The sequence below is a fragment of the Rutidosis leptorrhynchoides genome, chromosome 10 (genome assembly GCF_046630445.1).
Source record: "Rutidosis leptorrhynchoides isolate AG116_Rl617_1_P2 chromosome 10, CSIRO_AGI_Rlap_v1, whole genome shotgun sequence".
In the NCBI taxonomy this organism is placed as follows: Eukaryota; Viridiplantae; Streptophyta; class Magnoliopsida; order Asterales; family Asteraceae; genus Rutidosis; species Rutidosis leptorrhynchoides.
In genome coordinates, this window is record NC_092342.1 from 90,442,611 (window position 1) to 90,586,789 (window position 144,179).

Sequence of the window (144,179 nt, forward strand, 5' to 3'; positions counted from 1 at the left end):
CACCCTTCGCTAATGACTTAACAATTTTTAATCACTGCTTCAGCACAATAAACTCCATTTCATAATAAATCAAGTGTAACGATGAATGTATCGATTCATAACTTCATTAGCGAAATATTTCGCGACAATTATAACATCTCTAAGGTTTTGGAGATTATTTACTCTAGTTTCAACCGTAAATCAAATGAGTTTAATATTAACTCATTAAATCCATGATTATATCTGAAGAATACATATATGAACGTATATCTTCATAAAGATTGTAAATTCTGTTGTACAAACTGTTAATTGTGAAAATATTTTAACGGGTAGGTAATACCCGAGAAATATTTACATCTCACATTAATACACTGTACATTCTTCAATTTCGATTCATAAATCATTAATTATACGCACTACCTTCACAATGATACACAATCATCTTCATACAAAATCAATAACACATTCTGAAATTAACATATCGGAATTCAAGTAAAGCTTTAGCAGGTGTTATCTTCCTAAAGATTACTACATTCATAAATTATATTCATTCGTATTCTGCAATGAATTATCACATCAAACCACCGAAATTATCATTCATTACTTTTGAAATCAACAACGCCTATTCGTCAACCATTAGATCCGTTGACGATTACAGTCAGCATTTAATCATCTAAAAATAAAATTTCTTGAAACCATTGATAACCGATGATTCAAATATGGCTGCATTAAATGCAGAGGAAACAGAAGAATTTTCCTCGTCATTGGATATTAGAAATTCTAAGATATCACCGTATCTTTCGTTATAAATATCCTCTATATTTCTGAAGATATCTTTATAACGATTCTTATCAGCCATTAATTATCTCTTTGTGATATCTTTATCACATCATAAAGAAAACTGTTTTAGTTTCTATATTCTGTAAAATTAAAGTTTAAATTATGAATGATTTGAAGTAGTGTTGGGAATTGAAGCATGAGTTAGTATAATATAATGACGTCAGGCCAACGTGATTATATTACAGTAAGTCATGCTAAATTTTTAATGGAAGATGATGATTCATAGACTTTATAATCATCATTTGCCATGTTACACGACTTTTACATTCTATTTAAACTCTAAACATATCAAGAAAATATTTTTCTTGATGATTCGGTCTTTTCCGGATATTCTGGTAATATGACAAATCAAATCGTGCTATTACCTTTCCTTCTGCTTTGAATATCATGATCATTCGAAACTTCATACCTATGAATTCTGGACCGTTACTTGCTTTACAAAAGCATGAAGCTTCGACATATAAGGGAAAATATAAAGCCCGATAACAACACTGAAATTACAAACCGTGTATATCAATGCGTATAACAATATAAAAACACGGGAGAACTAAAAACACAATAAATCCTAGAGCATAGTAGAAGTAAACAGACTCCTCTGGTGGGAGTTATAAAAGAAGGAAGATTGTGGCGATAACCAATATAAGGTCAAGAACAAGAACTTGATTGAGCATATTAACAAAACTTTTGGAAGTATGAATTGAGAAAGAAAGTATAGAAGTGGTGAAGATAATGAAACGGAAGAAGCTAATTTATAGCAAAATTCCAGACACAGCAATCGAGGCAATTCACCGCATTTAATTAAAGAAAATCCTAATTTCCGTAATTAACGGAGAATCAAATCTTATAAAGATTTCGAAGATTTCTTTAATTCCTTGAAATCCGGAAATCAATCGTAACTACGTCAAAAGTTAGAGCGAACATTTAATTTTCTCATTTACTCTTTTACGATAACTTCGTTTATACTCTTTCTATAATCGAATTACTTTATCCATATTATTTAATGTCGATAAAACTCTAATTCATCATTCTTGTTATAAAGAAAGACGATCTCTATCAAATTTCATGACTATGATTTTCATGAACTCCTCTCTGTTTTGTCTGCCCTAATATTGCAGCATAAACGCTCAAGGTTTTAAATGAGCTCAATATTATTCATAACACATTTCATGTATCTAATTTACTGAAATGACTTGCATAACATCATCATTTTGAATGATCTCTGCATTAATGATAAAATGCACTTCGTAAAATTTATGGATCGTAAGATTTAAACTCTTGAAACAAAACAATATACTGTCCGTTGGAATTCACGCAAGGCCCCGAGTATACCTGGGAACGTGAAGACCAAATAAAACGTAAATATCCTCATCTATTTATGAACAACGCCGATTGATGGCAACAACTAAAATTTCGGGATGAAATTTCTTTTAACGGGTAGGTACTATAACAACCCGAAAATTTTCGATAAAATTTAAACAAAATTTTGAGATGTTTCAATTATCTTTGACCAATTCCGACGATTCACGAACAAATAATTTTGAATGAATATATGAACTTGAAATATAATACGACTTAATTATAACTAAAAATGTAAAACTTTGTACAAAATGATATTGTTGTTATATTATTACTTTATTGTTCTATTTAACAACATTATCATTTACAATCATCATTATCAGTATTGTCAAAAACAATACTATTGTTAATATTGTTATTATTGTTATCAAAGTTATTATTATTATTATTTATCATCTATTATGAGGGTTAGTAATATCATTAACAAAATATATCATTAACATTATTATTAGTATTATTGTTAATACTTAACATGAACATTAATATAATAAAATATCAATATTATTATCATTATAAAAATAATACAATCTTTTATCATTATCACTAATAATTATCATTCTATTTATCATTATTATTATTAAAAATCATTATTAATACAATTAATATTATTATTATTATTAGTATTTTTTTTACAATAGAGATAAAAAAATATATATATGAACGAGACATACCTAATTTAAAATCTGCTTTTCAATATTTAATTCCACCATGATCCAGCCTTTTTATCTATTGGTTATTTTATTTTTATTTTATTTCTGCTTTTTATTTTTAAATTTGATAATATCTGTTTTAATTATTTTTTATTCTTCTCTGGTGTATTCTCTATCGATTCCCATCACCACACAGTACAAATTGTGTTAAATTATTAACTAGATCAATCAATGATACATTATATATATCCAGCTTATGCTATTTCGTGAAATAAAAAAAAATCAAAACAAAAATAAATAAACTGCAGTCGTATTTCTCTGTTCATGTTCGTTTTTTTTAATTCATTGAATTCTTAATGATTTTAAAAATCTATAAATGTAGAGTTGTTTGAAATCGTCTAGTCAAACTATCTGTAAAATATCAAACTTCAATTCTTTCAAACGATTTCGAATTCGAGAGTCAAACTTTAAATTTTAAAAAGTCAACTAAGTGTTCTTGGAAAAATTCAAATTGTTTTTGATGTTTAAGGATCAATTGAAGATACAGAAACTTTCTAGGAGTGAAATGAAATCTTTTTCGTGTTGTAATCTTACTCTATAACGTTCTCAAAAATCAAAAGCAAGATTATTTTTTTTAAAAACGCACGACAGCAGCAGCAGTAATTTTACTGTATTTTTTTTTGTTGTGTTGTTAATTCAAATATTCCCTAACTGGTCGTTTCTGTGTTAATTCAACATCATAATTCAAGTCTTGATTAGCTGTTATGGTTTTAATTGGGTTTGTCGAATTATAAGGGAAGAAGAAGGAAAGGAACCAGTTTTGTTTTCGGGTTATAATAAATACAAAGGGGTATTAATTCAGAAAAGTAAGTAACAGAGCCATAGTCTAAGGTGTTGTCGGGTGAGCGAGAGGTCTCGGGTTCGAGCCTCGTCTGAGGCATTTCTTTTTAAAGGGCTTATTTAAGGTAGTTTTCTTTTTCAACATTATTATTATTATTATTATTATTATTATTATTATTATTATTATTATTATTATTATTATTATTACTAATAAAAATTATCAAGTGTTATTAACATAATTAAAATTAAAAATTTCAATTACTATTATTATTGTTACTACTAAAACTATTATTACTAGTATTAATAGTAGTGTTATTATTGTATTATTATTATCATTATTATGATTAGAATTATTATTATTATTTTGAAAACAATACAAATTGTTATTATTATCATTTTACCACTAGTATCATTATTGTTATCATTATTAATATTATTATTGTTATAATTATTATTACTATCAGTATTTTTATTACCCTTATAATCAAATACAACTTTTGATTATCAATATTAATATTATTTTACTAAATAGATATTATGTATATAAAAACGTATTTACGATTAATATTACATATAAGTATGTATTAACCATATTATCAATTTTATACGAATATTCATATATAACAAATTAGATATTTTTAAAACAAACCAAATATATATTAATATAATTCTATAAATATTTATCATTTTAAATACATATACACAAATTAAATATATATAATATATAATATAAGTTATAATATGTGAAATTGTTTAATTACGATTACACGTTTTAATATATATAAAACTGATATAGGTTCGTGAATCCGAGGACATCTCTATACTTATTCAAGTGTTATCATACGCATATCATACAAACTATCGTATCGTGAGTTTCATATAATCCCTTTTACTCTTTACATTTTTGGGCTGAGAATACATGCGCAACTTTTATAACTGTTTTACACGTATCAACTATTAAACTGTGATATGTTGGGCTATGACCAGCAAGTCCCCAACTGACAAGTATAAACGATAACTTGTTATGGGGCAAACTTGAAAGTCTAGTCTAAATACAAGTACCAACTATTAAACTGTGATATGTTGGGCTATGACCAGCAAGTCCTCAACCGACAAGTATAAACGATAACTTGTTACGAGGCAAACTTGAAAGTCTAGTCTAAATATCAGTACCAACTGTTAAAACTATGCTATAACCGGCTATGTCCGACTAAGTCCCTACAGTGATATTTTTAATTGCTGCGGCATTCTTAATTCTTGGGGATAGGCCTATCGGGAGTAACGTCCCCGATACATTTGACTAAGTCTTTGTATTACTTGATAATGAAATTAAACGACAAGGACAGAACAACTTGTCACGGGACAAACAACGTTTAGTCTAAATATCACGCACTGGCATAACTTTTTGATCCTGCGGGAGATCAACTTTTGGATCTGCGAGATCTATTTTATTAAATCTTGTGGTCTATATCTATTACTGAAATCATTATTTATTACAAACCTATGAACTCACTCAACCTCGTGTTGACTTTTTAAGCATGTTTATTCTCAGGTACTTAAATATTGCTTCCGCTGTATATCTACTGCTTTGATGATGATTGCTTGCTATGCTTGGAGTCTTCATTACATATCATATCAATTAAAGACATATTTATCTTCCGCTGCAAAACTCAACAAAATGTCTCATGTAGAGTCGTTCTCGTTTATACAACTTTGATTTGATATAATTAGACACAAATACCCCAGGCCCTATTTGGGGGTGTCACAACTTTGGTCCCTCAAGTTTCAAAGCGGGTGCGGGAATTAACCAAACGAATATGTTAAAAACGCTCGAGTAAACGAGTGATGTTATAATTAAATAACGGGAATATTATGAACGTTAGTCAATGAAAGGTACGAATTTAGATAACGAAAGATATTATCTAAAAAAAAGACGGTGTTAAAATAAATTTAACGGAAAAATGCGGGATGTTACACTATAGTCGGCGGCTATCCTTCCAATTCTTGAAATTTCTTTTGTTTTATCCTGTTTCAACACATATACTAAACCATAACATAAAAGTACCCTTTTCCAAGAATTAATAATAATTAGACGAGAAAATACTTTAAATGATGATAAAATACCAAGATAATGCTATAAAATGATTATAAAACTATGTATAATTTAGGCGTTATCAGCATGTTTCTCAGACTGATGATTTTGGGTTCCACCCGAAGTGCGATCATTTGGAGATTATTAATCTATGTTTTTCGGATGATTTGTTCTTATTTGCTTATTCTAATGTTGATTTTGTTATAGTGATTCGAGATGCTTTGCATGAGTTTAAGGTTTGTTCAGGTTTAAATCCTAAACTCCTAAAAAGTACAGCGTTTTTCGTAATGGTGTCTTCTTCATTAATATTGCGGATCCCGGGAATGCTTCTATTTGATGTGGGCGCGATTCCTGTACGATATTTGGGGGTTCCTCTTGTGTATTCTAGGCTATTGTATTGTAATTATAAAGTGCTAGTGGGTAGAGTGATACAGAAAATTAATGAGTGGAAGAATAAGTTTTCTTCTTTTCCTCGAGAGTGCAACTATAATTTATGTACTTACGTTTGTGCAAGTTTATTGAGTGTCAGTTTTCATTCTCACGGATGCCATCATGAATGATATCGAAAAGTTACTTCGGGGTTTTCTATGTTGCCAAAAGGACTTGAAAAAGGGAAATGCCAAAGTGAAATGGGATTACTTGTGTTTGCCATAAGAAGAATGTGGGTTAGGTTTTAAACGCTTAAATTAATGGAATATATCTCTTACCACTACGCATATTTGGAACATTTTGACCCATAAGGAATCATTGTAGGTTAAATGGTTCATGTATATCATTTATCCTCTAATTCGTTTTGGGATACGAGTGTGAAACCAGATTCAAGTTAGAGTTGGAGGAAACTTCTAAACATGTGTCATGTTATTCAAAAGCATTTTGTGCACAAGATTGGAAATGACATTGATACGCTTGCATAGTTTGATGTGTGGAATGATTGTTTCCTTCTTTTTGGGGATGATTTCATGGCATGACATCAATAGTGTAGGTTTCCAGCATTATGCGACTGTTCGTGACCTGATCGTGAATGAATAGTGGGCCTGGTCGACTATTTGGTCCAATAAATATCCTCTTTTAACACAGATGAAAGTGCGTACATTGAATGATTATACTGACAAATTTGAAGGATTATGATGGTAATCATAGAGTTTTTGTTGTGTCAGTAGCTTACAACTCAATTCGTCCAAGAGTTAATGTGGTAGATTTGTATCATGTTGTTTGGTTCTCCCGTTGCATTCATTGACGTGTGTTTTTTGACGTGGTTACTTATTGGAAAGAAGCTAAAATACAAGATAAGTTGAGGGATTGGAACACAGTCGATAGGCAACCTCTATTATGTCCCATTTGTAAACATTGTACCTATACTCATTCCCAATTGTTCTTTGAATGTAAGTTTGCTAGCCGAATGTGTGGGAAAAAGGTTAAGAGGTATACTATATTGCTCGGAAATGATCATAATTGAGCATCGATTACTCATCAGTTAGTTCCGGTTGCAGCTTGCAGCTTGCAGCTTGGCAGAGTGCAAATGTGATGGTGTCAAAGCTTATGTTTGTGGCATCCGTATACTTTATATGGCAAAAGAGAAATAACAAAATTTTTAAAGGTAAAAGTCGTTCAATGGAGACTTTTTAGTGACATATATGTTGTTGTGCGGTTGAAGCTTGTCGGTTCATTTTAAGGATCAAGGGATGTTTGAAAATTAAAGATTGCTTGGAGTTTACTTTAGTTGTGTCGTTTAGTTTGGTTGTTTTATAATGGCTATAAGACTTTCTTAGAGCCCTTATGCTCCATTTGTAACTATATTCTTATATTCTTTTTAATAAAAGTTTTTCGAGGTAACTCTTTATAGAAAAAAAGAATTTAAAAATGTAAAACCGAAAATTGAACTTATAAATAAATTCAAATTTGAAAACCGAACTGAAACCCGAATTCAGAAGTTAATTTATTTTTTCGGTTTTCATTCGATTCGATTTTCGACTTAATCAGTTCGCAACCAAATATTAAACACCTTTATATTTCATCTATCAAAATATAAATATTCACGATAACATTAAAATGAATTTATAAGAAGTACAAAGATTTAAGTGTTAACAATCAAAGTTTATATGGACCAACTAAAATTATTTATGATTTTTTTAGTATTAACATTATTTTTATTCATGACATATGTCTTAGAATTAATACTATATCACATTAGCGCCATCTCAACATTTTCTTCACATCACTAGCTTAACACTTTTCACTACTATCTATAACATACTTCTACAAAGTAACATTGGATCAACCTCAATTATTTTAATGTTAAACTTATTATTATTGTATCTAATACTATATTATTTATAGATAATATATTATTATCATCGAACAATCGTTTAGTCGTTTCTTGTCGATCTTTCAGGAAATTTCATCTAGGAGCTCTATGTATAGATTTAACTACATCATCATTTTCTTCTTTTAAAAAATTGATAACTCGAGACATTGTGAAGGATTGTAAGCATTTGCTAGTGATACATTTTCCTCAATATTTGGATAGTCTTTGTCCATTTACGAGCGAGTATAAAACAAACTTTAGTGAGAATGAGTGATAGTTTAAGGTGTGTTTAAGTGTATGAAATAAAATAAATAATAAAAATAGCCGTTTAATGGCTAATTTTTTTTACCTTTGTAATTAATACTCACCTTCTTCACCGTGTTTAAAAATGTCAAATATTTGCTTGAATCAACACACTGCCACATTAGCGCCACCCACCACGCTTGCTAGCATCAGCATCAAAGTTTGGCGTTGTGATGGGCGCTAACTTTGGCCGACCGATATTAGTGATGTAAAAGTGAACATTTCTTTTGTGCATTGAAAAAATTGAAACATAGACAGACACTTAATATTGATATGAGCGATGATATATCCAAACTCATTTTTGATAGATTCACCATGATTTGATGTCATCTTCTAAAACTCTCTAAGTAATTCTAGCAAAATATCTTTAAAGATCTGAAATTGACGTCTTTGCCAAGACAACAGTCGGATCATTTTCCATTATTATTACGGGACTCAAAAATAGATTTTGGTCCAATCCCATTTAAATTCTTTCATTCTTGGGAAAATCTAAATGGGTTCGATGAAGAGATTAAAGAGGTTATAGAATCATCGGCTTATAAAGTGTAACACCCTAATAATTATTGTACAGACGTGTAATTATAGTACATAAAGCGTGGGAATAATTCTGAATTTAAACAGAAGTCAGATTCTGTTCAGGCCTAAGTGCGCTCAGCGCACACTTAGGGGTGCGCGTGGCGCACTCCTACTGTAGCCGGGTTCTGCCTTTTTAATTAGATATTTTGGAAGGGCATTGTTGTAATTTCACTTGGGGACGAGATAAGATCACAGATCAGTGGGTTGGGAGTCATAACTCCATTTTCAACCACCTTCATCTTTCTAATTCAATTTTAGTGAGAGAAACCCATTTGAGTGAGAGAAAGTTCAAGTAAAGGAAGAAGGAGCTAGTTTCGGGTCTTAGCTCGAGTTATAAAGTTGTTCATCTCCCCTCTAGCTACGTTTTGGTTGTGGTGGTAAGTTCTAATTTTGATTTCCTTAACTTAAGTTGTTTAAGGGTTAGAACTTGAGTTAATGATGAACATAAAACCTATTGTTGGTGGTTTTGGGGGTTTTGGGTAAGATTGAGTCAAGAGGACTCAAGAATGACTAACCTAAGATTTCAAAGTAATAATTGGTGTTATTGATTCTAAAATGGTTATTTATTTACTAGCTCACTCGTGTTGCTAGTAAAATTGGTTCTAGGGTTTATGGTTGACTTGAAATGGGTCAAATGGGTGGGTTTGACCTAGAGGGATAAATTGTGTATGAAAACACCCTAGTTATGTGTTGATGGAAGTCTTAGAACCTTAGTTACTAGCTTTTAGTAATTAGTTGGGAGTCTTGACCTTTAATGCGTGATTCTAGTGCAAATGGGTCATAAATGCACTAGTAAGGTTAGTTGGTGGGTAGTCCAACTTATTATGTGAATTAATTGGGAATTAATTGTGTTAGGTGACTCGCTTTAAAGGTTACAAGTTATTGTTGGAAATCTCGCCAAGTCGACAAGGTGAGTGGAATGATTATACATGTGTGTATATAATGTATTTACTTGTACGAGATTCGATGTGGGTTTAAGTTCGGGCGGTCGATACCACATTACACGTGACGGGTGGGTTTAAAGTTCGGGCGATCGATACCACTCCGGGGTTAGTGTTATAATTCGTTGTGCACTAACGGTTGTTGGGAACACCGATGGGAAATTCGAAGTACCATTCCTTTGTACTATTGGTTAACCATGGTTGTGTGTTTGTAGCGTGGTACTTTATATTATTCGAGTTATATATGCTATTGTTTGTGCTAGCTTGTGATCTTGGAGATTTAGCGTTATACCTTGCGTTAGTATGTCATTTAAATTGTTAGCGTGTATGAGATAATTGTGTATGTGATTGCAAGTAAGTAGGTTATATATGTATGTGTATAATTATTGCATTCACTAAGCGTTAGCTTAAACTCTCGTTGTTTACCTTTTTTAGGATCCAGCTTGGATAAGGGCAAAGGTATTCACTTGGATTAGTGGCTCTCGGGGGTTTTAGCTTTTTGGAAGTTCGACCAAGATTTGGGTAGTTTAACCCCAAACACCATGCTCTAGTGACATTTGGCAATTAAACTTTTTGTGGTCGAAAGTCGTATTTCGTACTTAATGGTATTTTGGGCGTATGTGGGCCCCGCAATGTAAAACTCGTTTTATCATTGATTCGTGCTTGTTTTACTTATACTAATATGATGTGAAAAGCATCTCGTCTAAAAATGATGGGAAGTGTTAGATCTTTTTACGAAAACGGAACAATTTGGACAGCGGGCTGCCAGGTCATGTGCGCGCCGCGCACCCAGCCTGGGCAGGCCTGCTTCGATTTTTTTTTATTTTTCAGTTTTGGTTGGGTAACGGGTTGGGTCGTTACAAGTGGTATCAGAGCATGGTCTAAGGGATTTAGGTGACTTGAGATAGGCGCCTAGACTTAGACTTTTGTGTTGTTGAATTATATGCGGGACTTGTAGGACTACGGGTCGTTGCGGGTTTTGATTAGTTCTTTGGTTCATAGGTGGACTAACTATGCTTATGTTATGACATACTAATCATGTGTTATTGTTTTGAACATCGAGCAAGACGGTTGTGATACGTTTGAGCATGGCATGGCATGTGAGCGTAATAGTGAGTCGCGACCACTATTACGGTTGCAAGTCAAGTCAAGCAAGGATGTGCGACAAGTATCGAGCTAGATGTGGTGTGTGTGCGGTCATATGCATAGGTATATATGCGTATTAAATTGTTGGTGATGTCTAATCCATTTTAATCTTTAGAATGAAGACGAGAAACGGAACGGATACGAATGGCAATGGTGGTCCCTCTCATGTGGAGGAAGATGAGATGACTACCAAGATTGAGACCGCTTTAGAAAACTATGTTTCAGTTTTCTCATGAAGGGTTAAACAAATATTCGAAGAGTCGGTTTCGGAACAAATTTTTAATATGATTCAAGAACGAATGACCAATGCCGTCAAAGAAGAAGTTGAAAGGAGGTTTCCTAGACCTCAAAATGGGGGCGAGTCGGAGTTTAGCTATAAGAACTTCTTGGCGACTAAGCCTCCTCACTTTCATGGGGATCCCAACCCCATGAAAAGTGCGGCTTGGATCTCCGATGTTGAGGGTTGTTTTCGCACTACCGAGTGCCCACCCGAGAAAAAGACAAGGCTTGCTACTAGTTTGTTGAGGGGTCATGCTAAAGATTGGCTCGATGGTAAAATTGATATGGTGGGTGATGCGGCTTTTGTGGGGTTGTCTTGGGCGGAGTTCAAGAAGGAGTTTTTCCTCGAATATCGTACGTAAGCAAATCTTTCCAAATTGCGCAACGAGTTAAGGAACATGCGTTAAGGGTCTTTGGACCTAAACACTCTCAAAACCAACTTTCTCGCCAAAGCGCGTTTTTGCCCCGAGTATGTGGGGAACGATCAATTGTTAATGGAAGAATTTCATGCGACCCTTAGAGATGATTTGAAGGGTAAAATTAGTATTGGTCATGTTGAGACTTTTGCTAAGCTTTTGGCGGTGGCGAAGGGGTTTGAAGCGCAAGCTCCGAGTCCGGTTAATTATGCGCCAAGTAAAAGAAAGTTTGAAGTTTCTAGTTTTTCGAACAAGAAGAATAAGGGAGCAACCGAAAGTGTCGGTAGCGTGAAGAGGGGTGCTTCTAGTGGTCACATGGTCACATGTTTCAATTGTGGGCAAAAGGGTCACTACTCTCGTGATTGTCCAAAACTGTCTACTAATAAGATCACGTGCTTTAATTGTCAAAAAGAAGGGCACCGGAAGTCGGAGTGCCCCGATCTCCGAAATGATCAAGTTAAGAGAATAGAGAAGGCAGCGGGGTCGGCAAAGGGGCGTAATTATTTGATGACCAATGATGAAGCCAAACAATCCAATGAAGTTGTCTCAGGTACCTTCATGGTTAACTCTAATCCGGCACGGATACTTTTTGATAGTGGTGCTAACTTGTCGTTTGTGTCTCCAAAATTTGTGCCTAAACTTAATAAACCTTTAGCTAAGTTAAGTCGTCCGGTAGAAGTCGAAATAGCGGATGGCAAGACGGTGCTAGTGGTTTATGTGTGTAAAAATTGTAATGTTGTGTTTGGTGCCGAAAACTTTAAAATTGATCTCATTCCGATGACCTTGGGTGATTTTGATATCGTGGTTGGTATGGATTGGTTCGATTATAATAGAGCCGATATTGCATGCCATGAAAAATCTATTCGTGTGAAGACCCCAAGTGGGGGAGAGTTAATTATTCATGGCGATAAGCGTAGAAGACTTGTGCCGATATGCACTTTTGCACGGGCACGTCGTTTCCTTGTTAGTGGTGGCATGGCTTTTCTTGCCCATGTTGTTGATACTCGTGATGAGCCACCACCCATTCGTGAGATTCCGGTGGTTAATGAATTCGAAGACGTTTTTTCTGATGAGTTATCGGGTGTTCCAGCGGAAAGACAAGTTGAATTTCGCATTGAGTTGGTTCCGGGAGCTACTCCCATTGCTAAAACTCCATATCGTTTAGCACCGACGGAAATGCAAGAGTTGTTAAATCAAACCCAAGAGTTACTCGAGAAGGGTTTTATTCGACCGAGTGCTTCGCCATGGGGTGCTCCGATCTTGTTTGTGAAGAAGAAAGATGGTAGTATGCGTATGTGCATTGATTATCGGGAGTTGAATAAAGTGACGATCAAGAATCGTTATCCATTGCCTAGGATTGACGATTTGTTTGATCAACTCCAAGGTGTGACATATTTCTATAAAATTGACCTACGGTCCGGCTATCATCAAATGCGGGTCCGTGAGGAAGATATCGAGAAAACGGCCTTTCGAACGCGTTACGGGCATTTTGAGTTTGTAGTTATGCCTTTTGGTCTTACGAATGCACCGGCGGCGTTCATGGATCTTATGAACCGAGTGTGCCAACCTATGTTGGACAAGTCGGTAATCGTGTTCATCGACGACATACTTGTCTATTCGAGGAGTATGAAGGAACATGAACATCATTTGCGTAGTGTGTTGAAGACGTTGCGGAAGGAGAAGTTGTATGCTAAGTTCTCAAAATGTGAATTTTGGCTAAGGGAGGTTCAATTCCTTGGCCATATTGTGAACGAGAATTGTATTCAAGTAGATCCGGGGAAGATAGACACGGTGAAGAGTTGGGGACAACCGACTATGCCTACGAAAATCCGAAGTTTTCTCGGATTGGCCGGTTATTATTGTCGGTTTATTCAAGACTTTTCAAAGATTGCTTCTCCACTAACTAAGTTGACAAGGAAGAATACGAGATTCAATTGGGAGAACGAGCAAGAAATCGCTTTTCAATTGTTGAAAGAGAAATTGTGTCAAGCTCTGGTCTTAGTGTTGCCGGAAGGTGTAGATGATATGACGGTTTATTGTGATGCTTCTTTGAATGGGCTCGGGTGTGTTCTAATGCAACGAGGTAAAGTCATCGCTTACGCCTCTCGCCAATTAAAGGAACATGAAAAGAGATACCCGACTCATGATCTCGAATTAGCGGCGGTGGTCCATGCTTTGAAAATTTGGCGCCATTACTTGTATGGTGTTAAGTGTACGATTTATTCGGATCACAAGAGTTTGAAACATCTTTTTGATCAACGGGATTTGAATTATCGTCAACGTAGATGGATGGATGTGGTGAAGGATTATGATTGTGAGATACTTTATCATCCGGGCAAGGCGAATGTGGTCGCGGATGCGTTAAGCCGAAAGAGTCACCACCCGGCGTTACGATTGGGATTGTTACGTATGATTATTACTAACGATTTTCTTGAAAAGCTTGGTGTGATTCAAATAGAGGCTTACATTCACAACAATCATGCGGAACGAATTGTGGGGCAATCGGAATTCATTACTATGGGTTCGCGTGGTTTGTTGTCTTTTCAAGGAAGAGTGTGGGTGCCTAAGATGGGTGATTACCGGCGGGTGCTACTTGATGAAGCACATAAGTCAAAGTATTCCATTCATCCGGGCGCGATGAAAATGTATCTTGATTTGAGGAAAGATTATTGGTGGCCGGGCATGAAGCGCGACGTTGTTAAGTATGTAGAGCAATGCATCACGTGTTTGCAAGTTAAATCCGAACACCAAAAGCCGTATGGTAAGTTGCAACCGCTAGAAATTCCGATGTGGAAGTGGGAGCACATTACCATGGATTTTATTACCAAGTTGCCAAAAACAGCAAGAACCCAATTTGACACTATTTGGGTGATTGTTGATAGATTGACGAAAAGTGCATTGTTTCTTCCTATTAAAGAAGCAATTACATCAGAGGCACTTGCGAAAATGTTCATTAAAGAAGTGATATCGAGACATGGCGTTCCCGCTGATAATGCTAAAAACGAACATATATTTCATCGCATTATCCCTCAAGAAAGACAAGCTTTTAGTTGCAGTTGTCCTATTTACAAGGAATATTTGTTTAAAAATTAAAAGGTGAAGACAAAAGACAGATTCGACGAATTGAAGACGCAAACGACCAAAAAGCTCAAAAGTACAAAGTACAATCAAAGTGGTTCAAATTATTGATGAGAAACGTCTCAAAATTACAAGAGTACAAGACGCAAAACGCAAAGTACAAGATATTAAATTATACGAAAGGACGTTCGAAAATCCGGAACCGAGACATGAACCAGCTTTCAACGTACGCCGCAACGGACCGAAAGTTACAAATTAATTATGTATATAAATATAATATAATATATAATTAATTATATAAATTATATATTTATATTATATTTATATAATAAAATCCGTCGGCAAGCTAGGAGCCAAACTTGTGTGAGCTGGATTCCACAGCTCCGCACTCGCGGAGCTTATAAAGGCAAAACCCACCGCACTCGCGGAGCACACAAAAACAGTAATATGCCTATAAAAGGCCATGCAATTCGACGGATTATTTACTTCTTTTTCTTTTCTAATATACGTAAACATATATATATATATATATATATATATATATATATATATATATATATATATATATATATATATATATATATATATATATATATATATATTATAATTTTAATTTTAATTTTAATTTTAATTTTAATTCTAATAATAAGGGTATGTTAGCGAATGTTGTAAGGGTGTAAGTCGAAATCCTGTCCGTGTAACACTACGCTATTTTTAATCATTGTAAGTTATGTTCAACCTTTTTAATTTAATGTCTCGTAGCTAAGTTATTATTATGCTTATTTAATACCGAAGTAATCATGATGTTGGGCTAAAATACTAAAATTGGGTAATTGGGTTTTGTACCATAATTGGGGTTTGGACAAAAGAACGACACTTGTGGAAATTAGACTATGGGCTATTAATGGGCTTTATATTTGTTTAACTAAATGATAGTTTGTTAATTTTAATATAAAGATTTACAATTGGACGTACCTATAAATAACCACATACACTCGATCGGACACGATGGGCGGGATATTTATATGTACGAATAATCATTCATTTAACCGGACACGGGAATGGATTAATAGTTAATAGACTTATTAAAACAAGGGTGAAATTATGTACAAGGATACTTTGCATAATTGTTAACAAAGTATTAAAACCTTGGGTTACACACAGTCGATATCCTTGTGTAATTATTAAACAAGGTATTAAGACCTTGTTACAGTTTAAGTCCCCAATTAGTTGGAATATTTGACTTCGGATATAAGGATAATTTGACGAGGACACTCGCACTTTATATTTATGACTGATGGACTGTTGTGGACAAAAACCAGACGGACATATTAAATAATCCAGGACAAAGAACAATTAACCCATGGGAATAAACTAAAATCAACACGTCAAACATCATGATTACGGAAGTTTAAATAAGCATAATTCCTTTATTTTCATATTTAATTGCATTTCTAATTATCACTCTTTTATTTATTGTCATTGTATTTAATTGCACTTTTAATTATCGTACTTTTTAATTATCGCAAGTTTATTTTATCGCACTTTTATTTATCGCAATTTCATTATCATTATTTACTTTACGCTTTAAATTAAGTCTTTTATTTATTTAATATTTTACATTAGGTTTTAACTGCGACTAAAAGTTTTAAAAATCGACAAACCGGTCATTAAACGGTAAAACCCCCTTTTTATAATAATAATATTACTTATATATATTTGTATTTTTATAAATTAAAATCATATAGCGTTAAGCTTTGTTTAAAAGATTTCCCTGTGGAACGAACCGGACTTACTAAAAACTACACTACTATACGATTAGGTACACTGCCTATAAGTGTTGTAGCAAAGTTTAGGTATATCCATTCTATAAATAAATAAATATCTTGTGTAAAATTGTATCGTATTTAATAGTTTTTCCTAGTAAAATATAAGCTATTTTATATACACCTCGCATAACACCAAGTATTTTTGGCGCCGCTGCCGGGGACAATTCTGCTTAAACGCCGGAAGCGCAACGCTATATATATAAAAAAAGATTTTTATAAATTTTTAGTGTACTTTTATAAAAAATATGCTTTTATAAAAATACGTTTTATATATATTCGAAAATATAAAAAGAAAAACAAAAATTATATATTTTTAATAGTTTGTTAAATATATATATATATATATATATATATATATATATATATATATATATATATAAGTTTTATAAAGTTTCTTTATTTTTTTTTAGTTTGTAAAAATATAAGTTTTATTTAATTTATATAAATATATTATAAATATATAATTCAGCAAAACAGAAAAAAAAACTGAACCTATAGAAATCGAACCCTTCTGAACTGAAATTGAACCCTCCGCGACTCGCGGAGAATTTGAACTGGACCATACCGCACTCGCGGAGGTCCTCTGACAGGTCAAACCTGGTACTCATTTAATGCGAAATTAGGGTTTAATTATATTAATATTAATATTAATTAGGTTTTAATTTTAAATTAATTAGTTTTAGTTTTTATTTAATTTGTATTTTTAAGTTATATTAAGTTTTATTAAATATATAACATTAATAGTTTTATATAAAAATAATATTTTTATAAAAATTGTACTTTTTACAACTTTTAGTATATTTTTATATTTTGTTCCTTTTTATTCGTTTTAGTGTAATTTTAGTATTTTTCGCTCGTATTTATTTTTAAGTCATAGTTTTTGCCATAGTTATTTTTATTTCTAGATTTTTAGGCTTTGCCGTAAAATCTCTTAAGTGCTTTTTCTTTAGACTAAGATTTAGGTGCTTTAGAATTTTGCGACGCCTTTTTAAGCTTTAGTACCTTTTTAAGTTATTGCCATTTGGGATATAGTATTTCTTTTAAGCTTTAATATTTTTAGACTCAACTTTTAATTTTTAGTTTTTAGTTCCTTTTTAAGTTTCGACGCGCTACTTTCTTATTTTTATTTTTCGACGCCTATTATTTTTCGACCTTTTATTTTTCGACATTTTTCGACGCGCTCTTTTTCTCTCTTATTTATCGCCATTCTAGTTTTAGGACATAGAATTTTCTATCTTCTTCTCTAAAATTTCTTTAAATTACGAAAATTTATTTTAAGTGGTTAAATTGATAGACATTAAAATTTTCTGGTTCGTAGTAATAGTTGGATTTGTACGTGGACTGGGTTATTGGAGCCAAACAGTACTCAATTATATTGAGACCAAACGAATCCTGCCCCTCTGCTGCATCTTTTGGCTATTCGAAACGTGGGCAAAATCAAAAAAGTCTATTAATTGGATAACTTATATAATTTTTCTTTCTTTTTAAAAACTAATAGGATATTCAGTGAATGCACCGAGCAAAACGTTCACCACCTTTTGTACGTTCACCACCTGTAACTCGATCAAGACATCTAGCAAATATTGTCGCCGTTGATTTTTCTTTAGAATCGTCATCCAGTCGACCAAGTACTCCAATTCAAATTTCCGATAATCCATTTTTTGAACCCGACCTCACAATTGAGAATCCGAAGAATATTCAGGGACAATTAATAGATCATGAACCATTAATCTTTCCTCCAGAACCACCAATCATTCAAACAGAGATTGTTGAGGAACCAACCATTAAATCAGAATCCTCTAGTGATTCAGATTCAACAAATTCAATCATGGAGAATCTGGAACCTTTAAGTATGGAAGACCGAATGAGAGCTAAACGCACTGGCCAAGGTCACGCAATTACTCAACCAGACATTAATGCGTCAGATTATGAAATCAAAGGACAAATTCTACACATGGTAACTAATCAATGCCAATTTAGTGGTGCGCCGAAGGAAGATCCAAACGAACATCTTCGTAACTTTAATAGGATCTGCACTCTATTTAAAATAAGAGAAGTGGAGGATGAACAGATATATCTCATGTTATTTCTGTGGACTTTAAAGGGAGAAGCCAAAGATTGGTTGGAATCATTACCTGAAGGGGCGATTGATACATGGGACATTTTAGTTGAAAAATTTCTTAAACAATTCTTTCCGGCATCTAAAGCCGTAAGACTTCAAGGAGAAATTGTTACGTTCACACAGAAACCAAATGAAACTCTATATGAGGCATGGACTGGATTTGGAAAGTTATTGAGAGGATGTCCGCAACATGGTTTAGACACCTGTCAAATAGTACAAATATTCTACCAAGGATGCGACATCACTACAAGGAAAGACATAGACATAGCAGCTGGTGGTTCCATTATGAAGAAAACAGAAACTGATGCTTATAAAATTATTGATAACACTGCTTCCCACTCACATGAGTGGCACCAAGAAAAAGATATCGTTAGATCATCTAAAGCAGCTAGAGCCGATTCTAGCCATGACTTAGATTCCATTTCTGCAAAGATAGATGCTGTCGAGAGACGAATGGAAAAGATGACTAAGGATATACACTCAATACGAATTAGTTGTGAGCAGTGTGGAGGACCACATTTGACAAAAGATTGTCTCAGTATTGAACTAACAATGGAACAAAGAGAGAATGTTTCATACATAAACCAAAGGCCTGGAAATAATTATCAGAATAATTATCAACCGCCAAGACCAATTTACAATCAAAACCAGAATTATAATCGAAATGTTCCATACAACAACCAACAAGGTCCTAGCAATCAACAAGTATCCAATAATACTTACAATCAGCAAAGACCTAATTTTCAAAACAAACCACCACAAACCGATGATAAAAAGCCAAATTTAGAAGATATGATGACGAAGCTAGTTGAATCTCAAACGCAGTTTTTCACATTTCAGAAACAAACCAATGAACAAAATGCTCAAGCATTTAGAAATCAACAAGCTTCTATTCAAAATTTGGAACAAGAAGTAAGTAACCTAGCAAGGTTAATAGATGAAAGAAAACCGGGAAGTCTACCTAGTGATACAAATGCTAACCCCCTAAATGAAACAGCTAAAGCCATTACCACAAGAAGTGGTATGACACTTAAACCACCTGAAATACCTGTAATTTCTGATGAAGCTATTCCTACTCCACAAGAACCACAACCTGAACAAGATAAGGAAAAAGAACCGGTAGTTGAAAAGGTTAATGAAGATAACACAGTTAAGGCTAAACCTTATGTTAAACCATACCAACCACCACTTCCTTACCCGAGTAAAATGAGAAAAGAGAGACTTGAAGCCGAGCAATCCAAGTTTTTGGATATGTTTAAACAAATAAATGTCAATCTTCCTTTCATTGATGTGATTTCAGGAATGCCTAGATATGCTAAATTTCTGAAAATTCTAATCACGAATAGAAAGAAAATGGAAGAACTCTCGGCTGTTACTATGAATGTTAATTGTTCTGCAGTGCTGTTGAATAAGATACCAGAAAAATTATCAGATCCAGAAAGTTTCACAATTCCATGTTTTCTGGGTAGTCTTAGTTCAATAGAAGCATTGGCAGACTTAGGTGCTAGTATAAATCTAATGCCGTATTCAGTATACGCTAAACTAGACCTTGGAGAATTGAAACCAACAAGAATAAGTATACAACTAGCCGATAGATCAATAAAATATCCTAGAGGGATAATGGAGAACATGCTAGTTAAAGTTGGTACTTTAGTATTTCCAGTAGATTTTGTTATCCTGGACATGGAAGAAGATTCTCGAGTACCTCTCATATTAGGAAGACCATTCTTAAACACGGCTAAAGCAATAATAGACGTGTTTGGTAAGAAACTGACCCTAAGTATAGAGGACGAGAGTGTTACCTTTTCAGTTGATAGAGCCATGCAACAACCGCAATCTGCAGATGATACATGTTATTATATTCAAACTATAGATACACATGCAGATTTGTTAGAAGAATTTCCAGAATTACAAGGAACAGGAGAATGTTCTTTAGGAGAAGGTACTGAACCAAATGATGAAACTGAAATGTTAGCTACACTTATGGCTAATGGATATGAACCAACAACAGAAGAAATTCAAATGCTAAAAGAAGAAGACAGATATCGATATAAATCATCGATAGAAGAACCTCCGACATTAGAGTTAAAGCCACTTCCAAACCATTTGGAATACGCTTATTTACATGGTGAATCTGAATTACCTGTAATAATATCGCCTTCTCTTACTGAAAATGAAAAATCTCAACTCATTTCTGTGCTAAAAGCTCATAAACCAGCCATTGCATGAAAGATTCATGATATTAAAGGAATAAGTCCTTCGTATTGCACACATAAAATCCTTATGGAAGAAGGTCATAAAACGTATGTGCAACGCCAAAGAAGACTAAATCCTAACATGCAAGATGTTGTTAAGAAATAAATTATTGAACTACTAGATGCATGTTTAATTTATCCAATTTCTGATAGTCCATGGGTATGCCCAGTTCAATGCGTGCCTAAAAAGGGTGGCATGACTGTCATTACAAATGAGAAAAATGAGCTTATTCCTACTATGACTGTAACAGGATGGCGTGTTTGTATTGATTATAGAAAATTAAATGACTCCACCAGAAAAGATCACTTTCCCTTACCTTTTATTGATCAAATGTTGGAAAGATTAGCCGGAAATAGTTACTATTGTTTTCTTGATGGTTTTTCCGGATATTTTCAAATTCCAATAGCACCCGAGGATCAAGAGAAAACGACATTCACGTGCCCTTATGGTACTTTTGCTTACAAACGCATTCCATTTGGACTTTGCAACGCCCCTGCAACCTTTCAAAGGTGCATGATGGCGATTTTTCACGACATGATAGAAGAATGCATGGAAGTTTTCATGGATGACTTTTCAGTCTTCGGTGATACTTTTGAATCATGTTTAGTTAATCTTGAACGAATGCTTATTAGATGTGAACAATCAAATCTAGTTCTTAATTGGGAGAAATGCCATTTCATGGTTAAAGAAGGCATCGTTCTTGGACATAAAATTTCAAAGGAAGGAATTGAAGTGGATAGAGCTAAAGTAGATGTAATTGCTAAACTTCCACATCCCACCAATGTTAGAGGAGTTAGGAGTTTTCTAGGGTATGCCAGTTTTTACCGACGTTTCATAAAAGATTTTTCTAAAATTGCCACTCCTATGAATAAAATCCTAGAAAAGGATGCTCCATTTATCTTTTCAGATGAATGCATCAAATTATTTAATATTCTTAAAGAGAAACTCACTAATGCGCCGATCATGATAACTCTAAATTGGAATCTACCGTTTGAACTAATGTGCGATGCAAGTGATTTTGCAATGGGAGCCGTTTTAGGACAAAGGATTGAAAAACGATTTCAACCTATTTATTATGCTAGTAAGACATTACAAGGAGCACAAATAAATTACACAACTACTGAAAAAGAACTCCTTGCTATTGTCTTTGCTTTTGACAAATTTCATTCATATCTCGTTCTAGCTAAAACAGTGGTCTATACTGACCATTCTGCTCTTAGATACCTATTTTTGAAACAAGATGCCAAACCACGATTAATCCATTGGATCTTACTCTTAAAAGAGTTTGATATTGAAATCCGAGATAAAAGAGGAGCAGAAAATCTCGCCGCTGATCATCTTTCTTGTCTTGAAAATCCCGAATTAGAAGTTTTAAATGAATCGGCCATACAAGACAACTTTCCTGATGAATACCTATTGAAGATAGATTATAATGAAATTCCATAGTTTGCAGACTATGCAAACTATTTAGTATGTGGATTCCTTGAAAAAGGATTGTCGTACTAAAAACGAAAGAAATTCTTTAGTGATATAAAACACTATTTCTGGGAAGATCCACATTTGTTTAAAAGTTGTCCCGATGGAATAATACGCCGATGTGTATTCGGAGATGAAGCTAGTAAAATTTTAAACCATTGTCACACAGGACCAACAGGAGGGCATTATGGGCCTCAGCTCACAGCAAGAAAAGTTTATGATGCTGGATTCTATTGGCCTACAATTTACAAAGACGCACACCTTCTTTGCAAATCCTGTGATGCATGTCAAAGGGCCGGAAAAATAAGTCAACGTGATGAAATGCCACAAAATATCATTCAAGTATGTGAAGTATTTGACATTTGGGGTATTGACTTTATGGGTCCATTTCCAAAATCTCATAATAATCTCTACATTCTCGTTGCCATTGATTATGTATCTAAATGGGCGGAAGCACAAGCTCTCCCGACTAACGATGCACGAGTTGTAGTCAACTTTTTAAAACGTCTTTTTGCAAGGTTTGGAACGCCGAAAGATTTAATAAGTGATCGGGGAACTCATTTCTGTAATAATCAACTTGAGAAAGTTCTTAAAAGATATGGAGTAACTCATAAAATCTCCACCGCATATCATCCACAGACAAGTAGACAAGTTGAAAATACCAACCGAGCTTTAAAACGTATTTTAGAGAAAACCGTTGGATCAAATCCGGAGGAATGGTCCATTAAATTGGAGGATGCACTCTGGGCTTTTAGAACAGCCTATAAAACTCCAATTGGAACCACACCTTTTAGACTTGTTTACGGAAAAGCATGTCATCTTCCAATAGAAATTGAACACAAAGCATTTTGGGCTTTGAAGACATGTAATCTTGATTTACATGAAGCTAGGCGTCTACGGTTAAGTCAATTAAACGAATTAGAAGAATTAAGACATGAAGCATACGAAAATTCGTTAATCTATAAAGAAAGAACGAAGAAATGGCATGATAAAAGAATCAGAAGTTCAAAAGAATTTAAAGAAGGAGACAGAGTTTTTCTTTTCAATTCGCGATTCAAGCTATTTCCTGGAAAATTGAAATCAAGATGGTCTGGACCATTCATAGTCAAAAGAGTTTTCCCGTACGGAACAGTAGAATTGATAAATTCAAATGGGATTGAATTTAAAGTTAATGGTCACAGAGTTAAACATTACATATATAGTCCAATGGATGTTGACAACGAAGTTAATCACAATTTCGATACCACAGCTAACTAAGTGTGGGGAGAATCAAGTCTTTTAAATGATAATATGTATTTATGTTAAAGTTAGATTTTCTGTTTACGTGTAGTTCTCGAAAATGGAACCCGAATGGTCTTTCCCTAGCAGACTCTAAAGAACTAGTCTTCTTCCCCCATTCTGAATTTTTATTTTTTTTTAGGTTTTACGAGATGAAGACTTCCTGTGAACTAAACCATGGTCTAATGCTACACGCTTTGAACACTAAACGTAATAATGACACCCTTCCATGTGAAATAGTATCATTAATCTGAAAAAAATTGGACGAAGTAAGAAAAGAATCCAGATGCGAAAATAATAAGTTACAATTTGGTAAAGGAAAATCAAAATCCGCAGCGAAAAGAAGAGCATGACACCTTGAAAGATGTCACAAATGCGGAAAATGGTCACACGAAGGTAAATGTTCAAATAATCAACCTATTCAAACACCGAATTTGTTACTTTATGCAGAGATGGACCGTTCATATGTTTAGAAGAAAAAACGTTGAATGCTCGAGGTTACGCCTATGTAGCTATGGAAAACCAATTAGTCCGACTATCTTATGAGTGGGCTAGAGCATATCACTAAGAATACTATCTCACAGGTAAGTTTGTACAGTTTTTATTTTTATTTTTATTTTTAACCTTTTGATAATAAATGCTAATTTGTTCGCTATAAAGTATTAAATTGGTATTCGATAAAATTAGGTCTTGCGACCGAAATTATTGATATCATACAAAAATTTATTACATCACTGCGAAATTTACCGTTTATTCTTAAGGTATAAATATCTTTAATCAATCAACATAAAATATTTCAAAAATTCGTCATGAGTTAAACTAGGTTATGAAACCGAAATTACTTTACCAAAAAGAGGGGCGTATATTTTTGATAATATTTGATTGATTAAAGTGGGATAAAAGACCAAAAAGATTTTTAATTTTATTTTTACCTTGTTTTTAAAAATTAATATTTAAAAATTAAAATAATATTGTAAACTTTTTAAATCAATATATTTAAAATTATTAATATTTGAAAAATTGATTTTTTTTAATATAAGTTTGTATGTATAAAAACAAAAAATATAATTTAAGTTTGGTGTGAATTTTTAATATGAATTTTTAATTTTATGCATTTTAAATTTAAGTTTGGTGTGTTTATAAATTTATTTTTTTACTTTATTTCCTTAAGTTAAAAATATGATTTTTAAAATTCGTCGTGAGTTGAAGACTAGGTCTTTGAACCGAAATTGCTTTACCCGAGGGAGGGACGAGAACTTTTATTATCATTAATTTTAGTCTTATTGAATTAAAGTATGCAAAAAAAAAAAAAAAAAAAAAAAATCTTTGCTTTAAAAACAATGTTTTGAAATGACGAAATTTTAAAATTTTGTTGAGGGACGGACTAGGACATCGTTCCGAAACAACCTCGTCATAAATAAAAGGAAAAACAAAATTTTAAATTTAATTTATATTTTATTAGTATAAGGTTTTATATATAAAAAAAATAAAAAATTGGGCCGCGACTCGCGGTGCTTTGTGGGTTCCCACCACCGCACTCGCGGAGCATCAAAAATCCAGAAAAAAATAAAACTGGTCGAACAGACCAGTTTGTACACACACATATATATTTTTCTGCGAAAAACCCACGAAAAACACTTCTAAATTCGCAATTTTTCACCATTTTTCATCAAATCTTTTATAAAATCACAATGAGGAGACTATTATCAAGGAATTACTCAAGGAAATCGGTAAATTTCTACACCTAAACACCATTTAATCTGAATTTTTAGTGTTCTTGAACAATGTTATGTCTAATTCGATTTTGATGCTTTCTAGTGTAATAATGCTTCAATTGTTTGTGTATTATACTTGTATAACCTAGATTGATGCTATTTAACATGATTAGAAGCTTTGAACTTCAATTTTTGAATAATCTAGGGTTTGTGTTCTTGAGAAAAATTAGGGCTTTTTGATATAAACAGGTTATGGCCGAATTTTGTTGTTAGTTTATGCTAAATTGAGTAGTGTAACATATTTAGGTTGCTAAATTATCAAAACTTTGATCCTAAACATGATTTATGAAGATTAAAGTGGACTTTTTGAACCAAAATTGCATGAACTTGATTTAATTGATATGAATGCCATGAGGAACTTATTTAATTGTTATAATGATTGTTTTTGACATGTTTTAAAAGATAAATGCAAAGGAACTTTGTATACATTTTTGTAAAAGTATATTTGTAAAAGTGTAGAATTGTTAATATTTTAAAAATGTGTATAGAGTTTAATATAGATTAAACATGTCATTGTAATTGTTTAGATTTATGACTTTGCTAAAACTAATGCATATTTGGATACACAAAAATTGTGTTTGATATATTTTGCAGACTGAAAGGGGTGAATCTTCATCCCAGGCTCGCAATGCTCCTCCAGAAGATGCAGATCAATAGGAAATTAATAACCAATACCGACAAGATATACCTCACCCAATTGTTTCATATTCAAACATTCATGAGGCAGATTTACATCCGAATTTGAGATTTGATAGATATTGGATAGACTATCCAAAATATCAAAAGAACCTGCACAACCTTGTGTCTAATAATGTTGAGGTACCCAGAGTTATAGATTGGGAACCATTAGAGGTAGTGGAATTGGCCGAGCCAATCAGGGAATTACTTACTCAAAGGTATGCTAATTCTACTTTTAGTGATTGGGTACGTTTATTCAACATGCGTAGACCTGTGTATAGAGAATGGTGTATAGAGTTATTATGTACTATTGAAATAAATGATCGGGTAGATACTTTAACCGATCGTAGTTTTCTTAGATTTTTATTAGGAGGGGAGATGCGCCATATGTCTTTACTAGATATGGCTCGGGATTTACGTATATATACGCCCGAGGAGCTAGCATCTTATGATTGTCAGAGGTTAATAGTTTATGGTAGGAGGGTGGATGAGAATTTTGATACGAATGACGTATGGGGTAGGATGACTAGCCATCGCCGATTCCAGGGGGGATTATACTCTTATCTTGATATTGATAGAGCTGAATTAAGAGTAATCCATAGGTTTTTAGCCCATTCGATTACACAACGAGGTAAGAATAAGGAAAAGGTAAATGAACAGGATTTTTTTTTACCACATGTGTATTCGAGACCCACAGACTGCTGTAAGTATACCTTTTTGTATGGGTTATTATTTATTGACTATGGTTAGGGGTATGAGGCGTGGTAGCATAATAGGAGGTGGTATATTTATTACTTTAATTGCTGAATATCTCGGTGTGGATAGAAGTCGGGGGGAGGGGGGGAATATTAATGGCAGAACCAGAACCCCGCGATAGAATAGATTTGCGTGTTTATCATGGTGCTAAGGTCTTAAAAAAACGAAACAACGCGGCAGCACGTTATGATGGCATGCATCCACAGGTTGAGAGAGATCAACAGCAAGGTCAACCGGGAGGGGGTAATCCAATGACGGAAATGCAAATTTTTATGTCTCGACACGAGTATGAAATGGCTAGACAAAAAGCATTTCAAGATTGGCAGTATCATCAAAGCCAAATCATAAGTCATTGTACACACGTAGGTAGAAACTACATTCCTACCGTTATGCCCGAATTTGCTCCTTGGACATTAGAGAGCCGACCACCATATCCTACATATGACCCGGCCCAAGCATTTTACAGCATCTATGGATACGCTTGGGACCCATACTGGAACCATCCTCCTCATCCGTAATTTTCTTATTTTATTGTAATGTTACTAATTCTTAATTTTCTTATTTCTTATTTCTTATTTTATTATTATAATAGCTTTTATAATTTTCTAACTTTATTAGATTTTAATAATTTTTGAATGTGGTATGAAAACCCAACTTCAAAAATATGTATATATGCGTTTGTAGTTTATCTCATGTACAAAACAGGGTAAAACAGCGCATTTTCAAAGACTGGCATTAAGTTCAGCAAAAGCTATTAATTTTGACGACGAAACGAAAAAACAAATGTGATGTACCAATAGACGGAATGAAAAAATGATGTGCACCATTTATCATTCAGCAAACAAACGCCAATATGTTTGGAAATTTTGGTAAAATTTAATTATTTTTCTACGCTAATCACCCTCAATAATTTAAATTGTTACTGATTTCTTGCAAATGAGGGCATTGCAAGATCTTAGGTGTGGGAAGGGGTTAAATTCTTTCGGATTTTAAAAATTTTTGATTTAAACACTTGGTTACCATTAAAAATACTAGTAACGTAGCAGTTGTATTAGAATCTAGTGATCTCTGATAACAAAGAACAGCCCTAGTCTTATATACTGACTACCCACTTCTAGTAAAAATTTTCAAAATTTTCAATTAAATGAATTCAAAATCATGTTTATACATATTTATGAACGATAAAACTAGGTGTTAACACCGAAATTATTGTTACCTCGGAAAGGACATAAATTGAGAAACAAACCAAAATGTTAGAATTCATTTAAAATGGAATAGAGGACAATAAAAAGGCAAATAAAAGAAAATAAAAGCCAAGTGTGGGAAAATTTACCAAGTAATTTAAAACATAAGTCACATATTTTTGTGACAAATAACTGAAGATACTTTTATTTTGGACGATTTTAATCAGTTTTACCCAATTTACTGTAATATATTTGAAAGAAAGATGGATCTACACAATGAATCAATTCCATCATTAAAAGGAAGTAAAGTCTTCCGAAAAAGAAACGCGCTTCTTGATTTAGGTCATGAAGTTGTTGTCCAGACCAGCTGTAGGTTGACGAAAAATCTAGAAAAATCATCACTAAAATCAGCAGGAAATCCACGGACCTCAGCATAAAACAGGGTCGCCAAGTGGTCAGACTTATCCTAACCATGAGAGGATCTGTCTTGTAAAATGGGGAGGACGTCGTGCAAATTAGCTGGATAAGACTAATGAATCAGATCCCCAGAAAGGATAATCTCCTTAAAGATCAAAAATCAGCTTTTAAGCCTGATATTACTCAATCCTAGAGATTGACCTTAAAGATTAAGAATTACAAACTCATGGAATTCAATGATATCTAAACTCGAGCTTGAACGAGAAAATATTTTGATCAAAATTACAAACCGATTTGTTTTCTGAAAACCTATTTTAATGCGTTCATTACCATTGAACGTAAAATCTTAGAAATTCAGCTGGAATTCATTAGGTCACCTGAACCAAATTGGGTGTCAACCGTAAGAACGGTGGTTGCATAGTATGGTCAAAGACAGGACCTTGTGTCAAACCGAAAAATTATAAGGGTGAGCTTTACTATTGCTCCTACCAAGGATAGTAATTGCATCCGACACGTTATAGACCATAATTAAAAGCATGTCACGGGACATTGCCTTAACAGTTGCTTGTTCAACGCTTTCCTTTACAACCGGACGGTAGTTTATCAAAAGGTAATATACGGAGCAAGTATACTGGACGTGTTGCTTTCCTAATACAAGGTTAGCAAGTGGGTAACACAAAACCGCAAGTGTTGAGCTAAAATTTTCAAATCTGAAACTCACCAAACCCACAAAAACAATTTGCAAACACCGGTGAAGGGTTATTCCGGAAAACTTATCTAGGGTAAAAACTAGATTGAATTTTCAAAACGATCAAATGTTTTCATAAAGATCCAATTTCCTTAAAGGATCTAAATTTTTATAGTCATGTGGGGCTGTAAACCACAACGTTACTATCATTGTTCATACCGCCGTAATGAAATCACTGATGTACAAAGTGTGAAGAATAAAGAAGTGATACTAGTATGTTTTTATTCAAGACTATATTGCTTGAGGACAAGCAACGCTCAAGTGTGGGAATATTTGATAATTCTAAAAACGAACATATATTTCATCGCATTATCCCTCAAGAAAGACAAGCTTTTAGTTGCTGTTGTCCTATTTACAAGGAATATTTGTTTAAAAATTAAAAGGTGAAGACAAAAGACAGATTCGATGAATTGAATACGCAAACGACCAAAAAGCTCAAAAGTACAAAGTACAATCAAAGTGGTTCAAATTATTGATGAGAAACGTCTCAAAATTACAAGAGTACAAGACGCAAAACACAAAGTACAAGATATTAAATTATACGAAAGGACGTTCGAAAATCCGGAACCGAGACATGAACCAGCTTTCAACGTACGACGCAACGGACCGAAAGTTACAAATTAATTATGTATATAAATATAATATAATATATAATTAATTATATAAATTATATATTTATATTATATTTATATAATAAAATCCGTCGGCAAGCTAGGAGCCAAACTTGTGTGAGCTGGATTCCACAGCTCCGCACTCGCGGAGCTTATAAAGGTAAAACCCACCGCACTCGCGGAGCACACAAAAACAGTAATCTGCCTATAAAAGGCCATGCAATTCGACGGATTATTTACTTCTTTTTCTTTTCTAATATACGTAAACATATATATATATATATATATATATATATATATATATATATATATATATATATATATATATATATATATATATATATTATAATTTTAATTTTAATTTTAATTCTAATAATAAGGGTATGTTAGCGAATGTTGTAAGGGTGTAAGTCGAAATCCTGTCCGTGTAACACTACGCTATTTTTAATCATTGTAAGTTATGTTCAACCTTTTTAATTTAATGTCTCATAGCTAAGTTATTATTATGCTTATTTAATACCGAAGTAATCATGATGTTGGGCTAAAATACTAAAATTGAGTAATTGGGTTTTGTACCATAATTGGGGTTTGGACAAAAGAACGACACTTGTGGAAATTAGACTATGGGCTATTAATGGGCTTTATATTTGTTTAACTAAATGATAGTTTGTTAATTTTAATATAAAGATTTACAATTGGACGTACCTATAAATAACCACATACACTCGATCGGACACGATGGGAGGGATATTTATATGTACGAATAATCGTTCATTTAACCGGACACGGGAATGGATTAATAATTAATAGTCTTATTAAAACAAGGGTGAAATTATGTACAAGGATACTTGGCATAATTGTTAACAAAGTATTAAAACCTTGGGTTACACACAGTCGATATCCTTGTGTAATTATTAAACAAAGTATTAAGACCTTGTTACAGTTTAAGTCCCCAATTAGTTGGAATATTTGACTTCGGATATAAGGATAATTTGACGAGGATACTCGCACTTTATATTTATGACTGATGGACTGTTGTGGACAAAAACCAGACGGACATATTAAATAATCCAGGACAAAGAACAATTAACCCATGGGAATAAACTAAAATCAACACGTCAAACATCATGATTACGGAAGTTTAAATAAGCATAATTCCTTTATTTTCATATTTAATTGCATTTCTAATTATCGCTCTTTTATTTATTGTCATTGTATTTAATTGCACTTTTAATTATCGTACCTTTTAATTATCGCAAGTGTATTTTATCGCACTTTTATTTATCGCAATTTCATTATCATTATTTACTTTACGCTTTAAATTAAGTCTTTTATTTATTTAATATTTTACATTAGGTTTTAACTGCGACTAAAAGTTTTAAAAATCGACAAACCGGTCATTAAACGGTAAAAACCTCCTTTTTTATAATAATAATATTACTTATATATATTTGTATTTTTATAAATTAAAACTAATATAGCGGTAAGCTTTGTTTAAAAGATTTCCCTGTGGAACGAACCGGACTTACTAAAAACTACACTACTATACGATTAGGTACACTGCCTATAAGTGTTGTAGCAAGGTTTAGGTATATCCATTCTATAAATAAATAAATATCTTGTGTAAAATTGTACCGTATTTAATAGTTTTTTCTAGTAAAATATAAGCTATTTCATATACACCTCGCATAACACCACCCGCGTCTATCGTTTCGGATCGGGACACACGTTTTACTTCTCGATTTTGGAAGAAGTTTCATGAAGATATGAGTACGAGGGTGAATATGAGTACGGCGTACCATCCTCAAATGGACGGTCAAACCGAATGTACAAATCAAACATTGGAGGATATGTTGTGAGCGTGTATTATTGATTTCGGTGGTAGTTGGGATGAACACTTGCCTTTGGTGGAATTCTCGTACAATAATAGTTTTCACTCTAGTATTGGAATGCCACCATACGAGATGTTATACGATAGAAGGTGTCGAACCCCGATTTGTTGGGGCGAAGTGGGTCAAAGAGAAGTCGGGAGCACCGACTTGGTATTGGAGACGAATAGTAAAATCAAAATGATTCGGGCTCGTTTAAAAGCGGCGCAAGATAGACAAAAGTCTTATGTCAATAAACGTAGGCGACAGATCGAGTATCAAGAGGGAGACATGGTGATGCTCAAGGTTTCATCGTGGAAGGGTATTATTCGGTTTCGAAAACGGGGAAAGTTAGCTCCTCGGTTTATTGGACCATTTAAGATTTTGGCTCGTGTTGGTGAAGTTGCATATTGTTTGGAATTACTCGAAGAGCTTGAGGGGATCCATAATACATTTCATGTTTCCCATCTCCGTAAGTTTCTTGCGGATGATTCGTCATGGGTGCCATTAGATGAGATTGAGCTAAATAACAAGTTAGAGTATGTTGAAGAGCCGATTGCTATACTTGATGAGAAGGTGAAATTGTTGCGTAACAAATAGGTGAGGACCTTTAAGGTCCAATGGCATCGTAGTAAAGGTTCCGAGTTTACATGGGAACTCGAAGAATTTGTCATGCGGCTTGGATCGCGAGAACGCGCTCCGATTCAAGTGGGGGAGAGTTGTAACACCCTAATAATTATTGTACAGACGTGTAATTATAGTACATAAAGCGTGGGAATAATTCTGGATTTAAACAGAAGTCAGATTCTGTTCAGGCCTAAGTACGCTCAGTGCGCACTTACGAGTGCGCGTGGCGCACTCCTACTGTAGCCGGGTTCTGCCTTTTTAATTAGATATTTTGGAAGGGCATTGTGGTAATTTCACTTGGGGACGAGATAAGATCACAGATCAGTAGGTTGGGAGTCATAACTCCATTTTCAACCACCTTTATCTTTCTAATTCAATTTTAGTGAGAGAAACCCATTTGAGTAAGAGAAAGCTCAAGTAAAGGAAGAAGGAGCTAGTTTCGGGTCTTAGCTCGAGTTATAAAGTCGTTCATCTCCCCTCTATCTACGTTTTGGTTGTGGTGGTAAGTTCTAATTTTGATTTCCTTAACTTAAGTTGTTTAAGGGTTAGAACTTGGGTTAGTGATGAACATAAAACCTATTATTGGTGATTTTGGGGGTTTTGGGTAAGATTGAGTCAAGAGGACTCAAGAATGACTAACCTAGGGTTTCAAAGTAATAATTGGTGTTATTGAGTCTAAAATAGTTAGTTATTCACTAGCTCACTCGTGTTGCAAGTAAAATTGGTTCTAGGGTTTATGGTTGACTTGAAATGGGTCAAATGGGTGGGTTTGACCTAGCGGGATAAATTGTGTATGAAAACACCCTAGTTATGTGTTGATGGAAGTCTTAGAACCTTAGTCACTAGCTTTTAGTGATTAGTTGTGAGTCTTGACCTTTAATGCGTGATTCTAGTGCAAATGGGTCATAAATGCACTAGTAAGGTTAGTTGGTGGGTAGTCCAACTTATTATGTGAATTAATTGGGAATTAATTGTGGTAGGTGACTCACTTTGAAGGTTACTAGTTATTGTTGGAAATCTCGCCAAGTCGACAAGGTGAGTGGAATGATTATACATGTGTGTATATAATGTATTTACTTGTACGAGATTCGATGTGGGTTTAAGTTCGGGCGGTCGATACCACATCGGGTTAATGTATGATATGGATTTAAGTTCGGGCAATCGATGCCATGTCATATATGTGTGTGGGCGTGTAGAGTGGGTTTAAAGTTCGAGCGTTCGATACCACATTACACGTGACGGGTGGGTTTAAAGTTTGGACGATCGATACCACTCCGGGGTTAGTGTTATAATTCTTTGTGCGCTAATGGTTGCTGGACCGATGGGAAATTCGAAGTACCATTCCTTTGTACTATTGGTTAACCATGGTTGTGTGTTTGTAGCGTGGCACTTTATATTATTTGATATATATATGCTATTGTTTGTGCTAGCTTGTGATCTTGGAGATTTAGTGTTATACCTTGCGTTGGTATGTCATTTAAATTGCTAGCGTATATGAGGTAATTGTGTATGTGATTGCAAGTAAGTAGGTTATATATGTATGTGTATAATTATTGCATTCACTAAGCGTTAGCTTACCCTCTCGTTGTTTACCTTTTTTAGGATCCGGCTTGGATAAGGGCAAAGGTATTCGCTTGGATTAGTGGCTCTCAGGGGTTTTAGCTTTTTAGAAGTTCGACCAAGATTTGGGTAGTTTAACCCCAAACCCCATGCTCTAGTGACGTTTGGCAATTAAACATTTTTGTGGTCGAAACTCGTATTTCGTACTTAATGGTATTTTAGGCGTATGTAGGCCCCACAATGTAAAACTCGTTTTATCATTGATTCGTGCTTGTTTTACTTATACTAATATGATGTGAAAAGCATCTCGTCTAAAAATGATGGGAAGTGTTAGATCTTTTTACGAAAATGGAACAATTTGGACAGCGGGCTGCCAGGCCCTGTGCGCGCCGCGCACAGGTAGGGGTGCGCACCGCGCACCCAGCCTGGGCAGGCCTGCTTCGAATATTTTTTTATTTTGCAGTTTTGGTTGGTTAACGGGTTGGGTCATTACATAAAGATTCGAGAAGCTTTCATGACAAGTTGAAACACTTGAAAATGAAGATCAAATCGTGGGTAACAGAACACAAAGCTTTTAACAAGTCTAGAATTGAGGTTTTATTCAATCAGCTTAAAGCTATCGAATTGAAGGTGGATAACAGTTCAGCTCAACAGTAGGAGTTGATTCAACGATGTGAAATAATTAAGGAGGTGGAGGCTCTGCAGAAAATAGAGGACCAAGAGGTGATTCAAAAAGCTAAATGTAAGTGGAATATGGATGGAGATGAGAACTCCAAGTATTTTCACAGCTTATTGAAATACAGAAGATCGAAACAAAATATAAATGGGTTATCGCTTAATGGGGTGTGGGTGGAAGATCCGTTGATTATCAAGAATGCTTTCAAGGAATTTTATGGGATGAAATTCGCACGCGATCCTTGCAATATTGATGCTCCTAGCTTTCGTTCTACTGCAAGCCTTACAGACGCATATAACATTTCATTACAGGCCGAGGTTACCGAGGTAGAAATAAGACAGGCTGTTTGGTGTTTTGGGTCGGATAAATCCCCGGGTCCCGACGGGTTCATATTCTTCTTTATCAAGAAATATTGGGAGATATTGAAAGTTGATTTAGTGGTCTCTATTCAAGCCGCTTTTCGTGATAGTATTCTGCCATTTGGTGCAAACTCAGCTTTCATTTGTTTGATTCCGAAGATTCTGAATCCATCATGCATTACAGATTATAGACCGATATCCTTAATAGGTGTTCAATACAAAATCATTACGAAAATTTTGGCAAATAGAATGGCTGTGGTTATTGACAAAATCATTAGTAATGTTCAATCGGCCTTCATTAAAGGGAGGCAAATTTTATACGGGGCATTGATGGTTAGTGAGCTAATCGGATGGTACAAACAAAGAAAGAAAAAATTGATTTTCAAGATAGATTTCGAGAAGGCTTATGACTCCGTTAGCTGGGAGTTTTTGGACCATATGCTGTCTATTTTGGGCTTTGGAGTTCGTTGGAGACGTTAGATTGGCATGTTTTTGAAGAATAGCCGAGTTTCGGTGTTGGTTAACGGGAGCCCTTCCGGCGAGTTTAGCATTAAACGGGGGCTCCGACAAGGTGATCCCTTAAGTCCATTTTTCTTCTTAATTATTGTGGAAGGTCTACATCTTTGTTTACAGGAAAAGGTAGATCAAGGAGTTATAAAAGGTACTCGGATTGATGGATCGGATCTTAACATATCTCATCTCTTTTACGCGGATGACGCTGTGATCATTTCGGAATGGGATAAAGGCAGCCTTTTAAACACCATTCAAGTTCTAAATGACTTTTATCGATATTCAGGGTTGAAAATAAATGTGGCTAAATCCTTTCTTTTTGGTCTTGGCATTCAAGATTCGGTTTTAGATGATTATATTCATGATTTCGGGTGCTTAAAATGTACTTTCCCTTTTACATATTTGGGCCTTCCAATAGGAGTAAACATGAATTCGATTTGTAATTGGAAACCCCTATGTGATTGCTTTTGAAAAAGATTATCCGGTTGGAAGGTTAACATGTTGTCCATTGGCAGTCGATACACTTTATTAAAAGCAGTTTTGGGAAGCTTGGGAATATACTACCTTTCATTATTTAAATGTCCGGACGGTATTATCAAAGAATTAGAAGGTCTTCGATCTAATTTCTTTTGGGGTAGTAACGATACTAATAAAAAATTACATTGGATAAAGTGGAACCAAGCTCTTAATACTTTTGAAAATGGGGGTTTAGATATCGAAAGTTTGTATGCATTTAACATTGGTTTAATGTATAAATGGATATGGAGATTCATGGTGTTCCCTAATTTGTTATGGGTCAGATTGTTGAAAGCTGTTAATGGTAATCACTCGATTTTCGATGCTAGCTCTATTCGAAACAGGGGTATTTGGAAGAATATTGTTTCTAGCTTCTGTAAAAGCAGGGGTAATGGACAGCTTCCAAGTGACGTGTTGTGCTATAAGGTTGGTAATGGGTTGAGAATCCGTTTTTGGAAAGATATTTGGGTTGGTGGTGTGACAACCCGGAAATTTTCGACCAAATTTTAACTTCAATCTTTATATTATCTTGACATGATAGGCAAAGTTTGTTAAGTTAAATCTCAAGAATTTTAAACTATATTCATGTAATCAATTACCCTTTGACCGTGCTCGACAATTCACGAACATTTATGTGTATATAGATATGTATATAAAATTATATAATTATATTAATTGAAAATGTTAATAAAGTGTTAGATGTATAATACTTTACATGAACGTAATTGTTTCAATATGTGTTTAATATATTTGTCGACGGAATTAAAAGATAATATCAAATGATTAAATTATCAGATATATTGTGATATGATTTTGAGTCTTTGTTTTCAGGTCCACGTTGATTTGAGAATTCTGTTCTTTTTAACAATATTCGGAATAAATGGTAAAGTAATTTACAAGTGAGAACAAGGTATCAATTATTGAGAGTTAGTCAAAAGTTAGAGGAGATTTTTGCTTAACTTTCAATGTATGCTTTACAATAATTTCTCGTGTATGTTGATAAGTTAATCATTAGAATTGAATATGTAAAATAATATAATATAATAAGGTTGTTATTAATATATATATATATATATATATATATATATATATACATAATCATTATTATATGTATATTATAATATATAAAATTTATAAATAATAAGTATTCAATAAAAGTTATTACATATTATATGTAACCACAAGTAAAAGTATAAAGATTATATTAATATTATGATTGTTACTTTCATAATAGCAGCCTTAATAATTATATTATTAATAATAATATTATGTCTAACATAAAATAGATATCTACATATATGAAATTGGATATAAGTTGCTATATTATCAAAAATTATTAGTATTATTATTGTTATTAGTATTAATAAACATATTATTGTTATTGTTTTATTATGATTGTTATTAGTAAACTTATTAAAATTATCAATTTTATGATTTTAATATCACTACTATTTATTATTATTAATACAACTATTATTATTATTGATATTATTAACATTATTATTATTTCTATTACTATTAGTATTAGTTACAATTTTTTTTAAATTAATATTGAATATTAATGATGTATAATTATTACTAAAAATTAATACAATCTATTATTATTATGAGTAATAATATAATTATTATAATTATTAGTGTCATTATAATTTATTATTATTATAATATTTATTATTAATAATAGATTTATTAATTAATTATATTTATTATTAAAACTGTAAAAGAATCAAATAATTCGTACAATTTGTTAGATGTATCGATCAAACTGTTTTTGATTGCTAATCCTGTCTCTAAATTTGTACTGAACGAATATCTTCCCATAACACAAACAAAATCTGTTAGAGAGTCATTTTTGAAATGTCCCGTTCATATTGATTATAAACGTTCCATATTAATTGATTTCGTTGCGAGGTTTTGACCTCTATATGAGACGTTTTTCAAAGACTGCATTCGATTTTAAAACAAACCATAACCTTTATTTTATCGGTAAAGGTTTAAAAATGATAATAAAAAAATATAGCGTTTTCACACGACCATTACATAATGGTTTACAATAATATTACACAACAATATATGTCTTCGAATGCAGTTTTCAAACAATAATATACAAGCATGAACTCCAAATCTTGTCCTTAATTTAGTGTGCAACAGCAGAAGCTCATAACAATTACCTGAGAATAAACATGGTTAAAACGTCAACAACAATGTTGCTGAGTTATAGGTTTAACCTATATATTATCAATCGTAATAATAGACCATAAGATTACATATTTTCATTTTTCATAAACATCATCCCATACATAGAGATAAAAATCATTCATATGGTGAACACCTGGTAACCGACATTAACAAGATGCATATAAGAATATCCCCATCATTCCGGGACATCCATCGGACATGATATAAAAACTCGAAGTACTAAAGCATCCGCTACAATGGATGGGGTTTGTTGGGCCCAATAGATCTTTCTTTAGGATTCGCGTCAATTAGTAGACTGGTTTACTAATTCTTAGGTTACCAAGCAAAAGGGGCATATTCGGCTTCGATCATTCAACCATAGAAAGTAGTTTCACGTACTTGTGTCTTTTTTGTAAAACATTTATAAAATTGCATGTATTCTCATCCCAAAAATATTAGATTTTTAAAATTGGGACTATAACTCACTTTCACAGATTTTTACTTCGTCGGGAAGTAAGACTTGGCCACGGGTTGATTCACGAACCTATAACAAATATGTACATATATATCAAAGTATGATCAAAGTATATTTACAACATTTTTATTACGTTTTAATGATTTGAGTTTGTTAAGTCAGCAGTCCTCGTTAGTAACCTACAACTAGTTGTCTGTACAGAAATAAATCAATATATAATATCTCAAATCAATCCACGACCCAGTGTATACAAGTATCAGGCTAGATCACAACTCAAAGTATATATATTATTTTGGAATCAACCTCAACCCTGTATAGCTAACTCCAGCATTACTGCATGTAGAGTGTCTATGGTTGTTCCGAAATATATATATAGATGGGTCGATATGATATGTCAAAACATTGTATTCGTGTCTATGGTATCTCAAGATTACATAATATATGTTAGAATACATGTATAATACAATATAAGTTAGTTAAGTTATGATTTGTATAGATTTGTTACAAATTTCACGTAGCTACAACAAGCAAAATTATCCAATCTTGTTTTACCCATAACTTCTTCGTTTTAAATCCGTTTTGAGTGATTCAAGTTGCTATGGTTTCATATTGAACATAAGTTTATGAATCTAAATAGAAAAAGTATAAGTTTATAGTCGGAAATACAGATTACAAGTCATTTTTGTAAAGGTAGTCATTTCAGTTGAAAGAACGACGTCTAGATGACCATTTTGAAAAACATACTTCCACTTTGAGTGTAACCATGATTTTTGGATATAGTTTCATGTTCATAAGAAATATCATTTTCCCAGAAGAATAGTTTTTAAATCAAAGTTTATCATAGTTTTTAATTAACTAACCCAAAACAGCCCCGGTGTTACTACGACGGCGTATGTCCGGTTTTACGATGTTTTTCGTGTTTTAATGTTTTAAATTATTAAGTTAGCATATCATATAGATATAGAACATGTGTCTAGTTGATTTTAAAAGTCAAGTTAGAAGGATTAACTTTGTTTACAAACAATTTTAGAATTAACTAAACTATGTTCTAGTGATTACATGTCCAAATCTTCAAATAAGATAGTTTTATATATATGAATCGAATGATGTTATGAACACCATTACTACCTCAAGTTTAGTAGGTAAACCTACTGGAAGTGACAAGAAATGATCTAGCTTCAAATGATCTTGGATGGCTTGAAAGTTCTTGAAGTAGAATCATGACACGAAAACAAGTTCAAGTAAGATTTTTATTCGAATTAAGATAGTTTATAGTTATAGAAATTGAATCAAAGTTTAAATATGAATATTACCTTGAATAAGAAAGATAACCTACTGTAAATAACAAAGGTTTCTTAAGATTGGATGATCACTTGAAATGGATTAGAAAGCTTGGAAGTAGACTTGTAAACTTGAGAGTATTCTTGATTTTATGAAACTAGAACTTATAGAATTTATGAAGAACACTTAGAACTTGAAGATAGAACTTTAGAGAGATCAATTAGATGAAGAAAATTGAAGAATGAAAGTATTTGTAGGTGTTTTTGGTCGTTGGTATATGGATGATAATGCTAAAAACGAACATATATTTCATAGCATTATTCCTCAAGAAAGACAAGCTTTTAGTTGCAATTGTTCTATTTACAAGTGATATTCGTTTAAATAATAAAAGGTGAAGACAAAAGACAGATTCGACGAATTGAAGACGCAAACGACCAAAAAGCTCAAAAGTACAAAAGACAATCAAAATGGTTCCAATTATTGATAAGAAACGTCTCGAAATTACTAGAGTACAAGATTCAAAACGCAAAGTACAAGATATTAAATTGTACGCAAGGACGTTCGAAAATCCGGAACCGGGACATGAGTCAACTCTCAACGCTCGACGCAACGGACTAAAAATTACAAGTTAACTATGTATATAAATATAATATAATATATAAATAATTATATTAATTATATATATATTATATTTATAAATAAAACCGTCGGCAAGAAAGACTCCAAAAGGGACTGAGCTGTAATTTCAAACTCCGCGACTCGCGGAGTTTGAAGGCCAAAAATGCCGCGAGTCGCGGAGCCCCAAGTTTTGAAAGTCCCTATAAAAGCAACCGAATTCTGAGCATTTTTTAATCATCTTTTTTTCCTTCTTCTCTCAATATATACGTAATATATATTTATAATTTATATTTTAGTTTTAATTTTAATTTTAAATCCTAATAATAAGGGTATGTTAGCGAATATTGTAAGGGTGTAAGTCGAAATTCTGTCCGTGTAACGCTACGCTATTTTTAATCATTTTAAGTTATGTTCAACCTTTTTACATTAATGTCTCGTAGCTAAGTTATTATTATGTTTATTTAATCCGAAGTAATCATGATGTTGGGCTAATCACTAAAATTGTTTACTGGGCTTTGTACCATAATTGGGGTTTGGACAAAAGAACGACACTTGTGGAAATTAGACTATGGGCTATTAATGGGTTTTATATTAACTAAACAATACCTTGTTAATTTAATATACAAACTTATAATTCGACGTATTTATATATAACCACATACGCTTGACTGGGTACGGTGGGCGGGAAATCTATAAATACCAATAATTATTCATTTTACCGGATACGGAACTGGATTAATAGTTAATAGACTTGTTGAAACAGGGGTGAATTACATTCAAGGGTAATTGGTGTAATTGTTAACAAAGTAGTAAAACCTTGGTTTACACGCAGTCGATAACCTGGTGTATTCATTAAACAAAGTATTAAAACCTTGTTACAATTCGAATCCCCAATTAGTTGGAATATTTAACTTCGGGTATAATGATAATTTGACGAGGATACTCGCACTTTATATTTATGACTGATGGACTGTTATGGACAAAAACCAGACGGACATATTAAATAATCCAGGACAAAGGACAATTAACCCATGGGCATAAAACTAAAATCAACACGTCAAACATCATGATTACGGAAGTTTAAATAAGCATAATTCTTTTAGTTCATATTTAATTTCCTTTATTTTATATTTAATTGCACTTCTAATTATCGCATTTTTATTGTTATTGTATTTAATTGCACTTTTAATTATCGTACTTTTTAATTATCGCAAGTTTATTTTATCGCACTTTTATTATTCGCAATTTCATTATCGTTATTTACTTTACGCTTTAATTTAAGTCTTGTATTTATTTTTAATATTTTACATTTGGCTTAACTGTGACTAAAGTTTTAAAATCGACAAACCGGTCATTAAACGGTAAAAACACCCCTTTATAATAATAATATTACTTATATATATATATATTTGTATTTTTATAAAAGTAAACTAATATAGCGTTAAGCTTTGTTTAAAAAGATTCCCTGTGGAACGAACCGGACTTACTAAAAACTACACTACTGTACGATTAGGTACACTGCCTATAAGTGTTGTAGCAAGGTTTAAGTATATCCATTCTCTAAATAAATAAATATCTTGTGTAAAATTGTATCGTATTTAATAGTTTTTCCTGCTAAAAATTAATAGTATTTTATATACACCTCGCGAAACATCAAGTTATTTTTGGCGCCGCTGCCGGGGACTCTCTTAAACGCCGGAAGCGCAACGCTAATAAAAAAAAAAGATTTTTAGTTTACTTTTATTAAAATTCGTTTTTATAAAAATACGTTTTAAATATTCGAAAATATAAAAAGAAAAACAAAAATATAAATATTTTTAGGAGTTTGATAAATATTTAAGTTTTATAAAGTTTCTTTAGTTTGTAAAAATATAAGTTTTATTTAATTTATTTTATAAATATATTTTATAAATATAAAAACCGAAAAAAAAATATATTTATATATATATAAATCTATTTTTAAGATATTTTTAAATTTATAAAGAAGTTCTATTTTTATTTAAGTTTTTAAATATAAGTTTTTTTTATACAAATATTTAGATATAAACATAAATTATAAAACAGAAAATTATAAAACAGAAAAAAAAAAAAAAACGCGTCGAGTTTTAAACTGTTCCAGGGTTGAATTTTGGAACCCCGCGACTCGCGGGGTTTGCTGTTTGAAATACCGCGACTCGCGGAGCTTTTTCTGACACGCCTTCCTGAAACCCTAACTGCAATTAATACGGAGTAATAATTATTATTATTAATTAATTAAGATTTAGGTTTTAATTAAATTAATATTTAATTTTAATTATTTAGTTATATTAAGTTTTAATTAGTTTTATTTATATATTTAAATTAATACTTTTATAAAATAATATAAAAATAATATTTTTATAAAAATTGTACTTTTTACAACTTTTTGTATATTTTTATATTTTATCCCTTTTTAATTGTTTTAGCGTAATATTTGTATTTTTAGCTCATATTTAGTTTTAATTCATAGTTTTTGCCATAGTTATTTTTACTTCTAGATTTTTAGGCTTTGCCGTAGAATTCCTTAAGTGCTTTTTCTTTAAACTAAGATTTAGGTACTTTAGAATTTTGCGACGCCTTTTTAAGTTTTAGTTTCTTTTTAAGTTATTTCCATTTGGGATTTAGTTTTTCCTATAAGCTTTAATATTTTTAGACGACTTTTACCTATGTATCAATTATCATTCCAATTAGTAATCTCAATTTGCGATTATAATTTTAAGTTAGTTGTAGTAATAAGGTTAGGTTAGTCAAGTGTTTTTAAGTTTTATAAGTTTCTTTTATTTTTCCGTCACCTTTTATTTTTCAACCATTTTTCTTTTTCGATCTTTTTCCGACAAACTCTTTTTCTTTCTTATTTCTCGCTATTCTAGTTTTAGGACATAGATTTTTATTCTACTTCTTATCTAAATTTCTTAAAATTACGAAAATTTATTTTAAGTGGTTAAATTGATAGACATCAAAATTTTCTGGTTCGTAGTAATAGTTGGATTTGTACGTGGACCGGGTTATTGGAGCCAAACAGTCCTCAATTATATTTGACCAAACGAATCCTGCCCCTCTGCTGCATCTTTTGGCTATTCGAAACGTGGGCAAAATCAGAAAAGTCTATTGATTGGATAACTTATTATAATTTTTCTTTCCTTTTAAAAACTAATAGGATATTCAGTGAATGCACCGAGCAAGACGTTCATCACCTTTTGTACGTTCACCACCTGTAACTAGATCAAGGCATTTAGAAAATATTACCGCCGTTGATTTTTCTTTAGAATCGTCATCCAGTCGACCAAGTACTTCAGTTCAAATTTCCGATAATCCATTTTTTGAACCCGACCTCACAATTGAGAATCCGGAGAATATTCAGGAACGGTTCGTAGATCCTGAACCACTAAACTTTCCTCCGGAACCACCAATCATTCAAACAGAGATTGTTGAGGAACGAACCATTAAATCAGAATCCTCTAGTGATTCCGATTCAACAAATTCAATTATGGAGAATCTGGAACCTTTAAGTATGGAAGACCGAATGAGAGCTAAACGCACTGGCCAAGGTCACGCAATTACTCATCCAGACATTAATGCGCCAGATTATGAAATCAAAGGACAAATTCTACACATGGTGACTAATCAATGCCAATTTAGTGGTGCGCCTAAGGAAGATCCATATGAAAATTTACGTACCTTTAATAGGATCTGCACACTATTTAAAATCCGAGAAGTGGAGGATGAACAGATATATCTCATGTTATTTCCCTGGACTTTAAAGGGAGAAGCCAAAGATTGGTTGGAATCGTTACCTGAAGGGGCGATTGATACATGGGACGTTTTAGTTGAAAAATTTCTTAAACAATTCTTTCCTGCATCTAAAGCCGTAAGACTTCAAGCAGAAATTGTTACGTTCACACAGAATCCAAATGAAACCCTATATGAGGCATGGACTAGATATGGAAGGTTGTTAAGAGGATGTCCGCAACATGGTTTAGACACCTGTCAAATAGTACAAATATTCTACCAAGGATGCGACATCACTACAAGGAAAGACATAGATATAGCAGCTGGTGGTTCTATTATGAAGAAAACCGAAACTGATGCTTACAAAATTATTGATAACACTGCTTCCCACTCACATGAGTGGTACCAAGAAAAAGATATCGTTAGATCATCTAAAGCAGCTAGAGCCGATTCTAGCCATGACTTAGATTCCATTTCCGCAAAGATAGATGCTGTCGAGAGACGAATGGAAAAGATGACTAAAGATATTCACTCAATACGAATTAGTTGTGAGCAGCGTGGAGGACCACATTTGACAAAAGATTGTCTCAGTATTGAATTAACAATGGAACAAAGAGAGAATATTTCATACATAAACCAAAGGCCTGGAAATAATTATCAGAATAATTATCAACCGCCAAGACCAATTTACAATCAAAACCAGAATTATAACCGAAATATTCCATACAACCACCAACAAGGTCCTAGCAATCAACAAGTATCCAATAATACTTACAATCAGCAAAGACCTAATTTTCAAAACAAACCACCACAACAAACCGATGATAAAAAGCCGAATTTTGAAGATATGATGACGAAGCTAGTTGAAACTCAAACGCAGTTTTTCACATCTCAAAAACAAACCAATGAACAAAATGCTCAAGCATTTAGAAATCAACAAGCTTCTATTCAAAATCTGGAACAAGAAGTAAGTAACCTAGCAAGGTTAATAGGTGAAAGAAAATCGGGAAGTCTACCTAGTGATACAAATGTTAACCCCCGAAATGAAACAGCTAAAGCCATTACCACAAGAAGTGGTACAACACTTAAACCACCTGAAATACCTGTAACTTCTGATGAAGCTATTCCTACTCCACAAGAACCACAACCTGATCAAGATAAGGAAAAAGAACCGGTAGTTGAAAAGGTTAATGAAGATAACACAGTTAAGGCTAAACCTTATGTTAAACCATACCAACCACCACTTGCTTACCCGAGTAAAATGAAGAAAGAGAAACTTAAATCCGAGCAATCCAAATTCTTGGATATGTTTAAACAGATAAATGTAAATCTTCCTTTCATTGATGTGATTTCAGGAATGCCTAGATATGCTAAATTCTTGAAAGATCTAATCTCAAATAGAAAGAAAATGGAAGAACTCTCGGCTGTTACTATAAATGCTAATTGTTCAGCAGTGCTGTTGAATAAGATACCAGAAAAACTATCTGATCCAGGAAGTTTCACAATTCCATGTTTTCTGGGTAGTCTTAGTTCAATAGAAGCATTGGCAGACTTATGTGCTAGTATAAATCTAATGCCGTATTCACTATACGCTAAACTAGACCTTGGAGAATTGAAACCAACCAGAATAAGCATACAACTAGCCGATAGATCAATAATATATCCTAGAGGGATAATGGAGAACATGCTAGTTAAAGTTGGTACTTTAGTATTTCCAGTAGATTTTGTTGTTCTGGACATGGAAGAAGATTCTCAAGTTCCTCTCATATTAGGAAGACCATTCTTAAACACGGCTAAAGCAATGATAGACGTGTTCGGTAAGAAATTGACCCTAAGTATAGAGGATGAGAGTGTTACCTTTTCAGTTGATAAAGCAATGCAACAACCACAATCTGCAGATGATACATGTTATTATATTCAAACTATAGATGCACATGCAGAATTATTAGAAGAATTTCCAGAATTACAAGGAACAGGAGAATGTTCTTTAGGAGAAGGTAATGAACCAATTGATGAAGCTGAGATGTTAGCTACACTTATAGCTAATGGATATGAACCAACAACAAAAGAAATTCAAATGCTAAAAGAAGAAGATAGATATCGATACAAATCATCGATAGAAGAACCTCTGAAATTAGAGTTAAAGCCACTTCCAAACCATTTGGAATACGCTTATTTACATGGTGAATCTGAATTACCTGTAATAATATCGTCTTCTCTTACTGAAAATGAGAAATCACAATTCATTTCTGTGTTGAAAGCTCATAAACCAGCCATTGCATGGAAGATTCATGATATTAAAGGAATAAGTCCTTCGTATTGCACACATAAATTCCTTATGGAAGAAGGTCATAAAACGTATGTGCAACGCCAACGAAGACTAAATCCTAATATGCAAGATGTAGTTAAGAAAGAGATTATTAAACTGCTAGACGCAGGTCTAATTTATCCAATCTCTGATAGTCCATGGGTAAGCCCAGTTCAATGCGTGCCTAAGAAGGGTGGCATGACTGTCATTACAAATGAGAAAAATGAGCTTATTCCTACTAGGACTGTAACAGGATGGCGTGTATGCATTGATTATAGAAAATTAAATGACGCCACCAGAAAAGATCACTTTCCCTTACCTTTTATAGATCAAATGTTGGAAAGATTAGCCGGAAATAGTTACTATTGTTTTCTAGATGGATTTTCCGGATATTTTCAAATTCCAATAGCACCCGAGGACCAAGAGAAAACCACATTCACGTGCCCTTATGGTACTTTTGCTTACAAACGCATGCCATTTGGACTTTGCAACGCCCCTGAAACCTTTCAAAGGTGTATGATGGCGATTTTTCATGACATGATAGAAGAATGCATGGAAGTATTCATGGATGACTTTTCAGTCTTCGGTGATACATTTGAATCATGTCTAGTTAATCTGGAACGAATGCTTATTAGATGCGAACAATCAAATCTAGTACTTAATTGGGAGAAATGACATTTCATGGTTAAAGAGGGCATCGTTCTTGGACATAAAATTTCAAAAGAAGGAATTGAAGTGGATAGAGCTAAAGTAGATGTAATTGCTAAACTTCCACATCCCACCAATGTTAGAGGAGTTAGGAGTTTTCTAGGGCATGCCGGTTTTTACCGACGTTTCATAAAAGATTTTTCTAAAATTGCCACTCCTATGAATAAACTCCTAGAAAAGGATGCTCCATTCATCTTTTCAGATGAGTGTATCAAATCTTTTAATATTCTTAAAGAGAAACTCACTAATGCGCCGATAATGATAACACCAAATTGGAATCTACCATTTGAACTAATGTGCGATGCAAGTGATTTTGCAATGGGAGCCGTTTTAGGACAAAGGATTGAAAAACGATTTCAACCTATATATTATACTAGTAAGACATTACAAGGAGCACAAACGAACTATACAACTACTGAAAAAGAACTCCTTGCTATTGTCTTTGCTTTTGACAAATTTCGATCATATCTCATTCTAGCAAAAACGGTGGTCTATACCGACCATTCTGCTCTTAGATACCTATTTTCAAAACAAGATGCTAAACCAAGATTAATCCGTTGGATCTTACTCTTACAAGAGTTTGATATTGAAATCCGAGATAAAAGAGGAGCAGAAAATCTCGCCGCTGATCATCTTTCTCGTCTTGAAAATCCCGAATTAGAAGTTCTAAATGAATCGGCCATACAAGACAACTTTCCTGATGAATATCTATTGAAGATAGATTATAAAGAAATTCCATGGTTTGCAGACTATGCAAACAACTTAGTTTGTGGATTCCTTGAAAAAGGATTATCGTACCAAAGACGAAAGAAATTCTTCAGTGATATAAAACACTATTTTTAGGAAGATCCACATCTGTTTAAAAGTTGTCCCGATGGAATAATACGCCGATGTGTATTTGGAGATGAAGCTAGTAAAATATTAAACCATTGTCACACAGGACCAACAGGAGGGCATTATGGGCCTCAACTAACAGCAAGAAAAGTTTATGATGCTGGATTCTATTGGCCTACAATTTACAAAGACGCACACATTCTTTGCAATTCCTGTGATGCTTGTCAAAGAGCCGGAAAAATAAGTCAGTGTGATGAAATGCCACAAAATGTCATCCAAGTATGTGAAGTATTTGACATTTGGGGTATTGACTTTATGGGTCCATTTCCAAAATCTCATAATAATTATATATACTCGTAGCCATTGATTATGTATCTAAATGGGCGGAAGTACAAGCTCTCCCAACTAACGATGCACGAGTTGTAGTCAACTTTTTAAAATGTCTTTTTGCAAGGTTTGGAACACCGAAAGCTTTAATAAGTGATCGGGGTACTCATTTTTGTAATAATCAACTTGAGAAAGTTCTTAAAAGATATGGAGTAACTCATAAAATCTCCACCGCATATCATCCACAAACAAGTGGACAAGTTGAAAATACCAACCGAGCTTTAAAACGTATTCTAGAGAAAACCGTAGGATCAAATCCGAAAGAATGGTCCATTAAATTAGAGGATGCACTCTGGGCTTTTAGAACAGCCTACAAAACTCCAATTGGAACCACACCTTTTAGACTTGTTTATGGAAAAGCATGTCATCTTCCAGTAGAAATTGAACACAAAGTATTTTGGGCTTTGAAGACATGTAATCTTGATTTACATGAAGCTGGACGTCTACGATTAAGTCAACTAAATGAATTAGAAGAATTAAGACATGAAGCATACGAAAATTCATTAATCTATAAAGAAAGAACGAAGAAATGGCATGATAAAAGAATCAGAAGTTCAAAAGAATTTAAAGAAGGAGACAGAGTTCTTCTTTTCAATTCACGGTTCAAGCTATTTCCTGGAAAATTGAAATCAAGATGGTCTGGACCATTCATAGTCAAAAGAGTTTTCCCATACGGAACGATAGAATTAATAAATTCAAATGGGATTGAATTTAAAGTTAATGGTCACAGAGTTAAACATTACATACATAGTCCGATGGAAGTCGACAACGAAGTTAATCACAATTTCGACACCACAGCTAACTAAGTGTGGGGAGAATCAAGGGGTTTATGTATTTCTGTTAAAGTTAGATTGTCTTTTTTCGTGTAGTTCTCGAAAATGGAACCCGAATGGTCTTTCCCTAGCAGACCCTAAAGAACTAGTCTTCTCCCCCCATTCTGAATTTTTATTTTTTTTAGGTTTTTAGGAAATGAAGACTGCCTGTGAACTAAACCATGGTCTAATGCTACACGCTTTGATCACTAAACGTAATAATGACACACTACCGAGTGAATTAGTATCAGTAATCAGAGAAAGAATGGACGGAGTTAGAAAAGAATCCAGATGCGAAGATAATAAGTTACAATTTGGTAAAGGAAAATCAAGATCCGCAGCGAAAAGAAGAGCACGACACCTAGAAAGATGTCACAAATGCGGAAAATGGTCACATGGAGGTAAATGTTCAAATAATCAAACCTATTCAAACACCGAATTTGTTACTTTATGCAGAGACGGACCATTCATATGTTTAGAAGAAAAGACACTGAATGCTCGAGGTTACGCCTATGCAGCCATGGAAAACCAATTAAACCGACTAACTTATGAATGGGATAGATCATATAACTAAGAATACTATCTCACAGGTAAGTCTGTACAGTTTTTATTTTATTTTTTTTATTTATTTTTAACCTTTTGATAATAAACGCTAATTTGTTCGCTATAAAGTATTAAATTGGTATTGAATAAAATTAGGTTTGGCGACCGAAATTATTAATATCATTCAAAAATTTATTACATCACTGCGAAATTTAACGTTTATTCTTAAGGTATAAATATCTTTAATCAATCAACCCAAAATATTTCAAAAATTCGTCATGAGTTAAATTAGGTTTTGGAACCGAAATTACTTTATCGAAAAGAGGGGCGCATATTTTTGATAATATTTGATTGATAAAAGTGGGATAAAAAGCCAAAAAGATTTTTAATTTTATTTTTACCATGTTTTTAAAATTAATATATAAATCTTAAATTAATATTGTAAACTTTGTAAAAACAATATTTTTAAAATTGTATATATTTGAAAAATTAATATAAGTTTGGTTTGAGTTTATAATATGAATTTTTAAATTAAGTTTGGTGTGAATTTTTAATTTTTAAAAAATGAATTTTTAATTTTATGCATTTCAAATTTTAAGTTTGGTGTGAATTTTTAATATTAATTTTGAATTTTATATTTAAATTGTGTGAATTTAAAAACAAAAATTTACTTTATCTCATTAAGTTAAAAATATGATTTTTAAAATTCGTCGTAAGTTGAATTATCATTATTTTTAATATTATTGAATTAAAGTATGTCAAAAACATTAAAAAAAACCCAAAAATCTTAGCTTTTAAAACAATCGCTACAAAAAGACAAATTTTAAAATTTTGTCGAAGGACGGACTAGGACATCGATCCAAAACGACCTCGTCCTAAATAACAAAGGAAACAAAATTTTAAAATTAATTACTTAATTGTTTTAATTAGTATAAGTTTTTATTAAAAAAAAAATACCAAACTCCGCGACTCGCGGAGTTTGAAGGGGAAATCTCCGCGACTCGCGGAGGGACCAAAACCCAGAAAAAAAAATAAAACGTAAAAAAAAGATCAGTTCACTCCCCACAAAAACACACTGCGAAGAACACAGCGAAAAAACCCCGAAAATACACGCAAAAACACCCCCAAAATCACAATTTTTAACCGTTAATCACCAAATCTTTTACTAAAATCATGTTGAGAAGGATGCTATCTAGGAATTACTTAAGAAAAACGGTAAATTTCTACACCTAAACACCATTTAATCCGAAAATTAGTGTTCTTGAGCAATTTTTTTTCCCAATTTGATTTTGATGCTTTTTAGTGTAATTAAGCTTAAATTGTTTATGTATTATGCTTGTATAACCTAGATTGATGCTGTTTAACATGATTAGAAGCCTTAAACTTCAAATTTTGAGTAATCTAGGGTTTGTGTTCTTGAGCAAATTTGGGGCATTTTGATATAAACAGGTTATGGCCGATTTTTGTCATGAATTGTTGCTAAATTAAGTAGTGTAACATGTTTAGGTAGTTAAATGATCCAAACTTTGAGTCTAAACATGATTTTGAGAATTAAAGTGGACTTTTTCAAAGTCTAAAATTCATGAACTTGATTTTTGAGAGATAATGCCATTTGAGACTTGTTTAATTGCTAGTAATGATTATTTTGACATGTTATTTGAGTTAAATGCTTATGAACTTGGCGAACATTTTCATATATGCTTATTTGAAAAAGTGTAGATTTGATAAAAATGTGAAAATGAGCTTAAGTTTGATATAAATTGATCATGTCATTGTAATTATTTTGATTGATGATTTTGCTGACACTAATGCATATTTGGATGCACAAAAATTGTGTTTGATGTGTTTTACAGACTGAAAGGGGTGAATCTTCATCCCAAGCTCGCAATGCTCCTGCTGAGAATGCGGAACAACAGGAGGTGGATAACTACTACAAGCAGGATATACCTCATCCAGTCATGACATTTTCTGATATGCATTTGGAAGATTTGCATCTGAACCTGAGATTTGACAGACTTTGGATAGATTATCCAAAGTATCAAAGGGGGTTGCATACGCTTCATTCTAAAGTTGTTGAGGTACCTAGGGTCATAGAATGGGGACCCTTAGAAGCTGTAGAATTGGCCGGGCCAATTAGGGAATTACTTGTACAGAGGTATGGTAATTCTACTTTTAATGACTGGGTACGTTTATTCACCATGCGTAGACCTGTATATAAAGTATGGTGTGAAGAATTGTTATGTAGTATAGAGTTGAATGATCGGGTAGCTAGTTTAACCGATCGATCTTTTATTAGATTTTTGTTAGGAGGCTCGATGCGACACATGTCTTTACTAGACATGGCTCAGGCTTTACGTATATATACGCCTGAGGAGTTAGCATCTGCCGATTGTAGAGGGTTGATACTAAATGGTAGAAAGATAGATGAAAATTTTGATACACACGATGTGTGGAGTCAAATGAAAAGCCATCACCGTTTCAAAGGGGGAAATTACTCTTATTTGGATATAGATAGAGTTGAATTAAGAGTAATTCATAGGTTTTTAGCTAATTCGATTACACAAAGGGGTAAGAACAAGGAAAAGGTAAATGAACAGGATTTGTTTTACCATATGTGTATTCGAGACCCACAAAGCGCTGTAAGTATACCGTATTGTGTGGGTTATTATTTATCCGCTATGGTTAGGGGGATGAGACCGCATAGCATAATAGGAGGTGGTATTTTTATTACTTTGATTGCTGAATATCTCGGTGTGGATATAAGTCGGGGGGGATTATTAGTAGAAGAACCAGAACCCCGCGATACAATAGGTTTAAATGTATACCATGGTGCGAAAGTTTTGAAGAGGCGAAATAACGCCGCAGTACCATACCATGGTAGACATCCACAGGTTGAGAGAAACCAACAGCAAGGTAATGTAGGAGGGGGAAATGAGATGCAAGAAATGCAAAGGTTTATAGCTTCACAGGAGTACGAAAATGCTAGACAGAGAGCATTTGAAGATTGGCAAGTTCATCAGAACCAAATCATAGCTCATTGCCAACATATAGGTAGAAACTATATTCCTACACCAAAACCCATCTTCCCTCCCTGGTCTATAGAGATGCAACCACCATATCCTACGTATAACCCTGCCGAAGCATTCTATAGCACCTATGGTTATGCTTGGAACCCCTATTGGTACCAGTATCATCCCTAGTCTACTTAGTTTTATTTATTTTGTAATTTGTAATGTTGATACGTTTAATACTTATGTTAATATTGTAATAGTTTTTATAATGTTCTAACTTTTATTCTTAGATTTTAATAATTTTTGAATGTGGGGTAATATACCAAACTTCAGAAATATGTATATATGTTTGCAGTTTATCTTATGTACACAACAGGGTAAAACAACGCATTTTCAAAGACTGGCATTAAGTTCAGCAAAAGCAACTAATTTTGACGACAAGATGCAAAATATATGTGAAATAACAACAAGAAGGAATGAACAAATGATATGCATCATTTATCATTCAGCAAACAAACGCCAATATATTTGGAAACTTTGGTAAAAATTTAATCATTTTAACACAAATCACCCTCAATAATTTAAATTGTTACTGATTTCTTGCAAATGAGGGCATTGCAAGATCTTAAGTGTGGGAAGGGGTTAAATTCTTTCGGATTTTAAAATTTTTATCTTAAACACTTGGTTACCATTAAAAATACTAATAAAGCAGTAGTTGTATTAGAATCTAGTGCTCTCTGATAATAAAGAACATCCCTAGTCTTATATACTGACTACCCAATTCTAGTAAAATTTTTCAAAATTTTCAATTAAATGAACTCAAAATCATGTTTATACATATTTATGAATGATAAAACTAGGTTTTAACACCGAAATTATTGTTTCCTCGGAAAGGACATAAATTGAGAAACAAACCAAAATGTTAAAATTCATTTAAAATGGAATAGAGGACGATAAAAAGGAAAATAAAAGCCAAGTGTGGGAAAAATTACCAAGTTATCTTAAACATATGCCACATATTTTTGTACAAATAACTGAAAATACTTTTACTTTGGACTAAACTAAAAAGTTTTACCTGATTTACTGTAAGAAAGATGGATCTACACGATGAATCAATTCCATCATCAAAAGGAAGTAAAGTCTTCCAGAAAAAGACACGCGCTTCTTGATTTAGCTCATGAAGTTGTCGTCCAGACCAGCTGTAGGTTGACGAAAAATCTAGAAAAGTCATCACTAAAATCAGCAGGAAATCCACGGACCTCAGCATTAAACAGGGTCGCCAAGTGGTCAGATTTATCCTAACCATGAGAAGGATTTATCTCGTACAATGGGGGGGCACCATGCAAATTAGCTGGATAAGACTAATGAATCAGATCCCCAGAAAGGATAATCTCCTTAAAGATTAAAAATCAGCTTTTAAGCCTGATATTACTCAATCCTAGAGATTGACCTTAAAGATTGAGAATTACAAACTCATGGAATTCAATGATATCTAAACTCGAGCTTGAACGAGAAAATATTTTGATCAAAATTACAAACCGATTTGTTTTCTGAAAACCCTATTTTCAATGCGTTCATTACCATTGAACGTAAAATCCTAGGAATTCACCTGGAATTCATTAGGTCACCTGAACCAAATCGGGTGTCAACCGTAAGAACGGTGGTTGCATAGCATGGTCAAAGACAGGACCTTGTGCCAGACCGAAAAATTATAAGGGTGAGCTTTACTATTGCTCCTACCAAGGATAGTAATTGCGTCCGACACGTTATAGACCATAATTAAAAGCATGTCAGGGGACATTGCCTTAACAGTTGCTTGTTCAACGCTTTCCTTTACAACCGGACGGTAGTTTACCGAAAGGTAATATACGGGACAAGTAAACTGGACGTGTTGCTTTCCAAATACAAGGTTAGCAAGTGGGTGACACAAAACCATAAGTTTTGAGCTAAAATTTTCAAATCTGAAACCCACCAAACCCACAAAAATATTTTGCAAACACCGGTAAAGGGTTATTCTGGAAAACTTATCTAGGGTAAAAACTAGATTTAATTTTCAAAAGATCAAATGTTTTCATAAAGATCCAATTTCCTTAATGGATCTAAATTTTTATAGTCATGTGGGACTGTAAACCATATCGTTACTACCATTGTTTATACCGCCATATAGAAATCACTGATGTACAAAGTGTGAAGAATAAAGAAGTGATTCTAGTATTTCAAGACGATATTGCTTGAGGACAAGCAACGCTCAAGTGTGGGAATATTTGATAATGCTAAAAACGAACATATATTTCATAGCATTATTCCTCAAGAAAGACAAGCTTTTAGTTGCAATTGTTCTATTTACAAGTGATATTCGTTTAAATAATAAAAGGTGAAGACAAAAGACAGATTCGACGAATTGAAGACGCAAACGACCAAAAAGCTCAAAAGTACAAAAGACAATCAAAAAGGTTCCAATTATTGATAAGAAACGTCTCGAAATTACAAGAGTACAAGATTCAAAACGCAAAGTACAAGATATTAAATTGTACGCAAGGACGTTCGAAAATCCGGAACCGGTACATGAGTCAACTCTCAACGCTCGATGCAACGGACTAAAAATTACAAGTTAACTATGTATATAAATATAATATAATATATAATTAATTATATTAATTATATATATATTATATTTATAAATAAAACCGTCGACAAGAAAGACTCCAAAAGGGACTGAGCTGTAATTTCAAACTCCGCGACTCGCGGAGTTTGAAGGCCAAAAATGCCTCGAGTCGCGGAGCCCCAAGTTTTGAAAGTCCCTATAAAAGCAACCGAATTCTGAGCATTTTTTAATCATCTTTTTTTCCTTCTTCTCTCAATATATACGTAATATATATTTATAATTTATATTTTAATTTTAATTTTAAATCCTAATAATAAGGGTATGTCAGCGAATATTGTAAGGGTGTAAGTCAAAATTCTGTCCGTGTAACGCTACACTATTTTTAATCATTGTAAGTTATGTTCAACCTTTTTACATTAATGTCTCGTAGCTAAGTTATTATTATGCTTATTTAATCCGAAGTAATCATGATGTTGGGCTAATCACTAAAATTGGGTAATTGGGTTTTGTACCATAATTGTGGTTTGGACAAAAGAACGACACTTGTGAAAATTAGACTATGGGCTATTAATGGGTTTTATGTTAACTAAACAATACCTTGTTAATTTAATATACAAACTTATAATTCGACGTATTTATATATAACCACATACGCTTGACTGGGTACGGTGGGCGGGAAATCTATAAATACCAATAATTATTCATTTTACCGGATACGGAACTGGATTAATAGTTAATAGAATTGTTGAAACAGGGGTGAATTACATTAAAGGGTAATTGGTGTAATTGTTAACAAAGTAGTAAAACCTTGGTTTACACGCAGTCGATAACTTTGTGTATTCATTAAACAAAGTATTAAAACCTTGTTACAATTCGAATCCCCAATTAGTTGGAATATTTAACTTCGGGTATAATGATAATTTGACGAGGATACTCGCACTTTATATTTATGACTGATGGACTGTTATGGACAAAAACCAGACGGACATATTAAATAATTCAGGACAAAGGACAATTAACCAATGGGCATAAAACTAAAATCAACACGTCAAACATCATGATTACGGAAGTTTAAATAAGCATAATTCTTTTATTTCATATTTAATTTCCTTTATTTTATATTTAATTGCACTTCTAATTATCGCTTTTTTATTGTTATTGTATTTAATTGCACTTTTAATTATCGTACTTTTTAATTATCACAAGTTTATTTTATCGCACTTTTATTATTCGCAATTTCATTATCGTTATTTACTTTACGCTTTAATTTAAGTGTTGTATTTATTTTTAATATTTTACATTTGGTTTTAACTGTGACTAAAGTTTTAAAATCGACAAACCGGTCATTAAACGGTAAAAACACCCCTTTATAATAATAATATTACTTATATATATATATATATTTGTATTTTTATAAAAGTAAACTAATATAGCGTTAAGCTTTGTTTAAAAAGATTCCCTGTGGAACGAACCGGACTTACTAAAAACTACACTACTGTACGATTAGGTACACTGCCTATAAGTGTTGTAGCAAGGTTTAAGTATATCCATTCTCTAAATAAATAAATATCTTGTGTAAAATTGTATCGTATTTAATAGTTTTTCCTGCTAAAAATTAATAGTATTTTATATACACCTCGCGAAACATCAATGGATTAGATATAAAGAATGTGTAAGTTTGTTTTCATGTAAATAATTCATGAATGATTTATAATATTTTTTTGTAATTTTGTGAGATATTTCATGCTAGTTGCCAAATGATGGTTCCCACATGCTTAATGACTCACATGGGCTGCTAAGGAGCTGATCATTAAAGTGTATATACTAATAGTATATACATCTAAAAGCTGTATATTGTACGAGTACGAATACGGGTGCATACGAGTAGAATTGTTGATGAAAATAAATGAGGATGTAATTGTAAGCATTTTTGTTAAGTAGAAGTACCTTGATATGTGTCTTGAAGTCTTTAAAAATTGTACAAATACATCTAAATATACTACATGTATATACATTTTAACTGAGTCATTAAGTCATCGTTAGTCGTTACATGTAAGTGTTGTTTTGAAACCTTTAAGTTAACGATCTTGTTAACTGTAATTAATTCATTGTTATTATACTTAAATGAGATGTTAAATTGTTATGTTAACATGATAACATGGTGTATGAATATATCTTAACATCATATATATATATATATATATATATATATATATATATATATATATATATATATATATATATATATATATATATATATATATATATATATATATGTTAAAATACTATTACAACGATAATCGTTACGTATATATATATTGTTTCGAAATCCTTAAGTTAGTAGACTCATCTTACTTGTATAGTTCATTATTAATACACTCAATGATATACTTAATTATAATTTTATCATGTTAAATATAGTGTAACAATATGATGATGTAGCGTGAGGGTACGAAATAGTATTATTTTTAATACAAAATACTACAAAATATGACACAAGTTTTATTAATTTACGGATGGGATATACCTAAACCTTGCTACAACACTTATAGGCAGTGTACCTAATCATAAAGTAGTGTAGTTTTTAGTAAGTCCGGTTCGTTCCACAGGGAAAATCTTTAAACAAAGCTTAACGCTATATTAGTTTACTTTTATAAAAATACAAATATATATATAAGTAATATTATTATTATAAAGGGGGGTTTTTACCGTTTAATGATTGGTTTGTCGTTTTTAAAACTTTAGTCGCAGTTAAAACCAAATGTAAAATAATAAATAAATACAAGACTTAATTTAAAGCGTAAAGTAAATAACGATAATGAAATTGCGAATAATAAAAGTGCGATAAAATAAACTTGCGATAATTAAAAAGTACGATAATTAAAAGTGCAATTAAATATAATAACAATAAAAATGTGATAATTAGAAGTGCAATTAAATATAAAATAAAGGAAATTAAATATGAAATAAAAGAATTATGCTTATTTAAACTTCCGTAATCATGATGCTTGACGTGTTGATTTTAGTTTTATGCCCATGGGTTAATTGTCCTTTGTCCTGGATTATTTAATATGTCCGTCTGGTTTTTGTCCATAACAGTCCATCAGTCATAAATATAAAGTGCGAGTGTCCTCGTCAAATTATCCTTATACCCGAAGTTAAATATTCCAACTAATTGGGGACTTAAACTGTAACAAGATTTTAATACTTTGTTTAATAATTACACCAGGATGTTGACTGAGTGTAACCCAAGGTTTTAATATTTTGTTATCAATTATATCAAGTGTCCTTGTACATAATTTCACCCCTGTTTTAATTATTCTAGTGGCTATTAATCTATTCCCGTGTCCGGTTAAATGAACGATTATTCGTACATATAAATACCCTACCCATCGTGTCCGATCGAGTGTATATGGTAATTTATAGGGACGCCCAATTGTAAATCTTTATATTAACATTAACAAACTATCATTTAGTTAAACAAATATAAAGCCCATTAATAGCCCATAGTCTAATTTCCACAAGTGTCGTTCTTTTGTCCAAACCCCAATTATGGTACAAAGCCCAATTACCCAATTTTAGTAATTAGCCCAACATCATGATTACTTCGGATTAAATAAGCATAATAATAACTTAGCTACGAGAAATTAAATTAAAAAGGTTGAACATAACTTACAATGATTAAAAATAGCGTAGCGTTACACGGACAGAATTTCGACTTACACCCTTACAATATTCGCTAACATACCCTTATTATTAGGATTAAAATTAAAATTAAAATTAAAATATAAATATAAATATAAATATAAATATATACGTTTAGATAGATGGATGGATATATTGGATGGTTTTTGCGATCAGAATTCGTTTGCTTTTATAGGGAGTTTCAGAATTTGGGGCTCCGCGACTCGCGGCCCTTTTTGCCTTCAAACTCCGCGAGTCGCGGAGTTTGTAAATACAGCTAAAAAACTTTGGAGTCTTTCTTGCTGACGAATTTTTATTATTTATATAATATATAAATAATTATAAGAATTATTTAAATATCATATTATATTTATTTGCATAGTTGACTTGTAATTTTTAGTCCGTTGCGTCGAGCGTTGAGAGTTGACTCTGGTCCCGGTTCCGGATTTTCGAACGTCCTTGCGTACAATTTAATATCTTGTACTTTGCGTTTTGAATCTTGTACTCTTGTAATTTTGAGACGTTTCTTATCAATAATTGGAACCTCTTTGATTGTATTTTGTACTTTTGAGCTTTTTGGTCGTTTGCGTCTTCAATTCGTCGAATCTGTCTTTTGTCTTCACCTTTTATTATTTAAACGAATATCACTTGTAAATAGAACAATTGCAACTAAAAGCTTGTCTTTCTTGAGGAATAATGCTATGAAATATATGTTCGTTTTTAGCATTATCAAATATTCCCACACTTAAGCGTTGCTTGTCCTCAAGCAATATCGTCTTGAAATACTAGAATCACTTCTTTATTCTTCACACTTTGTACATCAGTGATTTCTATACGGCGATATAAACAATGGTAGTAACAATATGGTTTACAGTCCCACATGACTATAAAATTTAGATCCATTAAGGAAATTGGATCTTTATGAAAACATTTGATCTTTTGAAAATTAAATCTAGTTTTTACCCTAGATAAGTTTTCCGGAATAACCCTTTACCGGTGTTTGCAAAATATTTTTGTGGGTTTGGTGGGTTTCAGATTTGAAAATTTTAGCTCAAAACTTGCGGTTTTGTGTCACCCACTTGCTAACCTTGTATTTGGAAAGCAACACGTCCAGTTTACTTGTCCCGTATATTACCTTTCGGTAAACTACCGTCCAGTTGTAAAGGAAAGCGTTGAACAAGCAACTGTTAAGGCAATGTCCCCTGACATGCTTTTAATTATGGTCTATAACGTGTCGGACGCAATTACTATCCTTGGTAGGAGCAATAGTAAAGCTCACCCTTATGATTTTTCGGTCTGGCACAAGGTCCTGTCTTTGACCACTATGCAACCACCGTTCTTACGGTTGACACCCGATTTAGTTCAGGTGACCTAATGAATTCCAGGTGAATTCCTAGGATTTTACGTTCAATGGTAATGAACGCATTGAAAATAGGGTTTTCAGAAAACAAATCGGTTTGTAATTTTGATCAAAATATTTTCTCGTTCAAGCTCGAGTTTAGATATCATTGAATTCCATGAGTTTGAATTCTCAATCTTTAAGGTCAATCTCTAGGATTGAGTAATATCAGGCTTTAAAAGCTGATTTTTAATCTTTAAGGAGATTATCCTTTCTGGGGATCTGATTCATTAGTCTTATCAAGCTAATTTCCATGGTGCCCCCCCATTGTACGAGATAAATCCTTCTCATGGTTAAGATAAATCTGACCACTTGGCGACCCTGTTTAATGCTGAGGTCCGTGGATTTCCTGCTGATTTTAGTGATGACTTTTCTAGATTTTTCGTCAACCTACAGATGGTCTGGACGACAACTTCTTGACCTAAATCAAGAAGCGCGTGTCTTTTTCAGAAGACTTTACTTCCTTTTAATGATGGAATTGATTCATCGTGTAGATCCATCTTTCTTACAGTAAATCAGGTAAAACAGTTTAGTTTAGTCCAAAGCAAAAGTATTTTCAGTTATTTATTACAGATATATGTGACATATGTTTAAGATAACTTGGTAAATTTTCCCACACTTGGCTTTTATTTTCCTTTTTATCATCCTCTATTCCATTTTAAATGAATTTTAACATTTTGGTTTGTTTCTCAATTTATGTCCTTTCTGAGGTAACAATAATTTCGGTGTTAAAACCTAGTTTTATCGTTCATAAATATGTATAAACATGATTTTGAGTTCATTTAATTGAAAATTTTGAAAAATTTTACTAGAATTGGGTAGTCAGTATATAAGACTAGGGCTGTTCTTTATTATCAGAGAGCACTAGATTCTAATACAACTACTACTTTACTAGTATTTCTAATGGTAACCAAGTGTATAAAGTAAAAATTTTAAAATCCGAAAGAATTTAACCCCTTCCCACACTTAAGATCTTGCAATGCCCTCATTTGCAAGAAATCAGTAACAATTTAAATTATTGAGGGTGATTTGTGTGAAAATGATTAAATTTTACCAAAGTTTCCAAATATATTGGCGTTTGTTTGCTGAATGATAAATGGTGGACATCATTTGTTCATTCCGTCTTGTTGTTATTTCACATATATTTTGCATCTTGTCGTCAAAATTAGTTGCTTTTACTGAACTTAATGCCAGTCTTTGAAAATGCGTTGTTTTACCCTGATGTGTACATAAGATAAACTGCAAACATATATACATATTTTTGAAGTTAGGTATATTACCTCACATTCAAAAATTATTAAAATCTAAGAATAAAAGTTAGAAAATTATAAAAACTATTACAATATTAACAAAAGTATTAAACGTATCAACATTACAAATTACAAAATAAATAAAACTAAGTAGACTAGGGATGATACTGATACCAATAGGGGTTCCATGCATAACCATAGGTGCTATAGAATGCTTCGGCTAGGTTATACGTAGGATACGGTGGTTGCATCTCTATAGACCAGGGAGGGAATATGGGTTTTGGAGTAGGAATATAGTTTCTACCTATATGTTGGCAATGAGCTATGATTTGGTTTTGATGAACTTGCCAATCTTCAAATGCTCTCTGTCTAGCATTTTCGTACTCCTGTGAAGCTATAAACCTTTGCATTTCTTGCATTTCATTTCCCCCTCCTACATTACCTTGCTGTTGGTTTCTCTCAACCTGTGGATGTCTACCATGGTATTGTACTGCGGCGTTATTTCGCCTCTTCAAAACTTTCACACCATGGTATACATTTAAACCTATTGTATCGCGGGGTTCTGGTTCTTCGACTAATAATCCCCTCCGACTTATATCCACACCGAGATATTCAGCAATCAAAGTAATAAAAATACCACCTCCTATTATGCTATGCGGTCTCATCCCCCTAACCATAGCTGATAAATAATAACCCAAACAATAAGGTATACTTACAGCGCTTTGTGGGTCTCGAATACACATATGGTAAAACAAATCCTGTTCATTTACCTTTTCCTTGTTCTTACCTCTTTGTGTAATCGAATTAGCTAAAAACCTATGAATCACTCTTAATTCAGCTCTATCTATATCCAAATAAGAGTAATTTCCCCCTTTGAATAGGTGATGGCTTGTCATTTGACTCCATACACCATGTGTATCAAAATTTTCATCTATCTTTCTACCATTTAGTATCAACCCTCTACAATCGGCAGATGCTAACTCCTCAGGTGTATATATACGTAAAGCCTAAGCCATGTCTAGTAAAGACATGTGGCGCATCGAACCTCCTAACAAAAATCTAATAAAAGATCGATCGGTTAAACTAGCTACCCGATCATTTAATTCTATACTACACAACAATTCTTCACACCATACTTTATATACAGGTCTACGCATAGTGAATAAACGTACCCAGTCGTTAAAAGTAGAATTACCATACCTCTGTGCAAGTAATTCCCTAATTAGTCCGACCAATTCTACAGCTTCTAATGGTCCCCATTCTATGACACTAGGTACCTCAACAACTTTAGAATGAAGAGTATGCAAACCCCTTTGGTATTTTGGATAATCTATCCAAAGTCTGTCAAATCTCAGGTTCGGGTGCAAATCTTCCAAGTGCATATCAGAATATGTCATGACTGGATGAGGTATATCTTGCTTGTAGTAGTTATACACCTCCTGTTGTTCCGCATTCTCAGCAGGAGCATTGCGAGCTTGGGATGAAGATTCACCCCTTTCAGTCTGCAAAACACATCAAACACAATTTTTGTGCATCCAAATATGCATTAGTGTCAGCAAAATCATCAATCAAAATAATTACAATGACATGATCAATTTATATCAAACTTAAGCTCATTTCCATATTTTCATCAAATCTACACTTTTTTCAAATAAGCATATACGAAAATGTTCGCCAAGTTCATAAGCATTAAACTCAAATAACATGTCAAAATAATCATTACTAGCAATTAAACAAGTTTCAAATGCCATTATCTCTCAAAAATCAAGTTCATGAATTTTTAGACTTGAAAAAGTCCACTTTAATTCTCAAAATCATGTTTAGGCTCAAAGTTTGGATCATTTAACTACCTAAACATGTTACACTACTTAATTTAACAACAATTCATGACAAAAATCGGCCATAACCTGTTTATATCAAAAAGCCCCAAATTTGCTCAAGAACACAAACCCTAGATTACTCAAAATTTGAAGTTTAAGGCTTCTAATCATGTTAAATAGCATCAATCTAGGTTATACAAGCATAATACATAAACAATTTAAGAATAATTACACTAAAAAGCATCAAAATCAAATTGGGGAAAAAATTGCTCAAGAACACTAATTTTCGGATTAAATGGTGTTTAGGTGTAGAAATTTACCATTTTTCTTGAGTAATTCCTTGATAGCATCCTTCTCAACATGATTTTAGTAAAAGATTTGATGATTAACGGTTAAAAATTGTGATTTTGGGGGTGTTTTTGCGGGTTTTTTCGCGCAGTATTTTCGCTGTATGTGTGGGTGGTAGTGTGGACTGATCAATTCTTTGCATTTTTTTTTTCTGTAATTAGGTCCCTCCGCGAGTCGCGGGGTTTAAACCTTCAAACTCCGCGAGTCGCGGAGTTTGTTATTTTTTTTTTAACATCTTATACTAATTAAAACAATTAAGTAATTAATTTTAAAATTTTGTTTCCCTTGTTATTTAGGACGAGGTCGTTTCGGATCGATGTCCTAGTCCGTCCCTCGAAAAAATTTTAAAATTTATCTTTTTGTAGCTATTGTTTTAAAAGCTAAGATTTTTGATTTTTTAATGTTTTTGGCATACTTTAATTCAATAAGATTAAAAATAATGATAATAAAAGTTCTCGTCCCTCCCTTGGGTAAAGCAATTTCGGTTTAAAGACCTAGTCTTCAACTTACGACGAATTTTAAAAATCATATTTTTAACTTAATGAGATAAAGTAAATTTTTGTTTTTAAATTCACACAATTTAAATATAAAATTCAAAATTAATATTAAAAATTCACACCAAACTTAAAATTTGAAATGCATAAAATTAAAAATTCATATTTTAAAAATTAAAAATTCACACCAAACTTAATTAAAAAATTCATATTATAAATTCACACCAAACTTATATTAATTTTTTCAAATATTTACAATTTTAAATATATTGATTTTACAAAGTTTACAATTTTAATTTAAGATTTATATATTAATTTTAAAAACATGGTAAAAATAAAATTAAAAATCTTTTTGGTTTTTTATCCCACTTTAATCAATCAAATATTATCAAAAATATGTGCCCCTCTTTTCGGTAAAGTAATTTCGGTTCCATGACCTAATTTAACTCATGACGAATTTTTGAAATATTTTGGGTTGATTGTTTAAAGATATTTATACCTTAAGAATAAACGTTAAATTTCGCAGTGATGTAATAAATTTTTGAATGATATCAATAATTTCGGTCGCCAAACCTAATTTTATTCAATACCAATTTAATACTTTATAGCGAACAAATTAGCGTTTATTATCAAAAGGTTAAAAATAAAAATAAAAACTGTACAAACATACTTGTGAAATAGATTTCTTAGTTATATGATCTATCCCATTCATAAGATAGTCGGTTTAATTGGTTTTCCATGGCTACATAGGCGTAACCTCTTACATTCAGTGTCTTTTCTTCTAAACATATGAACGGTCCGTCTCTGCATAAAGTAACAAATTCGGTATTTGAATAGGTTTGATTATTTGAACATTTACCTCCATGTGACCATTTTCCGCATTTGTGACATCTTTCTAGGTGTCGTGCTCTTCTTTTCGCTGCGGATTTTGATTTTCCTTTACCAAATTGTAACTTATTATCTTCGCATCTGGATTCTTTTCTAACTCCGTCCAATCTTTCTCTGATTACTGATACTATTTCACTCGGTAGTGTGTCATTATTACGTTTAGTGATCAAAGCGTGTAGCATTAGACCATGGTTTAGTTCACAGGCAGTCTTCATTTCCTAAAAAAATAAAAATTCAGAATGGGGGGAGAAGACTAGTTCTTTAGGGTCTGCTAGGGAAAGACCATTCGGGTTCCATTTTCGAGAACTACACAAAAACAGACAATCTAACTCTAACAGAAATACATATTATCCTTTAAAGACTTGATTCTCCCCACACTTAGTTAGCTGTGGTGTCGAAATTGTGATTAACTTCATTGTCGACTTCCATCGGACTATCTATGTAGTGTTTAACTCTGTGACCATTAACTTTAAATTCAATCCCATTTGAATTTATTAATTCTATCGTTCTGTATGGAAAAACTCTTTTAACTATGAATGGTCCAGACCATCTTGATTTCAATTTTCCAGGAAATAGCTTGAATCGTGAATTGAAAAGAAGAACTCTGTCTCCCTCTTTAAATTCTTTTGAACTTCTGATTCTTTTATCATGCCATTTCTTCGTTCTTTCTTTATAGATTAATGAATTTTCGTATGCTTCATGTCTTAATTCTTCTAATTCGTTTAGTTGACTTAATCGTAGACGTCCGGCTTCATGTAAATCAAGATTACATGTCTTCAAAGCCCAAAATGCTTTGTGTTCAATTTCTACTGGAAGATGACATGCTTTTCCATAAACAAGTCTAAAAGGTGTGGTTCCAATTAGAGTTTTGTAGGCTGTTCTAAAAGCCCAGAGTGCATCCTCCAATTTAGTGGACCATTCCTTCGGATTTGATCCTACGGTTTTCTCTAGAATACGTTTTAAAGCTCGGTTGGTATTTTCAACTTGTCCACTTGTTTGTGGATGATATGCGGTGGAGATTTTATGAGTTACTCCATATCTTTTAAGAACTTTCTCAAGTTGATTATTACAGAAATGAGTACCCCGATCACTTATTAAAGCTTTCGGTGTTCCAAACCTTGCAAAAAGACGTTTTAAAAAGTTGACTACAACTCGTGCATCGTTAGTTGGGAGAGCTTGTGCTTCTGCCCATTTAGATACATAATCAATGGCTACGAGTATATATAGATTATTATGAGATTTTGGAAATGGACCCATAAAGTCAATACCCCAAATGTCAAATACTTCACATACTTGTATGACATTTTGTGGCATTTCATCACGTTGACTTATTTTTCCGGCCCTTTGACAAGCATCACAGGATTTGCAAAGAAGGTGTGCGTCTTTGTAAATTGTAGGCCAATAGAATCCAGCATCATAAACTTTTCTTGCTGTTAGTTGAGGCCCATAATGCCCTCCTGTTGGTCCTGTGTGACAATGGTTTAATATTTTACTAGCTTCATCTCCAAATACACATCGGCGTATTATTCCATCGGGACAACTTTTAAACAGATGTGGATCTTCCCAAAAATAGTGTTTTATATCACTGAAGAATTTCTTTCGTGTTTGGTACGATAATCCTTTTTCAAGGAATCCACATACTAAATAGTTTGCATAGTCTGCAAACCATGGAATTTCTTTATAATCTATCTTCAATAGATATTCATCAGGAAAGTTGTCTTGTATGGCCGATTCATTTAGAACTTCTAATTCGGGATTTTCAAGACGAGAAAGATGATCAGCGGCGAGATTTTCTGCTCCTCTTTTATCTCGGATTTCAATATCAAACTCTTGTAAGAGTAAGATCCAACGGATTAATCTTGGTTTAGCATCTTGTTTTGAAAATAGGTATCTAAGAGCAGAATGGTCGGTATAGACCACCGTTTTTGCTAGAACGAGATATGATCGAAATTTGTCAAAAGCAAAGACAATAGCAAGGAGTTCTTTTTCAGTAGTTGTATAGTTCGTTTGTGCTCCTTGTAACGTCTTACTAGTATAATATATAGGTTGAAATCGTTTTTCAATCCTTTGTCCTAAAACGGCTCCCATTGCAAAATCACTTGCATCGCACATTAGTTCAAATGGTAGATTCCAATTTGGTGTTATCATGATTGGCGCATTAGTGAGTTTCTCTTTAAGAATATAAAAAGATTTGATACACTCATCTGAAAAGATGAATGGAGCATCCTTTTCTAGGAGTTTATTCATAGGAGTGGCAATTTTAGAAAAAACTTTTATGAAACGTCGGTAAAAACCGGCATGCCCTAGAAAACTCCTAACTCCTCTAACATTGGTGGGATGTGGAAGTTTAGCAATTACATCTACTTTAGCTCTATCCACTTCATTTCCTTCTTTTGAAATTTTATGACCAAGAACGATGCCTTCTTTAACCATAAAATGGTATTTCTCCCAATTAAGAACTAGATTTGATTGTTCGCATCTAATAAGCATTCGTTCCAGATTAATATAAAAATAATGTAATTAATAAATTTATATATATATATATATATATATATATATATATATATATATATATATATATATATATATATATATATATATATATATATATATATATATATATATATATATATTCATTCGAATAGGATTAAATGTATTAATGAATATGCAAATGATCTAGGTTCGTGAATCCAAGGCCAAAACAGATATATATATTAATATTATTATGATTAGGGTTATTATTATTATTATTATGGAATATAATACAAGTTATCATTTTCTCAGTAATATTAGTGCTAGTAACACTTTTGTAACTTTTATTATTATTATTATTATTATTATTATTATTATTATTATTATTATTATTATTATTATTATTATTATTATTATTATTATTATTATTATTAATATCATTGTTATATTCACTAATAGGGTTATTATTAACATATGTATATTATTAATGTTATTATCATTATTTATTTTTACTAATATTAACTTAGTATAATAGAATTACTATTTTGATAAACAAATTAAATACATACATAAATATATATATTTAACACATAAAATATAACAAAAATTTTATATTTTTATATATATACAATCATATAAAACCTATATATATATATATATATATATATATATATATATATATATATATACTAATACTAATACTAATACTAATACTAATACTAATACTAATATATATATATATATATATATATTAAAAATACTTAATTTATTATATATGGATATTCATATAAGGATTGGTAATCTTATTAGTTTATACTTACATGTAGTATACTTATAAATATATTTTACATAGATAATAATGTTTGCTATATATATAAAAAGTTGTATCTAATTATATTGATATGAAGATTACTAATAATGTCGTTAATAATATTAATGACTTTACTTAATCTAAATGATAATGATGTTAGGCATAGTATTTACGTTAACATAATGATAATAATAATAATACATCTATTAGTAGTTAATAAATATAATAATAATAGTAGTAATAACATTATTTTTAGTTATAATTCTAATTGTAATAATAATAGTGATAAATGATAACTATTACTTATTGTTATTATTGTTAGTGTTACACATATTATTATTTTTATTATTATTACTTATAATATTATTATGATTATATTTTTGTCATTGTTATTATTATTGATATTGTCATTGTTAATATTAATCAATATTATTAATATTATAATTATTGTTACAAGTATTACAATTATTATTATTATTATTATTATTATTATTATTATTATTATTATTGTTATTATTATTATTATTATTATTATTATTATTATTATTATTATTATTATTATTATTATTATTATTATTATTAAGTATTAGTACTATTAATACAAATATAGGTATTAGGATAAAAATTGTCATATATTATTATTATGATAATAATTAATATTATTAGTATTATTATGAATATAATAAAAGTATTGTTTTCAATTAGTTTTAGTATCATTTCTTTTAGTATAGTAACATATTTAAAATTTGAAATATCATTATTAACATTATTATTGTTATAAGTACTACTTGAATATTATAATTATTATTAAGATTATCATTATCAATACTATTATTATTACTAAAACTTATTATCATTAATAACAATTTATTTAAAGATATCATTTAAACGAAAGTTGAAAACTTCCATGCATTCTTCTATCATGTCGTGAAAAATCGCCATCATACACCTTTGAAAGGTTGCAGGGGCGTTGCAAAGTCCAAATGGCATGCGTTTGTAAGCAAAAGTACCATAAGGGCACGTGAATGTGGTTTTCTCTTGATCTTCGGGTGCTATTGGAATTTGAAAATATCCAAAAAATCCATCTAGAAAACAATAGTAACTATTTCCGGCTAATCTTTCCAAAATTTGATCTATAAAAGGTAAGGGAAAGTGATCTTTTCTGGTGGCGTCATTTAATTTTCTATAATCAATACATACACGCCATCCTATTACAGTCCTAGTAGGAATAAGCTCATTTTTTTCATTTGTAATGACAGTCATGCCACCCTTCTGAGGCACGCATTGGACTGGGCTTACCCATGGACTATCAGAGATTGGATAAATTAGACCTGCGTCTAGCAGTTTAATAATTTCTTTCTTAACTACATCTTGCATATTAGGATTTAGTCTTCGTTGGCGTTGCACATACATTTTATGACCTTCTTCCATAAGGATTTTATGTGTGCAATACGAAGGACTTATTCCTTTAATATCATGAATCTTCCATGCAATGGCTGGTTTATGAGCTTTCAACACAGAAATGAGTTGTGATTTCTCATTTTCAGTAAGAGAAGACGATATTATTATAGGTAATTCAGATTCACCATGTAAATAAGCGTATTCCAAATGGTTTGGAAGTGGCTTTAACTCTAATTTCGGAGGTTCTTCTATCGATGATTTGTATCGATATCTGTCTTCTTCTTTTAGCATTTGAATTTCTTCTGTTGTTGGTTTATATCCATTAGCTATAAGGGTAGCTAACATTTCAGCTTCATCAATTGGTTCATTACCTTCTCCTAAAGAACATTCTCCTGTTCCTTGTAATTCTAGAAATTCTTTTAATAATTCTGCATGTGCATCTATAGTTTGAATATAATAACATGTATCATCTGCAGATTGTGGTTGTTGCATTGCTCTATCAACTGAAAAGGTAACACTCTCATCCTCTATACTTAGGGTCAATTTCTTACCGAACACGTCTATCATTGCTTTAGCCGTGTTTAAGAATGGTCTTCCTAATATGAGAGGAACTTGAGAATCTTCTTCCATGTCCAGAACAACAAAATCTACTGGAAATACTAAACTACCAACTTTAACTAGCATGTTCTCCATTATCCCTCTAGGATATTTTATTGATCTATCGGCTAGTTGTATGCTTATTCTGGTTGGTTTCAATTCTCCAAGGTCTAGTTTAGCGTATAGTGAATACGGCATTAGATTTATACTAGCACCTAAATCTGCCAATGCTTCTATTGAACTAAGACTACCCAGAAAACATGGAATTGTGAAACTTCCTGGATCATATAGTTTTTCTGGTATCTTATTCAACAGCACTGCTGAACAATTAGCATTCATGGTAACAGCCGAGAGTTCTTCCATTTTCTTTCTATTTGAGATTAGATCTTTCAAGAATTTAGCATATCTAGGCATTCCTGAAATCACATCAATGAAAGGAAGATTTACATTTATCTGTTTAAACATATCCAAGAATTTGGATTGCTCGGCTTCAAGTTTCTCTTTCTTCATTTTACTCGGGTAAGGAAGTGGTGGTTGGTATGGTTTAACATAAGGTTTAGCCTTAACTGTGTTATCTTCATTAACCTTCTCAACTACCGGTTCTTTTTCCTTATCTTGATTAGGTTGGGGTTCTTGTGGAGTAGGAATAGCTTCATCAGAAGTTACAGGTATTTCAGGTGGTTTAAGTGTTGTACCACTTCTTGTGGTAATGGCTTTAGCTGTTTCATTCCGGGGGTTAGCATTTGTATCACTAGGTAGACTTCCCGGTTTTCTTTCACCTATTAACCTTGCTAGGTTACTTACTTCTTGTTCCAGATTTTGAATAGAAGCTTGTTGATTTCTAAATGCTTGAGCATTTTGTTCATTAGTTTGTTTTTGAGATGTGAAAAACTGCGTTTGAGTTTCAACTAGCTTCGTCATCATATCTTCTAAATTCGGCTTTTTATCATCGGTTTGTTGTGGTGGTTTGTTTTGAAAATTAGGTCTTTGCTGATTGTAATTATTATTGGATACTTGTTGATTGCTAGGACCTTGTTGGTTGTTGTATGGAATATTTCTGTTATAATTCTGGTTTTGATTGTAAATCGGTCTTGGCGGTTGATAATTATTCTGATAATTATTTTCAGGCCTTTGGTTTATGTATGAAATATTCACTCTTTGTTCCATTGTTAATTCAATACTGAGACAATCTTTTGTCAAATGTGGTCCTCCACACTGCTCACAACTAATTCGTATTGAGTGAATATCTTTAGTCATCTTTTCCATTCGTCTCTCGACAGCATCTATTTTTGCGGAAATGGAATCTAAGTCATGGCTAGAATCGGCTCTAGCTGCTTTAGATGATCTAACGATATCTTTTTCTTGGTGCCACTTATGTGAGTGGGAAGCAGTGTTATCAATAATTTTGTAAGCATCAGTTTAGGTTTTCTTCATAATAGAACCACCAGCTGCTATATCTATGTCTTTCCTTGTAGTGATGTCGCATCCTTGGTAGAATATTTGTACTATTCGACAAGTGTCTAAACCATGTTGCGGACATCCTCTCAACAACTTTCCAAATCTTGTCCACGCCTCATATAGAGTTTCATTTGGTTTCTGTGTGAACGTAACAATTTCTGCTTGAAGTCATACGGCTTTAGATACAGGAAAGAATTGTTTAAGAAATTTTTCAACTAAAACATCCCATGTATCAATCGCCCCTTTAGGTAACGATTCCAACCAATCTTTGGCTTCTCCCTTTAAAGTCCAGGGAAATAACATGAGATATATCTGTTCATCCTCCACTTCTCAGATTTTAAATAGTGTGCAGATCCTATTAAAGGTACGTAGATGTTCATTTGGATCTTCCTTCGGCGCACCACTAAATTGGCATTGATTAGTCACCATGTGTAGAATTTGTCCTTTGATTTCATAATCTGGCGCATTAATGTCTGGATGAGTAATTGCGTGACCTTGGTCAGTGTGTTTAGCTCTTATTCGGTCTTCCATACTTAAAGGTTCCAGATTCTCCATAATTGAATTTGTTGAATCGGAATCACTAGAGGATTCTGATTTAATGGTTCGTTCCTCAACAATCTCTGTTTGAATGATTGGTGGTTCCAGAGGAAAGTTTAGTGGTTCAGGATCTATGAATTGTCCCTGAATATTCTCCGGATTCTCAATTGTGAGGTCGGGTTCAAAAGATGGATTATCGGAAATTTGAACTGGAGTACTTGGTCGACTGGATGACGATTCTAAAGAAAAATCAACGGCAGTAATATTTGCTAAATGTCTTGATCTAGTTACAGGTGGTGAACGTACAAAAGGTGGTGAACGTCTTGCTCAGTGCATTCACTGAATATCCTATTTGTTTTTAAAAGGAAAGAAAAATTATAATAAGTTATCCAATCAATAGACTTTTCTGATTTTGCCCACGTTTTGAATAGCCAAAAGATGCAGCAGAGGGGCAGGATTCATTTGGTCTCAATATAATTGAGGACTGTTTGGCTCCAATAACCCGGTCCACGTACAAATCCAACTATTACTACGAACCAGAAAATTTTGATGTCTATTAATTTAACCACTTAAAATAAATTTTCGTAATTTTAAGAAAATTAGATAAGAAGTAGAATAAAAATCTATGTCCTAAAACTAGAATAGCGAGAAATAAGAAAGAAAAAGAGTGTGTCGAAAAAGGTCGAAAAAGAAAAATGGTTGAAAAATAAAAGGTGACGGAAAAATAAAAGAAACTTATAACACTTAAAAACACTTGACTAACCTAACCTTATTACTACAACTAACTTAAAATTATAATCGCAAATTGAGATTACTAATTGGAATGATAATTGATACATAGGAAAAAGTCGTCTAAAAATATAAAAGCTTACAAGAAAAACTATATCCCAAATGGAAATAACTTAAAAAGAAACTAAAACTTAAAAAGGCGTCGCAAAATTCTAAAGTACCTAAATCTTAGTCTAAAGAAAAAGCACTTAAGGAATTCTACGGCAAAGCCTAAAAATCTAGAAGTAAAAATAACTATGGCAAAAACTAAGTTTAAAACTAAATATGAGCTAAAAATACAAATATTACGCTAAAACGATTAAAAAGGGACAAAATATAAAAATATACAAAAAGTTGTAAAAAAATACAATTTTTATAAAAATATTATTTTTATATTATTTATTTATTAAAACTATTAATTTTATATATAATAAAACTAATTAAAATTTAAAATACAATTTAATTTAAAAAAAACTTAAACTAATTATAATAATTAAACTAATTAGGGTTTATTAATAATAATAATAATAAAATCCGTAATTAATGTGAAATTAGGGTTCTGTCACGTGTGTCAGAGTGTCTCCGTGAGTCGCGGTATTCCAAGCAGCAAACCCCGCGAGTCGCGGGGTTCCAAAATTCAACTCTGGTACAGTTTTAAATTTGACGTTTTTTTTTTTATATATTTTCTGTTTTATAATCTAAAATTTTTATATAATAAAAACTTATATTTTAAAAACTAGAATAAAAATAGAACTACTTTATAATTTTATAAATAAAAATCTTAAAGCTAGATTTATATATATATATTATTTTTTTTCAGTTTTTTTTATAAAATATATTTATAAAATAAATTAAATAAAACTTATATTTTTACAAACTAAAGAAACTTTATAAAACTTAAATATTTATCAAACTCCTAAAAATATTTATATTTTTGTTTTTCTTTTAATATTTTTGAATATTTAAAACGTATTTTTATAAAAACGAATTTTAATAAAAGTAAACTAAAAATCTTTTTTTTTTATATTAGCGTTGCGCTTCCGGCTTTTAAGCGATTTCCCGGCAGCGGCGCCAAAAATACTTGATAGTTATGCGAGGTGTATATAAAATAGCTATTATATTTTAGCAGAAAATACTATTAAATACGATACAATTTTACACAAGATATTTATTTATTTATAGAATGTATATACTTAAACCTTGCTACAACACTTATAGGCAGTGTACCTAATCGTACAGTAGTGTAGTTTTTAGTAAGTCCGGTTCGTTCCACAGGGAAAATCTTTAAACAAAGCTTAACGCTATATTAGTTTACTTTTATAAAAATACAAATATATATATAAGTAATATTATTATTATAAAGGGGGGTTTTTACCGTTTAATGACCGGTTTGTCGTTTTTAAAACTTTAGTCGCAGTTAAAACCAAATGTAAAATAATAAATAAATACAAGACTTAATTTAAAGCGTAAAGTAAATAACGATAATGAAATTGCGAATAATAAAAGTGCGATAAAATAAACTTGCGATAATTAAAAAGTACGATAATTAAAAGTGCAATTAAATATAATAACAATAAAAATGCGATAATTAGAAGTGCAATTAAATATAAAATAAAGGAAATTAAATATGAAATAAAAGAATTATGCTTATTTAAACTTCCGTAATCATGATGTTTGACGTGTTGATTTTAGTTTTATGCCCATGGGTTAATTGTCCTTTGTCCTGGATTATTTAATATGTCCGTCTGGTTTTTGTCCATAACAGTCCATCAGTCATAAATATAAAGTGCGAGTGTCCTCGTCAAATTATCCTTATACCCGAAGTTAAATATTCCAACTAATTGGGGACTTAAACTGTAACAAGATTTTAATACTTTGTTTAATAATTACACCAGGATGTCGACTGACTGTAACCCAAGGTTTTAATATTTTGTTATCAATTATATCAAGTGTCCTTGTACATAATTTTACCCCTGTTTTAATTATTCTAGTGGCTATTAATCCATTCCCGTGTCCGGTTAAATGAATGATTATTCGTACATATAAATACCCTACCCATCGTGTCCGATCGAGTGTATATGGTAATTTATAGGGACGCCCAATTGTAAATCTTTATATTAACATTAACAAACTATCATTTAGTTAAACAAATATAAAGCCCATTAATAGCCCATAGTCTAATTTCCACAAGTGTCGTTCTTTTGTCCAAACCCCAATTATGGTACAAAGCCCAATTACCCAATTTTAGTAATTAGCCCAACATCATGATTACTTCGGATTAAATAAGCATAATAATAACTTAGCTACGAGAAATTAAATTAAAAAGGTTGAACATAACTTACAATGATTAAAAATAGCGTAGCATTACACGGACAGAATTTCGACTTACACCCTTACAATATTCGCTAACATACCCTTATTATTAGGATTAAAATTAAAATTAAAATTAAAATATAAATATAAATATAAATATATACGTTTAGATAGATGGATGGATATATTAGATGGTTTTTGCGATCAGAATTCGTTTGCTTTTATAGGGAGTTTCAGAATTTGGGGCTCCGCGACTCGCGGCCCTTTTTGCATTCAAACTCCGCGAGTCGCGGAGTTTTTAAATACAGCTCAAAAACTTTGGAGTCTTTCTTGCCGACGGATTTTTATTATTTATATAATATATAAATAATTATAAGAATTATTTAAATATTATATTATATTTATGTGCATAGTTGACTTGTAATTTTTAGTCCGTTGCGTCGAGCGTTGAGAGTTGACTCTGGTCCCGGTTCTGGATTTTCGAACGTCCTTGCGTACAATTTAATATCTTGTACTTTGCGTTTTGAATCTTGTACTCTTGTAATTTCGAGACGTTTCTTATCAATAATTGGAACCTCTTTGATTGTATTTTGTACTTTTGAGCTTTTTGGTCGTTTGCGTCTTCAATTCGTCGAATCTGTCTTTTGTCTTCACCTTTTATTATTTAATCGAATATCACTTGTAAATAGAACAATTGCAACTAAAAGCTTGTCTTTCTTGAGGAATAATGCTATGAAATATATGTTCGTTTTTAGCATTATCACAATATCTTAATATGATACATATGTACTTAGTAAGACGTTGTCATAACGATAATCGTTATATATATCGTTTCGAGTTTCTTAATTCAATAGTCTCATTTTATGTATATAACTCATTGTTAATATACCTAGTGAGATACTTTCTTATCATAATATCATGTTAACTATATATATGTCCATATATATATATATCACCATATAGTTTTTACAAGTTTTAACGTTCGTGAATCGCCGGTCAACTTGGGTGGTCAATTGTCTACATTAAACTCATTTCAGTTAATCAAGTCTTAACAAGTTTGATTGCTTAACATGTTGAAAATTTCGGGTCACTACAGTACCTACCCGTTAAATAAATTTTGTTCCGAAATTTTAAGCTGTTGAAGGTGTTGATGAATCTTCTGGAAATAGGTACGGGTATTTCAGCTTCATTTGATCTTCACGCTCCCAGGTGAACTTGGGTCCCCTACAAGCATTCCATCGAACCTTGACGATTGGTATCTTATTTTGCTTGAGCCTTTTAACCTCACGATCCATTATCTCGACGGGTTCTTCAATGAATTGTAGTTTTTTGTTGATTTTAATTTCGTCTGAAGGAATAGTGAGATCTTCTTTAGCTAAGCACTTATTCAGATTCGAGACGTGAAAGGTATTATGTACATTGGCGAGTTGTTGAGGTAATTCAAGTCGGTAGGCTACTGGTCTGACACGATCTAAAATCTTGAATGGTCCAATGTATCTTGTATTTAGTTTCCCCCGTTTACCAAATCGAACAACGCCTTTCCAAGGCGAAACCTTAAGCATGACCATCTCTCCAATTTCAAATTCTATATCTTTTCTTTTAAGGTCCGCGTAGCTCTTTTGTCGACTCTGAGCAGTTTTCAACCGTTGTTGAATTTGGATGATTTTCTTGGTAGTTTCTTGAATTATCTCCGGACCCGTAATTTGTCTATCCCCAACTTCACTCCAAAAAATCGGAGACCTGAACTTTCTACCATAAAGTGCCTCAAACGGTGCCATCTCGATACTTGAGTGATAACTGTTGTTGTAAGAAAATTCTGCTAACGGTAGGTGTCGATTCCAGCTGTTTCCAAAGTCAATAACACATGCTCGTAGCATGTCTTCAAGCATTTGTATCATCCTTTTGCTCTGCCCATCAGTCTGTAGATGATAGGCAGTACTCATGTCTAGACGAGTCACCAATGCTTGTTGCAACGTCTGCCAGAACCTTGAAACAAATCTGCCATCCCTATCAGAGATAATAGAGAAGGGTATTCCATGTCTGGAGACAACCTCCTTCAAATACAATCACACCAACTTCTCCATTTTGTCATCTTCTCTCATTGGCAGGAAGTGTGCTGACTTGGTGAAACGATCAACTATTACCCAAATAGTATCATAACCACTTGCAGTCCTTGGCAATTTAGTAATGAAATTCATGGTAATGTTTTCCCATTTCCATTCCGGGATTTCAGGTTGTTGAAGTAGACCTGATGGTTTCTGATGTTCAGCTTTAACCTTAGAACACGTCAAACATTCTCCTACATATCTCGCAATATCGGTTTTCATACCCGGCCACCAAAAATGTTTGTTGAGGTCCTTGTACATCTTTCTCGCTCCGGATGTATCGAGTATCTGGTTTTATGTGCTTCCCCAAGTATCATTTCTCTCACATCTCCAAACTTTGGTACCCAAATTCTTTCGGCTCTATACCGGGTTCCGTCTTCTCGAATATTAAGGTGTTTTTCCGATCCTTTGGGTATTTCATTCTTCAAATTCTCTTCTTTAAATTCCCTTCTTTTACAACACCCTGTTGCGCCTCCTTTATTTGAGTAGTAATGTTAGTGCAAATAATTATATTCATAGCTTTTACCCGTATAGGTTCTCTGTCCTTTCTACTCAAAGCGTCGGCTACCACATTCGCCTTCCCCGGGTGGTAACGAATTTCCAAATCGTAATCATTCAATAACTCAATCCACCTACGCTGCCTCATGTTCAGTTGTTTCTGATTAAATATGTGTTGGAGACTTTTGTGGTCGGTATATATAATACTTTTGACCTTATATAAGTAGTGCCTCCAAGTATTTAATGCAAAAACAACAGCGCCTAGTTTCAAATCGTGTGTCGTATAATTTTGCTCGTGAATCTTCAATTGTCTAGACGCATAGGCAATTACCTTCGTTCGTTGCATTAATACACAACCGAGACTTTGCTTTGAGGCGTCACAATATATCACAAAATCATCATTCTCTTCAGGCAATGATAATATAGGTGCCGTAGTTAACTTTTTCTTCAACAATTGAAATGCTTTTTCTTGTTGATTCTTCCTTTCAAATTTCTTCCCTTTATGCGTTAATGCAGTTAAGGGTTTTGCTATTTTGGAAAAATCTTGGATGAATCTTCTGTAGTAACCAGCTAGTCCTAAAAATTGGCGTATATGTTTCGGAGTTTTCGGGGTTTCCCATTTTTTAACGGTTTCAATCTTTGCCGGATCCACCTGAATACCTTCTTTGTTCACTATGTGACCGAGCAATTGAACTTCTTCCAACCAAAATGCACACTTTGAAAACTTAGCGTACTGTGACGATCGCTGCAAATCCATATGGACGAACACGTCATTCATCGATTTCATTGCGAGGTATTTGACCTCTATATGATACGTTTTGTAAACATTGCATTCTTTTAAAAAGGCACACCATAAATGAATATTTAAATCAAAGGTTTTCGACATCTGATGATTTATACATATAGACAATCACCGTAAATAATAGTTTACAATAGTACTTCCGTTGACAATGCAGTCAAAATAAGATACATGGTGATGATTTGGTGAATGCAACGTTTCCTTGAAAAATATGCCATGTAAGACTCCATGCACATAGCTTGTCTAACATATAAGCAAACAGCGGAAGACTTCTAGGGAACCTGAGAATAAACATGCTAACAAGTGTCAACACAAAGGTTGGTGAGTTCATAGTTTTAGTGTTTCGCATAATCTGTATATAAAAGTGGATCACAAGATTTCAGTTGTTTCATCCAGAAACGTTTATCAATAGATTCTACATAACAGAGCACCCTGGTAACTAAGCTTTAACGTTATAATGATAAATACCCCATTTGTTTTAATACACGCAAACCAACGTGTCCTAAACTCAAATAACACACGTCCGTTAAAAGGCTAGCGCTCTAGCTCGGACAGGGATGTCAAGCCCTATGGAATCTTCCACATTAAGTTATAGTTATATATATATATATATATATATATATATATATATATATATATATATATATATATATATATATATATATATATATATATATTGTTCGTGAATCTTCGAGAACAGTCAAAGAATAATTGATTACATGAATATAGTTCCAAAACTTTCGTGACTCAACATTACAGACTTTGCTTATCGTGTCGGAAACGTTATAGATAAAGTTTAAATTTGGTCAGAAATTTTCGGGTCATCACAGTACCTACCCGTTAAATAAATTTCGTCCCGAAATTTGAGTGAGGTTGTCATGGCTAATAATAAAAATGTTTTCATGACGAATATGAGTTGATAAATAGAATTTTATCACCGTTGAATAATATGGACAAAACAATCCGATTACTCGAAGCGTATGAGGGAAGTTATCGTAATAGAGTGAAATGGAGAGTATAGATTCGTTTTAACTCTTGACGTAGTAACGATTGATTTTCGGAATTTAAGGAATAGAAAATCTTCATAATCTAAATAAGATTTGATTCTTCGGTAATTGCGGAAATTAGGATTTCCTTTGATTAAATGCGTAATCTGCCTCGATTACTATGTCTGATATTTCGCTATAAATTAACCACTTCCGTTTCATTATTTTCACCACTCCTACATCTTCTTTCTTATTTCATACTTTCAAAAGATTGTGAAATGCTTCATCCAGTTCTGATTCTTGATAAACTTCTAACTTTCATATCTGTCATTCTTCTTTTTCATCTACCACCAGAGGAAGTTATTTTCTTCTACCATTACCTTGGGGTTATAGTGTTTTTCATTCTCCCTTGTCTTTATATTTCTATACGCATTGATATACATGGTTTGTAATTTCGGGTTTGTTATCAGGTTTATATTCTCCTTTATATTTCGGAGCTTCATGCTTTCGTTTTCTCTTCCCGACTTCAAGTCAAATGAGTAATGGTCCAGAATTCGTAGGTATGAAGTTTCAGATGAACATAACAAATGTTCTAAGAAAGAAATGGTAATGGTACAATCTGACTTGTCAAATTATCAGAATACCTCGAAAAAGACCGAATCATCAAGAAAAATATTTTCTTGATATGTTTAGAGGTTAAATAGAATGAAAGAGTTATGTAACATGGTTCATGATGAGGGTATGATCTGTGAACCTTTATCAGGTTCTATTAGAAACTCAGCATGACTTACTGTAATATAATCACGTTGATCAAGTGTCATTATATTATACTAACTCATGCTTCAGTTCCCAACATTACTTCAAAACATCCATTTTTCGAATTTTTCAGATTTTAGAAACTAAAATAGTTTCTTTTATGATGTAACAAAGATAGCGTGAAGAGATGAATGGTTTCAGTTAAGAATAATTATGAAAATATCTTCAGAAATATTGAGGATATTCATAACGAAAGATACGATGATATCTTAGGATATTCAAGATAAGATGATGATGAAGAATATTGTTCGCAAAGGTTTTAGAGTAAGGAGAAAGGTATTTGCTAAGGATTTAAGCAGACACTGAATCACTTGGATTCATTGAAGGCAGGTTCAGTCTTTGTGATTTATCCACAGCCTCCTTCATACTTTGCTCAATCCGTTTTCCAGTTCCAAACCTTCTATTTTTCTTAGCTTTACCACCATACTATTCTTTATCATCAAACTTTTGACTGTTAAGGTCGTTTACAGTTTTTGCTGCTTCATCAACATTTTTTCAAAATTCGGAGAACTAGTTTCGTAGTTTGGGGTGTTTTTCGGAAATTTCACATTCGAAGTATGTAAGTCCATGAGGTAGACGTTATATGTACACATATAACTGTTGGCATAGACGTGCTGCAAGATTTCAAAATACTGATTGCTAATTCCCGATAGTTGGTATGGCAATTGCCGTTACAAGATGTGGATGAGTACATGATACGGTTTCAATGAGTATAAGGATTTTTTGGAAGGTCAAAGATTAATAAAGTTGTTGGTAAATTTACTGCTAACGTGGTGGAACATGAAAGGTTCCCCAGTAACAAAAACGTATATGCCAAAGTTACAAGTCTGAAAGGTCGTCGTTGACTGGTTGAAAGTGTGGTAAAACTGGATACTTTGAAAAGGGATTGCAATATTATTTTCAGTAATAACAATGCTAAAGGATCTTTCACATTTTTGAAGTCAAAGTATAGCTTTGAAAGATGTAGAGATCTAAGAATGATGTCACCCGTTAAATCTTGACTTGGATTCTAATCCGTCAATATCAGAATATGTAATTGAATTTTTATGGAAACGATTGTATATAGCTGTGAGCATAGTTAATAATTTTTTTGAATCAAAGTTGAAGAATGTACAGTATAACATATTAATTGTGAACTTATATATTTCCCGGGAATTACCTACCCGTTAAAGATTTCACAAGTAATATTTTGTACAAAAGAATTTTCATTACAGTCTTTATAAAAATATATGTATGTATATTTCTTCAGATGTAATACGAATTTAATGAGTTAATATCATATTAAGCTCATTTGATTTTCGGCTTGACTTAGAAATGATTAATCTCAAAAACATCAAAGATTACATAATCTTTGCGGATTTTTTCACTAATGAAATCAACACTTCATTATTTATTCTTATTGATACTCCTCGGTGAAGGATGTTGGTGCTCGTGAAATTTTTGTGAACCTTACAAGGCACAGATGATGTTTTCTGGAAAGTTTTGAGTACATCGAAAATGAAAATGTAAAATCAATTATGTAATTGAATAATACACTTGGTTTTTATGTATAATACTAATTAATAATATTACTACTAATAATATTGAGATTAATAATAATATTAATCTTAATAATAATAATAATAATAATAATAATAATAATAATAATAATAATAATAATAATAATAATAATAATAATAATAATAATAATAAATATAAATATAATAGAGAAAGAGATCGAGATAGATGGATAATTGAATCAGAAAAACTGAAACGTTCGATATTTAAAGGACCTGGCTCACCTAACTTGCCCATGCGATCGCATGGGTCTGAAGGCTTATGGCCAAGCGATCGCATGGCCTTCAGTTCCAGCTCACAAACCTTTTTGTCCTACGCTTGTCGACATATTTTTATATTAATATAATATATATAATATATTTAATTTATATAATTAATTATATATTATATTATATTCACGTGTACAGTTGATTTGTAATTTTTGTTCCAATGACTCGTACGTTATCACCCGACTCATGTCCCGGTTCCGGTTTCTCAAATGCATTTTCGTACGCTTAGAAAATTAGCACTTTACGTTTCGTGACTCGTACCTTTGTCAATAATTAGACTTAATCATTGATAAACTATGTCACTCGAAGTGTAGCTTTAATTAATTAAGTGTTTTGGTTATTTGCTTCTATAAATCATTATCTCGTAGTATATACATATACATTTTCATTTTGAAATAGTGTTTACTGTAGCAAAGTTTGTAGCTTTTCGGGTACTGTAGCAATTCAAAAAATACTGTAGCAAATTAGTGTTTTACTGGTTCATCTTAAACGTTTTAGTTAACTTATCTAAATATCAATCGAATCAATAATCGAATGTTACTATCGTTTACTAAATAACTTGAAATCATATATATATATATATATATATATATATATATATATATATATATATATATATATATATACACACACATTAAGTTTTATATATATTGTTCGTGAATCTTCGAGAACAGTCAAAGAATAATTGATTACATGAATATAGTTCCAAAACTTTCGTGACTCAACATTACAGACTTTGCTTATCGTGTCAGAAACGTTATAGATTAAGTTTAAATTTGGTCAGAAATTTCCGGGTCATCACACGTACAATTTTTCTTTTCTCAGCAATTCTAGCACTTTTCTCAAATGTTCTTCGTGCTCTTGATCATTCTTCGAGTAAATAAGTATGTCATCGATGAAAACAATGACAAACTTGTTAAGATATGGCCCACACACTCGGTTCATGAGGTCCATGAACACAGCTGGTGCGTTAGTCAATCCAAACGGCATAACTATAAACTCATAATGACCGTAACGCATCCTAAAAGCAGTCTTCGGAATGTCATCCTCCTTCACTCGCATTTGATGATACCCAGAACATAAATCGATCTTCAAATAAACCGACGAGCCTTGTAGTTGATCAAATAAATCGTCGATTCTCGGTAATGGATAACGGTTCTTGATGGCAAGTTTGTTCAGCTCTCTATAGTTGATACATAATATAAATGTACCATCTTTCTTTTTGACAAACAAAACAGGAGCTCCCTACGGTGATGTGATTGGTCGAATGAAACCACGCTCTAAAAGTTCTTGTAATTGGCTCGGAAGTTCCTTCATTTCCCTGGGTGTGACTCTGTATGGAGCACGAGCTATTGGTGCAGCTCCTGGTACAAGGTCTATTTGAAATTCAACAGATCGGTGTGGAGGTAGTCCCGGTAATTCTTTCGAAAATATATCGGGAGATTCTTTTGCGACGGGAACATCATTGATGTTCTTTTCTTCGGAATTATCTTTCTCGACGTGTGCTAGCACAGCATAGCAACCTTTTCTTATTAGTTTTTGCGCCTTCAGGTTACTAATAAGATTTAACTTCGCATTGCTCTTTTCTCCGTACACCATTAAGGGTTTTCCTTTTTCTCGTATAATGCAAATTGCATTTTTGTAACAAATGATCTCTGCTTTCACTTCTTTCAACCAGTCCATACCGATTATCACATCAAAACTCCCTAACTCTACTGGTATCAAGTCAATCTTAAATGTTTCGCTAACCAGTTTAATTTCTCAATTCCGACATATATTATCTGCTGTAATTAATTTACCGTTTGCTAATTCGAGTAAAAATTTATTATCCAAGGGCGTCGGTGGGCAACTTAGTTTAGCACAAAAATCTCTACTCATATAGCTTCTATTCGCACCCGAATCAAATAAAAGATAAGCAGCTTTATTGTCAATAAGAAACGTACCCGTAACAAGCTCCGGGTCTTCCTGCGCTTCTGTCGTATTAATATTGAAAACTCTTCCGCGGCCCTGCCCATTAGTATTCCCCTGATTCTGGAAATTCCTACTAAAGTGGCCCGGTTTTCCACATCCATAACAAACTATGGCGGTGTTATTTGTTCCGACATTATTTGTTCTTTTAGTTCTGTTATGCATTGGTCCGTAGATCTCGCACTTCATCGCGCTATGACCATTTCTTTTACACCTATTGCAAAATGTCGTGCAGAACCCCGGGTGATGCTCTTCACACCTTTGGCATGGCTGTTTTTGATTTTTGTTGCCATTGTTGTTATTGAGATTGTTGTTGGGATTGTTATTGTTGTTGTTGTTGTTATTGTTATTGGGACGGTTATAGTAGTTGTTGTTGGGACGTTTGTTGAAGTTGTTGTTGCGATTGATGTTGCGGTTGTTGGGATAGTTATTACGATTGTGGTTGTGATTGTTGTTGTTGTGTTGGTGACTCTTGTCACTGGTTTCTTCCCACTTTCTCTTGACTTGTTTCATGTTAGCCTCTTCAGCCGCCTGCTCTTTAATCCTTCCTTCGATCTGGTTCACTAGTTTGTGAGCCATTAGACTTACTTTTTGTATGGAGGCGGGCTCGTGTGAACTCACATCTTCTTGAATTCTTTCCAGTAACCCTTTTACAAATGCGTCAATTTTCTCTTCTTCGTCTTCGAACGTTCTGGGACACAATAGGCATAACTCTGTGAATCGTCATTCATACGTGGTGATATCAAACCTTGCATTCGTAATCCTCTAAGCTCTACCTTGAGCTTATTGACCTCGTTTCTGGCACGATACTGCTCGTTCATCAATTGCTTGAATGCTGACCATGGTAGTGCATAAGCAGCATCTTGTCTGACCTGCTCGAGATAGGTATTCGACCATGTTAACGCCGTACCTGTGAAGGTATGCGTAGCGTACTTTACTTTGTCTTCTTCAGTACATTTACTTATGGTAAACACTAATTCAACCTTCTCGGTCCACCGTTTCAATCCGATTGGACCCTCGGTTCCATCAAATTCCAAAGGTTTGCAGGCAGTGAATTCTTTGTAGGAGCATCCTACACGATTTCTTGTGGAATTTGTTCCACTGCTAGAACCAGAGTTATTGTTGTTATTTTACATTACGGCCTGCACTTCGGCTATGTTCGTAGCAAGGAAAACACGGAAGTCTTCCTCACTCATGTTCAAGTTCTGACGAGTCGTCGGTGCCATTTCCTTCAAAAATAGCCAAAAGAATTGAGTTAATCATATAGAATTTAAGAGTAGTCAATAGTATTTTGTAGCATAATATGAACTTATTTATAAAAACTTTTTCTTCATATTAGCATTTTATAGTTTTAATTCGGGTAGTACCTACCCGTTAAGTTCATACTTAGTAGCTACTATACAATTCAACTACTACGATTCTATATGAAAAACTTATTACAATAATATTTCGCGTTCAAACTTTTATACAATATTTTACAAACATACAATACCACTATTATACATATAGGATGAAATATAGCACATAATAACTTTGCTACACGGCAGCTATAAAGGCAATTCTAGTTAATACGCAAGTCGTTCAACAAAGGCAATAAAGACACGTAATTCATAAGTCCAGAAACAAGTCATGCATTCTGGTTTTACTAAGACTATTTCCCATCCTTGCTCTTATGAAATATAACCGGTGTGACCGTTGACCAGGCAGCATGTTGTAATGTCATCAAAAGGACGAGGGCTGCGTAATGCCCAACAGCCCCGTAACAATCTAAAAACCTTGTTTCTCACCTCAACTACCGAGTCCGTCACTTGTGGGAATGTTTTATTTAAAAGTTGCAATCCAATGTTCTTTTTCTTAATTTGGTGAGAAACGAACATTATTAACCCGTAAGCATAACATGCTTCTTTATGTTGCATGTTAGAAGCTCTTTCTAAAGAACGGAGTCCTATGTTGGGATATGTTGAGTCAAAATAGGTTCGTAACCCGTAGCGTAAAATTGCATCTGGGTTTCCCGCACTAAATGCCTTAAAGAAAACTTGACGTAACTTAAAGTCTCCCCAATGTGATATACCCCATCTTTCAAAGGAAAGCCTTTTATATACTAAGGCATGCCTGGAATGTCTTTCAAACGTTCGACAAACTAATTTTTCCGTAAATAATTGTGCTGATGTATTCTGCCCGACTCTAGACAAGATTTCATCAATCATATCCCCTGGTAGGTCTTCTAATATTTTTGGTTGTCTATCCTTAACGTCTTTTTTTGTTTTTATACTATAAAATAAATAAGGATTAGATTCGTAAAAGATAATTAACAAATAATACAAGCAATTTTACAAATAACATAAAAATACAAATACAAATACACTACAATACATATATTACACAGCATGATTACAACTCTTTATTCCGACTCACTCGTTTCTTCTTCTTCGAACTTAGTTCGTTTGGCTAATTTCCTAGGGATACATGGTGATCCTCTAATACAAGCCGTCATTTTCACAAATGGTTTAGAAAAACTTGGTGGCCTAGATGTTCCCGGATTATTGTTAAAATCTAAAAAATACGGGCGTTTACGATACACATAAAGTTCATCGGGGTCAGAATCAGGTTTCTCTATTTTGATGCCCTTTCCCTTATTATTCTCTTTTGCCTTATTAAATTGAGTTGGGGTAATTTCTATAATATCATCGAAATCCTCGTCGGGATCCGATTCATCAGAAAATTGGTAATTTTCCCAATATTTCTCTTCCTTGGCTGAAACACCATTGACCATTTTTAACTTTGGTCCATTGGTTGAGGATCTTCTTTTATTTAATCGTTTTACTGTAGGTATTAATATTTCATCCTCCAAAACCTCTTCTTCTTCTGGTTCCTCCTCTTCCGGTTCCTCCTCTTCCGGTTCCTCCTCTTCCGGTTCTTCCTCTTCCGGTTCTTCCTCGGAAATTTGTGAATCTTCCCAATATAAATTCGACTCTTCATTATTATTAGGTGAGTCGATGGGATTTGTACTAGAGGTCGACATCTATCACACAATATCAAACATGTTAAGAGATTAATATATCACATAATATTTACATGTTAATAATATATAGTTTCCAACAAAAAGTGTTAAGCAATCATTTTTAAAGAAAACACGGTCGAAGTCCAGACTCACTAATGCATCCTAACAAACTAGGTAAGACACACTAATGCAATTTTCTATTTCTCTAAGACCAACGCTCGGATACCAACTGAAATGTCCCGTTCATAATGATTATAAACGTTCCATATTAATTGATTTCGTTGTGAGGTTTTGACCTCTATATGAAACGTTTTTCAAAGACTGCATTCGATTTTAAAACAAACCATAACTTTTAGTTTATCGATAAAGGTTTAAAAATGACAATAAAAAAATATAGCATTTTCACACGACCATTACATAATGGTTTACAATAATATTACACAACAATATATGTCTTCGAATGCAGTTTTCAAATAATATTATACAAGCATGGACTCCAAATCTTGTCCTTAATTTAGTGTGCAACAGCGGAAGCTCTTAACAATTACCTGAGAATAAACATGCTTAAAACGTCAACAAAAATGTTGGTGAGTTATAGGTTTAACCTATATATATATCAATCGTAATAATAGACCACAAGATTACATATTTTCATTTTTCATAAACATCATCCCATACATAGAGATAAAAAATCATTCATATGTTGAACACCTGATAACCGACATTAACAAGATGCATATAAGAATATCCCCATCATTCCGGGACATCCATCGAACATGATATAAAAACTCGAAGTACTAAAACATCCGCTACAACGGATGGGGTTTGTTGGGTCCAATAGATATATCTTTAGGATTCGCGTCAATTAGTAGACTGGTTTACTAATTCTTAGGTTACCAAGCTAAAGGGGGCATATTCGGCTTCGATCATTCAGCCATAGAAAGTAGTTTCACGTACTTGTGTCTATTTTGTAAAACATTTATAAATTTGCATGTATTCTCATCCCAAAAATATTAGATTTTTAAAATTGGGACTATAACTCACTTTCACAGATTTTTACTTCGTCGGGAAGTAAGACTTGGCCACGGGTTGATTCACGAACCTATAACAAATATGTACATATATATCAAAGTGTGATCAAAATATATTTACAACATTTTTATTACGTTTTAATGATTTGAGTTTGTTAAGTCAGCAGTCCTCGTTAGTAACCTACAACTAGTTGTCCACAGTTAGATGTACAGAAATAAATCAATATATAATATCTCGAATCAATCCACGACTCAGTGTATACAAGTCTCAGGTTAGATCACAACTCAAAGTATATATATTATTTTGGAATCAACCTCAACCCTGTATAGCTAACTCCAGCATTACTGCATATAGAGTGTCTATGGTTGTTCCGAAATATATATATATATATATATATATATATATATATATATATATATATATATATATATATATATATATATATATATATGTATGGGTCGATATGATATGTCAAAACATTGTATTCGTGTCTATGGTATCCCAAGATTACATAATATGTGACGATTGCTGCAAATCCATATGGACGAACACGTCATTCATCGATTTCATTGCGAGGTATTTGACCTCTATATGATACGTTTTGTAAACATTGCATTCTTTTGAAAAGGCACACCATAAATGAATATTTAAATCAAAAGTTTTCGACATCTGATGATTTCTACATATAGACAATCACTGTAAATAATAGTTTACAATAGTACTTCCGTTGACAATGCAGTCAAAATAAGATACATGGTGATGATTTGGTGAATGCAACATTTCCTTGAAAAATATGCCATGTACGACTCCATGCACATAGCTTGTCTAAAATATAAGCAAACAGCGGAAGACTTCTAGGAAACCTGAGAATAAACATACTAACAAGTGTCAACACAAAGGTTGGTGAGTTCATAGTTTTAGTGATTCGCATAATCTGTATATAAAAGTGGATCACAAGATTTCAGTAGCTTCATCCAGAAACGTTTATCAAAAGTTTGTCAATAGATTCTACGTAACAGAGCACCCTGGTAACTAAACTTTAACGTTATAATAAGTACCCCTGTTTTAACATACATGCAACCGACATGTACAATACACACAATCCAACGTGTACTAAACTCAAATAGCATACGTCTGTTTTATAGTTTAGGCTAGGTTTCTATACCTGGAACAGACGGGGATGTCAAGCCCTATGGATCCATATACAACTACTCGCGCCCACCAGTTCTTATAACTGGCAGTTACTAGTTACCAAAGCTAAGGGATTTTCGGTTCAAACTCAGTGTAGAATTTAGTATGTACTTGTATCCATTGCGTTTAAAATAAAGTGCATGTATTCTCAGCCCAAAAATATAGATTGCAAAAGCAATTAAAAAGGGAGCATATGAAACTCACTTTAGCAGCATATAAAGTTGTTCACCAAAATGTGACCAAAACTCGGATTACCAATTAATCGTAGATCTCAACGTATCAGTATTGAGATTCAATATTGTAGGAAAGTACGTAGACGTAATGGAGATGATAAACACTAGGTTTGATTCACAAATATACCCCCGAACATTACCCATAACCTCCTTGGCAATAACCCATAATTTCCTTAGCTCTATCCCGCTTGAAAACCATTTTAAAAGTGACACGCTCATAACCTCGTCGTAGTATTTTATGTATAATACTAATTAATAATATTAATAATAATAAGATTAATAATAATATTAATCTTAATAATAATAATAATAATAATAATAATAATAATAATAATAATAATAATAATAATAATAATAATAATAATAATAATAATAATAATAATAAATACGGAGTAATATATGATTAGAGAAAGAAGTGTGAAAACTGAGCAATTTATAGAACCTTTTCTGAAAAAGTACCCCATGCGATCGCATGGGATTTGTGCTTCAAGGCCATGCGATCGCATGGCACCCTGGGACAGCTCACAAATTTTTAACTTCTTGTTTGTCGACATAATTTTATATTATATATATAATATATTTAATTTATATAATTAATTATATATTATATTAAATTCACATGCATAGTTGACTTGTAATTTTTGTTCTGATAAGTCATACGTCATCACTCGACTTATGTCTCGGTTTCGGTTTTTCAAATGTCCTTTTGTACGCTGAGAAAACTTGTATTTTACGTTTTGTATCATGTACCTTTGTCAAAATATAGCCTTAAATTATCCCTAAACTATACCACTCAAAGTATATCTTAAAATTTTAAGTATTTTGGTCATTTACTTCTATAAATCATCGTCTCGCTATTTGTTAATATATATATAATAACAATTCATTTTTATGACCAAGTTAATATTATATTTTATCGTATTGTTAAATATATATTTTCAATATTAATAAACACGTTTTAAAATACATATCGCAAGTTATTCATATATCTAATTTCAACAGTTAATATTCCTTATTATTGTATGTGTCCAAATTACGTTATTTAAACAAACACTTTACCATTTATTCCGAATACCGTTAAGAATGAATGATCTCTCAAATCAACGTGGACCTCCCAACAGAGACCCGTAATAATATCATAATCCTTAAGGGACTCATTAAATATCTTTTAATTCAATCGTTTGGCATAATCTTTTAATTCTGTAGTTGAATATATCAATCAGATAATCAAACCAATAAGTTTAATGCACAGTATTATTTACTTAACATTTTGTTATGTTTTCAAGTTATAGTATATGTACCTATTTACATATAATTGTTCGCGAATCGTTGAGAACAATCGAAGGGTAATTGAATAATTCAAAATTTTGAGATTCAACTTCATAGACTTTGCTTATCATGTCGGAAACGTTAAAGATTAAGTTTAAATTTGGTCAGAAATTTCTGGGTCATCACAGTACCTCCCCGTTAAAGAAATTTCGTTCCAAAATTTGAGTGAGGTCGTCATGGCTAACAATAAAAATGTTTTCATGATGAATATGAGTTGATAAATAGAATTTTTATTACCGTTGAATAATATGGATAAAACAATCCAATTACTCGAAGCATATGAGAGAAGTTATCGTAAAATAGTGAATTTGAAGGAATAGAGATTCGCCTTAACTGTTGACGTAGTAACGATTGATTTTCGGAATTTAAGGAATAGAAAATCTTCATTATCTAAATAAGATTTGATTCTTCGGAATTTGCGTAAATTAGGATTTTCTTTGATTAAATGTGTAATCTGCCTCGATTGCTATGTCTGATATTTTGCTATAAATTAAACACTTCCGTTTCATTATTTTCACCACTCGTACATCTTCTTCTTCATTTTATACTTCCAAAAGATTGTGAAATGCTTCATCCAGTTCTGATTCTTGATATACTCCTAACTTTCATATCTGTCATTCTTCTTTTTCATCTACCACCAGAGGAAGTTATTTTCTTCTACCATTAACTTGGGGTTATAGTGTTTTTCATTCTCCCGTGTCTTTATATTGCTATACGCATTGATATACACGGTTTTTAATTTCGGGGTTGTTATAGGGCTTTATATTTTCCATTATATTTCGGAGCTTCATGCTTTCATTTTCTCTTCCCGACTTTAAGTCAAGCGAATAATGGTCCAGAATTCGTAGGTATGGATTTTGAAATGAACATAGTTAATGTTCTAAGAAGGGAATTGTAATGGCACGATCTTGATTTATCAAATTACCAGAATATCCGGAAAAGACCGAATCATCAAGAAATATATTTTCTTGATATATTTAGAGATTATATAGAATGAAAGAGTTATGTAACATGGTTCATGATGAGGGTGGGATCTGTGAACCTTTATCACGTTCCATTAGAAACTCAGCATGACTTACTGTAATATAATCACATTGATCAAGTGTCATTATATTATACTAACTCATGCTTCAGTTCCTAACACCACTTCAAAAATATTCATATTTTAAACTCGAAGGTTTCAGAATTTAGAAACTAAAATAGTTTCTTTTATGATGTTACACAGATATCGCAAGGAGAAAATTGATTTTCGATGAGAATGATTATGAAATTATCTCCAGAAATATGGAGGATATTTATAATGAAAGATACGATGATATCTTAGAATTTCTAATATCAGAGGATGATGAAGAATATTGTCCGTAAGGGTTTAGATTCGGAAGCAAGGTATTCGTTAATGGCTTCAGCAGATACTGAATAATTTGGATTCTTTGAAGGCAGGTTTAGTCTTTGTGATTTATCCACAGCCTCCTTCATACTTTGCTCAATCCGTTTTCCAGTTCCAAACCTTTTTTTTTCTGAGCTTTGCCAACACACTATTCTTTATCATCAAACTTTTGGCTGTTAAGGTCGTTTACAGTTTTTGCTGCTTCATCAGCATTCAAAGTTATCATAACCGAATCGTTGGTTATCAATCCGAGGTGTTTTCAAAAGTTTGAAGGGTTTGCATGAAGATTGTAATTGTCAAGATACATATGATGTTCTAGAATTTTGAACGACACAATTTTTTTTTTCTTTCTTTTTTCTGGGTTTATGAATAGAAGTGATGTTCTAGCACAGTTTTGAAGTCAAAGTATAGCATTTGAAAGATGTAAGAATCTAAGAGTGATGTTTTCTGTAAAATCTTGGCTTGAATTCTGATTTTTCAAAATCAGAATATGTAATTGAATTTGTATGGAAACGATTGTATATCGCTGTGAGCATAGTTAATAATTTTTGAATCAAAGTTGAAGAATGTACAGTATAACATATTAATTGTGAACTTATATATTTCCCGAGTATTACCTAACCGTTAAAGATTTCACAATTAATACTTTGTACAAAAGAATTTTTTTATTACCGTCTTTATGAAAATATATGTATGTATATTTTCTTCATATGTAATACAGATTTGATGAGTTAATATCATATTAAGCTCATTTGATTTTTGAATTGAATGAATAATCTCTAAATCATTAAGGATTACATAATCTCCGCGGAGTATTTCACTAATGAAATCAATACTTCATTATTTATTCTTATTCCTCGGTGAAGGATGTTGATGCTCATGGAATTCTTATGAACTTCATAAGTTATAAATGATGTTTTCTAGAAAGTTTCGAGTACATCGAAGATAAAAGTGTAAAATCAGACATGTAATTGATTAATACACTAAGTTCATTATGAAATGGAATTCATTGAGTTGAAACAGATATTTGTAGTTAACGATGGTTAAGTTGTTAACGAAGGATGTACATCATAGCATATTAGTAATATGAATTAACCGAGTAGTATCTACCGCTTAAAATTCACACGTAATAGCTTAGTACGAAAAGATTTATGATGGTTTTAAAATTTATATATATAAGATATACATATAAATTCTTTAGATGAATTGAGTTATTACTTCATAACTCATTGATACAATATACTCGTTGTTGACTCGTAATGATGTCCACGGTGCTTTCTTGAACTGACGGAGCTTGTGATGTTAGAGGTGCTGCTGATTCTGACGATGTTGATGGCACTGACTGTGCTGGTTAGGCTAAGGGTACTGTTGATGCTGTTGGTAAAACAAGTCTAGCTTGTATTTTACACCATTCGGATAAGGGTTTCTACTCTATCTGATTTAGGGTTAAGGCTAGAATAGATAATCTCTAAACTTTAGAAATTACATAATCGCCGTAGAATGTTTCTCTGATGAAGTTATGAATCCATACTTCATCGTTTGTCATTGCTGGTACTTCTTGGTACCTATGGTGCGTATGATGTTGATATCTGAGGTACAAATTGTGATGTTGAGGCGTGTGATGCGGATGTGGTTGTTGGTGGTGGTAATGATCTTGTTGGTGTGGATGATGGTGGTACCGGTTATGCTGCGGGTGCTGCTGCTGGTGTTCGTAACCCTTGCACCATATTCTCCAAAGCCACTACCCGAGCACGAAGCTCGTTGACTTCTTCTATTATACCGGGATGATCGGTGGTTCGGACGATTGGATAAATAAGATTTATAATATGGGATAGTATATAATCATGATGAGATACTCTGGAAATGAGAGAGAAAATAGTATTACGAATAGGTTCGCCGGTAAGTGCTTCAGGTTCTTCGCCAAGAGGTGAATGTGGTGGATGGAAGGGATCACCTTCTTCTTGTCTCCAATGATTAAGTAGGCTACGAACCCATCCCCAATTCATCCAGAATAGGTGATGGCTGATTGGTTGATCCATTCTGGTTACACTTTCTTCAGAGTTCAGGTGAATATCCATATCGGAATAGCTGTCGGAATTTAAGGAATTTGAACTAGATACGGGATCCATCTTGTATAATTAGAGAGATGATTTTTGATATGAAATAGATTATAGAATTTGATTGGTACTCTTCAATACATAATTTACATATGTATATATAATACCAAAATCCCGTAAATTACGGAGAAATTTTCGGAAGATGGCAGTCAAAGTTTACTGTAATAGATATGCCAAGATATGAATTTTGTCTATACACTATCTATGCAATCAATGCAATAAGACGCGTTTAGACTTAAGATGATAGACAGGTAATTTCTGACAAGAAATGATAAGCAAAACTTTTGACATGCAGACACAGTCGAAGTCCAGACTTACTAATGCATCCTAACAACTATCAGTTAGACACACTTATGCAAGACCTGGTTCACTAGGACCAACGCTCTGATACCAACTGTGACGATTGCTCCAAATCCATATGGACGAACACGTCATTCATCGATTTCATTGCGAGGTATTTGACCTCTATATGATACGTTTTGTAAACATTGCATTCTTTTGAAAAGGCACACCATAAATGAATATTTAAATCAAAGGTTTTCGACATCTGATGATTTCTACATATAGACAATCACTGTAAATAATAGTTTATAATAGTACTTCCGTTGACAATGCAGTCAAAATAAGATACATGGTGATGATTTGGTGAATGCAACATTTCCTTGAAAAATATGCCATGTACGACTCCATGCACATAGCTTGTCTAACATATAAGCAAACAGCGGAAGACTTCTAGGAAACCTGAGAATAAACATGCTAACAAGTGTCAACACAAAGGTTGGTGAGTTCATAGTTTTAGTGTTTCGCATAATCTGTATATAAAAGTGGATCACAAGATTTCAGTAGTTTTATCCAGAAACGTTTATCAAAAGTTTGTCAATAGATTCTACGTAACAGAGCACCCTGGTAACTAAACTTTAACGTTATAATAAGTACCCCTATTTTAACATACATGCAACTGACATGTACAATACACACAATCCAACGTGTACTAAACTCAAATAGCATACGTCTGTTTTATAGTTCAGGCTAGGGTTTCTATACCTGGAACAGACGGGGATGTCAAGCCCTATGGATCCATATACAACTACTCGCGCCCACCAATTCTTATAACTGGTAGTTACTAGTTACCAAAGCTAAGGGATTTTCGGTTCAAACTCAGTGTAGAATTTAGTATGTACTTGTATCCATTGCGTTTAAAATAAAGTGCATGTATTCTCAGCCCAAAAATATAGATTGCAAAAGCAATTAAAAAGGGAGCATATGAAACTCACCTTAGCAGCATATAAAGTTGTTCACCAAAATGTGACCGAAACTCGGATTACCAATTAATCGTAGATCTCAACGTATCAGTATTGAGATTCTATATTGTAGGAAAGTGCGTAGACGTAACGGAGATGATAAACACTAGGTTTGATTCACAAATATACCCCCGAACATTACCCATAACCTCCTTGGCAATAAGCCATAATTTCCTTAGCTATATCCCGCTTGAAAACCATTTTGAAAGTGACACGCTCATAACCTCATCGTAGTATTTTATGTATAATACTAATTAATAATATTAATAATAATAAGATTAATAATAATATTAATCTTAATAATAATAATAATAATATTAATCTTAATTAATTATATATTATATTAAATTCACATGCATAGTTGACTTGTAATTTTTGTTCTGATAAGTCGTACGTCATCACTCGACTTTTGTCCCGGTTCCGGTTTTTCAAATGTCCTTTCGTACACTGAGAAAACTTGCATTTTACGTTTCCTGTCACGTACCTTTGTCAAAATATAGCCTTAAATTATCCCTAAACTATACCACTCAAAGTATATCTTAAACTTTCGAGTATTTTGGTCATTTACTTCTATAAATCATCGTCTCGCTATTTGTTAATATATATATAATAACAATTCATTTTTATGACCAGGTTAATATTATATTTTATCATATTGTTAAATATATATTTTCAATATTAATAAACACGTTTTAAAATACATATCGCAAGTTATTCATATATCTAATTCCAACAGTTAATATTCCTTATTATTGTATGTGTCCAAATTATGTTATTTAAATAAACACTTTACCATTTATTCCGAATACCGTTAAGAATGAATGATTTCCCAAATCAACGTGGACCTCACAACAGAGACCCGTAATAATATCATAATCCTTAAGTGACTCATTAAATATCTTTTAATTCAATCATTTGGCATAATCTTTTAATTCTGTAGTTGAATATATCAATCAGATAATCAAACCAATAAGTTTAATGCACAATATTATTTACTTAACATTTTGTTATGTTTTCAAGTTATAGTATATGTACCTATTTACATATAATTGTTCGCGAATCGTTGAGAACAATCGAAGGGTAATTGAATAATTCAAAATTTTGAGATTCAACTTCATAGACTTTGCTTATCATGTCGGAAACGTTAAAGATTAAGTTTAAATTTGGTTAGAAATTTTCGGGTCATCACATAATATATGTTAGAATACATGTATAATACAATATAAGTTAGTTAAGTTATGATTTGTATAGATTTGTTACAAATTTCACGTAGCTACAACAAGCAAAATTATCCAATCTTGCTTTACCCATAACTTCTTCGTTTTAAATCCATTTTGAGTGATTCAAGTTGCTATGATTTCATATTGAACTTAAGTTTATGAATCTAACCAGAAAAAGTATAAGTTTATAGTCGGAAATACAGATTACAAGTCATTTTTGTAAAGGTAGTCATTTCAGTCGAAAGAACGACGTCTAGATGACCATTTTGGAAAACATACATCCACTTTGAGTTTAACCATGATTTTTGGATATAGTTTCATGTTCATAAGAAATATCATTTTCCCAGAAGAATAGCTTTTAAATCAAAGTTTATCATAGTTTTTAATTAACTAACCCAAAACAGCCCGCGGTGTTACTACGACGGCGTATGTCTGGTTTTACGGTGTTTTTCGTGTTTTCAGGTTTTAAATCATTAAGTTAGCATATCATATAGATATAGAACATGTATCTAGTTGATTTTAAAAGTCAAGTTAGAAGGATTAACTTTGTTTGCGAACAAGTTTAGAATTAACTAAACTATGTTCTAGTGATTACATGTTCAAATCTTCAAATAAGATAGTTTTATATATATGAATCGAATGATGTTATGAACACCATTACTACCTCAAGTTTAGTAGGTAAACCTATTGGAAGTGACAAGAAATGATATAGCTTCAAATGATCTTGGATGGCTTGAAAGTTCTTGAAGTAGAATCATGACACGAAAACAAGTACAAGTAAGATTTTTATTCGAATTAAGATAGTTTATAGTTATAGAAATCGAATCAAAGTTTGAATATGAATATTACCTTGAATAAGAAATATAACCTCCTGTAAATAACAAAGGTTTCTTGAGATTGGATGATCACTTGAAATGGATTAGAAAGCTTGGAAGTAGACTTGTAAACTTGAGAGTATTCTTGATTTTATGAAACTAGAACTTATAGAATTTATGAAGAACACTTAGAACTTGAAGATAGAACTTGAGAGAGATCAATTAGATGAAGAAAATTGAAGAATGAAAGTGTTTGTAGGTGTTTTTGGTCATTGGTATATGGATTAGATATAAAGGATGTGTAAGTTTGTTTTCATGTAAATAATTCATGAATGATTTATAATATTTTTTTGTAATTTTGTGAGATATTTCATGCTAGTTGCCAAATGATGGTTCCCACATATTTAATGACTCACATGGGCTGCTAAGGAGCTATCATTGAAGTGTATATACCAATAGTATATACATCTAGAAGCCGTGTATTGTACGAGTACGAATACGGGTGCATACAAGTAGAATTGTTGATGAAAATGAATGAGGATGTAATTGTAAGCATTTTTGTTAAGTAGAAGTACCTTGATATGTGTCTTAAAGTCTTTCAAAAGTGTACAAATAAATCTAAATATACTACATGTATATACATTTTAACTTAGTCATTAAGTCATCGTTAGTCGTTACATGTAAGTGTTGTTTTGAAACCTTTAAGTTAACGATCTTGTTAACTGTAATTAATTCATTGTTATTATACTTAAATGAGATGATAACATGGTGTATGAATATATCTTAACATCATATATATATATATATATATATATATATATATATATATATATATATATATATATATATATATATATATATATATATATATATATATATATATATATATATATATTAAAATACTATTACAACGATAATCGTTACATATATATATTGTTTTGAAATCCTTAAGTTAGTAGTCTCATCTTACTTGTATAGTTCATTGTTAATACACTCAATGATATACTTAATTATCATTTTATCATGTTAAATATAGTGTAACAATATCTTAATATGATACATATGTACTTAGTAAGATGTTGTCATAACGATAATCGTTATATATATCGTTTCGAGTTTCTTAATTCAATAGTCTCATTTTATGTATATAACTCATTGTTAATATACCTAGTGAGATAATTTCTTATCATAATATCATGTTAACTATATATATGTCCATATATATATATATCACCATATAGTTTTTACAAGTTTTAACGTTCGTGAATCGCCGGTCAACTTGGGTGGTCAATTGTCTACATGAAACTCATTTCAATTAATCAAGTCTTAACAAGTTTGATTGCTTAACATGTTGAAAACATTTAATCATGTAAATATACCGATTTCATTATATATATATATATATATATATATATATATATATATATATATATATATATATATATATATAAACATGGAAAAGTTCGGGTCACTACAATTTTCACCTTTAAATTTTTTATTTTTTTATCGTATCTAATAGAATATTGACTGTCGACTTGATGGAGTATAAATCAATCGAATTGATCAGTAATACTAGTTAACTCGTTTCGTTCTTTCATCACCATAATCAACTAACAATTATAACAACCTCCATTTTACGAATTAAACATGAATTTGTGAAGAAAATAGCTCGTCCCCTGTTCTTGTTTTTATTTTCCTAAAAGCTCGATTTCATAACAAAATTCAAAATGTAATAATGTAATTTTGTTAGAAATCCTCTATTGAAACTATCTGCAAAGTATTGACTCCCAATTCGTTTTATCGAGTATGTATTTCGAGGTCAAACTTTTAAATCAAAAAGTCAAATAATCTGTTCATCATAAAATTCGAGTTAACTGTGATGTTTTAAATTCAATTGAAGTTACAGAAAGTTTCTAGGCTTAATTTAGAATCATTCAGGAATTAAGGTCTAAAACATACAAAAATTTTGAGATTGATGTTGAGTTCATAAACGGGTGTTCATGTCTGTGTATCAATTTTTTTTAAATTCTGTTTAGTTAATTCAAACACCACTTCCTAGTTATTCTGTTTGTTCAAAAATCCTAAACGAAACCACCAATTCGTTGTTATGGTTGCTATTGTCCTCTGATCGATTTTGAAATTAAGAAGAAGAAGAACACTAAACAGAAAAGGGGTTTAATTAAAGTTAAATAGGTTATAAATCAGGAAAATGGGTTAGCGTAGATGGTAAAGTAAGTTTTGGTTTAAGCTGGAGGTCGAGTGTTCGAGTCTCATATGGTGCAATTCTTTTTAGAAAAGGCTTTCAAAGAGGTATACCCTCTTAATTTCATTTCCATTATTATTATTATTATTATTATTATTATTATTATTATTATTATTATTATTATTATTATTATTATTATTATTATTATTAGTAATTATTATGATTATTATTAATGTTATTATTACTATAAATATAATTATTATTGTCATTATTATGGTTATTATTATTATTGTTATTACTACCATACCTATAATCATTATTATTATTACCATATTTATAAGTATTATAATCATTAGTATTAGTATATGTATTATTTATATAATTAATATTAATTTTATCATATTAAGTATCGTTATTAATATTATGATTATTATTATTATGAAAATAATAAAATTTATTATTATTTTTATTAATATTAGTATTAGCATCAGTTTATGATTATTAGCAGTATTATTAATATTATTAACATATGTATCATTATAAATATTATCATTATTATTATTAATATAATTACCACTATTAGTATTGTTAATAATAAAATTTTTTATCATTATTAACAATCATCAATTTGTTATCACTAAAACTATCAGTATTATTATTATTAGTATTATCAATATTATTAACATTAAAATTATTATGAAAATAAAAATTTTAAGAATATTATTATGGTTATAAGTATGTATTAATTATATTAAAACTTTTTATATAAATATTCATAAATAACAAATTGGGTAATTTAATATATCACAAATCAGATATATATATATATATATATATATATATATATATATATATATTAATATAACTATATAAATATTAATCATTTTGAATATATATATATAAATTAAATATATATAATATATAATTTAGGATATAATATATAAATTTGTTCAATTACGATTATATGTTTTAATATATATACGAATTATATAGGTTCGTGAATCCGAGGCCAACCCTGCCTTGTTCAGTTGTTCAATAACGTCATATGTATTTTTACTACAAAATACAGAATCGTGAGTTTCATTTGCTCCCTTTTTAAATGCTTTTGCAATATATATGTTTGGGACTGAGAATACATGCGCTTTATAAATGCTTTACGAAATAGACACAAGTGATCGAAACTACATTCTTTGGTTGGATTATCGAACCGAATATGCCCCTTTTTAGCTTGGTAGCCTAAGAACTGGTGTTTATGATAATTGCCCCAATTGACGCGAATCCTAAAGATAGATCTATCGGGCCCAATGAGCCCCATTCGAGTTACGAATGCTTTAGTACTTCGAATTTATCATGTTCGATGTGAGTCCCGGAATGATGGGGATATTTTATATGCATCTTGTTAAGGTCGGTTACCAGGTGTTCAATCCATATGAATGAATTTTAATTCGCGAGTTACGCGTGTCAATATATGAAATCTTGTGGTCTATTAAAATGATGGGAATGAATGATATGATAAACTAATGAACTCACCAACCTTTTGGTTGACACTTTAAAGCATATTTATTCTCAGGTATGAAAAAAAATCTCCCGCTGTGCATTTGCTCATTTTAGAGATATTACTTGGATTCATTCATGGCATATTTCAAAATATGTTGCAATCGAGTCATAGAGTTCATCAAGATTATTATTAAGTCAATTATAGTTAGATATATTATGAAATGGTATGCATGCCGTCAACTTTTGATGTAAAGAAAGATTGTCTTTTAAAAACAAATGCAATGTTTGTAAAATGTATCATATAGAGGTCAAGGACCTCGCGATGTAACCAAATGTAATGTATTCGTCCAGATTGATTAGGACGGGTCATGAAAGTTGGTATCAGAGCGGTGGTCTTAGCGAACCAGGTCTTGCATTATTATGTGTAACTGATAGTTGTTTAGATGCATTAGTGGGTCTGGACTTCGACCGTGTCTGCATGTTAAAAGTTTTGCTTATCATTTCGTGTCGAAAATTACTTGCTTATCATCCTTAGTCTAGACACGTCTTGCTGCATTGATTGCATGAATAATGTATAGACAAAATTCATATCTTAGCGGATCTGCTAAATCATATCTTATCGTATCTATTACTGTAAACTTTGTCTGACATATTCCGTAAATTCCTCCGTAATCTACAAAAACTTTTGATCTATATATATAGATATTCTATGTAATTAGAATACCACCCGATAGCCGGAAAATCATTTCATATCGAAAAATCCTTTATTCAATCGTACGAAATGGAATTCGTCATTAGTTCAAGTCCCTCGGATTCTGAAATGGAATCCCACTCAGGCTCCGAAAGCAGTGTGACCGGAATGGATCAACCAATCAGCCATCATCTATTCTGGATGAATTGGGGATGGGTTCGTAGCCTTCTTAATCATTGGAGACAAGAGGAAGGCGATCCTTTCCATCCACCACATTGTCCTCTTGGCGAAGAACTTGAAGCACTTACCGGCGAACCTGTCCGAAACACCCTTTTCTCTCTCATTTCCAGAGTATCTCATCACGATTATATACTACATCAAATTCTAGATTTATTTATCCGCTTGTCCGAACCGACAATCATTCCGGTGTAATAGAAGAAGTTAACGAGCTTCGCGCTTGGGTAGTGGCTTTGGAGAATATGGTACAAAGATTACAAGCACCATCAACAACACCAGTACCACTAACAACATCCACATCGCAAGCCTCAATACCACAAGCACCAGCAGTATCACCGGCATCAACAGTACCATCATCATTAACACCAACAGTACCATTATCACCACCAACAACAACATCCACATCCCATACCTCAACATCACAATCTATACCTCGAGCATCAACATAACACGCACCATAGATACCAAGGAGTACCAACAACAATAACCAATGAAGTATTAATCTATAACTTCATTGGAGAAATATTCTGTGGCGATTAGGTAATCTCCAAAGTCTTAGAGATTATCTATTCTAGCCTTAACCATAAATCAGATGTGTGGACCAAAGGAAGAGTAAAAACCCTGACAAGGATGGTACGCGATTCACAAGCTAGACTTGTTTTACCAACAGCATTAACTGTGCCGTCAGCGTCGTCAGAATCAATAGCAACTATAACATCACAAGCTCCGCCAGTTCAAGAATCACCGTGGACATCATTACGAATCAATAACACGTATATTGTATCAACGAGTTATGAAGTATTAACTCATTCCCTCTGAAGAAATTATATGTATATTTTATATATATATAAATTTTGAGATCAAAATAAATCTTTTCGTACTAAGCTTTTATGTATGAATCAAATAAGGGTAGATACTACTCGATTAAATTCATATTACTAATATGCTAAGATGTACATCCTTCCTTAACAACTTAACTATCGTTAATTATAATCTCTGTTTCAATTCAATGAATTTCATTTCATAATAAATCAAGTGTATTACTCAAATATAGGTTTGATTTTACACTTTCATTATCGATGTACTCGAAACTTTTCAGATAACATCATTCGTATCTTGTAAAGCTCACAAGAATTCCACGAGCACCAACATCATTCACCGAATAAATATCAATAAAAATGAATAATGAAGTATTAATTCATAATTTCATTTACGCGAAGATTATGAAATTTCTAAAATTTTAGAGATTATCCATTTCTAGTTCCAGCTGAAAATCAAATGAGTTTAATATGATATTAACTCATTAAATCTGTATTACATCTGAATAAAATATACATACATATATATTTTCATAAGGACTGTAATAAAATCCTCTGGTATAAAACATTACTTGGGAATTTTTTTAACGGGTAGGTAATACCCGAGAGATATCTAAATTCACAATTAATATGTTACATTCTTCGAATCCGATTTAGCAATCACCAACAATACTCACTACTTTTACAACAATATACATTCTATTATAAAAATCAAAACAACCATTCTCATCCAAATTTGATTACGTATTCTGATTTTGACAAATCCAAATCCAAGTTAAGATTTAACAGAAGACATCACTCTTAAATTCTTACATCTTTCAAAGCTATACTTTGACTTCAAAACTGTGCTAGAACATCATATGTATATTAACGATTACAATTTGTGTTCAAATCTTTCGAAATTCCTGAAGACACTTCAAATAATGAACAATCGAGATGATGATCCAACCACATGTTAACCACAGTTATGTACCTGAAAAAATCTTGAAACCAAAGTCATAGTTTAACACGTATCCGTGTCAGACTCTTTGACATTTATTAGCTAAAATGACTTTTCAACTCCTCTTCAAAGTAGTCAGTTTTGTCACGGATCCATCAAGTCAACTTCGACTTTTCAGACGAAATAGCCTTATTATAACCTCGATATATACGTTGCCCTTTCGCCATCGTTACCGGGGAACCTTTTATATTCCACCAATTAGCAATAAACTTACCAACAACTTCACTGATCTTTGACTTTTCGAAAAAAATCATTATATTTATCGAAACCCCATCATTTACTCATCCGCATCTTGTAACAAGAATTGCCATGCCAATTACTGGGATTCATTAATCAGTATTTTGAAATCTCACAGCATGTCTACGCCAACAATTATATGTGTACATATAACGTCTATCTCCTAGACTTATATACTTCGAATGTGAAGTTTCTGAAAAACACCCTAAACTGCGAACTAGTTCTCCGAAGTTTAGAAAATGCTGATGAAGCAGCAAAAACAGTAAACGACCTTAACAGTCAAAAGTTTGATGATAAAGAATAGTGTGTTGGAAAAGCTCAGAAAAAGAGAAGGTTTGGAACTGGAAAACGGATTAAGCAAACCATGAAGGAGGCTGTGGACAAATCACAAAGACTAAACCTGCCTTCAAAGAATCCAAATAATTCAGTGTCTGCTGAAGTTATTATTGAATACCTTACTTCTTACTCTAAAACTCTTGCGGACAATATTCTTCATCATCCTCTGATCTTAGATATTCTAAGATATCATCATATCTTTCGTTATAAATATCCTCCATATGTCTAAAGATATCTCCATAACTATTCTTATCTGAAATCATTTATCTCTTTGCACTATCTGTGTTACATCAAAAAGGAAACTGTTTAGTTTCTATATTCTGTAAACCTCCGAGTTTAAAATATGAATGTTTTTGAAGTAGTGTTGGGAACTGAAGCATGAGTTAGTATAATATAATGACACTTGATCAACGTGATTATATCACGTTTCTAAATGGAACGTGATGATTCACAGATCATAACGTCATCATGTGTCATGTTACATGACTCTGGTATTCTATTTAACCTCTAAAAATATCGAGAAAAATATTTTTCTTGATGATTCGGTCTTTTCCGAGGTATTCTGGTAATTTGACAAATCAAGATTTTGCCATTACAATTCTCTTCTTAGAACATTAACTATGTTCATTTCAAAATCCATACCTACGAATTCTGGACCGTTATTCGCTTGACCTGAAGTCGGGAAGAGGAGACAAAAGTATGGAATTCTTGAATATAAAAGAAAATATAAAGCTTGACAACAACACATAAATTACAAACCGTGCATATCAATGCGTATTGCCACGTAAAGGCACGGAAGAATTAAAATTACTATAATCCCAAGGTAATAGTAAAAATAAATGAAATCCTCCGACGGTAGATGAAAAAGAAGAATGACAGATATGAAAGTCATGAGTATATTAAGGATCAGAATAGGATGGAGCATATTAACGAATGATTCAAAGTATGAATTAAAGGAGAAAGAATAGAAGGTGTGAATTGTAAGGAAACGAATGGGGAGGATTTATAGTAAAATATCCGACAAAGAAATCGAGACAGATTATCGCATTTAATCCAAGAAGATCCTAACTTTCTTCATTACTGATGAACCAAATCTTATTACTAAGATTTTCTCTAAATTCCTTGATTTCCGGAAATCAACTGTGACTATGTCACCGGTTAAAAAATTAACCTACATTTAATGGTTTCATTCTTTTGTGATAACTTCACTCATACTCTTCACATAAACGGATTGTTTAATCCATATTACTTAATGATGATAAAATCCTATTTATCAACTCATATATGTCATGAAAACATTCTTATTGTTAATCATGACGACCTCGATCAAATTTCGGGGACGAAATTTCTTTAACGGGTAGGTACTGTGACAACCCGGAAATTTCCGACCAAATTTAAACTTCAATCTTTATAATATCTCAACATGATAAGCAAAGTTTGTTAAGTTAAATCTCAAGAATTTTAAACTATATTCATGTAATCAATTACCCTTTGACCGTGCTCAACGATTCACGAACATTTATGTGTATATAGATATGTATATAAAAATATATAATTATATTAATTGAAAATGTTAATAAAGTGTTAGATGTATAATACTTTACATGAACGTAATTGTTTCAATATGTGTTTAATATATTTGTCGACGGAATTAAAAGATAATATCAAATGATTAAATTATCAGATATATTGTGATATGATTTTGAGTCTTTGTTTTCAGGTCCACGTTGATTTGAGAAATCTGTTCTTTTTAACAATATTCGGAATAAATGGTAAAGTAGTTTACAAGTGAGAACAAGGTATCAATTATTGAGAGTTAGTCAAAAATTAGAGGAGATTTCTGCTTAACTTTCAATGTGTGCTTTACAATAATTTCTCGTGTATGTTGATAAGTTAATCATTAGAATTGAATATGTAAAATAATATAATATAATAAGGTTGTTATTAATATATATATATATATATATATATATATATATATATATATATATATATATATATATATATATATATATATATATATATATATATATATATATATATATATATATATATAATTATTATGCATAATCAATGATATATGTATATTATAATATATAAAATTTATAAATAATAAGTATTCAATAAAAGTTATTACATATTATATGTAACTACAAGTTAAAGTATAAAGGTTATATTAATATTATGATTGTTACTTTCATAATAGCAGCCTTAATAATTGTATTATTAATAATATTATGTCTAACATAAAATAGATATCTACATATATGAAATTGGATATAAGTTTCTATATTATCAAAAATTATTAGTATTATTATTGTTATTAGTATTAATAAACATATTATTGTTATTGTTTTATTATGATTGTTATTAGTAAACTTATTAAAATTATCAATTTTATGATTTTAATATCACTACTATTTATTATTATTAATACAACTATTATTATTATTGATTTTATTAACATTATTATTATTATTATTTCTATTACTATTAGTATTAGTTACAATTTTTTTTTAAAATTAATATTGAATATTAATGATGTATAATTATTACTAAAAATTAATACAATCTATTATTTTTATGAGTAATAATATAATTATTATAATTATTAGTGTCATTATAATTTATTATTATTATAATATTTATTATTAATTATAGATTTATTAATTAATTATATTTATTATTAAAACTGTAAAAGAATCAAATAATTCGTACAATTTGTTAGATGTATCGATCAAACTGTTTTTGATTGCTAATCCTGTCTCTAAATTTGTACTGAACAAATATCTTTCCATAACACAAACAAAATCTGTTAGAGAGTCATTTTCACCTTTAAATTTTTTATTTTTTTATCGTATTTGATAGAATATTGACTGTCGACTTGATGGAGTACAAATCAATCTAATTGATCAGTAATACTAGTTAACTCGATTAGTTCTTTCATCACCATAATCAACTAACAATTATAACAACCTCCATTTTACGAATTAAACATGAATTTGTGAAGAAAACAGCTCGTCCCCTGTTCTTGTTTTTATTTTTCCAAAAGCTCGATTTCATAACAAAATTCAAAATGTAATAATGTAATTTTGTTAGAAATCCTGTATTGAAACTATCTGCAAAGTATTGACTCCCAATTCGTTTTATCGAGTATGAATTTCGAGGTCAAACTTTTAAATCAAAAAGTCAAATAATCTGTTGATCATAAAATTCTAGTTAACTGTGATGTTTTAAATTCAATTAAAGTTACAGAAAGTTTCTAGGCTTGATTTAGAACGTATTTCATTAAGGAATTAAGGTCTAAAACATCCTAAAATTTTGAGATTGATGTTGAGTTCATAAACGGGTGTTCATGTCTGTGTATCAATTTTTTTTTAAATTATGTTTAGTTAATTCAAACACCACTTCCTGGTTATTCTGTTTGTTCACAAATCCTAAACGAAACCACCAATTCGTTGTTATGGTTGCTATTGTCCTCTGATCGATTTTGAAATTAAGAAGAAGAAGAACACTAAACAGAAAAGGGGTTTAATTAAAGTTAAATAGGTTATAAATCAGGAAAATGGGTTAGCTCAGATGGTAAAGTGTGTTTCAGTTTAAGCTGGAGGTCGAGTGTTCGAGTCTCATATGGTGCAATTCTTTTTAGAAAAGGCTTTCAAAGGGGTATACCCTCTTAATTTCATTTCTATTATTATTATTATTATTATTAGTAATTATTATGATTATTATTAATGTTATTATTACTATAAATATAATTATTATTGTCATTATTATGGTTATTATTATTATTGTTATTACTACCATACCTATAATCATTATTATTATTACCATATTTATAAGTATTATAATCATTAGTATCATTAGTATTAGTATATGTATTATTTATATAATTATTATTAATTTTATCATATTAAGTATCGTTATTAATATTATGATTATTATTATTATGAAAATAATAAAATTTATTATTATTTTCATTAATATTAGTATTAGTATCATTTTATGATTATTAGCAGTATTATTAATATTATTAACATATGTATCATTATAAATATTATCATTATTATTATTAATATAATTACCACTATTAATATTGTTAATAATAAAAATTTTATCATTATTAAAAATCATCATTTTGTTATCACTAAAACTATCAGTATTATTATTATTATTAGTATTATCAATATTATTAACATTAAAATTATTATGAAAATAAAAATTTTAAGAATATTATTAAGGTTATAAGTATGTATTAATTATATTAAAACTTTTTATATAAATATTCATAAATAACAAATTGGGTAATTTAATATATCACAAATCAGATATATATATATTGAAATAGACACAAGTGATCGAAACTACATTCTATGGTTGGATTATCGAACCAAATATGCCCCTTTTTATCTTGGTAGCCTAAGAATTGGTGTTTATGATAATTGCCACCAATTGACGCGAATCCTAAAGATAGATCTATCGGGCCCAACGAGCCCCATCCGAGTTACGGATGCTTTAGTACTTCGAATTTATCATGTCCGATGTGAGTCCCAGAATGATGGGGATATTCTATATGCATCTTGTTAAGGTCGATTACCATGTGTTCAATCCATATGAATGAATTTTAATTCGCGAGTTACGCGTGTCAATATATGAAATCTTGTGGTCTTTTAAAATGATGGGAATGAATGATATGATAAACTAATGAACTCACCAACATTTTGGTTGACACTTTAAAGCATATTTATTCTCAGGTATGAAAGAAATCTTTCGCTGTGCATTTGCTCATTTTAGAGATATTACTTGGAATCATTCATGGCATATTTCAAAAGATGTTGCATTCGAGTCATAGAGTTCATCAAGATTATTATTAAGTCAATTATAGTTGGATATATTATGAAATGGTATGCATGCCGTCAACTTTTGATGTAAAGAAAGATTGTCTTTTAAAAACAAATGCAATGTTTGTAAAATGTATCATATAGAGGTGAAGTACCTCGCGATGTAACCAAATGTAATGTATTGGTCCAGATGGATTAGGACGGGTCATGAAAGGTGGGCATGCTCTTAAAGATTGTTACAGTCACTTGTTTATGTTGGAATCAAATAAAGATTGTGTTTTAGCGGATAGATTAGTTGATGGTTCCTGGTCCTAGTCGTGGAATCGTGAAGATATCGGTCCAAAAAACACAGATTTATTGCAGAATTTAATCGATCAACTTGGCTCCAGGGTGCTTTCTGATGTCTCGGATAATTGGACCTGGGAGTTTTCGGAGGATAGTGTGTATTCGATTAGTGGTACCATATTGCATATCGATGGCATTTATTTACCATCTTCGGATCCTAGTACGCTATGGATGAAAGTGCTTCCGCGTAAAATCAATATCTTCGTTTCGAGGTTGGCAAGGGATCGACTTCCTACTCGTCTCAATATCTCCCATAGAGGTATTGAGATCGAGCATTTAAATTACGATTCTTGTAGTGTGCATGTTGAGAGTTTGAAACATGTTTTGTTCGAGTGTCCTATTGCAACAGAGCTATGGAGGAGTATTTCAAGATGGATTGACAAAGATTTGCAACATATTTATGATTGGAGCAGTTTTATAGTATGGTTTGAAGCTTGGAATGAGTCAGTAGATATCAAGACAAAGTAGATATCAATACAAGGATGTACACCATTGCTGCATCTACAACATGAATTTTATGGAGATATAGGAACGGAGTCCTTTTTAACTCGGGTTCTCTGAAGAAGAATGTTTTATTTGATTGCGTTCGTATATATTCTTTTAGTTGGTTAAATGATAGAGGTAAGCGTCAATTAAATTGGAACTATTGGCTAATAAAGCCTTTGTAATATTTTGTATCGTTGGGCTATCCTAGTTGCTCGCTAGGTAGCCTTTTTGATTAATAAAATTGTGGCCGTTCAAAAAAAAAAAAATTCTATCAAAAAATTGTGTAAGACATAACTTAGGTATATTAGTAAATATAAGTGAATTTATCAAAAAGTAATGTTGAAAATATCAATTCTCGATTGACATAAAAGAAGTAATACTTTAATTCTATAATCTTAGAATTTTTGTCCTCTACCTCTCAAGACATAACTTGTTTACTATATAATCGTTTATAACTCCAAAAATCAAGGAGTATATGTTTAAATGATTAAACGGGTGAACGAAAAAAAATTTCATGTTCATTTACCTACAGAACAAGAGTATTTATATATGCTTAAGTGATTAATGTTTCTTAACTAGTTGTGGAACCCTCGCTTCGCGTCGGGGGTTTGGTTTTCAATGTATTTTATTGCGTTTAGTTTGTAAAATTATTTCGTAGCTAACGATGATGTCGTTGAAGCGCAACTCGAATCGAACTAAAAGCTATAATTCATCAATGATTTAAATGTTATTTTAAATTAATAATATACGTTGCATCTTCGCGTTTCGCTATGGAATTGTTGACTTTTAAAAATTTTAACGCAATTAAGTCGTTATTTTGTGAAGAAAAATATAAAGGAAACCAAAAAAGAAAAAAAAAATGTTATAACGGGTAGAGAAAAATATAAAGGAAAAAAAAGCTACAGTAAACGAACCGAAAAAAATGCTACAATACCATTACTACAGTGATTCCGTTGCTACAGTAATTCCACTGCTACAGTGCTAACGGGCTACAGTGCTAACGGGCTACAGTAAAATAGGTAGAAAGACGAAACTGCCCCTGATACTATTTATCATTTTTGTCTAATAGTTAATATGGTAATTAGAATTGCACGCTATGTAAACAAAGTCTATACGTTACAAGTTAGATTAGAGGACTCTCATCCATGACACTCCGGCATGGATAAAGTGACTGACACATCAACGCCACATCAGCACCTTCTCTCCTCCTTCATCTCATGACATACCAAAGACTAAACGCTAACATCCATGACGCAATGTCATGGAATTTTTTTTTTTATTAATTAAACATTACATTATTATAAAAACAAATACAAATAAAAATTCGAAATATAAAATTACAACAATTTAAAACAAATAAATACGTAAAAGAAAAACAACAATTTATTTTATTAAAAAACACACGAAGTACAATACACTGAAATTAAAACAATAAACACTAATCACGATGCAGGAACTTGCTCGAGTACTTTCTCGCTATGTCACTCCTAGCTCGCATCAACAACTCGTACTGCTCGGCTGGGATGTCGAAAGACACCGGTTGCGAAAGAAGCTTCAAACTTTCCAACATTACAGTAGTGTCGACTTGCTCTTCCAACTTTCTAGTCCTTTTCTCAGCCTCCTCTCTTATCGCCCTCATCGTCTCTTGCGTCGCGGTTGCCGATTCATAAACCGCATCCCTAGCATCATCCGTTGAACAACGAGATGCCGCATCCGACGAACAAGAACTCCTTTGACTCTTTGCTCGAGCTGGTGGACGGCGGATTGGTGGACCTCGAAATAAATTCTCCAAATTGACTGTCGGGGTATCAGTCGGAGGTTGATCGGCATCTCCCAAATTCACAGGCTCAGGGTCCGCTGCACGACGTTTGGCGGTCACCACAGTTTCTTAAGTCATGAATTGAGGTTGGTCTCTAACAACCTTCCACGCTTCTTCGTACGGGAAGGGTTTCTTTTGTTGTTCAAGAAATGCCTTCTTGCATGCCGTCATTATACTCATGTCGTTGTTACCACTAGGCCAATGCTTCGAGAGTTTGTCGTGAATACCGATAAAAAGCTTGATATCTTTGGCCATTTTGCTCCACTTGCCCGTAATTTGATCCATGCGTCTTTTTTCCGCCACTTGATGCGTTTGGGTGTTTCCGACCTCACTTTTGAGAGTAGCATGCACCCAACACTCGGCTAAGATCCTACATTCCTCGCCGGACCACAAAACCTTCGCCCTTTTTCCTGTTCTAGTCGCGGCCTCGCGGGCAAATCTTGTGTTTCTTCAACATGTTCAGAATCTTGTTGACTTTGTTGAACACGTTCGAGGTCTTCTAGTTCGGGTGAGTCAAACGTCGGTATGTAAAGGCTTTGAGATTGGTTAAACTGTGGCGTTTGAGGTGCGTTATATTGAGGTGTTTGAGGTGCGTTATATTGAGGCGTTTGGTAGTGGGGATTACTCATGTAATGTGGTATGGAATAAGGATTCACGGCCCAATTGTTGAGTTGATGATATTGATTCAGAAAATGCGGGGTCCGATTATTGGAGTATTTTGTTGATGTAAGTTTTGTTGAGTTTGATGAAGCGTGTTTTGAAGTACCGAATCCCATTCATTTTCCGTGTACTCTTGTTGTACCGGTTGTTTTTGTTTTTGTTGTTTTGGTTTTTGGTTTTCGGTTTTGAGTTTTTTTGGATGAATACCTATTTGATGAAATTGAGAGTGTGAAGTTTGAAGAAATTGAGAGTTGAAGTTTGATGAAATTGAGTGTATATAAATGAGGTGGGAGGTGAAAAAAAATACAAAAAGAAAAAGAAAAAGGCCAAACGGCTAGTTTGGCAAAAAAACAAAATCAAAAATTGTAGCCGTTACTTGCTTTTTTCCGTGCTTCTCCAAATCATCCCATGAAGAAAAAAAACGACGGTCGTTGAGTGGCGGTTCACCGACAGAACGCTAATATCCGCGCCGTTGAACGGCGACCTCCAACGGCGGGTGAAAGACGGCCCGATAATAATGCTCTTAAAGAGGGATAAAAATTGAATTTATGAATATAACTATTTTTACAGCCACTTCTAAAGATATCCCATTTAGTTAGCTTTACAATAGCAAAAATCATTAGCCTTAAATGCATGTGGTGTGCTATTTATGCACTCTCAACTTCTTTACGATCTAACTATCATTGTTGCCTCCCACGACCTGAACATGAAAATTGAGAATTGTCGTTTCAGATGTTAAAATTATTATAAATAAGAGAAGATTATTCATTGCGATGAATATTAATTTTATCAATGAAATTGTGTAAAAAAAAAAAAATGGAATTCAATAAAAATGAAACAAAATTGCTAAAATCATCCATGTGTTAAGTGTTTTTATCTCTTTTCATCCTTCCCAATTAAAAACTGCAAAAAAAAAGTCCTTAAAGTGGTTTTCTAATCTCAAAATCAACTCTATCACTTACGCTCTTTAAATAAGTCCATTAACTTTGTCAAATGGTAAACATTTGAGAGTAACTTCATCTTTTTACATGTCTTATTATCCAACTTATTCTATTTTCTTCTCCGCTTATTCTTTTCTTCATCTTCTCTAGAAAATCTTTAACTAAAATATAATATAAATATTACTCCGTAATTGATTAATAATTAATAACTAATTATTGATTAAACTACTAGTATATTACAATAATGATAAAATACATACACAAACATATCTCTAGAATACCATCTATCTTCTATACATTATATAAAGCGTGTGCCATAATGCTGACGTGCCGTCTCTTCATTGAAAGTGTCATGTGTCATTCTGTTAGTTCTTCTAATCTATTAATTTATTTTTTAAAATAAGGAAAGTATTCATATTCTAAATATAATAAATTAATCAAATATTATAAATTAAATAAATAAAATACTATAAATATAAAAGCTGAATTTTCTAAATAAGGAAAATATTCATATTCAAAATAGAGAAAATTAATTAAATATTAAATTAAATAAATAAAATAATACGAAGTATAAATATAAAAATTGTTGAAAGTAACAAGAGTAATAGAACGTCACTTTTAAGCGTTATAAGAGTATAAAAATAATAAGTTAATTTATATAAAAATAAATAAGTAAATAAAATGATATATATATATATATATATATATATATATATATATATATATATATATATATATATATATATATAAGTTATTATTGTTTAAATTATATTCTAAATACAATACAATGACTAAAATGTTAAATGTTACAATATTATTATCGGCTCTTAGGAGATATACACATAAAAAATAGTGAACAAGATTTGCATTCAAAAATAAAAGATTATATTTAAGCATAAATTATACTCTATAACACAAATGTGTGTAAAACTTACGAGAAATAAACGAATAAACTTTAAATAAAATTTAAGTATATAACTTAATTTAAATAAACAGTCAAATATCTATATCTATATTCATTACAGATTATGATATTTAAATAAACATAAAGTATTTAAAACTTTTGACATTTGCGGATACGTATTTTAGTGGACGAGCTCATAAATGTATATCACTATATGTTCAAGAAACTGTGCGAAATTGAATGAGAACAATTGATTGTTATATTGTAATAGTATTCAATACTAACGTTTACGATACTAATATTTTCGATCAATATTAATGCATTCATACTCATGTTATCAATAATAAAGGTTTTTTCATTGTAATTATATTATACATTTGATGAGTATAATAGTAACGTTATCGAAAACTAATTTATAAAATTGTCGTGTAACGCACGGGCTTAAAAACTAGTATAAGAACATAACGATTCAATACATCATTCTTTATTTTATCTTCATTCATATCGAAATCATATATGCCCTTTATAAATTAGATCCCATTGCATTTCACATTTACACCATTCTAGAGATAATCCAATGGAGTCAGAAGCTTATCTCCGGCTTCAAATAATTCAAAATCACGTTACCTTTGTCAGCGTCGGTTATCCGTCAGTCGTGCAACCGAACCAGACCGCCGACGAGTATTTTTCCGGTATAAAAACTCTATATATACATATATTATATTTATATATGTAGCATTAAATTAGGGGTTGTTATGAGCTTGAATATTTGTAAGTTAACAAATATTGAATTTAATTGAAAAGTGAGATATTAGAAAATGAATATTTATGTAATTTACTTTTTTAGTGGTATGTATAGGAAAATGTAATGATATATCCACTATCGAAATTACTTCATTCACCACAAATATGCATTATTAAGTTGTACAATACAATTAATAAGTACAATCTGTTAATGCACAGTTTATGGTGGATGAAGTAATTTGATGGTGGAAAAATCAACTCCCTGTAGAAAATGGAGATCCAGGTTCAAGTTCAATTATCATGGGTTTCATAAAGCGGGTATAGTGGTTGCACATAACCATATGATGATGAGTGGGTCTTTTTACGAGAATTGATTAACGTTTTGTCATCTTGATTTGATTTTATAGTTTAGTTAATAAAATTTTATTTAAAGATGGATATGGAAGAGAAGATGAAGAAGAGAATGAATAAGAAAAAAATGAAGACATAGTCGAGAATATGATATGTAAATGAAATCACCCTCACATGTTTACCATGTGACTAAGTTAACGAACATATTATACGAGCGTTAGTGACAGGGATGATTTTGGGATTAGAAAATCACTTGAATGACTTTTTTTGCAATTTTTAGTTGCGAGGTATGAAAAGAGATAAAACGATTTAACACAAGAATGATTTTAGCAATTTTGTCTAAAAAAATTAATTAAAAGTGATGTTTGAATGTTAATCTTCCTTTGATAATTCTTTTTGTAAATTATGACACTAAGAGATGAATATTCTATATAACCTCGGTAATATATTATTTTTTTTGGACATCAGTTTGGGATCATTCGGGAGGGACTTAACCACCCACGCGTTCATCTCCCGTAGTTGCATAACTCGCCTCCAACTACTGCCCTGAAGAAAACTCGGACCAATCCGAGTGCATGACCGGTAAAACCCCCTTCCCCGCTGTCCCCGCACTAAACGAAAGGCGGAAAGATAAGTATTTACAAAAATACAAGGTGTGATTTTTTTCTAAATTATTTACATTAGTATTTACATTAGTATTAGTATCACTATGATTAAATGGCTTAGATTTAGTCCCGCTTTCTTTGATGATTTGTGGGTTATAAAGATTTGGAAAAATGGTATTAAGAAGTATTCATAAACCTTCTTCCTTTAACTCATCTCCTTCTTTAATTCTTTGTTTTAGCTTCAAAATTCTTCTTACCAAAAAATTTAAGCCTACTTATAGCTAATTGCATTTAATTTTTTCAGATTCTATACGTTCATCTTCTCGTCTCGTTGCTCTAATTCTTTTGAGCCGCCACCTTAACTTCTTTTTGCTACACCCATCGACGATTTGTAAATCCCTTGTTGCTACCCTTTCCGACCGACGACATCTCGCTGGTGGTTCCGAGTTACTTGTTTTCCATAGTAATAAGGTTCAACTGCTCTGTCCCTTGTTTCTTCGGCGTCGATCGGCCCGATTTCTTCTCTAGAAAGCGTAGTGGCATAACTTCAATATTGCGGTTAGAGGGGCCCAATTTTGTCAGATGTGAGATATGTTTTTTAGCAAGAAAAAACGATAACTTTGGTGGATAGAATTTCATATTTTATACACATTTTATGTGACAATATCGATCCCAATTGTAAATCATCTAAGTTTACTTCTTAAACTATAGTTTTAAAATTGATTTCAAGGTAAAATGCCCAAGAGATATGAAAGAATTAGGTAGATTGTTGATGGAGAAAAAATCGGCACGTCTTCACCATTTTCGTCATATCTTCTTCATAAGGACTCCAATTCAATTAATTCAAAAGTCCAAACATCTGTAACTCAAAGGGCTATAAAATACCATTACTTACTGAAAATTTTGTAGGGGTGAGGGCCCCCTCGTGCCCTAATAAAGCTTTACCCATGCTCTAGCGGCTTCCAGGCTGTGGTTTCGTGCCCTAGTTGCTCGGGATCTGGGTTCTGTTTGAGTTATGAGGGTTGGTTTAGGGTTCGGTTTGTTAGGGTTGATGGGGTCTACTCCTGATCTCACTTGACGGTTTCATCGCAGCGCCTTTATTCTTCTTTGAAGTTGTAGGCGGCAAGTTCCATCAGAAATCTACATTTACTTTGGTCGGATTTGGGTTTTATGGTAGGGTTGGGTGGGTTTTGGCGGGTTGCACTTGCTCGTTTTTCTTGTTGATACCCGACAGATTCCAATGGCCGAACCGCTGCCTGCGGCTCTAAAGGACGTTTGGTGGCTGTTGGCGTCCTTTCTTAGGGGTTGCGGGTGGCGGCGAACGTAGGTTGGCTGCCACTACCTGTTGACATTGATTGTAGCCTGGTGGTTACAAGTGGGTGTCAATGGTTGAGGGAGATTTTAGTTGCTGATGACGTCGTTGACGGCCGTTGGTGGTCGCTGGTGGCCTAAGATGGCGCTGGTAGTGGTGTTTGTCACTGGCGGTCGCCGGTTGTTGCTGGTGATTGCTGGCAGCTGCTTGCGCTGATTGTTGACTGCTTGGGTCCGGGGGTTTGTAAATGTTCTTAGAAAACTTGACGGAGATGACTGGTTCCTATATGATTTGATTCTCTAATTAGTATTGTTCTGTTTAGGGCTTGTTTGGTTCATTCGTTCCAGTTCTCCCGTCGTCGGGTCATTAGTGGGCGTGGTGTTGTTTCCGACGTTGTTGACTTTGTTGACTTCGGCAAATAGGCCCCGGGTTAGGTGTTTTTGGGTTGCCCGGTGAATTGTTTGGATTTGCGGTTTCTGAGGAGTGAAGATGCAGGGATGGATCGGGGGTCAGGTTTATGTGTATGTTTTAGGCTTAGGTTTGGTGGTTCTAGTTTGTTTGTCATTTCAACTTTAATTCTTTTATTGTTCGCTCTGTATTCAATCTATTTGTTCATAGTGTTTAGAACGAACAAAGTGAGTGTCAATGACTTTTGGTCGTCTGTGACCAAATATTCCCACATCAGATCATTATGATATGCTCAATGTTGTTCCACCGAAACATCGGTTCTATTATATGTATACATATTAATATTTTACATAAGTATTTATAAAAATGTCGCCAAACATATATATAGACCTTGAGGGTGGCATGAGTGGGCCAAGACCCTCCCAAGCTATTACCATAAATTTTATATACTACGGATTAAAAAACTCTAGGATATATTCTATTAATGGACTATTCTAATTCTAATACTTTAAGGAAAAAAAAATATAAGCTTGCGGACCCTTTTATTCATGTACATGTATGAACCCGTTATGTATAAGTTTTGAAACGATTTTGGCCCTTCTAGTAAGGGTGGTGATATACCTACAACCATTTTTACTACATGTACATGTATGAACTCGTTATGTATTAACAGGTTGTACTGTACAACTTGCTAATGCATAGTTTTGGTGTATAAAGTAAAAAGTGTGGTGGATATATCAATGTCCTTCTAGTAATTTCGTTCAACATCATATATATATATATATATATATATATATATATATATATATATATATATATATATATGGGGCAGGTTCAAATGTGAACCACAAAAAGGGCGAGAACTGCGAGAACCTTTTAATTTCATAGTTTTTATGCATTTAGATCAACAAATTACATGCAAATGTTGACTAATGCTCATATCATTAACAAACATATATTTATTACCATTAATTATATGTTAAATTTGTTAGTCCCTATTGAGCCTATACTGATCGATTTCTTGGTGATTATGTGGGTTAGAGGTATTAGTTAGTATGAGCACTTGAGAGAGAACAAGATAAATGTGGAAGTGTAAAATAGATAACTAGTTAACAAAAGAGTAGGGAGGTTGTTTATATATGACAACCTCCCAAGTTACAACACTTACAATAGTTACCATGGTAATAAAAGGTAAATACATAACATTACATAATTAAAACTGTACACCACTAATCTATTACATAAACCTATGTCAACAATCTCCCCCTTGGCGTGCGGTTTTCAAAAAAAAAAATTCACTTTCCATAAATCAGCTTTGACTTGCACCCTCTGATGCCTTTTTCTTGGCTTCCTCTTCAGATTTCTTTGCCTTGGTCACATCACTTCCAGGTGTATAATTTCTTTCATAGTGCTTAGGAATGATGAGCGTTCCGAGGCTAGTGACATTGTATTCGAATCTCGGCACGTATGGAGAACCCGTGAAGTAGTTCTTTAGTCTGTTTATTCCCAGCGAGGTATCAAACTGCCTCATGTATAACCTGAACTCAAGAACCTCATTTATGCGGTTCGACATCTCATTCGTCATCAACTTCTGGTAGTTCCCGATGTTTTCTGTCCTCTTGCAAATGTCAAAGAACTTTAACGCACGTTTTAGAGTTCCATCAGAGTACTTATGTAATTCTGATTTGCGAATAAAGATAGGCCTTTTGATTTTGTTGCGAAATATGAAGCCTTCTTCAGGAGCGTCTAGGTAGTGACAGATTTTAAAGGCAGAGAGATCGAATGTGTTAATGGTTTGATTCGGTGCAGAGAGCAGGATCTTTTTCCGGATGGATTCGACACCTAGGTGAAGATCATGTTGCGATGCAAGCTTGATTCTTTCCTTCATGAACCTTCTCACCCTTTCAATTGCAGTTTCAATCACCCAAGTCTTTCTAATTTTGTTCCTTAACCAGTTGTAAACGAATAACACATCTACTGGCATGAGCTCGATCAGATCATACTCAAAAAATGTGTACTCCTGGTCGTTTGAACGTATGACTCTGAAGAATGGAATATAAACTTTCCTTGTTAAGGATCTGCAAAACACACTGTGAATGATTTTGATCGGATATTCCTTCTGATCATCCAAGTCAAACTCGTCTTTGATCTTATACACCCGCTTCTGGTAACGATACGTTATCAACTTGTCTTTATCACAAAGAAAATCATAACACCCAATCAGATTAAATCTTTCCGCTACCGGCAAGTTTTTAAGTTTATCATCAGTGACGAAGATTTTGTACACTTGTTCTTCCAACCAACAGCCTTGTAGCCCCTTTTCAGTTTGAGGTTCACCAAGTTTGATTGGCAGTTCTCTGTGCTTGTTGAATTCTCCATGATGAGGTTCAGATGATGTGGGTTGTTCAGGGATAGGTTGAACAGTAGGTTTGGGGAATCTTGGAGCAGGTTCACCGGTGTACTCTTGAGTGACAAATCGATCAAATTCATCGAGTTCTTCCTCATTAGGAGCTTCTAAGTTAACATAGTATTCTTTTGAGAATGCTCCTTCAATGACGATAGCTGGTTTGGTTTGGGGTTGAAGGTTTTTGAAGTACTCTTCTTCTTCTTCTTCTTCTTCAGATTTGGGAATTATAAGTTGTGGTGCAGATGTGGTGATTGTTTCAGAAAGTGAGGCGGTTGATTCGGTTTCATGGCCGGTGTATACAACCATTGCAAGAGTGGTTTCAACGGAGGTAACCACTGCTTCAGTCATTACTACATCTTCTTCTTCTTTGATATCAACAAACAGAATTTCATCAAAGTCCACCTCGTCATCAGAATTAATAGTGATCACATCGTGTCCTTCAGGGGCTACATCATCTTCTTCTACGGTGTGTTCGTCCCCTTCGACTATCCCTTCTGGCACGCCAGATTCATCGACAATTTCTTTTCCTTTTCTGGAGGAGCTAGGTTGATTTTGAGATTGACTGAGACCTTAAATAATGTGTACTGAGGATCTTCCTCCGATATTCTCCCCCTCATGTTGGCCGCCGGCATCGGGGTCATCATGTCGCCGGGAGGAAGATGGTTGATCATCACGACACAGAGTCGGTTCAAGTATAGGAGGATAGTTAGGTATGCGTTGTAGTGAGTTGAGCAAGCCGAGGATGGCGTTTCTGATGAAATCGTCAGGCGACAAGTAGAATGAAAGAAGATGGGCATGAAATTTAGTTTCTCGTTAAAGATAAGCAAGGTTGGGTTGATGGGTGACCGCCGAAGTGATTATTGGGGATGAAATTATGGGTGGTGAGAGTGGTGGTGGTGATGCATTTAGATCAGGAGGGGATGATGTGAATTTAGGTGATGGTGGTTGTGTTGTTGTTATTGGTGATGAGATATTAGGGCCCTGCGTAGAAACGTTAGTGAAAACGGCCTGAGATTCTTGATGAAACTCAGTTGTCATCACTTTTGAGCTCGAAAGCTGAGCAGTGAGGCCTGTTGTCACAGGACTTCCAAGCGATCTTAGAGAAGCAATGTCCGGAGATTTGCATGACTCTACGCTTGTTGTTGCAGTCTGAGCTATAGACACAGATTGTTCGGTATAGGACTGCACCAAATTCCTACGAGCATTAGACACGTTTTCAAATTGTTTTTGGTGGATTTATTCTAAAATCGCTGACTCTAACTCATATGAAACAGATGCTTGAGCATCTGAGTGGCTTCCTAATGTTTTTGGAGGGCTAACGTTTTCTTTTTGCCCTATCTCACTCCCGGTCTACACAACCTCTTTTGATTTTTCAACCACACCCTAATTACTATCCTTATCACTCCGATCAATATCATGTAGAGCCTTCTGGATTTGTTAAGAGGTTACTTTCTTTGATTTAGTTTTCTTTTTCAGCCTATTTTCGCCCTCAATTCTTTTCCCCTCAGACTTTCTTTTCATAGACCCTCGCTTGCTAGACCCCTCACAAGGTGTCCTATCAGTTCCTTGGGCAGGTTCCCCGGGTGGTAGGGGATCCATATGCGCTCCTATCTCTCTCATATAACTTATTATTCGTGGATCATCTCGTAGTTCGAGATTTAGTAAATGAGCAGGTATGAGTTGAGCTTGCACATTCTTGGATCCTATCCTCTTTTGAATAAACGAGATACATTCCTGCTCTACAAGTGGCTCACCCCGATCTCTAGGGATTGGGTCGGGAGTTTTATTGCTATCATCGATTATGGCTGAAAGTATGTTGGCGTAGAATCTCTGGAATTGAATATATGATAGGAGAGGTGATGAGTGAATTTCTATCATGCGATCCCAGATAACTTAGCCAAAGTCAGCAGTCGACAGAAACACGATTCCATAAAAGATCTTTAACAGGAATATGGTGATGGATCGGATCCAGTCTGCATCGGATTGAAACACCGATTTACGAAAGTGTACAACACAACCCATCGTTGTGCCATTCTTGCTTTTTGAAGGCTCTTATCTTTGTAACCTCTCCTTCGTATTCAAGTTGTTGAACGGCAGCAAGCATCTCATTCTCGAAGGGGAATTCATCATATTGTGCTCTTTCGTGAATGCCTAAGTATCGTCTCATGTCGGTTAGGGTGAAAGAAACTCTCAGATCAGGATTCTGAGAGGCTAGAAGTAAAAGTAATCAGGTGCATCATCAACAGGTGGGTGGTATGTCATGGTGTCCCGCATCAAAAGAAGCTGACGTTCTGAAGCATGTTCGAACTCAGTGAATACATTGTGCATCGGGTGGTTTAGTAGGATGGGGATCCAGTAGTCACATGGAGTAAGGACATCTTCGGTGGCATTGTTCGACATTGCTGTTGTATCATGAGCATGGTTAGTTAAAACACCGTTCATATGGTGTTTTTGTGAAAATGGTGACAAAATTATTTAATTATTTCATTAAAAAAAAACCAACACTTTAGCAAATTTTGGACAGAGGAGTTTTTCGAGAAAAACTTGGTTTTCGAGCAAAGAAGTTTTTCGAGCCTTTGGACTTTTCGAGCAGTTAGTTTTAGAGCATGCAATTTTTGAGCATTCACAAAAATATTCAGTCAAGATTTTCACAAACGGAGTATTCGAGCAGCAAAGATTTTCAGACATGACAATTTATTCGAGCAGCAATTCTAGCAGTAAAGATTTTCGAGCGCTCGAAAACATGATTTTTTCGAGCACTCTGTCTGTTTGAGCATCCATGAATGTTAAGGAAATGAATCAATAAAAGCATGTAAAAATCAATTTTAAGATGTTAAATTGACATTAATCCTAACTTGTTAACCATACGAGCATGTTCTAACATCAGATAAATCCACACTAAGTTAAGAACCCTAGTTTCATCCTCTTTTTGTAATCGAGTTGAGGTAAGCATCTGAGAGTGATTAATACAAATAAACATGTCCTATTCAACATATAACAGGAACCCTAAGTCTATTCAACTAACAATTTTACAGTATTAAGCATAATCATGTTAGTTTTCAGTTCTAGGGTTCGAACCCCTTTGTGAAGTAAAACAGAGATTAATCGAAGAACATACACATCATGGTATTAATTTCATAATTAGTTGTTTACAGATTGCATTTAGTTCCTAGATACATAATCTATTGAGATGTAAACACATAAATTAAGAAGAAAAAAAATATCAAATGAGAGTAAGATTGGGGACGATGAACAGTGATGATGGTGGTTCTCTTGAGAGCAAGTGGGTTTGTGTTTTTGAAAATAAGATTTGAAAGTGATGGGAGTAAAATTAAAATTTTATCCTTTTATAGCCACTCGATGACTGAAAAGTTTCAATTTCAGTCAAACTTGCTCGAGAACCACCAAAATTCAAAAAATTGCTTGAAAATTTTGGAATTTCAGTTTCTATTGCTCGAAAACATTCAGTATTTGAACTTGCTTGAAAACATTCAGTTTTTCGAACAGATTTGGATTTAAAGGGATTTTGGGACAGCTCGAAAACCTAAAGAATTTTAAGAATTTCTGTGAAATAACCAAGTTAAAATTTAAACTTTAATTATTTTGCAAAATTTAATTTTCTCAGGTTTTACAACTTTTGAGTCCGGGAACCATGAGGCAGTCATTTAGAAACATCCTCTTGAGGCAGTCACTAGGACACATCTTCCGTCATTTGTTGACTATGATTTTGAGGCAATCATTTAGACACATCCTCTTGAGGCAGTCACGGGGACACATCCTCTATCCTTGCTGACTGTTTTAGTTTGGGGCAGTCATTTAGACACATCCTCCTGAGGCAGTCACTAGGATACATCCTCCGTCATTACTGACATTTTAATCTTAACTCCCCCTAGAAACTTGAAAATTTTAGGAGAGTTATGTTTGAAAATGCGAGTTTTACACTGTTATTTGTGTAAAAGTCAGTTTAGATTTTGAAACTTATATTATGACACCGGGTCTCACATTATAATTTATGTGAGAGCCATTTTTCTCATCTCCCCCTCAAAATGTGATGCATCAGATTTTGAAAAACACAATACTCCCCCTAGGCAAGTGCATCACTCCCCCTAGGCACTTGCCATGATTCTAGATGGTAGAGAAATCCACCATGCCAATTTTACCAACCAGGTATTTGAACGTGGGTTCATTTAAGGCCTTGGTAAGTAAGTCAGCCAGTTGGTTTTTAGTGGGGACAAAGTATAGTTCAACATTTCCTTTCTCAACATGATCCTTTATGAAGTGGTAGCGAATATCAATGTGTTTGGTTCTAGAGCGATGAACAGGGTTGCTGGTAATAGCAATGGCACTCTGAGAGTCACAGTAGAACAGGATTTTGTGGAATTTAAATCCATAGTCGAGAAGTTGGGTCTGCATCCACAAAACTCGTGAGCAACAACTTGCAGCTGCAATGTACTCAGACTCAGCAGTGGAGAGTGATATGCAGTTTTGCTTGCGGTATGACCAGCTGACTAATTTACGAGGTTAGAATTGAAGGCCACCAGATGTAATTTTTCAGTTCACTTGGTCACCACCATGATCATCATCCGTGAAGGCCGTGATGTGGAATCCAGTCCCGAAGGGATACCAGAGTCCAAGGTGAACAGTGCCCTTGAGGTAGCTAAATATTCTCATTACAGCCTTGTAGTGAGAGTACCTAAGGTTGGCTTGAAATCGGGCACACAGACATACATCAAACATGATGTCAGTTCTACTGGCAGTGAGGTACATCAATGATCCTATTAAGCTTCGATAGCGTTTGATCAAAAGGTTGTCCGTCCAGATCAACATGTAATGAGATGTTGATTGACATTGGGGTAGGGCTGGTTTTCATCCCGGGAAAGTTAAACGTTTTGAACATATCGGAGATGTACTTCGATTGTCCGATGAAAATCCCAGTTGGAAGTTGTTTAACTTCTAATCCCAGAAAGAAGTGAAGTTCTTCAAGCATACTCATTTCGAACTTGTTTTTCATGAGTTCAGAAAACTCATAGCACAGAGCGGGGGAAGTGGAACCGAATATGATGTCATCAACATAGACGTGAATTAACAGGATGTGATCATTCTATTTTTTGATGAATAGAGTCATGTCGATGGTTTCACGGGAGAAACCATTTTTGAGCAGGAAAGTAGTCAAGGTTTCATACCAAGCCTTGGGTGCCTGTTTGAGTCCGTAAAGGGCTTTTGAAAGGAGATATACGTGATTGGGACGTTTGGAATTGACAAAACCTTCGGGTTGACTGACGTAGACTTCCTCTTGGAGAACACCATTTAGAAACGCTGTTTTTACGTCCATTTGATAGACGGTAAAATGCTTGTTAGCAGCATAGGACAGAAACAGACGGATGGCTTTGAGGCGATCTACAGGGGCAAACGTTTCGTCGTAGTCAATCCACTCTTGTTGTCTTTAGCCTTTAGCGACGAGATGTGCTTTGTTGCGAATGATAATGCCGTGAGGATCCTTCTTATTCTTGAATATCCACTTGGTGTCAATGATTGTTTTACCAGATGGACGTGGAACAAGTTCCCATACTTTAAGACGGTCAAATTGATGAATTTCCTCTTTGTAAGTAACTAGAGAGGGGGGAGGGGTGAATAGTTACTTAGTCGATTTTTTTTAAAAATTTCTTTGAGTTTTTCTTAAACTTGAACTTGATATAGTGTGACTTGAAATGTTTGTTCTCTAATAATACCAACAATATAAATATATGTAAATTTATAATCAAAAGATAAAGGAAGAGAGAACAAACACAACGATTTATAGTGGTCCGGGAAGATGTTAACTAATCTTCCTTAATCCACTCCTCAATTCTACGAATTGAGATTTTTCTTCACTATGATACTCCAAACTCGGTGGAGTGTCTGGATACAACACTAGTACTTCGATAAGCCGCAACTTGTGAACTCTTACATCCCTTTGAAGACTTCACAAACACTTATAGCTCTTACCACAAGATCCTAATGAACTACCCTAGTGAAAACAAAACTATCCTCTAGATCCCTTTAAGAAGATATTTTACAAGTAAACTTACAACTTTAAGCTTACAAGTACTCTTGCTAGAATCACTCTAAAAGATTACAATTTAATTATAAGAATGATATCAGTAAGTATGAGAAAATATGAGTGCAAGAGGTAAGTCTTCAAATGCTTCAAGGCTTGACTTTTATAGGAAAGAGAAACCTGTCTGGAAGCTATACGGCTCACTGCACGGTCGACCGTGGTTCGACCGTGTACCTCTGACATCTGATTCTTATGGCCGTTTTTTTCCTTTGAAAATTGTCATTTTCCCTTGTTGAATAGCTGCAACTAAAGGCCAATTACTTCTGAAATTATCCCTATTACCTCTTTTGTTTTGGACATAAGCATGAAAGTTGACATGTCCATTAAAGAAGAAGGTCTTCAATCTTTGACCATTTGTCATTGATTACTAAAAGAGGCAATTGCAGAATTTTGTCTCATGACAAACCATTATCTTTCAAAAACTTCATCAACCTTTATTAATTGCTTGTCATCTTGCTAATGGAAGTATATTGCCTTTTGGAACATTGTTACAACTTAAATGAACTAGTTTGAATCTAGTTTGAACATGATTATTCTTGTTACAACTTGACTAGACTTGAACTAATTACATTCTCATACAAATAATGATACATAGAACTAATGGGAGAGCAACTCTTTAATTGGGACTTTAATGACCATTATTAGTATGTTTAAATGACACTATGTATTAGGACAAAAGGATATAACACTTGAGTGTTTTAGTCTAAATCAAGCTTAAAATGTCATTAAGATGTCATTAGGTGTGATTAGTAAAAATTAACATCTTTTGGTTCAAAACTCTTTTGAGATCAAAAAGGGCAACTATTATAAGTATGTTTAAAAAGGTTTTGTAAATTATAGATGCCTCAAAGTAGTCTAACTTAAAGTGAATGATTTTGGTAACAGAGAAAACTGCGGTCGAGCTGCGGTTGTCCGTGAGGTGAGCCGCAGATTGACAGTTTTAGAAAAACTTGGATTCGTTAGTACAGGACATACACGGTTAGTTTCATGGTCGACCGTAGTTCAGCCATGTAGCATTTTCACCAAGATAATTACTTATGTATTGGTCTTTTGCTAGAGATAGTTTAGGCTTATGAACTCATGTCGTCATACATATGATTAACTACTTAGATCTTGTGTGTCATCATTAAAACAAAGTGATTAATCTTTGAATATTATGATTTGAATCTTAACCAACACTCTTGCATAGTGATTGACCAGTCGGGATCCTGAAGAGCCTCATGAGCAGTCTTGGGTTCTATTTTGCTCAAAAAAGCAGAGAAGAGGCATTCATTGTTAGAGGCGTTTCGAGTACGAACAGGAGCAGCTGGATCACCAATGATTTGATGGATTGGGTGATCCATGGTCCATTTAGCGGTGCGCAGAAGAAGAGGGTTGGTTTCACTGTTAAGAGAGGTATCAACATATGAAGAGGATGAGGATCCAGTTGGTTCCGTATTGATAGTAGGATAGGTGGCATTTTCTTCCCACAAATGTGCGAGTACTTATATATTGTGATCAATGGGAAGAACAGGAGGAGTAGTTTCATCTGACACAGGAACATTCGTTTTACTTGAGGGAGAAGCTTCACCAGTCTCAAGGGGAGACGTCTCAATTGCAGGGGTATGAGAGTTGACAACAGTAGCATTATTTGTAGAGGACACACCAGTGTCGAGGTCATCCAGAAGAAGGAAGTCAGATGAATCATTTTCTTCGGATGGAGATTCTCCCACGGCAATAGGAGTAGAAGAACCAACTGTTATTGATTCAGGAGGAACAGGTTCTGAAACCATCGTAGAATTTGGAATTGTAGGAGGAATGATGGGTTCAAACAACACATCAAGGTCATCCGAAGTTGCAAGTGGAACATGTTGAAAGGGAGAGTCCGGTGTAGAAGGATTGAGACAAGGTCGAGAACCATTATGTCCAAGTACCATTCCAGACATCTCGTCAAACTTAACATTCGTGCTCTCTTTAATGATGCGAGTATGACGGTTATAGACACGGTACGCCACACGATCATGTGAATAGCAAATGAAGATGGCTTCATCACCACGAACATCTAACTTCCCAAGGTTGTCCTCATCGTTTAGAACATAGCAAACACAACCAAAGATGCGAAAATACTTCACATTGGGTCGGCGATCAAAAAGAATTTCATGAGGAGTTTTGTCAAAACGACGATTGATGATGGAGCGGTTTTGAGTAAAGCACGCGGTGTTGATAGCCTCGGCCCAAAGGGATGGAGGAAGCTTGGAGTAAACGAGCATTGTCCTTACTGCTTCAACCAGGGTACGATTTCGTCTTTCAACAACGTCATTTTGTTGTAGAGTGCGAGCAGCGGAGGTTTGATGGGTAATACTGGCATGATCAAGGAATGAATTGAGCGTTGAATTCTGAAATTCTGTGCCGTTATCAGTTCTAAGAATTCGAACAATCTTATTGGTGGGCAGTTGGATCCTTTTCAAGAAATCAATGATTACTTTGGGAGTTTCAGATTTACTTTTTAAGAATTTAACCCATGTGTAACGCGAGTAATCATCAACAATTACCAGAATGTACTTTCGGCCACCAAGGCTGGAAACACGCATGGGTCCACAAAGATCCATATGTAGAAATTGTAAAGGACTGACAGTGTTATGTTCAGATTTTGATTTATGAGAAGATTTATGAATCTTTCCCATAGCACAGGTAAGACAGACGTGAGTGGTGTCAAATGAGATAAGTGGAACACCATCAACAAGATTATTGGAAAATAATTTGTTGAGGTTCTGTGAGTGCAGGTGTGACATCCGGTGATGCCACAGCCAAGAGGTTTGGGAAAAAGGTTTTGAAACCAGACAAAGAGGCTGAGGATTTGATGACATGTTTTTCATGGCCAGAGTATAAAGAGTATATGCACGTTTTCCTACGAGAAGATCGTCTCCTTCCATGGTTTGAACACAACACATGGATCTTTCAAATATCACCCGGAGATCACTGTCGCAGAACTGACTAACGCTAAAGAGACAACATCTAAGACCTCGTACATAAGACACCCGCTTGATGGTTACACCATTCATAACATAGTCTCCATATCCTTCGATTGTGGCAAACTCATCATTTCCAAAGCGAACGGTACCTAAGAACTTGTCGACATAGTTTGTCAACATGGATTTATCGCAAGTCATGTGTCTGGAGCAACCAGAATCTAAATACCAAACACATGCTAAGATAACCTGCAAAATAGAGTTAAGCACAGGTTTTAGGTACCCCAGTTATCTCGGGTTCCTTATATACAGTCAGTGGCAGAGAGATTAAACCATTAAGTTCATCAGATGGTTCATTCAACATAGTCTGAACATTCATTACAACACACGAATCATGGTTTTGGTGACCAAAATACAAACGTCTATTACATCGAGTACATTTTAATGACCCTGACTGAGAAGCAAGACTTGACGATGCCTAGACAATTTCAGTCTTGGGTTTCCTTGCTTTCAAAATGCTTTGTTTTGGTTTAGGTCCTGTGGAATTTAAAACAACAAATTTAGACTCAATTTGAAAATGATTCATGTTGTGAAGTAATGATTGTCTAGCCTTTTGTACTCATTTGCGACGATTTCTCTTTTGAGACTTAGTTAAACCACCTGATGCCCTTTGCGGGTTTCTGATGATACTGGGGTTGTGTTTCAATGGTCTATCACTATTTCTCTGAGTAGAGTAGGAGTGATTGAAATTTATGTGAACAAGATTGTTTCTTGAGTCACCCCTCCTGTCTGTGATAGACGGTATAGGGTGGTTTTAAACTTTTCTTACTAAGTGGCCATACGCACCCTGTTCTTGGATTATTCTTCGAACAGGATTGTTTGGCTTTCTCAGCAAGGTTGTGTAATGTGGTGGTTTTGGATCAGCACCCCTTTTAGTAACGATCATCTCTATACGAGAACCAGCATTAGGGTTTTTTTAGAATGGTGACAGCTGGGACAACACATTTCCTTGAGTTCACTACAGTAGTGTAAGAAACACCTTGGTGATGTGGGGGAAGAACCCGTTGAGAATAAGTGGGTACCCATGGTACAAATTTCTCTTGCGTTGGTTCTGTTTCCTTTTGAAGTAACATGTTTTGTTTAGGTCCAAGTGTGACAGAAGGGCCAAAAACTTTCTCAGCTATTTCACTGTCACGTTTCATTAAAACTTACACTTGTAAATCAATGTTGTCCTTTTTAATAAGTTCAGCATGTTTTCTAGAGCCTTTTAGGTCAAGTTTTAATTCAACGATTTCTTCCCTTAGTGACTCAATGAGGGCATTTGATGATTCTTCAGTGAGAGAGTCATTCAGTTTACAGGATTGTGGTTCACGTGTGTCTTTGGCCTTTGAGATCATTTCGCAGAAATTGGTCGCTTGACTGGCAATATGTTTTTCAAGTTGATGTACATTGCATACAAGACAGTCATTGGTGGACTCATTAAGTGAGATTTGGTGTTGCAGGGCTTTTATGATCAATTGAAACGTAAGTTCATTGTCAAAAGATTTCATTTTGTTTTCATCAAGTTCCTTTTCTAAACTAATGACGTATTTTTCTAAAACCAAAGTTGGTAGATAGACAATACGTTTTTGGCCTTCTGGACTTTCACTCTCATTGAACATATCAAGTATGCTCTCATGTAAAAATGAGTTTTTCTTTTTCAAGTAAAGAGCACTGATTTTATCATAGATTAAAGCAATTTCTTGTTTCATTTTGGTTGATCTTTTAGCCAACGCCTCCTCAATCTCACTATTAGAAGCAAATGTGAGTCGTGCGGGTAGGCCAATCTTTATGTATCTACTATCATACAAACTGGGCTCAGCTTTGGCCATATTAGTCAGGGTGAGAGGATTCTCAAAACCTAATCCTTTGTTCTCACAGAAGGAGTCCTTTGGTCGATCCATAAACAGGGTTTGATTGGAGATGTGACCAGCTAATATAACCTTAGACTGTTCGGTTCTATACAGTTTTTCTTCAAATTAACCTAGACGTGTTTGTAGTTCTAGGTTATTTGCAGCTAGTTAAGAACATTCAGAGGTTTTCTTAGCAAGGTCATGTAAGGGATATCTTATCTTTTTCTCTAAGGTGTCTAGAAGAGTTTTCCTAGAGTCAGTGAGTTTCTTTATTTCATTCTCTGCGTTGTCAATTTTCTCACTAAGAACCTCATTACTTAACTTAAAATCTGTTCTTTCTATGCGTAGAGGTTTCACACTAGATTCTAGCTCTTTTAGTTGTGCTACCTTTTCAGCTAGATCCTTCTGAAGGTTCAGATATGCATTGTTTGACACTTTGATTTTCAATTCAGCTTTTAACCTATGATTCTCATTTTGTAGTCCACTAATTTGACTAGCAAGGGATCTAAGGTCTTTACTCATTTTAGCAAAGTCGTTAATATACATATCAGGTAGTGCAGGGAACACTCTATTTTGACTGCTAGAGGAGGGTTCAGTGCTAATGGGCACATTAGATTGGATTGGTGGGTCACGGTTTTGAGTGCTAGGGGTCTCAGAGGGAGCATGCAGTACATCAGATATAAGTTCAGAATTGTTATTCACAGAGTCATAATATTCATGAGTTATATCAGTGTATACTTGTACCTCTTCCTCATCATCGGAAGAAATTTGATCAGGTGCGCGGGACATGTTGGTTAGTTTGACCACATTCTCACGCTTCGGCTCCTGTTCACTGTCCGACTAGTTTAGCCACACTTCATCTGAGGCTTTGAGGACCTTCCCTTTTTCAGCATCTTGTGCGAGTAGCATCTTTTTCTTGTAGTACTCAGCATCCTTTCGTTTGGGTAGTCTGCATTCTCGAGCAAAGTGACATGTTTTACCACAATTGTAACACACATTATCGGAGTCCTTATTTTCAGGGACTCGGTACTGAGTAGTTGTAGTTTCTAGCTTTTTGTAGTATGATGAGCTGGATGTGGTTCGATTGTTGTTGTTTTTGCTGAAACCACCAGATGATCTCCTGAGACTTAGTTGTTTGCTGAACATTACGGCAGCTTTGACGAGATCCCGATGTTCTTCATCAACATCAGAATATGTGTCCTCATTAGATGACATAGGTTGTTTTTCTTTGAGTGAGGAGGAACGGATGGGAACAGCTTTGTTAGAACTTTTGTTTACATAAAGAGCCATTAGAACACTGGTTCCAGCAGGGTTTCTTTTGGAGTCTTGAACAGCTTGCACATCATCTTGGTAGTTCATTAGTTTGCCTACAACTTCATGAATGTTGTACTTCTTGGTGTTCTTAGTAGCACGGAAGTTGTTTCCATATGGGGTCCAGGTCGCATTGAGCTTTTTCAGGAATTTCATGTTTAGCTCCGGATTTTCTTTGTTCACTCCGACCTTTATCAGCTCATTGATGACTTCACAGAATCATCTGTAACAGTCCTTCAATATTTCATCGGGTTTCTGGTGATAGTCCTCATACATGGCGAGAGCAATGTCAAGTTTTGTTTGGTCGAATTGACTATATCCTTCCTATTGACGAGTGATTTCATCTGGAAGCTCTTTTCCATATTTCAGGGAGCTGACGGATTTGTACATGTCATGGGGGAGGGCTTGCATTATGATAGACCTGGAGTCAATGTCGGCTTGAGATCTCTTGGCATCTTTACCCTGGAGTTCATAGGGTTTCAGGGCTACACCAGTTTCAGGGTGACGAAAGACCTTAGGTCCATTGAGGAATGAGTACTAAAAGTTTCTGGTTTGTTCTCCCTTTCCATCGATGAAGTTGTCAAATCTTTCTTTCCATTCGTCAAACATTCCCTCGAACAGCATGGGAGGATGGGTATCCGAGCCCACGACCAAAGCATCACGGTTTGCAGTAGCCATCTTAACTAAAAGTGGAAACAGAGAGGAGCAAGAGAGCAGAGGATCAAATGATATTGTCAAGATAAGATTTTGAGCAATGAAGGTTAAGTGTTTCAGGTGATGAAATTAAGGTTTTGGTGTAAAACCACTTTTATGTTTAAAAATGGTTTTTGAACAAAGCTAAATTTCAAGGAAGACACGATTCTCGAGCAAGGATAGGTTTTAGGGAGCTTTTTGAGCAGAAGAAAATTTCAAGCAAAATTCAAGATTTCTATCAACAAAATATTCAGGCACAGACTAGTTTTTTAGCATAAGCTATTCGAGCACTACCTAGTTCTAGAGCAGACAAGGTATTCGAGCATTGTTCTAGTTCTGGAGCAGAAAAAGTTTTCGAGCACCTAAGTATTTGAGCACTACCTAGTTCAAGAGCAGACATGAGATTCGAGCACTACCTAGTTCTAGAGCAGACAAGGAATTCAAGCACTGATCTAGTTCTAGAGCAGAGAAAGTTTTCGAGCACCTAAATACTTGAGCAAAAATAAATTTTCGAGCAGACAACTAGGGTTTCAAACAAAACCAAGCCTTCAAATTAAGGTGGTTTTCGAGCAAAACCAGATTGTTTATTTCAATCAAGTTTTCTAGCAGAAAAGGATAAACACAAAAGTTTTCAGGGAGATTTTCGAGCAGTCAACGGATTTCGAGCAAGTTTTTCGTGTAGACTGGGATTTTCGAGCACAATTTTTGAGCAAATAAATAACAATTTTCTTGACACTTTTTGAAAGTTTGACACTATTTTAGAGCAATTGTTTAAAATTTTGGACTGTTTTCGAGCAGAAGTTTCTGATTTTCACACTATTTTCGAGCAGGTTATCTTGGAATGACTTAATAAAATTCAAAACTTTTAAACATTTGACTCCTTTGACTGACGATCCCTTTGCACGTGAGTGGTTCTAGTTTAGTACAATAGTCTGTGCACACAAGGACAAGTGAGTTGTCCTTTATGACATAAATCAAGGGATTATATCAAGGACATTTCCTTTTCTAACTAAAACCTATTGGGTAAATGGTTTTTCGGTGGGTATTGTCCACGAGTCCAATGTTTGGAGCCAAATATCAGTCAACAAGTCAACGGAACAAGTCAAAAATACAATATTTTTGAGCAAATATCTTAGGGTTTTACTGTTATCAGTGAACCCTAGATGGTTTTCGAGCAAATTTGAACCCAGATGGGGGTTTTCGAGCGAGCTGAATGTGACAGAAAACACGAGTTTTTCTATTACAAGGCTGATTTAAACAAGATTTGATGGCAAACTCTTTATAAAACAAGTAGATTTAACATCTTTTAAGCATCTTTACCACATTTAGAGTAAGATTGGAGAAAAGCATAATATGATTAAATCTTGTTTTAAGCACCAAAATGGTAAGAAACTAAGCATAGCAGCATAAACATGTCATTCAGTACATGAATATCAATTATAAGAGCATTTTAACAGAAATCATCATATAACACATCCATTATTAACATATGCATCGATATAAGAAGTAATAGCATGTTAATTATCTCTACAACACTTCAAAAATTCATCATATCAAAGGGAGTTTCAAGCTTTTACACATAAACCTTTTCACACACTTAATAAACTGAAATATTATGACTTAGATTCAGACTTGAATACTAAAAAATTAACAGATTTCAAGCATGTAGGTTCGATGTAATTATAAAAACAAGCAGAAAATTGAAAAACAAGTCGAGTTATCGTGATACCTAAACCGAAGAACACACAATACTTCAAAAATATGAGTCACAAGGCTTCAATCCTTGGATCTACAAGCAAGATAGCAAGTCCCGCTCTGATACCAATTGTTAGTCCCTATTGAGACTATACTGATCGGTTTTTTGGTGATTATGTGGGTTAGAGGTATTAGTTAGTATGAACACTTGAGCGAGAACAAGAAAAATGTGGAAGTGTAAAATAGATAACTAGTTAACAACAGAGTGGGGAGGTTGTTTATATATGACAACCTCCCAAGTTACAACACTTACAAGAGTTACCATGGTAATAAAAGGTAAATACATAACATTATATAATTAAAACCGTACGCCACTAATCTATTACATAAACCTATGTAAATAAAATTATTAATTATATGAAATGTTTACATGTTCACATGTTCACATACAAAAATGTACATGTGATAGGTCAGATCATGATGAGAATCGAAGATACAATAGATAGATTGAGATTTGGGTGAATAGTGAACATATTCGGTATTAGATAGTTTAGGTAAAATTACATTCCACAGCTTCTTAAACTAGTTTACAATGCAATAGCTATCTAATTAGGACTACTTAGGTTCCTTATATAGCTCTCTTATAAGGAACCATGTATTAAGCTTTTTTCACATTAACACTATACACCTTTGAGGTCATAACAATCTCCCCCTTAGTGTTAAATGTGAAAAATACAATGTAATCCTATTCTTTAATCTTGAGAGGTCCAAATGTAGCTTTCCATCTTGTACCTGCTGGATCAGAAAATTCGACTTAATTTTCTGAAATCTTCTTTGATGGTTTCCAGGTACCCCATGCTTTTCTTGGATCTCCCTCATGTAATGGATATTCATCTATTTTTTTTGAAATACCTTCTCTTTCTTTGACCACAAAGAATCTCAAATTGTCTGGTACGGATCCGGAGCTTTAGACGATCTATGATATGTTTAATGAATTCTCCAAGACCCATTTTCATGTCAATATCATCAAACTTGCTTTGACGAAACTTGAGATACTTTAGTGCAGCTTTGAGTGTTCCATCTGAATATTTGTTCAGCTCATTCGTTCTGATGAACACCTTTTCCTTTTAAGAATTAACAAACACAAACCCTTCAGGTTCAAATAGTATCTGAAACATTCTCATATCCTCCAGTCCCTCTAGAGATTGATTCGGCCAAGTTATTCGAATCTTTTTTCTATTAGCTTTGAGACCGATTTAAAAGTCCTCACGTCTCATCAGTTCTATTATCTCCATCATATAACTCTTTACAGCTTTCAAAGCTTGAGTTTTTGAATAAGGTCGATTTGTGAGTATACTGAGGTAGTTGTAGATGTGAATGATGTCAAGCATGTCCAGATTTTGAAAATCAGCTTCGGTAAACTTGTACTCCTTCTCATCTTCTCTTATAACATGGAATTGACTGATAACGTCTTTCTTCACACTGATCTCTACTCCCACTCGAGTAATATCCAATACTTCTGACAAACGATACTTTCGTTGTAACCACAAGTCATCTTCATTTCTGTTGATATGTTTCCTCCACATAAAACGCTACCAATTTCTTTCATCAGCTGGGAGTAATTGTGAACCAATATAAGTAAACCTTTCACTTCTTAGAGTCTCGTTAATGCGGAAGATCTTATAAGCATTTTTCTCGATGAATGTGTTTCTTAATGTTATAAAGTCATGTTCAACTCCCAATTGTAGTCGTTGATCCCGATTCTTGAAGAATGAACCGTTGTTGTACTTAAACCAGGAATTAACCGTAGAACTTGATGTTGTTGTATCAGAAGTTGAACTCTCATTTGCATTTGTTGAATTTGAACTTGATGATGTTGCAGAAGTATGTGTTGATTGATCTGAAGGATTTGACGGGTTTTCAGTTGGACCATCATCATCTATGTTAGTATTTTCATATTGACCGTCATCATCTTCATCAGTAGAATCCTCTTCATCATCACTTTCAATAACTGGTTCAGGAGTCCCTTCATCAACAATCTCTACATCATCAGGTATAACAAATAGTGAAGAGAGTGTACTAAGAACAACAAATCCATCATCATCATACCAAATGATAGGTCATATCATGATGAGAATCGAAGATACAAGAGATAGATTGAGATTCGGGTGAATAGTGAACAGATTCGGTATTAGAGAGTTTCGGTAAAATTACATTCCAAAGTTTCTTAAACTAGTTTACAATGCAATAGTCATCTAATTAGGACTACTTAGGTTCCTTATATAGCCCTTTTCTAAGGAACCATCTATTAAGCTTGTTTCACATTAACACTATACATCTTTGGGGTCCTAACAACATGCGAACGAGAAACTATATATTTGATTATATACGTAAAAATATATGTTTTTTCAATTTGTTTTATGTTCATTTTTACTCTCCATCAACATTTATGGTTAATTCAATCTACTCACATTTGAAAATCTTTGTAAATTAAAAGTTACAGTTCTCGCCTTTTTTGTGGTTCTCGTTTGACTATATATATATATATATATATATATATATATATATATATATATATATATATATATATATATATATATATATATATATATAAAGGAAGATTGTAATTACTTTGAAATATGTTAAATATATTATATACTTTAAAGTTTAAAGTTCAGGGTTCATGGAAAGCTTCTTAAACAGATTTCTAAGAATAAAGGCTATAAAGAAAAGGCAATCTCTGGCCCTTTCTTGCACTCGGGCGAGTTCTCCTGCGGAGTCTTTCTAAAGTAAGAAAAGGGTTCGCGGAGGTTGAAAAGTATCAAATTAGTATGGACAAATTGTTTGGTGTGGTAAGCTCATTGGTGTCTTCAGTGTTCGACTCGCATTCGTTTTCACTCTTATTTTTTTTTTCGTTTCTTGCTTTAGTAGGTGTTTGTTTATTGTTTCGAGTGTATATTTTAGTTTTATTAGTCCTTGTTGTGTTTTGAACGGTTTCGTTACCTGGTTAACGTTGTTGCTTGATTTGTCGGTGGTTTTGAGCGGTTACGGTGTGCTCTTTGTCTCTCACGTGTAATGTGTTTTAGTTTTCTTTCATCTCTGAAGAAAGATTTCTTCATGCTTAATATATTTTCTTTTTTACGCACAAATAAATTAAATAATGAACCAGCTAGTGCATCGCCCATTTAAAACCGACATTCTTTTAAGTCCGGCTAAATATAATTTTCTTAACATTCATATAATTTGATCATTTTCATGTTAAAATAATATTATTAAGGTTTTGCTCGCGTCTGCTCACACAATACATGTTAAGCTGTATTTAATAATCAATCAAAATTTGCTAAAATATTTACACTATCATATAATACTAGTGCAGAGACCCGTAGATTCACGGGACTTTAAAGAAAAATTGTTAAATGATATGTTATAGGTGAAGAATATTGGTATTCTACTAATAATTTTACTTCAAATGCACATGTTTGTTAAATCTAGATGCGTATGAAAGTTGAAATATAAAGATGTCAAAACATGTATTGAGTGTTAAGCACATATACAAAAATGATGCTACATATAATAAATGGTTCGTTCAAATCATGTCATGTAATATCAGTTTAAAAAACCAAAACGTATTTTCATGTAAAAGTACTTTCAAAAATTTAAACATAACTTAGACTGAATGAAACTGCATGGTTTCAGTAGTTACTAATGGGTCCAGCACACATAATGACTTTAGTAGCCTTTGAAGTTTGAAGTCATCACACAAGGCAGCTTGATCAACCAGCTCACAAAATACCTTAAAACCATCACATATGCCTCTATGCCTAGTCAACACAGGTCACCATCCCTAAACTCAAGTCAATATTTTGTGAGGGCTGTAGTCTTGAAAAGCTAAACCAACACTTCATCAAATTTGGATATATGTGTGGGCTCTAAATGTTAGAATATTATAATTCACCCATTATTCTTATTGATTAAAGATGCCAAATATATAGTACATGATCTGATCTCATATCCCTTAATTTTAGGGATCCTACATTTAATATGAGATATGGATAGATATGCCTATATTTAATCCTAGATATTACATAAGATATTGTCTACGTCTAATATCCGTTAACATCCCCCCTCAGTTTGAGCGGGAGAGGAATGAACGGTCAAACTGGATTAAAACGCTAAAAACTAAATAGCATTCTTCTTTCCGAGCAGACTGATATTCGTTGATGTGGTTGTGTATTGCTTGACTGCGTTTCCTTTTCCGTAACATTTTTTTTTTACGTCGTGGCTTGCTTTGCCTAAGAATTGAGCAGGACTTGGGCATTGAACTTTGTCGACGATAACCAGTCTTTATCGGAAGAGATTATTATTCTTATTATTAATTTTTTTTCGAGGTTTGGAAACTAGTCTAGCTAGGCGGCTCATCTTCACGCCGATTGTAAATTAAATATATATAGAAAATGATAAGTGGGGACAAATAAACGGTAGTAGGTGCCATCTCTAAGTTGGAATTGAATTATTAATCACTCTAGGTCCACCCTACAAACTTTGTTTTTGCTTTTAAAACTCAATTTTTTCAACATTATCAAAAGCAACGCAGTAGCTAAATTGAACCCAATTATTATTTTTTTATATTATTTTTAATTAGAGGAGGTAGAACAGCAGCACATATAAATTTGGCTAGAAAATTAACATCGACCAATAGAAAGAAAGAAAGGTGAGATTAAAAATTTAATCTCCGTGAGAGATTTCAAGATCAAGAGTAGAGGTACTTTTTTATATATTTTTTTTTTTGAAAGAAATTGAAGAACAAAAGAGTCATAGAAAGAAGACGGGAGCTGAAACGGTGTATATTTCAACCGTGATGTTGCTGCTCCGGTGGTGAGATGACGGTGTATATTTCAACCGTGATTTGAATGCTTTTTGCAAAAAATTGAAAAAGAAAAGAAATATAGAAGACGAGAGCTGAAACGGTGTATATTTCAACTGTGATGTTGCTGCTCCGGTGGTGGTATGACGGTGTATATCTTCTTTTTTTTTTTTTTTTTTTGAAAGGCAAGATAATACTATAATTATGAAAATACACGAGATGAAACTAGCCAGGAGCTAGAAACAAAAATCACGAGATTACATCCAACGACTACACCCAACTAAAAAACCCACACAATTAAGAACTCGAAAAAATAAAAAGCACACATCGCGAGGACAAAAATGACCCACAACACGACAGGACGGTGTATATCTCAACCATGATGTGGATGCTTTTTGCAAGAAGTTGAAAAAGAAAAGAAAGATAGATAGAAGACCGAAGTGGAGTTTCGGCTCTGATGGGGTTAGGAAGATTTGATGGGTGGTAGAGCAGAAGCGGCACACAGGCGGCCGACTAGGTTTGGATCAAACCCTCTGATACCATGTTAGAATGTTATAATTCACCCATGATTCTTATTGATCAAAGATGCCAAATATATAGTACATGATCTGATCTCATATCCCTTGATTTTAGGGATCCTACATTTAATATGAGATATGGATAGATATGCCTACATTTAATGCTAGATATTACATAAGATATTATCTACGTCTAATATCCGTTAACAGTAAAAAAAAAAATAACACGTTTCAAGGAACAATAAAATTTCATTTGCATATTACACATAGAAAGAAATAAAATGATAATTTCAAAATAGAAACACTTATCAAGTAGCCATTCTACATTTGAGGATCAAGTTTGAAGAAAGACTCTATATCATTATATAGAGTTAGAGACCTTTGATAAATAGAGCAACAAAATTAAATGCTTTAACGAACACTCCCCTAACCAGAATAGGAACTAACATATACTCAACACCATGTATCACAATAACTCATTGACTAATGGTTTATCACATCCTAAAAGCTAATACCAATAAACAAACCATGAGTTCAGACCTGTAGTATATCTTCTATCCAATAACCCAAACACATATTCGAAGATCTTGGCACATTTGATATGTTTTACCGTTCACTTAGTTATTTAAATCTGTCCCTTTGAGTTTTCATGAAGAAACATAACCCAAACTTAGTTACTTACCCTTTCACAAGTAAATGGGTTGTAATTACCACTTCAAACCGAAAACAGGTTCAAAAACTTACTTATGTGGCATATAACAAACGGAAATGGTTTACACTTCCAATAAAAATGAGATGGGTCATATGGATTACACTTCCAATTAATTATTCTCCAATTTTGCCTTTTTTAAACCGAAATTAGGTTCAAAAACTCACTCATTATCCACCTAACACTATAATCTTAGTGGTATTTCTTACCTTTGGTTGATGCGTAAAGTGACTCAACCAATATTATCGCAGCATCTAGTCCAATAGCATCGTTCCAATGCCTCCAAGATGAACCTGCAAATTTGACAAAAAATTAAAAAAAAAACATGTCTGCATTCGATTAGATTACGAACGTACTAAATTTATACTATAAGCTTATAACAATCATTCTCTCCCCGGACCCAAATATACACACAAACTGTTTATATGTAAATTGGTCATTTGTGCATAATACCATATCTCCTATGTTCATGAGGCTAAGGTCACTGAATTCAAACAAACACACCTGCTGACAAAGCCAATCATGTACAACAGACATTCATATACACCAGTAGGCTCACCTAATAACACAGATGTGTGACGACCCGAAAATTTCCGACCAAATTTAAACTTAATCTTTATATGAATTCGACATGATAAGCAAAGTCTGCTAAACTGAGTCTCAAAATTTTTGAACCGTTTTCATGAAATCATTTGACTTTTGACCATTCTCGACGATTCACGAACAACTATTTGTAAATAGATATGTGTGTATATATATAAATAATAATTGGAAGTATAATCAGAAATATTTAATGTTGTTGTTATGAAATATGATATTATAATAATTATTATTTAAAGCATACCTATATGTAAATAAAGTATATTGAATAAGTATATATAGTTTCGAATTTATTTTGTAATCATCAGTAACACTCAATTGTCATTCGATGGATATTAAACAAGTTAAATACAAATTTATATGAGTTTAAAATAAATGGTGATCCAAAATTGAGTCATATAAATTATAGGCTTATTAAAAATGTATTTAGGAGTTATTTGTTAAATTTCAACACTTTTTATATTTTATCTGGGATCGAGCGCGGATAGTTGATCTAATTTTCATTTAATAATCTAATTCAATGGCTGCTTTCATTTCAAATTAAACGTGATACTACTATATGGGTACTGTGCATAATTGATTAGTTTTTCCTGTTCTTGTTCTTTACCTTTTCATCATCTATCTAATTAACTCTTATATATATACATATAGTTAGATAGTTAGATATAAAAAAGATATAAAAGATATATATATATATATATATATATATATATATATATATATATATATATATATATATACACATATATATATACCTTTATGTGATATAAATATATTCCACCATACATCAAACACCATCTTATGCTCCTCTTTTTCTTTCTTGATCAAATCACCCGTTGTATATCACCAATCATCTATCACTTTCCACCTTAATCTATTCTTACTCTATATATATATATATATATATATATATATATATATATATATATATATATATATATATATATATATATATATATATATATATATATATATTATATAAGTATACATATGCATAAAGACTACAAACAATTACATCACACTGTACCCACTTTCTATTAAACGCTTTAACAGACCATGGAATCAATTATCACCTTATAATATATAAATGTATATTACTCCGAGAATAGGTGTCGGTAGCAAACATATAATTAAAATTCACGGATGCTTAATTGATGCTTTTAAAAAGTTGCAAGTGGAAACTTTTTCTAACTCTTTATATCAACTCTTCTACATAATATACATATAAAATAAATATATTACAGATATATGCAAACACACACTTCACCTCTATACCTCTCCTCTCTCTTTCTCCTGCACGACACCATTGTTTGAGCCACCAACCGACCATTCTTTTTGCTGCAGTTCTTGGTCACCACAACCACTGCTACAACTCACTGCTGCATCTGTCCAATTTTTATCTCAAACGACCACCTAAAACAAATCACCACATGCCTACAGCTACAGCTACTTCTGTATCTGTTTTCTGTCCAAAACAAACGACCCAAAACACCATCAAATGATGTTGTTGTGCTGCCGTTTTCCTGTCAAAACCATCGCCATCTTTTCACAACAATCACCTTCCCATTTCTTGTTTTTCTTTGTAAACCATA

General features: G+C 33.0%; 1 protein-coding gene across 1 annotated transcript; it reads left to right on the plus strand.

The window, feature by feature from the left end:
* The first annotated feature begins 34,739 nt into the window (after window positions 1–34,739).
* On the plus strand, window positions 34,740–111,091 carry LOC139870444 (uncharacterized). The gene is made up of 4 exons (XM_071858251.1): window positions 34,740–35,354; window positions 35,655–35,902; window positions 36,008–36,473; window positions 110,594–111,091. The coding sequence occupies exons 1-4, from the start codon at window positions 34,740–34,742 to the stop codon at window positions 111,089–111,091; spliced, it is 1,827 nt and encodes a 608-aa protein (XP_071714352.1).
* The last annotated feature ends 33,088 nt before the right edge of the window (window positions 111,092–144,179 follow it).

What these genes read in the sequence shown, in the direction of transcription:
- LOC139870444 (XM_071858251.1), top strand. Translation starts at nt 34,740, where the DNA reads ATGGATGGAGATGAGAACTCCAAGTATTTTCACAGCTTATTGAAATAC. An exon ending in TTTTATACGGGGCATTGATG is followed by an intron (nt 35,355 to 35,654) that starts GTTAGTGAGCTA and finishes CTTTGTTTACAG; the next exon opens with GAAAAGGTAGATCAAGGAGT. An exon ending in GATTATATTCATGATTTCGG is followed by an intron (nt 35,903 to 36,007) that starts GTGCTTAAAATG and finishes CTTTTGAAAAAG; the next exon opens with ATTATCCGGTTGGAAGGTTA.